The 144,179-nt window shown below is 44.9% G+C and overlaps 2 protein-coding genes across 3 annotated transcripts; one reads left to right on the top strand and one right to left on the bottom strand.

Moving 5' to 3' along the window:
- The first annotated feature begins 23,192 nt into the window (after window positions 1–23,192).
- LOC122928512 (SV2 related protein) lies at window positions 23,193–52,787 on the top strand. Its single transcript, XM_044281419.1, has 16 exons — window positions 23,193–23,254; window positions 23,296–23,456; window positions 25,630–25,715; window positions 26,224–26,322; window positions 37,124–37,195; window positions 37,284–37,408; window positions 37,600–37,663; window positions 41,124–41,249; window positions 42,901–43,029; window positions 45,450–45,523; window positions 46,468–46,544; window positions 47,214–47,321; window positions 48,028–48,139; window positions 48,675–48,756; window positions 49,741–49,830; window positions 51,332–52,787. Exons 1-16 carry the CDS (start codon window positions 23,193–23,195, stop codon window positions 51,536–51,538), a joined length of 1,674 nt encoding a protein of 557 aa, XP_044137354.1. The 3' UTR covers window positions 51,539–52,787.
- A 6,917-nt stretch (window positions 52,788–59,704) lies between these two features.
- DAO (D-amino acid oxidase) lies at window positions 59,705–141,441 on the bottom strand. Of its 2 annotated transcripts, none has more exons than XM_044275346.1 (11): window positions 95,046–95,169; window positions 81,519–81,731; window positions 78,066–78,180; window positions 74,230–74,306; window positions 71,358–71,423; window positions 69,840–69,894; window positions 69,125–69,229; window positions 64,529–64,611; window positions 64,271–64,388; window positions 63,074–63,172; window positions 59,705–62,213 (listed from the first exon to the last, which is right to left on the bottom strand). In XM_044275346.1, exons 1-11 carry the CDS (start codon window positions 95,087–95,089, stop codon window positions 62,085–62,087), a joined length of 1,104 nt encoding a protein of 367 aa, XP_044131281.1. In that variant the 5' UTR covers window positions 95,090–95,169; the 3' UTR covers window positions 59,705–62,084. The 2 variants fall into 2 exon arrangements, with proteins under 2 accessions (XP_044131281.1, XP_044131282.1); XM_044275347.1 differs by lacking the exon at window positions 95,046–95,169 and adding an exon at window positions 141,316–141,441 and having other exon boundaries at window positions 59,707–62,213.
- Window positions 141,442–144,179: the final 2,738 nt, after the last annotated feature.

Here is a 144,179-nt window from a genome sequence, read left to right as displayed (position 1 = left end):
AGCGCCACATACCTCTTACATCCAGTGACGTCTCTTTGATGTAGATGTTCTCTTTCCTCATCTTCTCCTTTCAGACCTTCAGACCAGACCACCATTTTTCAGCCATATATCGTCTCTGCAGTTTGACAAACAAAATCTTAGTTTACTACTTTTCCATCATCCTCCCATCTTCTGGACAAATCATCCTACCACCCCCAATACTGTGCCGCTGTGCTCCCCAATACTATACTGCAGAAACACATAAACCCCCTGATAATAGTAGTACCATTAAGATAGTGCCCTTCAATAATTGGCACACAGTGCCCTAAAATAACTGCGCCCAGCAAATAGTGCCCCTGACACTAATAGTGTAAACATAACTTCCCCCAAAAATAATTGTGGTAATCTGATACTGTGCCAAGGGTCCCCCACAGTAATAGTGCTCCCAAAAGTCCCACCAATAGGAATAATTCTCTGCTAGATCACACATGGTAGTAGTGTTCCTACAGTGCCCCCCAACATGTCCCCACTGTGCCCCAGAAGTAATAATGCTCCCATAGTTCCCATACTAGTAATCATGTTCCCCATAGACCCCCAGTAGTAATAAAGCCCCTCATAATGCCCCCCAGTAGTAATAATTCTCCTTAAAATGTGCCAGTGCAAAAAATACCACCTTTTAATGCCCCCAGTTGAGCTAATGTCCTCATAGGGCCCCCATAATGTACCACTATAAAATGCCCCATATATAGTGCCCAAGTAGATGCCCTTAGTGTCCCCCATAATTTGCAAGTATAAAATATCCCTTCTTAGTGCCCCCATAGATGAGCCCATAGTACTCCTCTCTGTCTCCTTCCCCATAGTAACCACCATAATGTGCCCCAGTATAATACCCCCATACAGAGCCCCCCATGAAAAATACCCCTTCTTTGTGGCCTCAGTAGAAGCCCCCATAGTGTTCCTCTCCCCCTTCCTCCATATAAAATACCCCTTCTTTGTGGCCTCAGTAGATGCCCCCATAGTGCCACCAATAATGTGCCAGTAACAAGTGCCCCCATAGATCCCCCTCAATCATGTGCCAGTAACAAGTGCCACCATAGATGTTACTGGCACATGATTGGGGGCATCTATAGGGCACTTGTTACTGGCACATGATTGGGGGGCATCTATGGGGCACTTGTTACTAGCACATGATTGGGGGCAAGGTGCCCCATAGATGCCCCCCAATCATGTGTCAGTAACAAGTACCCCATAAATGCACACCAATCATGTGCCAGTAACAAGTCACCCCCCCCTAGATGCCTCCCTAATCATGTGCCAATAACAAAGTGCCCACATAGATGCCCCCCAATCATGGTGCCAGTAACAAGTGCCCCATAGTGCCCCCCAATCATGTGCCCGTAACAAATGCCCCTATAGATGCCCCCCAATCATGTGGCCAGTAACAGGTAGCCCCCATAGATGCCCCCCAATCATTGGCCAGTAACAAAGTGCCCCATAGAGGCCCCCATTGCAGTACAAGTGCCCAATAGATGCCCACCATCATGCCAGTAACAAGTAGCCCCAATAGAGGCCCACCAATCATGTGCCAGTAACAATCCCCATAGATGCCCACCAATCATGTGCCAGTAACAAGTACCCCCATAGATGCCCCCCAATCATGTGCCAGTTACAAGTACCCCCATAGATGCCCCCCAATCATGTGCCAATAACAAGTGCCCGCATAGATGCCCCCCAATCATGTGCCAGTAACAAGTGCCCCATAGATGCCCCCCAATCATGTGTCAATAACAAATGCCCCTATAGATGCCCCCCAATCATGTGCCAGTAACAGGTGCCCCCATAGATGCCCCCAATCATGTGCCAGTAACAAGTGCCCCATAGATGCTCCCCAATCATGTGCCAGTAACAAGTGACCCCATAGATGCCCCCCAATCATGTGCCAGTAACATGTGCCCCCATAGATGCCCCCAATCATGTGCCAGTAACAGGTGCCCCCATAGATGCCCCCCAATCATGTGCCAGTAGTAGTACCATATATATAAAAAAAAAAACACTTATACTTTCCTCCATCAGGCTGGCAGCGATGCGATGCAGGCCTCTTCCGGCCTGTGTCCTATGCTGTACGGGTCAGGCTGCGTGATGACATCTCCATCCCCCACCGCAGCACTTCCATCTGTATCGTTGTCCTGAGGACGGCGATACAGGTGACTATGGAGATGAGCGCTTCCACAGTGAAAGCTCTCATCTCCCTGTGCCCTGCTGCTGCCCCCCACGTCACCAGTGGCCAGCGGGGCTCAAGAAGCAGCTGCCTTGGGCCCCCCAGGAGCAACTGGGCCCAGGGCAGCTGCCCCTTATTCCCCGCGTTAAAGACGGCCCTGGATATATTAATCAAGACAAATTACATTTCCATGCCACGCCAGAGGATAGCGTGCCTTCCATACAATCAATTCACAATATTCTAGATAGTACGGGTGCACCGAGGATAGTGCACCATATTCCAGAAGCCCAGGAAGGTTAAGCCACTGTGGTAAAATACTAGTACATGTCCTGTTCTTGTCTGCAATAGGCATTTCTATCACAGTGCATATGGGCCGTTATCTGTGTTTTGCGGATCCGCAATTTGTGGACCACAAAACACTATGGTCATGTGAATACGACTTGAGAAAAACAGTTAACCCTTTTTGACAGAATGGCTCAATAGTTTTAATAAAGAGCAATTGAAAATATGATTTTTAGCCAAAAATGTGTAAAAGGAAATCATAAACAAAAATTGCCTCTGAAGGAGCACATAATGATATTGTGACAAAAGTTTATAGTAGAACTCTGTGCATCCATTATTGCATGAGGGTTAGGGCTCATGCACATGAACGTATTTTATTTCCGTGTTTTTTTTGCGGACCGTATGCAGAACCATTCATTTCAATGGGTCCGCAAAAGAAACAGAAGTTATTCCATTCTGAAATGTCCGTTTTCCGTTCTGAAAAAATATAGAGCATGACCTATTATTGTCCATATTATGGACAAGGATAGTTCTGTTCTATTAAGTGCCAGCTATTCCGTTCCGCAAAATAGAGAATGCACACGGACGTCATCCATATTTTTTGCAGACAACAAAATACATACGGTGTGCATGAGCCCTTAAAGAGATACTTCTAGAAAAAGAAATCCCCCCGTAAATGTACCTGGAATACATAATCCGGAGAGTTCAGTGTCATGATGCACTGTATTTTCAGGTTCTGTTACTTTCTCCAGTGATCATAGGGGCCCAGACTGAGACTCTCTTACCCTATGTGTGGAGAGGAATTCTCTGTTCTCAGTTTCTGTATACGTTCCTAGGACAGTCTCAATGTCAGTCTCTTAGGAATGAAAATGGAAATTGACTCCCTGTCCACGTGGCAGACGCTGTTGGATCCGGTGAGTCTCATGGGAAAGAAGGGGTCACATGCTCGGACTGTTTAAAGTAATTGCGGATAAAAATACATCCATAAATCCATATGTAAGTTTGTAAAACAAACAGTCATTTTACACAAATGGGGAAGGAGGGCATTTTTTTTTCTGGGAGTTCCTCTTTAATGTGATGACTGAAAGGCTGGAAATACCAGTGGCTGCTCTTCTCTGCTACTTCCATAGAGAATACCATTTTGTCTACTGAATTCAGTAGGGAGTACACAACATACAGTCATGGCACGAACAAAGTACACCCTGAATTCTATAGTGTTATGTAGTAGGAGATAAAAAAAAAATCTGGTCCTTAGAAGATCCTAAAATTAGGTAAATAAAATCTGATGATGACAGGGTGCTGAGACACCACCGACCTCGCTGTACAAGACGAGCTCCATAGAGGTCATCTTGGTTCTGTCCTCTGCAGTGAGGAGAGAACAATATGCAAGCTTCTCTCCCTTCATTCTCGAGGTCGGAGGTGGTCTCAGCCAGGGCCGTCCTTTAACGCAGGGCAAAAGGGGCATCTGCCCCGTGCCCACTTGCTTCTCTGAGACCCAAGGCAACTGCCTCCTGAGCCCCACTGGCCACTTAAGGACCTTTCATAGGTCTATACTTTATTAACTGAGTAGCAGGACATGTAAGGCATACATGGGGGATGTCCCTGCACTTACTATTATTTCTGGGCGCCGCTCCTTTGCACCGCTGTGGCCCCCATTACATTCTCCCTGCGCTGTATGCTAAGTAACAGCATCGGAACACCAGGGAGGAGGAGACATCAGCTTTACTTTGTGGGCATTCCTTCTTCGCAGCGCAGAACGTCATAGCCAGGGAGAAAAAAAAACTCACCTTCTCCCTGGCTGTGACGCTCTGCGCTGCGGTTGGACAGCGCTACAGCCAGGGAGAAGGAGCGCCCAGGGAGAAAAGATGATGTCTCCTCCCTGGTGTTCCAATGCTGTGGAGAATGTAATGGGGGCCACAGCGGCGCAACAAAGCGGCACCCAGAAATAATTGTAAGTGCAGGGACATCCCCCATGTATGCCTTACATGTCCTGCTACTTAGTTAATAAAGTATGGACCCATGAATGCGGCAGCGGCACTTGTGTTCTCCCTCTTGCCCAGGGTCCAATCAATATTAAAGATGGCCCTGGTCTCAGCAGTCAGACCCCTACTAATCCAGGTGCTGCCAATCAAACACCTTGATTAATTGATCATCAGCAGGTGTGGCCACCTCTATAAAAGCAGAAGTTTTGGCTGCTGGTCTGGAGCATTCACACAATGCCAATACGACATCAGCAATGATCTTAGCAAGGCCAATCTTGTTGCTCAGCAATCTGGGCAGGGTCATTACCAAACAAGTTGAAGTTCAAAATTTTTCAGTGAGAAAGATTAGCCACAAGTGGAAAACATTCATGACAGTTGACAATCTTCCCAGGAGTGGACATCCCGGCAGATTCACCATAAGGTCAGACTGTGTAATGCTCAGAGAAATTGCCAAAAACCAAGACTCGACAGGCCTCAGCATGTTAAATGTTCACTTTTATGACAGTTCAATTAGAAAAAAACTGAACAAATATGGTTTGTCTGGAAGGGTTGCCAGGAGAAAGCCTCTACTTTACAGGCAGACTGGGAACCTAAAGTGGCCCCGGAAAAATAAAATAAAAGTGGCCCCATGTTGTAGGTGGGTCCAAATTGACAGAAGGCAACACAAATAAGCAGGGCCAGCAATACTATATTGCGATACAAAATACAACCTCCGGAAGACCCAAAAACCTCAGTGCAACACAATGAACTGCCCCAGTAGCATCAAAAATCATAGTGCAGCACAAAATAATGCCCCAGCAGCACAAAATATCTCAAAAGCTGCCCCTTTGTGTGTATTACTACTTGACTTCCCCAGCTCTAATTAATTCTAGGAACGACAGATCATTACTTACCTAGATGATAGTCGTGAGGAGGTCTCCGGTGGCCCGCTGTACATCGACCCCCCCCTCCCCCTCCAAGGAAATTTCCCTGAAAAGCTTATGGCCAATCCACCACTGCTCTACTTTCTAAAAAGAACATGGCAGCTTAAGTTTGCAAAGTTATAGCTGAACAAACTAAAAGAGTTCTGGAACAATCTTCATTGGACAGATGAGACCAAAGTGTAGATGTTGAAAGCCAAACACAAAATATCAGCACAAATGTCAAGCACTGTGGAGAGGTGATGATTTGGGCTTGTTTTGCAGCCACAGGACCTGGCCACCTTGCAGTCATTGAGTCAACCATGAACTCCTCTGTATTCTAGAGTCAAATATGAGGCCATCTATCCAACAGCTAAAGCTTGTCCGAAACGGGATAATTATCCCAAGCACACCAGTAAATGTACAACAGAATGGCTGAAAAAGAAAAGAATCAAGGTGCTGCAATGGCCCAGTCAAAGTCCAGACCTCGACCCAATTGAAATGATGTGGCGGGACCTTAAAGGGGTTGTCTAGCCTGTTGTCTAACCTCCTGAACATTAAAAAAAAAAACACTCACCTGTTTATGTTCCAACGCTGTTTCTTTGACTGCTGCTTCTAGTCCCCACAGGACCAGGAATCGGCTTGGTCCTGTGACTGCTGCTGCCACAGTGGCTTTAACGCTACGTCACAAACCATGACGTAACATTTAAGGTTTGAACGCTACTGCTACCATTCAAACCTCAGTGAACTGAAGCAAAGTGGTAAAGAAGAGTGGGCAAAAATACCTCCAGAATGATTATGTGGGAGACTGATCAATTCATACAGAAATGTATTACTTTAGGCTATTTCTGCTAAAGGTGGTTCTACAAGCTGTTGATTCATGGGGTCTACTTGTTTTTTCATTACATGGCTTTTCCATTTTGGCTTAATTTTGGTTAAAAGGGTTATCCAAGATCTATAATGCCCCCCCAAACACCCAGGCCCCTCACACAGCACAGCTGCCGCTGCATCTCCACGGCGACGAGAGGGGCAGCCAATAGCAGGATGCAACACGAATGAGCCTCCCTCGCATCACCTGCGATGCTAGGGAGGCTCGTTACCATCGCCTGCTATTGACTGCCCTTCCCCCTCCCTTTGCCGGATGTTTTTATCCACGCGACGGGGAGATTCAGAGGCAGCCGTGCTTGCAGCCCTTGGTTGGCACCAGAACCTAACAAGTAGAGTGCGGTTCTCCATCTTCTAAAAAAGGCATCAGAAGCTAGGCAGGTGCCGGGGAGCAAGGTAAGTGTAACCTGTGTTAGGAACCTGGGCATATGGGGGGCATTATAGGCCTTGGATGACCCCTTTAAGTAAAAAAATGGCAACTTGTAATATGTCATGTGTTGTTCATCTGTTGTATTTCCCTAATTTTAAGACCTTCTAAGAACCAGATGTTTTTGTCTTATGTCCTGATCAGGGGCAGACAGACATCTGGTTGGGTCCCATCACGAAAATTAGTATGGGTCACCCTGCACTACCAGCCTCCCAATACACGTGTCAAACATTTTTAGGTAATGTGCAAGGTAAACCACAACACCCAAGATTTCAGACAAATTTCCAATCCTTTTTATTAAGTAGAAGAAAATTTAATTTAAAAAATTGTGCTAAAAAAGGTGAAACTGGTGAGTAAAAATATGGTACTCCATTCTGAACACCATATTTCTCAATGTATCTACACCAAACAACTGCATAAATACACTGATAAATATCCCCCATACACAGGGGCGGACAGGGAACTTAAAGTGTCCCTGGAAAAAATAAAAGTGGCACCATTTTATAGGCGAGTCCAAATGACAGAAGGTGGGGCAATACAAGTAGGCAGGGACAACAGAAGTAGGTGGGGCAATACCGTAGTACTACACAAAATAATGCTGCAGCAAAACCAAATAGCACAGTGTAGCATAAAATACTGCTGCATCAACATTCTGGAAGTTCAGGAAGGCACCTGCGGCTGCGGCTCAGGTGCATACTGTAAGTTTCTGATGCTCCTAGAATTATTTAATACTGAGAGCATCGTTATGTACCTGGCCAGGGGCCATTAGGAAAGCTTGGGTGGCCCCATAGGCATCGGCCCACTGGGAAATTTCCATGTCAGGTCTATGGCCAGTCCACCCCTGGCCATACAGCTTTAAATCACTGCTTCCCTTTTGCTAATATATTACAAAGCTCTCTTCCTGCAGCTACCACTAGGGGGAGCTCAGTGCATAGGAGTTTATACAGTTACCATGGTCTGCAATGGAAGCCGTAATAAAACTTACCAGGAAAGATTAAAGGACCTTAACATGTATAGCTTGGAAGAAAGACGAGACAGAGGGGATATGATAGAAACTTTTAAATACATAAAGGGAATCAACAAGGTAAAAGAGGAGAGAATATTTAAAAGAAGAAAAACTGCTACAAGAGGACATAGTTTAAAATTAGAGGGGCAAAGGTTTAAAAGTATTATCAGGGAGTATTACTTTACTGAGAGAGTAGTGGATGCATGGAATAGCCTTCCTGCAGAAGTGGTAGCTGCAAATACAGTGAAGGAGTTTAAGCATGCATGGGATAGGCATAAGGCCATCCTTCATATAAGATAGGGCCAGGGGCTATCCATAGTATTCAGTATATTGGGCAGACTAGATGGGCCAAATGGTTCTTATCTGCCGACACATTCTATGTTTCTAAGGCCTCATGCACACGACAGTTTTTTTTCACGGTCCGCAAAAACGGGGTCCGTGGGTCCGTGATCCGTGACCGTTTTTTCGTCCGTGGGTCTTCCTTGATTTTTGGAGGATCCACGGACATGAAAAAAAAGTCGTTTTGGTGTCCGCCTGGCCGTGCGGAGCCAAACGGATCCGTCCTGAATTACAATGCAAGTCAATGGGGACGGATCCGTTTGATGTTGACACAATATGGTGCCATTTCAAACGGATCCGTCCCCATTGACTTTCAATGTAAAGTCTGGAGTTCTTTTATACCATCGGATTGGAGTTTTCTCCAATCCGATGGTATATTTTAACTTGAAGCGTCCCCATCACCATGGGAACGCCTCTATGTTAGAATATACTGTCGGATATGAGCTACTTCGTGAACCTCAGATCCGACAGTATATTCTAACACAGAGGCGTTCCCATGGTGATGGGGACGCTTCAGGTTAGAATACACTACAAACTTTGTACAAGACTGCCCCCTGCTGCCTGGCAGCACCCGATCTCTTACAGGGGGATATGATAGCACAATTAACCCCTTCAGGTGCGGCACCTAAAGGGGTTAATTGTACTATCATATTCCCCTGTAAGAGATCAGGGCTGCCAGGCAGCAGGGGGCAGACCCCCCCCCTCCCCAGTTTGAATATCGTTGGTGGCACAGTGTGCGCCCCCCATCGGGCCCCCCCTTCCTCCCTCTAATGTTAGAAATCGTTGGTGGCACAGTGTGCGCCCACCATCGCCCCCCCTCCCTCCCTCTATTGTAATAAATCGTTGGTGGCACAGTGTGCGCCCACCATCGCCCCCCCCTCCCTCCCTCTATTGTATTAAATCGTTGGTGGCACAGTGTGCCAACCACCATCGGCCCCCCCTCCCTCTATAGCAGTAACAACATTGGTGGCAGTGTGCGGCCTCCCATTCCCCCCCCCCCATCATTGGTGGCAGCGGAGTTCCGATCGGAGTCCCAGTTTAATCGCTGGGGCTCCGATCGGTAACCATGGCAACCAGGACGCTACTGCAGTCCTGGTTGCCATGGTTACTTAGCAATAGTACAACAGTAGAAGATTCATACTTACCTGCTTGCTGCTGCGATGTCTGTGAACGGCCGGGAGCTCCTCCTACTGGTAAGTGAAAGGTCTGTGCGGCGCATTGCTAAAGAACTGTCACTTACCAGTAGGAGGAGCTCCCGGCCGTTCACAGACATCGCAGCAGCAAGCAGGTAAGTATGAATCTTATACTGTTGTACTATTGCTAAGTAACCATGGCAACCAGGGCTGCAGTAGCTTCCTGGTTGCCATGGTTACCGATCGGAGCCCCAGCGATTAAACTGGGACTCCGATCGGAACTCCGCTGCCACCAATGATGGGGGGGGGGAATGGGAGGCCGCACACTGCCACCAATGTTGTTACTGCTATAGAGGGAGGGGGGGCCGATGGTGGTTGGCACACTGTGCCACCAACGATTTATTACAATAGAGGGAGGGAGGGGGGGCGATGGTGGGGGCACACTGTGCCACCAACGATTTATTACAATAGAGGGAGGGAGGGGGGGCGATGGTGGGCGCACACTGTGCCACCAACGATTTCTAACATTAGAGGGAGGAAGGGGGGGCCCGATGGGGGGCGCACACTGTGCCACCAACGATATTCAAACTGGGGAGGGGGGGGGGTCTGCCCCCTGCTGCCTGGCAGCCCTGATCTCTTACAGGGGAATATGATAGTACAATTAACCCCTTTAGGTGCCGCACCTGAAGGGGTTAATTGTGCTATCATATCCCCCTGTAAGAGATCGGGTGCTGCCAGGCAGCAGGGGGCAGTCTTGTACAAAGTTTGCAGTGTATTCTAACTAGAAGCGTCCCCATCACCATGGGAACGCTTCTGTGTTAGAATATACTGTCGGATATGAGTTTTCACGAAGTGAAAACTTAGATCAGAAAAAGCTTTTATGCAGACGGATCTTCGGATCCGTCTGTATGAAAGCAACCTACGGCCACGGATCACGGACACGGATGCCAATCTTGTGTGCATCCGTGTTCTTTCACGGACCCATTGACTTGAATGGGTCCGTGAACCGTTGTCCGTCAAAAAAATAGGACAGGTCATATTTTTTTGACGGACAGGATACACGGATCACGGCCTCGGCTGCAAAACGGTGCATTTTCCGATTTTTCCACGGACCCATTGAAAGTCAATGGGTCCGCGAAAAAAAACGGAAAACGGCACAACGGCCACGGATGCACACAACGGTCGTGTGCATGAGGCCTAAGACATAGAAACATTTCCTTGTAATTTCCTTGTAATCTCTTTGCACTGGCGGCTGTATGCTGCTGATCTCCTTCTTTGGGAGCAGAAGGAAGAGTTCAGCACCCTGTCCCTCCGCCCTCTGGGCTCCGTAGCAGTTGTGTGGTCTGCCTGCTTTGAACATACACCACTGGTCCTGATATGTATTGTTTTTCTCATGACCGATGCACAAACCAGATATGCTCTAGCCCAGAATAAAGGGAGAGCACACAGGACATGCACCCTGGAGCCTGCCCCAGCTGCAGCGCATCCTCAGTGGGTTAATGTGGCTGCTGCTGTGTGTATGTATGTGAGCACCGGGTGGGGGTATTCCTTATCTCCCCCTCTGTGCATTTGTCCCCAGTTCTGTCTTTCCTTATGTCCTCGTGTGTATGAATCTCCCCCATTCTATGTAAGCTGGGGGAGGCCTGTTCCGGAAAGACCATCCGTGCGCCATGTAATATCGACATCCAAAAGGTCCTGGCAAGAGTTGCCAGAGCAAAGTAGAAAGGATCTTCAAGGAGCATGATGAGGTCACCTCCTAAAATAATACAGTAATGTGTGTTGGGGGGGGAATTGGCAGCATTGGTTGGCTCCATATAGTCATCTGTACCCTGCAATGGAAGGGAAAACGGTCAGTGCATAATAGGCTATGTCATAGATCTTCTGACATGAGGGTCTCCTAGTCTGGCCCCCTACACAGCGATCTTGGGCGCAACAGCTGTCGCGTGACCAAGGATCGCAGTGTAGCAGTGCGGCCATAGAAATGAATGGGGTCGCAGCACGACTTTCCGGTTGCTGCAACTTCAGAATTGGAAAAATCCAACCCAAGATCGCTGTGTAGCCCTAGCCTAAAAATCTGAGTAGTCGATAAGTAGTACATACATATAGAAATCTGGACACCTAACATAATTGGTTTATACAGTGTAATATACCGTACCATATACTATGTAATAAGTCACAAGAAATGTATCCTACACAGCTCTGCTTCATTCTGTGTGGTACTTAGGTAGATATCAATTATATTTATACTAAAGTACCAAACAGAATGGCCATCAAAAGTGCACATACATGAAGCATATGTAGCAGAGCTGAGTTTGTCAGCACAGATGGTATATTATGAAGCACAATTAATTGTTCCAAATGACAAATTCCTTCCGCTGCATCTTACAAATTCACTTCTGCTGCATTCATTTCTAGCACAGACTCTTACATATGTCAAACAAGATTGTCTACATTCTAAAAGGCCATTGCATGTACTTCGTGCCATAGACTGGGTGCTCTAGAACCTGGACTGTATTCACAGATGGGCCTCATTCAAGCGGCTGTGTTAATAGTATATCATGTGCCTGTGAAGAAATGCATGTGTTGTATCCCTAACAAAAATTAGGGTCATGTAAATTGTTTTTTAATTTATCCTTTTTTTATTCAGCTACAAAGTATGGGGTCCCCCACCATTCTTTTTCGCCCTGCATACGCTATATACCAGTAACTTACTGTATGTTATAATACTGTAGGCTTTTTCTTAATGTTTAGTCCCTGGCTTAGATGGGAGTGTATATTTTGATGCTTTTCATACATTGTTGCCTTTAAGCAAAAATGGCGAATTGGCTTAACTAAAATAATACGTAGTTATACTAGAACAGGACTGGTGAAATAAATGGTTGTGATAGATGTACAGTATATGTTAAAAAATATTGCGGCTTGCTACAATGAAACAGATTTCACTAACTTCTACATAAATATCTAATGTACGCAGTGGACAGAATGTGTGCCCCCGCTCACTCCATATTGTACAATAGATGAAAACCAAGTACATACATTTGTTCATATTAACAATCTCCATCTTGCAGTCTTCCAGAAGCTCCTACATTAATATTGCTTTGGCAAGACACAAGCCTTTTCTATAAATTACTTTCCCCCTCCAATGTTTTCAGCTAATTGGCATAGCTAATTAGCTTTGTTGCCATAGTCTGTCTTGTTGGATACAAGGAATACATATAAAAACAAAGCAAATATAAACACATAAAACACCTACAGTACGGAATCCACCACCTTCCTAGCTTTATTAAGCATGAATAATCCAGCCAGACGTCAGCGCAATGTATAAACTTACTGATTATTATTATTATTTTTACATTCTCAGTTTTCATTATTTTACGTAAAGGCCGGGGACACCTTTCACAAGAAATAAAATTATTTTTAGATTTGTTAGTGGTCACCTTAAGTTAAAATTGTTGTACTAATTTTTAGTCCGAAATCTCCATTACTTCATTTATTTTTACACTTCTTGATATGCAATTCTCAACCTGCTGATATTTTCAAACTTTTCTCGATGGACCCATCCAGGATTCTGCTGCTTTCACTAGCTACCATGTACTAGTACAGCTTCATTCCTATGCTGCTTTTTCCTGAGCTGACACAATCTCCCCCTGCAAATTCTGTTGTGGGTTCTATCCTTTCTCTCTGTAGTATTGCTGTCTCAGTCTATGTATGATCTCTTCCCCCTACGACTCTGCTCTTGTGTATGTACCCCTCCACACACACAACACAGACACATTCTGCCCGGGGTTCTCACCTATCTATCTACACCAGGGATAGGCAAACTGCAGCTCTCCTAGCTGTTGTAAAACTACAACTCCCAGTATGCCCAGTCTGCCTACAGCTATCAGCCTACAGCAGGGCATGATGGGATTTGTTGCCCATCCCTGATCTACACTATTGCTGCTTCTGTGTGTGTGCCCCCCCAAAAAAAAAAATTTGCTTATGTGTTTAATCAGTGTTAGACTGGGGTACTTAGGGCTCACCAGTGTAACTGATTCTTGGGGGCCCTCCTTAGGGCTCCTGTACATCAACTTATTTTTTTTCCATGTCTGTACCGTTCACTTCCCTTCAATTGGGCTGCAAAAAAAAAAATACGACTCCGTGTGCATTCTGTGTCTGTATGTCCATGGCCGTTCTGCAAGATTATAGAACATGTCCTATTATTGCCGGCATTACAGACAAGGATAGGACTGTTCTATTAGAGGCCGGCTGTTCTGTTCCGCATAATGTGTAATGCACACATCTGGTATCCATGTTATGTGGATCCGTAATTTGCAGACTGCAAAACATCCAATGGTCGTGTTCATGAGCCTGTACAGTGATAACAGGAGTATTACAGATGAAGTATGATGGCCGACATTCACAGCAAAAAGCACAAACATACATGTGGCAGAATTTACACATATATGGATATCCTGCACTTAAGTCAGTCAGACACAAGACACATACAGCGCACACCAATCACTCATCGGACAGATGTGGCACACAAGACACTTATACATGGGTCACATGCCACTGATGCATATGTCACATGCTGCACATACACCACTGATACATAGAACATATATAGCACACACATAGGACACGCAATGCACACACCAAGATATTTATGCCTAACCCTATTAAGTCTAGCACTCTTAAAGGGGTTGTCTCACTTCAGCAAGTGGCATTTATCATGTAGAGAAAGTTAATACAAGATACTTACTATTGTATTGTGACTGTCCATATTGACATTACTGTCCATATTGATCCATTCCATTATACCACGGGTGTCAAACACAAGGCCCGCGGGCCTAATCCGGCCCGCCAGACCTTGTCATGTGGCCCACATAGCCGCCGCCGGCCGCCAGCCTTCACCTTTTATTCTCGCTTTTTTTTTTTTGACAGAAGAAAGCCGCCTCTTCAGCGCATGCGCAGCAGCCTACAAGCCAGAGAACGTCTGCCCTCTAGCGGCGCCGGCCGTTCTACACAGGAAACCTCCACTTTCAGGGGTGTGGAATTCCTATCGCCCGACGCCCGGGACATGCAGTTCCGGGCGCCGGGCAAGTAGTTTGAACAGTTGTTTAGCCCTGTGCGGGCAAGTAGCAGGGACATGTCTGTTGGGCAGTAATAGGAGCGGTCATATGCTAGCCGCGAGCTGACCGCTCCTACATCTATGTCAGCCTGCCCCTGCATCGTGCATATGAGTACCGTACATATCACTTCCTGCAGGCGGCCCCCGCTCCTCCCGGCTCCTGTATCGAAGTCTCCGCCCACCTGCCAGCACAGGAGCGCACAGTAAGTCAGCACACCGTCTCCAGAGACTGAGTAAGCCAAGATGGGAGAAGAGGAGTGAGAGACCCCACGGCCCCCTGCAGATGAGCGTTCCTCCCGGAGCCTGTCCACATCGCAGCTCCCGGCCTGACCTGCAAGCGCTGACTGGGGTCACATAGCATTATACTGATTTATGATGCTATGTAACCCTTACAGTTCTGGAATGTGTTGGATAACACTGACAGCATTATGTCAGTGTTATCCAACACATTCCAGAACTATAAGGGTTACATAGCATCATAAATCAGTATAATGCTATGTAACCCCAGTCAGCGCTTGCAGGTCAGGCCGGGAGCTGCGATGTGGACAGGCTCCGGGAGGAACGCTCATCTGCAGGGGTGTCAGAAATAAAGGTTGTGCTGTCTGTCTTCTGAGGCTCTGGCCCTGCCTGCAATCTGCACTGCACGTGGCACTTGATAAACTATAATGTCTCCCTGTTGCCCCCATACAGTATAACGTCTCCTTGTGGCTGCCCCCATACAGTATAACGTCTCCTTGTGGCCCCCATACAGTATAACGTCACCTTGGGGCTGCCCTAGTGCCCCATACAGTATAACGTCACCAAGCGGCTGCCCCCGCACAGTATAACGTCACCCTGTGGCCCCTGCCCCCATACAGTATACAACCGTATACATCCTACAGATACAACCGGCCCTTTGAGGGTGACCAAACTGCTGATGCGGCCCCCGATGAATTTGAGTTTGACACCCCTGCATTATACTGTACACTGCTCGTATCCATGGTTTTGACCACTCTGTAATCCAGCAGTGGTGGTCATGCTTGCACACTATAGGTAAAGGTGTTGGCCTATGAGCACTTCCAGCCTTTCCCTATAGTGTGTAAGTGCGGCCACCGCTGCTGGATTACACGGTGGTCGTAACCACGGATACGTGCTGTGTATAATGTGATAGAAAGGAGGCAATATGGAGAATCACAATACATTAGTAAGTGCCTTGTATTAACTGCATAATAAATGCCATTAACTGAAGTGAGACAAACCCTTTAACCCCTTTAAGCATGAATGTCTGGCATGAAATTTACCAAATCTTAACCTCCTCATATTGTACATAATCTACATTATAATTAAAAGGGTTTTCCTACCCTAATGACCTATTGCCTATCTACAGGATAGGTGATAATTATCAGATTGCTGGGGTCTGACTGCTGGAACATCCATTGATCATAAAAAAAGGGGTCCTGAGACATTCAATTACATTACCACCAATCTATGTACACAACGGTCTTAAGACCACGTTCCCTTCATAATGGGGGTCCCAGCAGTCAGACCCCATCAATCAGACACTTATCACCTGTTGTGTCATAGCTGTTGGACCTTTTCATATTCCCTATCCTTAAAAGTTTTCTTTGGGTGTAAAAAAATAAAAATAATATTAACATAAAAAATCTGGCCCAAAATATGTGTCAAACTAAAATATAAATACTCGCCTGTTTTAAAGGACCTGTGTCCACTTTTCTAGTTATCCTCTATCCACAGGATCGGGGAGAACGAAGTGATCCGTGCTGGTCTGAACGCTGGAGCCCCCACTGATTCTCCTTTTTGATTAAGTGGCAGGTCGAGCATATACACTGCCTCTCCATCCATTCTCTATGGGGTCGCTGGAGATGGTAGAGTACAGCGCTGGCTATTTCCAGTGGTCCCAAAGAGAATGAATGGAGCAGCAGGGCATATGTGTGGCCTGCCACACCATCAAAACGGGGGAACAGAACCCACTCTTGGGATCAGTGGGGGTCGCAGAATCGGACCCCACTAATCAAATAGTTATGCCCTATAATGTGGAGAGCATAACTTGAAAACCAGCACAACCCCTTTAAATCCACCACCACCAGTATCTCTTTACATGGCAGCAGTGATGCCTGTAAATACAGAATATCATCACTACCGCCATGTAAACCATACGTGTCAATACTGGAGAATGTGACACACTGTGCAGAATTTTTCGAGCATAAGTCCAACCCCCTTTGCAGGTCATAACAAAGCCCAAGCAAATGTGCTAGAGGAGCAACGGGAGCAAAGGGCACAAACGGAGGGTCATAACTGAAACAGAGGCATTAGGGTCACCTGAGGCAGGGCAATAGTGGGGATCCTGGAGCAGGGGTAACTGTAGAAGAGGCAATATTAGCGGTGCATTTAGAGTGGGGACATCTGAAGCTGGGGCATTTATGGGGGTGCACCTAAAGTAGAGACATTATGGTCGCCTGAGGCAGCGTAATAGTGGGGATCCTGGAGCAGAGGTATTAGGGGGCAACTGGAGAAGAGGCAATATTAGGGGTGCATTTAGAGTGGTGGCATTATGGGGCATCTAGAGCTGTGGCACTATTGGGATTGCACCTAAAGCAGAACTCTGCAGAGAGGAGTACACATACACAGATCTGAGTCTACTATAAGCAAATCCCCTATTTCCCCCTTACAGTCTCCTACGGCTCACTACTGTCACACACCTAAGAAATCAGCCCAGCACCGCAGAGGAGTCCTTCTCTCTAGCAACCACAGTTTTCTGACAGCAAGGGAGGGCAGGAGGATGGCCAGACATGTTCTCTCCTCCTTCACTGCCAGCAGCCCAGGAAGTTTAGAAGATACTGCGGGGCCTCCTGTACAATTTACACCAGTAGGAGGCTGCATTTCTGTGCGACACTGCCACCTAGTGGCTACAATAATGAAAAACAAGAGAAATAATTATTCCTCCGTCTTATCTCCTGGCGCAGGAGACTGGGGGCCTACCGAGAAATCCCCCGCCCCCCTGGTGGGCGAGTCCGAGCCTGTGTTTCATCACACCTCTCCACCTGCAGATTCTGCAGTGGATTCTCCCACCTCTCTGCCTCTACATGTGATACATTCAATGTGATCCCTTCAAATATGCTTCTCTAATGAGTTCACTCTTCCATGTACAACCTCCTCCCTCTCCCTGTCAGTATCTTTAACACAGGCCAAAGGGAGGGGAGAATAGAGAGTAGAGGAATTTAGACCTTACCTCACAGCAGCTAGGAGGACTGTGCTGCCAGATTTATGTCAGAAGCACACCAGCTATTTAAAGGAGTTGCAGTGACTCTACGACACCATATGGTAGGATATTTTTTAATGAAGGCTGTGTAGAAGATACCTTGATTTTGCATTCAGGATGCAAATGACCTGTAGTGCATAAAGGTCAATAAAATGAAAGAAGGACACACACAAAGTTACAGTGGAAGAAAAATATGTGTAGCAAATTTGTGAGTTGGAAGGCATTTTGAGCAATTTGGACAAAAGCATTCTTAGTATGTAATGCAGTTGTCTAAATCCATAAGTAAAGCAGACCATATACCTTTGCTTTCCCAAGATAGATTTGGTGCAGTGTTAAGGCTCACCAGCTGTGAAGATAGAGACCACCTTCAGTTTGCCACTGACTAGAATGGGGTGCAGAGTGTAAAGGATCCCCAGGTTTTCACCCTTTTTACCCTATACAGGCATCTGGACTTTGCTGCTGAAGATCCCCAAGTTGTGTCCCCAGAACAGTCATCAACTGGCAGGGGAATAGCAGGTGTTCAAGATCAATAGTCGTAACCTGTGTCAAGGCTCATGGCAGAAGTCAACTAGGAGAAAATGCCAGAGTAGAGGATTATCTGGAGGCATAGTCTGGAGAAAGCCAATGATCAAACCAGGAAAAGTATAAAAAATTTAAATCAGCAGGATAGTGGAAGGTCAGATGATCCACGGCCCATGGACAATAAATAAAGGGGAATCTAGAATAATTCTCAGGGAGAAGCCAGGTGAAAAAATAAATAAATATCCACAATACAAAAGTCACAAAAAAAGTAATAATCTAATAACTGTCACTGTGGTACTAGCCAGCTGCATTCAGATACAGCACCTAGCACTCTGATTGGCTGGACATGCAGGCGCTCTTCTGCACCTGCACCACCTAGCATGCCCACTGGTGCCGCTGAGAACTTTGGCAGATAGCAGTGAGTACCGTATATTACCAGTGTTTATCAGCCGCCTACCCCACCTTTTGTAACAACATGCCAGTTTGGCCAAGCAATCATTGTTTATATCTGGAGTTATTTTATACTGTCCTCACCAAACTAAATAGTTCATATGCAATGTACAATGTGTTCCCCCCAAAAATAAGACCTTATATAACTGCAGTGATGCAAGAGTTCAAGACTCTAGGAAGCCAAGATGAAAAAACAGGCTAATTGAAATCCATCAGCCTAAGTGCTCTTTACGCTACAACCTGAAGAGCGATGGCCTCTTTCATCTCACCCTCATGACTCACCATTATGACTTATTTCTGCTGGGTTTTCCCATCTCAGACATCTACGGCATATTCACAGGATGCTCGTCTGTTTCCATAGCTCCCTGGATGAACGCAACATCATTTGATTTGTATCTAGAGGTATTTTCTGTGGTTATGCTAAGAACGTCTAGATTCACTTTAAACTGAAAATACAGTCCTAGTGGGACACATTTATTAAAAGTGTCCTTTTACTGACAGTTGCTTGTTATAAAAAAAAAATGGTACATCTGCAAAGCCCGCTAGGTCTGATCACACTCCAACCTGAAAACTGTCTGGTAGGAAGAAAATGTGCAAAAAATAGCTGCTGTTTTCCAACTTCTAGGTCCCAGCGCAAATCTGTAACAGGGTCCTGATGTTACGTGCCATTTAACGGGCTGCTGGTCACCTCTGTAGCATCAGTGCTCCTAGGTCCCTTTTAGGCACCAGACCTCAGGTGCAACTGTATTCTGTACATCCCCTATAGTTATGCCATTGCCAACTAAAGAAATGTTCTTTATAAACGTGACCCCTTGTGTATCATGCTTTTGAAAGCAGCAGATTTTACCTTTCTATAGCTAAAAGAAAGCAGGTTCTGTATATGGTTCTCTTCGTGCTGAATTATATATATTTTGCCAACACAAGCGAAGCTACATTTTGGCGCCCCCCCCCTCGCAGCTCACCTGGCCCTGGTCCCATTTGCAGCAGCTGGCTTCTCCTCTGTGTGGTCCTGGTATCTTCTCTCTGCTTCAGACAATCGCTGGTTTGAGGACCAAAATTTTTCACCCTATAAGACCTAGGTTTTAGAGGAGGATAATAAGAAAAAAATATTTTCCATTACACCTCAGGTCAGACCAGCAATCAGACCCCCAATGTTAATCAGATCTCATCTCACAGCCCCAATCAGACCCCCAATGTTAATCAGACCCCCATTTCAGACATCAGCCCCCATCCATCAGCCCCCCATGTCAGCCATTAGCCCCCATCCATCATGCCCCCGTGTAAGCCATCATGCCCCCATGTCAGCCATCAGCCCCCCATGTCAGCCATCAGCCCCCCCATGTCACATTTCTCCCGCTCCATGTCAAATCACCCCCCTATGTCACATCAGCCCTCCATGTCACATTTCTCCCCCTCCATGTCACATTTTTCCGCCCTCCCCCAGGGTGGGCCCTAAGGCAGCCGATTGGTCTGCCTTATGGTAGCACCGGCCATGCTATTATACCAACAGTAGAAGATTTCTGGAACGCTTGTAAAGATTGGCTTCAATAGATTAGTTCATACCCTCTCTATGATCAGTTATTATATGTGAGTCTATAAAGGCTGGATTGCTATTTCCAGTTCTATAGCTATAAAAATGTATAAGCATAAAGTCTCATTTTGAATTAATCATGCCTTCATTTATACCCGTTTTAATACATTTTTCTTTAAATTAAGTTTTCTTATAAGTACAATAGAAATTACAAATGTAAAAAAATAAAAATAAAAACCATGGTGATGGTTTATTTGCAAGTGATGGAGTTGTCAATAGCAACTGAGCGGGTTCATTTACCAAAGGGTCCCCAAAAAGAGAAAAGTGACCTGTAACTGGCATCTTTTCCCTTGTACCAGGGATCTACCTTCAATGGAAGCAGAACATGCTACTGCTTCAGGCCTTGGGAGAAGGATGGGTCCAGTGCTGAACTCCTTCTTCTGTTCCTGATAGCAGTGAAAGCACTGCATTTTCATGCATCTGCCACTAGGGGGAACTCAGCACAAAGAGGTGATTACAGCTTCCATTGCAGACAATGGTAACTGTATAATCTTCTATGCAGTGAGATCCCCCTACTGGTAGCTGCAGGCAGGCAATCGTGTAATATGTGATGTGAAGCAAGAGATTTATGTTTTTATGATAGTTGTTTGGTGTGAATACATTAAGAAATATGGGGTTAGAATGAGTGCCATATTATAAAGCATCAGTTCCACTTTTTCCAACATAGAAGTCGGATAAAGTGGGTGAGGTTCGAAGTTGACTTTTTTTATAGTGCTATTATTTAAAATTAAAATGTATTTTGCTTCAGGAAAAACATAGTAATTTGCTTGAAATCTTAGGTGTTGCAGATGAATGACACAGACATACTGGAAAATTGGCAGTGCGGGGAGGCCCATACTAAGTTTTGCTATGGAGCTTTATAAGATTGGTGTAAATTCTAAATTGAGATGTATACTTGTGTGTGATATTAATTTGCATATATGTATAAAAGTATTTTTAATGATACCCCTCATTTGAATACAACCAGATGTGCAGAATTTGCTGATGTTTACGTCATTTCTCTGTATAATGTAAATTGTAGAATTAAAAGTTTTATAGTTTTCTGAAATCTATTTTACACCATTATCAAGATGAAGAGTTCTACAGGGATTAAAGGGTTTCTGTCACCAGATCTAACCCTATTAAGCTAGCTGACATGAGCGATGTGCTAATGTCAGCTAAACCTAACTAGCCTATTCCTACTTTTATCTATGCCCCCGTTACACCAGAAATCTAACTTTTATAATAAGCTAATTAGCCTCTAGGAGAAGTGGGGCGTTGTTCCTGTTCCTAGAGGCTCCGTTCTCCCACCTTTGTCGCCTCCCTCCAAGCCAGGCAGCGCTCGCTTCTGTCTGCCAGCCCTGTGCTCTGCTGAAATCTTGCGCAGCTCAGAATTCGGCGCAGGCGCGGTGAAGAAGCCGGCAGCCTGTGAGCGTCTTTCCCTCACCGCGCCTGCGCGGAATGCTGAACAGCGCGAGATTTCACCAGAGCACAGGGCTGGCAGACAGATGCGAGCGCTGCCTGGCTTGGAGAGAGGCGATAAAGGTGGGAGAACAGAGCCTCTAGGAGCAGGAACAACGCCCCCGCCCTTCCCCTAGAGGCTAATTAGCATATTATAAAAGTTATATTTCTGGTGTAACGGGAGCATAGATAAAAGTAGGAATAGGCTAGTTAGGTTTAGCTGACATTAGCACATGGCTAATGTCAGCTAGCTTAATAGGGTTAAATCTGGTGACAGAAACCTATTTAAATGGGTTGTCAGGCCTTTACAAAAAAAAAAAAAGAGGCAGAGGCCTCCTGGACCAGTGGCAAGTGGTGGGGACAGGGGAAAATTTACAAAGGCAAGTACATTGTCAAGGGGATTTTTTTAGCAAAAGGTTGTGAATTTTTTTTTTATGACTTTGGGAAAACTTTTATGTGCTAACAACATATCAAAAGTTTTAATTGGTGGGGGTCCCAGTGCTGACACTCCCACCGAACCCTGCATTTTGCGGAACGGAATTGCGGACCCATTCATTTCCCATGCATTTCCGTTCCCGAAAAAAATAGAACATGTCCTATTCTTGTCCGCAATTGCGGACAAGAATAGGCATATTCTATTAGTGCCGGCGATGTGTGGTCCGCGTGTGAATGGGGCCTTAGACGAGGAGCACGAAGTGCTCACATGCTGCAGGAGACTGTATCAAGACGGGTCCATTTTGAATCCACCTTGTCTCCATCTCCTGTAGTGAGGGGAGAGAACGTACTGTGTGAGCACTTCTCTCTCCTCATTCTAGCAATTGGCAAGGTCTCAGCGCTCAGACCCCAACTAATTAAAATGTTTGATATGTCTCTATGATATATTTAAAAGTTTTCCTAAAGTACAGTGCCGCATTAAGCTTTACTTATACGGTTTAACACACAGAATAAAGATTTGCCTGCTTTCGCTAAATCCCCTTTATTAGAAGTCTCAAAAAATCAGCTAGTCCCAGGTTATCATGTTGTAGGGATCCCCAGAGATCAGCTGTTATTTGCATGAGAAACTGGCAGCAAGTGTTTGATTTCCAGCAGTGCTGTCTTAGGCCTCATGCACACGGCCGTTGTTTGGGTCTGCATCCATTCACTTCAATGGGGCTGCAAAAGATGCGGACAGCACTCCGTGTGCTGTCTGCACCAGTTGCTACGTTCCGTGGCCCCACCAAAAAAAATAAAAATAGAACATTTCCTATTCTTGTCCGTTTTGCGGACAAAAATACGCATTTCTACAATGGGCCGCCCGTTCCGTCCTGCAAATTGCGGAAGGCACACGGGCAGCTTCCATTTTTTGCGGATCTGTGGTTTGTGGACCGCAAAAAACGGAACGGTCGTGTGCATGAGGCCTTAGCGGAACAAGCATTACATGGCACCCATTACACTGTCCTATGTGCTGTCTATATAATACATGGACAAAAGATGTTCCGCTGCATTTCCAGCTCCTTCAGAGTAAGGGGAGGATTTTTGTGCTGCACTAACGATCAAAATCGGGTAATCGGCGGTGCATTTACACCGCCAGATCATCCATAACGAGCGTTACTACTAATGCTTGTTAGCGAAGATCTTTCTCAGCCTGTGTAAAGGGCCCGTAAGACAGTTGATGATCTGAATAAGTGATGGATGCCTCACAGCAACAAGAAAACGTAAATCTTGATTCATTGGAAGCCTCTAACATAAAGTTATTATGTAAAATTACTGAAGTAAAACATTTCTTTACAGTGTTGTCAAATTCCGTCGAACTGGAGAAAGTGCCAGATCAGAAGAGGACAACATCTCTGGCGAGCATGAAATTCAAATTGGACCTGTCCACACAGATTTGGAAGCAGTGGAGCTGGAAGATGGAACCACAGTGCCAAAAGAGTTTGCCAACCCTACTGATGGTAAGAACATTGCTTTTAACACCTAAAGGGGTTCTCGGAGACTGTGATTCAATGAATCAGGGGCCAGGCATGGTCAAAAATGAAATAAAATAATAAACTCAGAATGTTCCAAGTCCAGGGCTGATCTCCCAACTCCACTACTTCTAGTCCATGCTTAACTGGAAGCATGACATACCTTCTACGTACATGTCACATGCTGCTGCCCAATCGGTGGCCTCAATGGTGACCTCAATAGTGTACTATTCCTGCACAGGTCAACACTAAAGACATTGATTGGTCAGCAGTTGTGACATGCATGTCAGACTTCTGATCCAGCAGGGACCAGATGAGGTGAAGATGGGCACTTGGCACTGGAGCTGGAACCCTCTGAACAAGTGAGTGTTTTTTTTTTACTTTTACACCATTTCTGGCTCCCTGGTCATTGACTCCCAGTTGCAGAGAAGCCCTTTACTGGTCTTTTCTAAACCAGTAATGATTAAATGGAAGCATAGTCCAAGATCGCCTTTATAGGCCTCTTTCACACGTCTCTGTCTGTGAAGACATCCACGACCAAATGATTAGTGGTTCATCCATGAAGATGTCTGTGAAGGGTCCATGTGTCCGTTTTGTTTCCCTCTGTGTGTCATCCATATTCCACAAACACTGCTAGGCTGAAAGTTAATTTCCAGAGCATCTACTACCAATGCTCCATAAAAACCATGGACCAAACATCAATGGCATCTGTGTTGTGTCCATGGTTTTCACAGACCCATAGATTATAATGTGTGTGAGAGATCTGTAATCACAGACAAAAACTGGGCATGCCTCTATGGTGTCACTATGGACCCACAGTCTGTGCAAAACCACTGATGTGTGAATACACATATTAAAAGCAATGGGTAAGTGTGTTGTCCATAGGGACCACAGACAGCAAATGTCCATGATTCACTGATTTGTGATACAGTCCTTAAAGATCAATAAGAAGATTGTATCTGTTTTCCCCCCTTAAAGTCTAAACCCATCTAGATAGGTTTAAGAAACGTATACCCGTGGCTCCCAATCTCCTCTCTACGCTTTGACAGGGAGCCACGTGTCTGCTTCTTGCCAGTATCTTGGTCAGTGCACCAGTGGCCACAGAGTCCACGTCACAGTTCCATTTTCTTTTCTTCTGATCCGTCAAGAAGAACAGAAAAACAAACAAACAGGGTCCTGTAAAAAAATGGATCTTGTGCATCAGTTATGCTCATTTGGCATCCGTTTAACATTTCCATCTGAGATACTTTTTTATCAAATGCAAAAAAAGGTCCTGCATACAGACGGAAATGGCTCAAACGGATGCTCAAATGTGCAACAGGATCCACTTTTTAAAAAAAAAAACGGATCCTGTGCTTAAGGTCTCATGCACATGACCGTTGTGTGTTTTGCAGTCCGCAAATTGCGGATCTTCAAAAATTGCGGATCTTTAAAACACGGATGGCATGCGTGTGTGTTCTGCAATTTGCGTAATGGCACGGACAGCCATTAATATAACTGCCTATTCTTGTCCGCAAAACGGACAAGAATAGGACAGATGAAGAAAAAATTCCACGGTACATCCAAGTAGAAACTTTATTCACCAGACAGCGACGTTTCGGTCCACTTGCTGGGACCTTTCTGAAGCACTGCTTGTGCAGGTCCCAGCAAGTGGACTGAAACGTCGCTGTCTGGTGAATAAAGTTTCTACTTGTATTCTACTCCTTGGATGTGCCGTGGAATTTTTTCTTCATTTGGATAATTTTTTGGGGGGTGGATTGTCCTCACAACTGCTGGCACCCTATACATACAAGCGTTACTGCGGTGCTGCCCAGTCTTTATTTTTTTGCTATACAAGAATAGGACAGGTTATTTTAAAAAAAATTGCGGACCACGGAACGGAGTGCTGTCCACATCTTTTGCAGCCCCATTGAAGTGAATGGGTCCGCATCCGAACCGCAAAAACTGTGGCTTGCATGCGGACCAAAACAACGTTCGTGTGCATGAGGCCTAACTGACGATTGATCAGACGAACGGAAAATGAAACGCAGATGTGAACTCTCCCTTATCAGAGCATGCAGTAGGAAGGCTTTAAATAGAAAATGTGCAGGAGCATGCATGGTTCAAAGTATCCTGCAGTTATAAGATTACAGAAAATATTCTTTTTAATTCTTCCTTACAGACACATTTATGGTGGAAGATGCCGTGGAAGCAATTGGATTTGGGAAATTTCAGTGGAAGCTGTCAGTCCTTACGGGACTGGCCTGGGCAAGTAACTCTGTTTTACAGTTTAACAGTATTTAAAGAGGACCTGTAACTTCTCCTGACTTTTGGTAACTACTTGCATCTCCCAGGAAATAACAATTCTGCAGCATCTATGCGTATGACTCTGTTTTGTGCCATTCCTCTATTATTCCTTCTACAAGTTATGAATGAATAGCCAGCAGTTTGCAATAAAGGTTCAGATGTGTGTTACCAGTTGGAGGTGTGTCCCTGCACAGTCTGACACTATCCAATCAGCGCTGCCAGTATCAGACTGTGCAGGGACACCCCACCCCCAACGGGTAGCGCCCAGCTGGTCCTTCATTGCAGACTGCAAGTAGTTGTTAAAAAAGACATGTCCGGAGAGGTTACAGGTCCTTCACAAGTATTTAGGGATATTATCTGTGTTGTCACTATGTGATTTCTTCTATCACTAAGCCTTGAACTGTTGCTAGTTTCCACATGATAACTTTTATTTTTCCTCTCTTTAATCCTTTGATCTCTATTTGTTTAGATGGCAGATGCAATGGAAATGATGATTCTTAGCATCCTGGCTCCACAGCTCCACTGTGAATGGAGACTGCCCAGTTGGCAGGTTGCTTTGCTAACATCGGTAAGCAGATGCACTGACCAGTTATTCAATTCCAGGTGTTGCATTGACATAATTATCAGCCCAAGGACTTGCACTTATCCGTGTAAGCACAAAGCATTGCTGGCACAGGTATTGAATATAAAATGAATGTATACCACAATGCCCTTGGTAATTGAACTGTTTAGTGTTACCACGAAAAATTTATGTTTAACTGTGTCTTCAGGAGTGGTTATAAAACATCAATTTCTTCCCTTGACCTTGTGCCAGCCTCAGATTTATAGTTACTAAACTTTAAAGGGGCTGTCCAAATATTTTCTATTTTTTTCAGAGCGCCTTTTTCAAAAATGAACGGTGATATCTGATTGTTTGCTATGAGCGGTGGCCAAGACTAGGGCCCTTTAGTGACCACTGCAAAAATTTATATTGGTTGGAACTGAATGTATTAAAAAGTAACTAAACTTTTGTATGATTTTTGTGAACATGTCCCTAATGTCCTATTAATAGTTTTTGTAATATGGTTTATTAATGTATTTTTATTCCACTTTTTCCTTCCTAAAGCGTACCATTCCCTGTGCGCTTAAAATTCACTGCTCAGCAGTGTACAGAATACGGAGTGTACATTTTATCAATGTTGCCGCAGCACAGTGTGTACAGGCAGGAGCGCATATTGCTGCTCCTCCCCGTGCTCCCCAGAGGATTACTAACTCTTGGCATAGCACATGGGTACCCTGTAACTATGTACTATGCCAGGATTGGCTGAGCTCCTGCTTCTGCCTGCTTCGTTAAACTAAGAGTCTTGCATGTCAGCTCTTAGCTTAGCAGAGCAGGCAGAGGCAGGAGCCCGCTCCGCTCAGCTAATCCTGGCATAGTACATAGGTGCAGAGTACCCATGTGCTATGCCAAGAGTTAGTAATCATCCAGGGAGCACGGGCAGGAGCAGCAATGTGCGCTCCTGCCAGTACTCACTGCGCTGCAGCCCCATTGATAAAATGTACAGTCCGTACTCTATACACCGCTGAGCTGTCAGCAGTGTACAGAGAAGTGAATTTTAAGTGCATGGACTGTGCACATAAGGGGGGGGAAAAGTGGAATCAAAATACACTAATAAACTATATTACAAAAACTATTATTAGGGCATTAGGGACATGTTCACAAAAAGTCATACAAAAGTTTAGTTACTCTATAAAAAAAAAAATATATATATACTGTAGGCATTCGCTCTGGTAGGCAGGACAAGCAGACGCAGTAAAGAGGCACAGACCAGTTTGTAACTCAAAAAAACTTCAGTGTTTTATTCACACTTATGGCAACAAAACAGTACGACAGTCCATTTGCAGTTTTGGTGTTCGTTCACACCTAGACAGTTCATACAGCAACACAGTCACCTGTTATCCTAGGTGTTAGTTCACACCCGATCGGCATTGCTCAGGACAGAGCAGACCTCCCAAACTCCGGCCTCCAGCCTAGCACACGGCTCAGATCCCAATCCAGCGATTGCCAGAGCTCCTCTGTCAGAGAGAGAGGTAATCACACCCACCTGACCAGGGGAGGGCTGGCAGCCTTAGTCCTGGGGGGCAAATCCAGTCAAGTTGCCAATTTTAGCCCCGCCCATTATTAAAGCCCCTCCTACATATAATAGACCACTCCCAACAAACACTGTACAGCTGACATTCTATTGCTGGGGCCTGTCTCTACACATCATCCGGAGAGGGGGGGTCTGTCTTGGCTGCACTGCCTGCTTCACATTATACAATAAACAGCAGGCTACAGCCAGGAAGCTCCTCCGCTCTCCTCCCTCCCCAGATTCTGCTCAAGGCTTGTGGTTCCCCCCACCATCTGTCACCCGCCCGTGGCCTGCTGCCCCCTTGGTCGTCCTCACCCAGCTCTGAATCCTCCTTCTGCAAATGGCAGGGGAAGGAGCCGGAGCATCTCCTCTCCTACATAGCGCCCCATACCTCTTACATCCAGTGATGTCACCTTTGTTGTAGATGTTCTCTTTCTTTATCTTCTCCATTCAGCCCAGACCGCCATGATGATTTTTCTGCCATCTCCCGTCTCTGCAGAGACTGACAAACAGACATTAGTTACCCACATTTCCATCATCTTCACATCTTCTGAACACCCTTTCCTGCCACCCCCAATACTATACTGCTGAAACAGTCCCCCTGGAAATACTGCTACCACACAGATAGTGCCCCCAATACTGTGCCCGTTGTGCCCCCAATACTATACTGCAGAAACAGTCCCCCTGGAAATACTACTACCACACAGATAGTGCCCCCAATACTGTGCCCGCTGTGCCCCCAATACTATACTGCAGAAACAGTACCCCTGGGAATACTACTACCACACAGATAGTGCCCCCTTAAACAATTATTGGCACACAGTGCACTAAAAAATAACTGCGCCCAGACACTAATAGTATAAAGATAATGTCCCCCAAAAATAATTGTGCTAAGCTGATACTATGCCAGGGTGCCCCCCAAAGTAACAGTGCTCCCCAAAATCCCACCAATAGAAATAATTCTCTGCCAGAGCACACTTAGTAGTAATAATGCCCCTTTAGTGCCCTAGTAATCATGTTCCTCATAGCCCCCCAGTAGTAGTAAAGCTCCCCATAATACCCCCTAGTAGTACTAATTCTCCCTATAATATGACAGTACATGAAATACCTCCGCTTAGTGCCCGCAGTTGAGCTAATGTCTCCATAATGTATGCCAGTATAAAATACCCCTATATAGTGCCCCAGTAAATGCCCTCATAGTGCTCCTCTCCCCCTTCCCCATAGTGTCCCCCATAATATGCCAGTAAAAAAAATGCCCCTTCTTAGTGCCCCAGCAGATGCCCCTATAGTGCTCCTCTCCCCCACAATGTGCCAGTAAAAAAATGCCCCTTCTTATTGCCACCATATGCCCCAATAGTGCTCCACTCCCCCATAGTGCCCCCAAATAATGCCCCATAGTGCTGCTCTCCCCTATAGTGCCTCCCATAATGTGCCAGTAAAAAATGCCCCTAGTGCCACCAAATGCCATAGTGCCCCCATAATGTTCCAATACAAAAGGCCCCTTTAGAACCCCCACTTCCCCATAGTGCCCCCAAATAATGCCCCTATAGTAACACCAGATGCCCCATAGTGCTGCTCTCCCCTATAGTTCCCATCAGAATGTGCCAATAATTAAAAAAAGCCACTTTAGAGCCCCAAGATACCCCCATAGTGCTCCTCTCGCCCATGGTGCTCTTCCAATAGTGCCAGCTCCCCTCATAGTGTAAGGCCCCCCATAGTGCCAGCTCCCCCCCCATAGTGCCAGCTCCGCCCCAATAGTGCCAGCTCCCCCAATAGTGCCAGATCCCCCCATAGTGCCAGCCCCCCCATAGTGCTAGCTCCCCCATAGTGCCGCCCCCCCATAGTGCCAGCTCCCCCCATAGTGCCAGCTCCCCCCCATAGTGCCAGCTCCTCTCCCTGAGTCCCTCCCCTGCCCCACAGCACACAGCCCGCCGCAAATATATCCAGGGCTGCGCCGCCTGTGGTGATCGGCGGTGCGGCCCTAAAGAATAAAAAATATAAATAATTTTTGTTAAAGGGGCGGCCCAGGGGCCTTTTTTTTAGGCGGCCTATGGGGGAAATTGCCTGCCTGCCCCCCGGCCCAGCCCGCCCCTGCACCTGACACTGCCGGCTGTTTTTTTTATAGGCCAGTCAAGACCCGGCCTGGAACATGGGGAGTAGTCACCCACCCAGCACTTTGACTACTCCCAGTAAGAGTCCTCCCGGATCAGCTATACAGCTATACTAAATAGCTAGGTGTCAAACAGGAACTGCTGCTGACACATCAAAACTGGCTCTTACTCCACCGAGGCCAGAAACCTTGGTGACACATACCTTTCATCAACGACGGATCCATGCGCCTTCTTACAATACATATATATATATATACTATATAAAGCTGAGTGTATTAAGGAAAATTAAGGAGTGTAGTAAGGAATCCGCGCCGTCGCATTTATAATCACAAAATTTGGCACACAGGTACATCAGGTTTTAGACCGGGTCTCAGCTCTCTAGGATGTACCATTCCTGAGATATTCCCCAAAAAAATGCAAATATGGCACATCACATGACCTACATTAGCCAATAGAACCCTGCAGGTCTTTCTCTTCATATCCCAACTGCCATATACATGGTCACATGTCCCTTATCAGCCAATAGAAGCTTGCAGGTCCTTAGTCTTCACATACACACACATACCTCCCAAGTGTCCCTCTTTTTAAGGGACTGTCCCTCTTTTTGACCCAAGTCCCTCTGTCCCATAATGCATAGATGTGCACTAATACATTTACTAAATTGCTCCTTACTAAACTATCTGTATGGTTTCTATCAGACCAGAATTAAATTATTTGGTGCAATTTGGACCTTAAAATATTAATAATCTTATGATGTATGTGCTAATATTTCTATGAACATTGAAGCACAAGAAAAAAATTGCTGCAGGGGCTCCAGTAATTATGCTTTGGGCGGAGTTAGAGGCGTTGCCTAGTATGAAAAAAACTGCCATGATGTGTGCTCTCTGCAATTTTCAAAAGTTGGGATAGTTTTACACCAGGTTTCCATAACAACCCAGCCATTTTTCTTCACTGCTGTAGGTCAGCTTTAAAGGGGCAGGGCGCTGTGAATGACACTGTTAAGGGAGTGGAGTGCTGTCGAGGTCACAGCACTCCAGACTTAACCACTTCAACCCCGCTAGCTGAAACCCCCTTAATGACCAGGCCACTTTTTACACTTCTGCACTACACTACTTTCACCGTTTATTGCTCGGTCATGCAACTTACCACCCAAATGAATTTTACCTCCTTTTCTTCTCACTAATAGAGCTTTCATTTAGTGGTATTTCATTGCTGCTGACATTTTTACTTTTTTTGTTATTAATTAAAATTTTATGATTTTTTTGCCAAGAAATGACATTTTTCACTTTCAGCTGTAAAATTTTGCAAAAAAAACGACATCCATATATAAATTTTTCACTAAATTTATTGTTCTACATGTCTTTGATAAAAAAAATAATATGTTTTGGGCAAAAAAAAATGGTTTGGGTAAAAGTTATAGCGTTTACAAACTATGGTACAAAAATGTGAATTTCCGCTTTTTGAAGCAGCTCTGACTTTCTGAGCACCTGTCATGTTTCCTGAGGTTCTACAATGCCCAGACAGTAGAAAACCCCCACAAATGACCCAATTTCGGAAAGTAGACACCCTAAGGTATTCGCTGATGGGCATAGTGAGTTCATAGAACTTATTATTTTTTGTCACAAGTTAGCGGAAAATGATGATTTTTTTTATTTTTTTTTTCTTACAAAGTCTCATATTCCACTAACTTGTGACAAAAAATAAAAACTTCCATGAACTCACTATGCCCATCACAAAATACCTTGGGGTGTCTTCTTTCCAAAATGGGGTCACTTGTGGCGTAGTTATACTGCCCTGGCAATTTAGGGGCCCATATGTGTGAGAAGTAGTTTTGCAATCAAAATCTGTAAAAAATGACCGGTGAAATCCGAAAGGTGCACTTTGGAATGTGGGTCCCTTTGCCCACCTAGGCTGCAAAAAAGTGTGACACATCTGGTATCGCCGTACTCAGGAGTAGTTGGGGAATGTGTTTTGGGGTGTCATTTTACATATACCCATGCTGGGTGAGAGAAATATCTTGGCAAAAGACAACTTTTCCAATTTTTTTATACAAAGTTGGCATTTGACCAAGATATTTATCTCACCCAGCATGGGTATATGTAAAATGACACCCCAAAACACATTCCCCAACTTCTCCTGAGTATGGCGATACCACATGTGTGACACTTTTTTGCAGCCAAGGTGGGCAAAGGGGCACATATTCCAAAGTGCACCTTTCGGATTTCGCAGGCCATTTTTTACACATTTTGATTGCAAACTACTTCGCACACATTAGGGCCCCTAAATTGCCAGGGCAGTATAACTACACCACAAGTGACCCCATTTTGGAAAGAAGACACCCTAAGGTATTCCGTGAGGGGCATGGCGAGTTCCTAGATTTTTTATTTTTTGTCACAAGTTAGTGGAATATGAGACTTTGTAAGAAAAAAAAAATCTAAAAAAAATCATCATTTTCCGCTAACTTATCGCCGTACTCGGGAGAAGTTGGGGAATGTGTTTTGGGATGTCATTTTACATATACCCATGCTGGGTGAGATAAATATCTTGGCAAAAGACAACTTTTCCCATTTTTTTATACAAAGTTGGCATTTGACCAAGATATTATCTCACCCAGCATGGGTATATGTAAAATGACACCCCAAAACACATTGCCCAACTTCTCCTGAGTACGGCGATACCAGATGTGTGACACTTTTTTGCAGCCTAGATGCGCAAAGCGGCCCAAATTCTTTTTAGGAGGGCATTTTTAGACATTTGGATCCTAGATTTCTTCTCACGCTTTCGGGCCCCTAAAAAGCCAGGGCAGTATAAATACCCCACATGTGACCCCATTTTGGAAAGAAGACACCCCAAGGTATTCAATGAGGGGCATGGCGAGTTCATAGAATTTTTTTTTTTTCGCACAAGTTAGCGGAAATTTTTTTTTTTGTATTTTCTCACAAAGTCTCCCTTTCCGCTAACTTGGGACAAAAATTTCAATCTTTCATGGACTCAATATGCCCCTCACGGAATACCTTGGGGTGTCTCCTTTCCGAAATGGGGTCACATGTGGGGTATTTATACTGCCCTGGCATTTTAGGGGCCCTAAAGCGTGAGAAGAAGTCTGGAATATAAATGTCTAAAAATTTTTACGCATTTGGATTCCGTGAGGGGTATGGTGAGTTCATGTGAGATTTTATTTTTTGACACAAGTTAGTGGAATATGAGACTTAGTAAGAAAAAAAAAAAAAAAAACTATTTCCGCTAACTTGGGCCAAAAAAAATGTCTGAATGGAGCCTTACAGGGGGGTGATCAATGACAGGGGGGGATCAGGGAGTGTATATGAGGTGATCACCCCCCTGTCATTGATCACCCCCCTGTAAGGCTCCATTCAGACGTCTGTATGATTTTTACGGATCCATGGATACATGGATCGGATCCGCAAAACGAATACGGACGTCTGAATGGAGCCTTACAGGGGGGTGATCAATGACAGGGGGTGATCAGGGAATCTATATGGGTGATCACCCGCCTGTCATTGATCACCCCCCTGTAAGGCTCCATTCAGACGTCCGTATGTGTTTTGCGGATCCGATCCATGTATCCGTGGATCCGTAAAAATCATACGGACATCTGAATGGAGCCTTACAGGGGGGTGATCAATGACAGGGGGTGATCATGGAATCTATATGGGTGATCACCCGCCTGTCATTGATCACCCCCCTGTAAGGCTCCATTCAGACGTCCGTATGATTTTTACGGATCCACCGGATACATGGATCGGATCCGCAAAACGAATACGGACGTCTGAATGGAGCCTTACAGGGGGGTGATCAATTACAGGGGGGTGATCAATGACAGGGGGTGATCAGGGAATCTATATGGGTGATCACCTCCCTGTCATTGATCACCCCCCTGTAAGGCTCCATTCAGACGTCCGTATGCGTTTTGCGGATCCGATCCATGTATCCGTGGATCCGTAAAAATCATACGGACGTCTGAATGGAGCCTTACAGGGGGGTGATCAATGACAGGGGGGTGATCAATGACAGGGGGTGATCAGGGAATCTATATGGGTGATCACCCCCCTGTCATTGATCACCCCCCTGTAAGGCTCCATTCAGACGTCCGTATGCGTTTTGGGGATCCGATCCATGTATCCGTGTATCCGTAAAAAATCATACGGACATCTGAATGGAGCCTTACAGGGGGGTGATCAATGACAGGGTGGTGATCAATGACAGGGGGTGATCAGGGAATCTATATGGGTGATCACCCGCCTGTCATTGATCACCCCCCTGTAAGGCTCCATTCAGACATCCGTATGTGTTTTGCGGATCCGATCCATGTATCCGTGGATCCGTAAAAATCATACGGACATCTGAATGGAGCCTTACAGGGGGGTGATCAATGACAGGGGGGTGATCAATGACAGGGGGTGATCAGGGAATCTATATGGGTGATCACCCGCCTGTCATTGATCACCCCCCTGTAAGGCTCCATTCAGACGTCCGTTCCGTATGTGTTTTGCGGATCCGATCCATGTATGCGTGGATCCGTAAAAATCATACGGACATCTGAATGGAGCCTTACAGGGGGGTGATCAATGACAGGGGGGTGATCAATGACAGGGGGTGATCAGGGAATCTATATGGGTGATCACCCGCCTGTCATTGATCACCCCCCTGTAAGGCTCCATTCAGACGTCCGTATGTGTTTTGCGGATCCGATCCATGTATCCGTGGATCCGTAAAAATCATACAGACGTCTGAACGGAGCCTGACAGGGGGGTGATCAATGACAGGGAAGTGATCAGGAAGTCTATATGGGGTGATCATGGGTGATCAGGGGTTCATAAGGGGTTAAAAAGTGGCGGGGGGGGGGGGTGTAGTGTAGTGTAGTGTTTTGTGGTACTTTACACAGCTACCTGTGTCCTCTGGTGGTCTATCCAAACAAAAGGGACCACCAGAGGACCAGGTAGCAGGTATATTAGACGCTGTTATCAAAACAGCGTCTAATATACCTGTTAGGGGTTAAAAAAATCACATCTCCAGCCTGCCAGCGAGCGATCACCGCTGGCAGGCTGGAGATCCACTCGCTTACCTTCAGTTCCTGTGAACGCGCGCGCCTGTGTGTGCGCGTTCACAGGAAATCTCGGCTCTCGCGAGATGATGCGTATATGCGTCACTCTGCGCAGAGCTGCCGCCTCCGGACCGCAGATCTGCGTTAGGCGGTCCGGAGGCGGTTAAAGAGGGACTTGAAAATCCCGCCCCCAGGTCCAGCTAAGTCACGCCCCCGGTTAGGCCACGCACCCTCCCACGCCGCAGCCGACAGGGATTAAAAAAATGAAAACGAAGGTAAAAATCAACTTCAGTCAGCTGCAGGCGTAGGTGGGAGGGTGACTTTCTCCCTGCAGCTTGTGGAAATCACTGTTAAGGAGACGGGGTACTGTGGAGGTCACAAATAAAGGGGCAGCCGCTGTGATGGTCACTGTTAAAGGGGAGGGCGCTGTGGATGTTACTGGTAAGGGGGCACGCCGCTGTGGAGGTCACTGTTAAGGTAGGAGGGGACTGTGGAGGCCACTATTCAAGGGGCAGTGAGGTACTGTGAGGTCACTGTTAAGGGAGCAGGGTACAGTGGATGTCACTGTTAAGGGAGCGGGGGGTACTGTGGCAGTCACTGTTAAAGGGGCAGTCGCTGTGGAGGTCTCTGTTAAGGGGGCAGGGAATGGTGGAGGTCAGTTAAGGCTACTTTCACACTAGCGTTCGTCGGTCCGCTCGTGAGCTCCGTTTGAAGGGGCTCACGAGCGGACCCGAACGCAGCCGTCCAGCCCTGATGCAGTCTGAATGGAGCGGATCCGCTCAGACTGCATCAGTCTGGCGGCGTTCAGCCTCCGCTCCGCTCGCCTCCGCACGGACAGGCGGACAGCTGAACGCTGCTTGCAGCGTTCGGGTGTCCGCCTGGCCGTGCGGAGGCGTGCGGATCCGTCCAGACTTACAATGTAAGTCAATGGGGACGGATCCGTTTGAAGATGCCACAATTTGGCTCAATCTTCAGGCGGATCCGTCCCCCATTGACTTTACATTGAAAGTCTGGACGGATCCGTACGAGGCTATTTTCACACTGTTATATGCTAAAATAATGCAGACGGATCCGTTCTGAACGGAGCCTCCGTCTGCATTATTATGATCGGATCCGTTCAGAACGGATCCGATCGAACGCTAGTGTGAAAGTAGCCTAAGGGGGATGTAACCTATGGTCAGTGTTAAGGGGTGGGTGCTGTAGAGGCCACTGTTAAGGGGATGGGCCCCTGTTGAGGTCACTGTCAAGCGGGTGGAGTGCTGTGGAACTCCCTGTTAAAGGGGCAGGCTGCTGTGAAGGTCAAAGTTAAGGGGTGGGCTGCTATAGAAGTCCTATTTTAAGGAGATGGGGAACTGTGGGGGGGGGGGGGGTCAGTGTTAATGGGTAGTTGGCTGTGGAGATCACTGTTAAGGGGTGGGGTACTGTAGATGTCACTGTTATAATGGATACTGTCAATATCTTTTAACGACACACACAAACATTAAATGAAATAGATTAAATAAACTTGTGCAAAGTCGGGTCCTTCAGCTAGTGTATATATATATGGTATACTGTAAGTAACCGCTGGAGCCAAACACCATCTTCAGCAGTATACAGCACAAGTCTGTAGCGGTCATGTGAGAAATACAGCCACATCATTGCTGAAGTCATGAAAACAAAGCATGGTGGGGAGGACAATGCAGTAGCATCGAGGAATCGAGGTGATTTGTGGCGGTCAGTACAAGGGTTGTTTTTTTTTGTAGTACTTCATTATCTTCACACCCTTTAAAAAAATTAACTAGAACAAACTCTTTAATAAATATTTCATTACAATGTGTTAGTTAGAGTGCTGTATGCACAAATTGATTTTGGCTTTTTTTATTTATATTTGAGGTCCTTCCAAAATAGGTATCTTTACTGGATGATTATATGCGTTGTCAAACTTTCTGTATTCTCTATTTTTCCATCCCTTTAGATTAGCAAATAAACATCTAAAAGCTGTCTTCTTCTCAGCTCCAGATCTTCAGGTGATAGATGCCACCGTCAGGGACTAAAGGACACTGCGACACAGAGATTGCTGATGTTTGCGTTCTGCTTTCTCAACAGGTTGTGTTTATTGGGATGATGTCCAGCTCATCTCTTTGGGGAAATGTCGCAGACCAGTATGGTAGGAAAACAGTAAGTCATATCTTTCAATGTATATTGGATGCCTTTGTGTTCAGTCACATTTTGTTGGGATTTTCATCCTGTTGCTACATCTTTCCAGGGTCTGAAGATCAGTGTATTTTGGACGTTATATTATGGAATCCTCAGTGCATTTGCCCCGGTCTACAGCTGGATTATTGTGCTTAGAGGACTAGTTGGTTTTGGGATTGGAGGTGTCCCTCAGTCGTAAGTGTCCTATTGATTTGTCTTTTATTGATTTTATATAATTCTTTATAATGAGCATATTTGTTTATAGTGTGCATATCATTGACCCGCTATAGCCTTGGAGGTATGTGACCTCACCATGTGAATGAACCCTAAATCTAGGCCTTATATTTAGTATTGCTCACAGTGCATGTTTGTTTTTTGTCGTCCAGAGTGACATTGTATGCAGAGTTTCTTCCTATGAAAGCAAGAGCAAAGTGCATACTTTTAATAGAGGTAAGAACATGAATTTTACTATAAATTTAGGACAACCTGCAAACTGCTTTCACCATATACTACAGTATACACAGTTCTTGAATGTTTTTTTTTATAGTTAGGTTTTCTGAGCTCCCAATATCGCTGACCTATGCTCGGGACTTATCTGGCGCCAGGTGTCAGACCCCCACCAATTGGAAACTCATGACCTAATGATAGATCATCAATATTATGAGCCAGGAAAACCCCTTTAATGTTTTAAACTATCTCAACATGTTAAATGTTTATTGAACAAAAAATATCATTAAATATGAAATTCTAATTACCGTAATTGCTGAGTACACTGAGAGGGTCATTTACTGTACTAAAATACACCTAAATTAGCCGTATTTCAGATGCAGATGGTGGCGCAACGGTTAGTTGTGCTGCTATCTGCGACTTCACCCTGCTGACGCCAGGTCTAAAATTGCGGATATGGTTTCGGGCGGGGAAGGGGATGGGCCTGCAGGCCAGTCTCATTCATCATTTTCTACGCCTGTTTTAGGCATAGAAAATGGTCTAAACGTAAGAAAGCTCGGAAGCTGTCGTACATTTAGAACTGGCACTAGATGCGCCGACGTAATAAAGAGGCCTACGCCTCTGCATAACTTCTGCGGATCCACCGTCAGCTATGGGCCTTTATTAAGATCGGCGTCTAGAACGCCGGTCTTAATACATGTGCCCCAGAGTTTTTTCTGTGCAAGAACAGCATTATGTCAGTGTAATCCAGTACATTCAAGAACTCTAAGGCTGGTTTCACACGGGCGTTGCTGGAAAAGTCGCGGGTGCGTTGCGGGAAAATGCATGATTTTTCAGCGCGAGTGCAAAGCATTTTAATGCGTTTTGCACACGTGTGAGAAAAATCTGCATGTTTGGTACCCAGACCCGAATCTGGACTTCTTCACAGAAGTTCGGGTTTGGGATCGGTGTTGTGTAGATTTTATTATTTTCCCTTATAACATGGTTATAAGGGAAAATAATAGCATTCTTAATACAGAATGCTTAGTAAAATGTCCATTGAGGGGTTAAAAATAATAAACAAATTTAACTCACCCCATCCACTTGATCGCGTAGTGGATTTCCTCTTCTTTCTACTTTCTTCAGGACCTGGCTAAAGGACCTTTGATGACTTCACTGCGCTCATCACATGGTCCATCACATGGTCCATTGCCATGGTGATGGACCATGTGGTGAGCGCAGTGATGTCATTAAAGGTCCTTTAGCCAGGTACTAAAGAAAGTAGAAAGAAGAGGAGATCTGCTACGCGATCAAGTGGATGGGGTTAAATTTGTTTATTATTTTTAACCCCTAAAGCCACATTTTAGTAAGCATTCTGTATTAAGAATGCTATTATTTTCCCTTATAGCCATGTTATAAGGGAAAATAATAAAATCTACAGAATACCTAACTCAAACCCGAACTTCTGTGAAGAAGTCCAGGTCTGGGTACCAAACATGCAGATTTTTCTCACGCGCGTGCAAAACGCATTAAAATGCTTTGTACTCACGTGGAAAAATCACGCATTTTCCCGCAACGCACCCGCATCTTGTCCGTCCCTCACACACGACGCCCGTGTGAAAGAGGCCTAGGGGTTACATAGCATCATGAATCAATATAATGCCATGCGATCCCGTCAGTGCTGGGAGTCAGAATGGGAGTTGCCGCATACTCACATTGCGAGTCCGATGCGTGGAACTCGCTTGTCTGAAAGGGGCCTAAGCGTGCTAGATGGGAGACAACATAAGAGGATGTTACAGTAGCCTAGGTGGGAGATGATGAGGGCATGTACAAGCATTTGTGCAGACTTTTGCAAGAGATATTTTTGAGTTGGAGGTGGTAGAAAGGGATTGGATGTGCAGTTTGAAGGACAGGACAGAATCAAAGGTTACTCCAAGGCAGTGGACTTGGTTGACCAGGTGCAAAGTGATGCAAACTGATGCTCGAAATAAAGAAGAATCTTTTTTTTTTTTTTAAATGTATCTTTCTTTTTCTGATGGACCAGAAGAACAGAAAGCTAAATGGTGATGTGAACTCAGCCTAAGGCCTCATGCACACGACCGTTGTTTGTCTCCGCGTCCGTTCCGCCGATTTTAGCGTTTCAGATGCGGATCCATTAAAATGCGGATAGAGCACCGTTTGCCATCCGCGTCCGTGATCCGTGGTTCCAGTCCGTCAAAAAAATATAACCTGTCCTATTCTTGTCTGCGGAAAGCGGTTCGCAGACCCATTCAAATCAATGGGACCGCTAAAAAACACGGAGGCACACAAGATTGTCATCCCCGTCCGCGCGTCCGAGTCTGTTTTATTCCTATCATTTGCATGGCATACCTGTCTTAGACTTTTTTTTACCTTCCTTTATGTCTGGTGGTCCTCCAAAAATAAAGGAAGACACACGGAAACGGATCATGGAACAACGGAACCCCATTTTGCGGAACGGAACACAACAACGGTCGTGTGCATGAGGCCTAAGCCTGCTGAAGTTGTCAGGTTCAACCGACATAGATCTAATGTTATGCATCATTCCAAGTGTAGCTTTATTACAACCTAAAATCCTGTATATTTTATAGATGAGGGGGAAAAAGACTCAACATTTCTAATTCTATTTGCATAAGGCACCTATAGTGAACCTCCCTTTCTGTCCAAGCAGTAATAGGAGAAGTAACCTGTAAATAGAGCTCTGTTAGCCGTTATTCACACTGGGTTCTGTGTCTGTGCCCAGCGTTCCTGCTAACAAAATCTCCCGACATATACACCTGATGTATAACAGACATATGCAAGTGATTGCCTTATAGCCGAATCTATGCAATGGCTATGTTTCCCAATACAGGTACAGGTACTGTAAAAACAGGTATAAAGCTTCATTCACACGTCCGTGAATAAAGCCTTACCTCATAGAATATGGAGATGTTTGGCGCATACACCACTGAATATACACACTGAACATGGCATCAACATACTTTCTTCATTGTCAATAAGCTATAAGGTACTGTAATATTAAGTTGAGAGTCATTGATAGGGGTAGGAAAAAGAACATATGTATATGTATGAAATGGCAATGTCAAAAAAAAACTGAAAAAGTGACCACTGAAAGGTTGCATGATTTATAGTGATTCCCATTAACAATTTGGGTATACTATAATAATATAAGTAGGGATGAGCGAATTGACTTAGGATGAAATATTCGCGAGTGCTCCATACAGTATTAAAATGTATTGGCTCCGATGAGCCGAAGTTATTAGTTTGCGAAGTCTCGCGAGGAGTACTCGCTCCGTACAGTATTGAAACTAAGTTTTATGTGAATTGACTTGCTCATCCCTAAATATAAGCCATTTGAGGGAGTTGTTCTAGAATGACATATGGTTGATCACTTTTAGCATCATCATCTTCATCATTTGCATGTACGCTGTCATATTAAATGATCAACATTTTTCCTTATTTGCAGATATTCTGGGCAGTGGGCACCGTGTTTGAAGTTCTGTTGGCTATCTTTGTGATGCCCACCTTAGGATGGCGTTGGCTCTTGATCCTATCAGCCCTGCCATTAATGGTGTTTTCAGTTTTGTGTTTTGTAAGTATTTAACAAATATGTCCTAATATAGACGATCAAAGGCATTTGTAACTGCTCATTCCAAAGAAACTGGATGTTACCATTTCCCTGGACAACAGGCTTTGTTCCTATACAGTCTGACTCTGTCAGCACTGATTGGAGATGTGTGGGGACAAAGCCCATTGACCAGGAGAATGGTAATAACTAGTTTACCCATCGAGGCCAGGTTCACATCACCGTTTAGTTTTCCGTTCTTCTGATCTGTCAGAAGAATAGAAAATTAAACAAAAAAACGGATCCTGTATTTTAAGCATCCATTATGCTCAGTTTTGCACATTTTGCATCCGTTTGAGCCATTTCCGTCTAAGGTCCGTTACTTTCTTTATTCTTCTGTTCTTCTGACGGATCAGAAGAACGAAAAACTAACCGGTGAACTCGAGGACTATCAGTTATTTAGTGGGGAGAACAAGTTACTAAAACAGCGCTCTTCAAAAACATTCTGTAAGGGTACTTTCTCACAGAGGTTTTTGCTGCTGCTTTTACTGCAATTTTGCATGTTTAGTCCTATTTTGGGCACCTTTTTTGGGGGGCTGAATTTTTTGGTGGTGAAAACGCCACCTCCAGATGTAGATCTATAGGGAATATGAAACACAGGACACAAATGTTTTTTTTTTGCTACTGACATTTTTGCTCATTAGATGACCTTTTTTGCTTCTCTGGCTTCTTTTCAAAAAGTGCAGCATGCTGTAGCACTTAACATTTTTTTTTTACCATTTTGACATCACCTTCTCTATTAGGGGGAAAACTCCATGAAGAAAACACTAGTGGCCAAACACAATGTTTGCAAAAAATGCTGCCCAAAAAAGTTTTTGGGGGGGTTTCCTATAGACTTCTCATCTCTGACAAAAAGTGCACGTAAAATGTGTGACTACAAAATGGCCATGGCAGAAAAAAGCTTGTAAAAACCACAGGATTTCATGACATTTTTTACAAGCAGGAGCCAACTACAGGATATCACTAGACACATCAACAAGATACACTGGGATCAATTCTATTTTCTACATTTTGTAAAAGATGGTCATCCTCATTGCTGAAAGTAATTTATGTATTAAAGGGGTTGTCCGGGTTAAGAGCTGAACGCAGACAAAAGCCCCCTTCACTCTTTTACCATGTATGAGTGGAGTATCTGAGCATTTCTAGCTCTGATGCTCCCTCTTGCCCTGCAATGCATATCATGGGACAAGGGCAGTTTGATTACTGTCGGTGAGTACCTGGCCGTTTCTCAGTATGCTAGGTGGGGGATTCGCCTAGCAGTGATATCACTGGTTCTAATGGGCAGTCTTTAGCACTGCCCGATCCTGTAAAACAACTTAGGGCAGCGCTAAAGACCAACCATTTGTGTTGGTGACGTCACTGGGCTTACTGCTAGGCGGAAGTGTCTGCCTAGCATACCCATGTGAAGCCACGTACATCACCGGTAGGGAAGAAAAGCCCTTGCCCTGGGTGATGCAGCACAGGGCAAGGAGGAGCATCAGAGATAGAAATGCCCGGATGCTCCACTCATACATGGAAAATGAGAGGAGGGAAGCTTACAGACGAGTTCAGCTCTGAACCTGCACATCCTCTTTAAAGAATAATGCTACTTGTCTTAATGCATATTATCATGTTGTAGTGGTTACCGGAGAGTGCTAGATATGATGTCCTGTCCGGAAATCAGGAGAAAGCTCTTGCTACCTTAAAGCGTATAGCAACAGAGAATGGTGCTCCAATGCCATTAGGAAAACTTATCTTATCCAGGCAGGTAAGTGTGCACGTTTCCTCACGTTATAATCATATTAGTAGTTGCTGTTGAATGGTGATGTGTAACAGATAGCATTGTATTGGCACAAAGAAAAATAATAGGGCACATTTACAAATCCTATAGATGGTGTAAACTTAGACTTGGGGGCAGCGTAGCCACTTTTTTAAAGTGGACCTTTCACTGGTTCTGACATAGCCATATTAGTACCTGGCAGTGTAGGGCATAATCAGTAGATGTCCCGGCGCAAAATTTTTGGGCTGTGAGCTGCCCAATCGCAGTAGAAAGCGTCACAGCCAGGGAGAAGGTGAGCTGTTTTTTCTCCCTGGCTGTGACGCCCATTGAGAAACATGTCCGTCTCCTCCTCCCTGTACCGATGCTACTAATTAGCATACACGGCAGGAAAAGAGAACGAGTGACACAGCACCCCAATGGAGCAGCCGATCTAAAAAAAAAATAATTTGCAGCAGGACATCTACTGATCATGCCCTACACTGCCAGGTACTAATATTGTTATGTCAGGGCCAGTGAAAGGCCCTCTTTAAATACCATTGTCGGGCGGAGCCGTACAGCACGGGACACAGGCCGGAAGAGGCCTGCATCCCATCGCTGACATGGATGTAAGTATAACAGTTTTTTCTTTATATGTACAATACTTTTACTGGCACATGATTGGGGGGGCTCTTGTTACTGGCACATGATGAGGGGACTCTTGTTACTGGCACATGATGGGGGGGGCTCTTGTTACTGGCACTTGATGGGGGGGCTCTTGTTACTGGCACATGATGGGGGGGCTCTTGTTACTGGCACATGATGAGGGGCTCTTGTTACTGGGACATGATGAGGGGCTCTTGTTACTGGGACATGATGGGGGGGCTCTCGCTACTGGCTACTGGCACATGAATGGGGGGGCTCTTGTTACTGGCACATGATTGGGGAGCTCTTGTTACTGGCACATGATGAGGGGCACTTATTACTGGCACATGATGGGGGGTGCTCTTGTTATTGGTACATGATGGGGGGTGCTCTTGTTACTGGCTCATGATTAGGGGGCATCTATAGAGGCACATTTTACTGGCACAATATTGGGGGGCATCTATGGGGGCACTTCTTACTGGCACATTATTGGGGGCACTTCTTACTGGCACATTAACCCCAATATAGCGGCCAATGTGAAAAAAAAATTGCGCCGGGACATCTACTGATTATGCCCTACACTGCCAGGTACTAATATTGTTATGTCAGAACCAGTGAAAGGTCCACTTTAAAAAAGTGGCTACGCTGCCCCCAAGTCTAAGTTTACACCATCTATAGGATTAGTAAATGTGCCCTATTATTTTTCTTTGTGCCAATACAATGCTATCTGTTACACATCACCATTCAACAGCAACTCCCTCCCCTGCCCCGCCGCAGCATCCATCTGTATCGGCAATACAGATGACTATGGAGATGAGGGCTTCTACAATCCCCCTCGCAACGCCACTGCATCCTGCAGCAGCGCAGTGGACTATCATAGATAGATAAATAGATAGATAAATCTCCCCCAGGCTGTCAAGACCAAATTTATCACAGGGACTCAGACTGGATGATACATCTGGTGTAGGGATAGACAATTTTATCTAAAGCTATGCCCACTACTGTCTGCCTTACTTTGAGGCAGAACCTTATGCGTGGTCCATCTTAGGCCACACCTTTTTTGTGAAGTGCCATGCCCCCTCCAGACAAGCCCCACCCCTCTTCCAGATGGAAATAAATGGTAAAAACCTTAGTTGCACTAAATGACACCACATTTTTTTGGTGTCAATAGACCCTTTTTTTTTTCATTGAAGTCATTGTGCGTACAGGAAAAATCTGCCATGCATCTACATCTTAACATCAGCCTCATTATTTTTATCTTATTCATTTATATAGCACTTACGTCTCTGCCTCCATTAGGGCTCGCAATCTAAACTCCAAATTAACCCATAAAGCTGTGTAAGCTGAGAACATATATAAACTCCATACTCATGTTGCCCTTGGTCAAATTTGTATCCAACAGTGCTAACCACTGAGCCATCCTATTAAAAGTAACCTAAAAAATATTCAGATAGAGCAAGGTACCGCTGTTCCCACTCTCAAACTATGACTGCTTACGATTGTGCGCATGAGGCCTAACTGAAGGTTTTCTATGGTCATTAAAAGGGGTTATCCAAATTAAGGGGGCTCGTCGCAGCCTGAAACTGCTTGCTCCCCCCTGTCGCTGGATGTTTTGATCCGCACGATGGGGAGATGCAGCGGTGGCCGTGCAGGGATCCAGAGTAACTTGGGTGCCAGGGAACCGGTAAGTATAATGTATACGAGGGGCCCAGGCAATGGAGCGGATCTTTTAGAATTCGGATAACCCCTTTAAGGGTCTTAAATTTAACTCCTTTTCATAATTGTAGGAGGATCGTGGTAAAATACAGGACCTTTTTTCACCTCAGTTCAGATGCACAACGCTGTTGCTTTGGTTTATATGGTAAGTAGTTATGTAACTTATCTGCATTAACTGCTCATTGATCTTTATATCAATGACTATGTATCTAACATATAGACATTATAAGAGCCTTGTTCTTATTATTCAGAACTCTAGATATTGTATGGATATGCACCAAACTATAATATTGTATTCACCTCTATGCTATAGTATTTATGGACAGCCGGTATGAGACATTAAAAAGTGTATGTTCAAAAAACATTGACCCAGAAGTCCTACCGCTCAACATGCAGTGATTGTCGGTGTTCCCTTGTATGCACGCTCATTCAGGGGAAGCTATCAATGTGTGGGGAGAAGGTGACCAGTTTTAAAGGGGTTGTAGTGGTTGCTTTCTTCTAAAAACAGTGCCGCATCTGTGAATATCATCTAGTTATGTGTGGTGTTACTGCACAGCTTAATTGAAGTGAATAGGATTGGGTTGCGATACCACACAAAACCCGTGGACAAGTGTGGCATGTTTTTTTTTTTAAAGAAAAGCAGCTTTTATTTTATTTTATTCTGAACAACCTCATTAGTGGCACTGACAGACAATTCAGGAGCAAACGAATTGTTATGAACAGATAGCACCAGAATAAAGTTAATTGAGCCCACCAAAGAACATTAATCTGAGGGCCTACCCTCTGTGTACACAGGACATATGAACATTCACGTTTAAGTCATTTTTGTGACCATTGCATATGCGTCTATAAGGTTTAATATGATACAGTATCTAGTAGTTATTGGTTCCAAGATCAGTTCCAAAATTATTTTGGAGCCCTTAGGGGTCCTGTATTATATGGGGTCCATTATTGTGTCAGAACTTGGGCCCACTGGAGGATCCTATGGTACGCTCGTGGTCCAGTCCAACCTGTGTACAGAGAATGAAACCTAATCATCTTCAGAGATTACAGCAGAGGTGATCAAATAGATCTAATTTCCTATTACAGGTTTTCCAATGCCTTTTCATATTATGGGCTGGTTCTCCTAACAACAGAACTTTTCCAAGCTGGAGATGCATGCAGCAGTAAGTAGTAAATTCTGTCATTTACCTGTGTCAGTGAACATCACTGCATTTTAATTATTGAATCCTCTAATGTGGAAGGCTGCCAGTTTGATGGACATACTATGGTTTCCACCAAATACAGATACATGGCTCCTCCTTACATTCTTTAAAGGCTCACACACTGTAAATCTATCACAGCACCAATGGCCATAGCTGACTCCCAAAAATCGTTACAACCAAAAGATGGGTGTGTATAACAAATCAGTTATTGTGTGTACCATACATTGAACTCTTACATATTTGAGCAGGTCAACTATTTATACCCTATATGGACAAAAGTATTGGGACACCTACACATTCCACCTACAAGAGCTTCTATGACATCCCATTCTAAATCCATAGACATTAATATGGAGTTGGTCCCCTATGCAGCTAAAACATCTTCCATTCTTCTGGGTATGACAATCTACAGGATTTTGGAATGTGTCTGTAGGAATTCTTATCAATTCATTGAGAAGAACATTTGTAAGGTCAGACACTGATGTTGGACGAGAGGGCCTGGCTCACAATCTTCATTCTAGTTCATCCCAGAGGTGCTCTTTGGGGTTGATGTCAGAGCTCTGAGGAAGCCAGTCAAGTTCTTCTATACCAAACTCACTCAAACATGCCTCTTTCTATGCTTCAACCCAGTTTCCAGCCGGAGAAAGGCAGTCAAGCCAAAATGTAGTCTCTCCTGTGAATATTTAACTGTGGAAGATTACAAAGATTTATTATGGACCACGTTATCTGAATTCCCAGGTCAGTGGACTTAGATTAGTCGCAGATGTTGACTTAGTATGCATAGGCAATATTCACCATTTACACATTTCACAATTTTTTGGATTTGCCTTCATTATCTCAAAGTGAATTTAAAATATTCACTTAATATCCATTATTACTATTATTTAAGTGCTATATCTTAGAAAAACATACAATTTAACATGTAACTTTTAATTAAGTTGCATTCAAAACTTAAATGCCCAAGAAAAATTATACATACCGTATAAGCAAATTGAGTTTCAATAGGGCAATTTTCAATTATTGACCTGAGTCATTGACCTGAAAAGGCCAGCCTCTTAGGCTCCCTTCACATATATCTGGCAGTCCTGCTCAGTTTTCCTGTGGTGTGGTGAAGAAAACACAGAGGGAAACCGAATCTAGAACGGACTCCTTAGTTTTCTATGTTATCGTTCAAATTCATCTGGTGCATCACTTATGATGCTGGATATCAAATAGCGTGAACAGAAAAATTCTAGATGCTACATTTTTTTTGTTTTAAGATATTAATCTATAGATGTGCACATACACATATCAGTTGTGTCTGACTCTGCAAAAAATAAAATAAAATTGACAGACACAACTGATGCCTGGGCCTAGGCTTATATGTACCACATCAACCACTTTAATTGTGTTATCATTAGAATTATTAGATTTTTAAAATCTTTTTTTTATTTTTATATACAAGGTGTGTTGGTGACATTGTGGATCATTGACCGATTAGGCCGGAAAAAGACAATGGCCATCTGTTTCTTTGTTTTCTCCTTATGCGCCCTTCTTCTTTTCCTTTGTGTTGGACGGTATGTAAAATATTTTTTACATTTTTCAAATAGTAAAACAGATGTACAAGGACATTTTAATTACTGCAAGTATTTTTAATGACGGAAAACATTATCAAAGTGACCATTTCTAAAAAGATACAAAAGGGGTTATCCAACCCCTATAATGAACCCCCCAATGCCCGAGCACCACATATAGGTTATACTTACCCCGCTCCTCCTCACCCGCCACTGCATCTACTAGCATCTCGGGTGACACTAGGGAAGCTCATCCTCATCATGGCCTGCTATTGGCTACCCTCCCCATCGCCGGATGTTTTGATCTGCATGTCAGAGAGATGCAGCAGTGGCCATGCAGGGATCAGGATCGGCGCGGGTGCTGGGAAGTGGGGTAGGTATAACCTATATATGAGGGGTCTGGGCATTGGGGGGCGGTCATTATAAGGTTTGGATAACCCCTTTAAAAGTAACACTGATTTCAGGGTATATCTGTAATCAATTTGTCTCTGTAATCAATTTGTCTTGGTGAACGCCTCTATCTTTTGTTTCGTTCTAGGAATGTCCTTACCGTTTTACTCTTCATTGCAAGAGCTTTCATTTCAGGTGGATTCCAAGCTGCCTATGTTTACACACCAGAGGTAGGTCCATTGCTACACCATGAAGACAGCTGCAGGGGCGTAACTATAATTCTTAGGGCCCTATAGCAAAATAAAATGGGGACCCACCACCTAGTGTAAGAAAATTAAGACAGCAGCATAAATAGCAATAATTAAAGATACGCATAATAGTACCATATAGCAGAAAACGCACAATTTAGCACAAAGCCACCATATCCATTGTTGGACTGGCCCAACAGAGTAGCAGAGGAGCCTCCAGTGGGCCCAGTCTCTGAAAACATAGTGGGCCTCAAAGGTCCAGGAGAAAAATTCCATTTGGCCTTTAGAACTAATCACATGCCAAAAGGGTCTTTGAATCAAATCCTATTAGACTTTATTGACGATCTAAAGGTTGGACCCTAAGAATAATTTCTTCTAGTGGGCCCAAGGAACTCGAGTCCGACACTGGCTATATCATTAGTCCTCACTAAAAAAAGTACAATAATCTTGCACCTAATTGGGCACCCAAACCTCTGGAACCCATAGCAAGTGCAATGGCTGCTATGGCTATAGTTACGCCCATGGACAGCTGTGTATAGCTATGTACTGTATATCTGAAAATTTTACCTAGACGAACAAATGCAGAGGCATTACTTGAAGCTCCTGGGTCTCCCATATACAATATAATACTGGTGTCCTCTTAGGTGGAAGAGGAGCCTTTGTGCTCCATCAGGCACCAGGGCCCTGAAGTCGATGCCAAGTCTGCATCCCATATAGTTATGCCTCTGAATTAATGGTTGGATAAACCAGCCCTTGGATAGTACCATATGTTCATGAGTGTTACACCCTAACATAAGTATATTGTATAGTCTGAACCATTCTAGAGAGCAGTGGCTGTAAATGAAAATATCTTCCTGGAACACCCATTTAATCATTGCTCTTGGAGAATATGTTAAAATAATTTGAGGGAATCTATTTCTTTGTATCTTGCTCTATTATTTACTTTTGCATCTTTTACCTTTGTAGGTTTATCCAACAGCTACACGAGCACTAGGTCTAGGAACATGCAGTGGGATGGCGCGTGTAGGGGCATTAATTACACCTTTTATTGCACAGGTAAAATTGCAAGTCAGAAACAAACCTACAATTTTATCATTTTTCAGAGTGATGGAGAATTATAACTTTTAGTATCTAGGAGAGAAGAGGATTAATTTAATTAATCAGCAGTGACTTGACTGGCTCGTTGCCCATGTGGTCAATAACCTCTATGTATATTCATATATTAAATAGTTCAAGTTAGTAGCCACATTGGAAATGTCCCCAAAATGTCTTTATCAACAACCAAAGAGAATTTTGATCATTCTTTCTAGTTTATTTTTTACCAACTTGGAGTGACAGTAAACTTTACATAATTATCAGTGGATCAAATGATGCTTACTGGATCAACTGACAATATAATGCATATAGGGGTGTCTACTGTTGGGGAAAACAAGGATCAGGAAGATGGGATTTTAACCCATCAAATCCTTTGTAACCCTTGGTAATAAGTGCCAATAGATGTGTCTCACAGCCAATTGTTCCCCTCTCCCTATGGCAATAACTGGGTCATGAGAGATATCTGTGAGCCAAATGAGGCACATAGTAAAGTGTAACTGTATGTTTGCTCTCCTGCCTGATCTTACATTGGGCATTGATAGATGGTGGTGTCATGCTAGTTGGGGCAATTGCTGAAACAACAGTACAGCATCCAAAAAGTATTTTGCACAAGTCCTGTGGTTAATAGGCCCGAGTGTAGTGTGGTTGCCACTGCAGCTGTACTACTCGGTGTTACAAGTGTCTCCCCTATGAAAAACTGGGTAGGAAACTGAAGTTGCAGTCCTATATTTGGTCTTAAATAGGCCAAATTCACTATGTGTCAATTTAGACACACACATTCAAACGTGCTACTCTGCCAGGCAGCTGATTTATCATAGTAAGGCTACATTCACACGACCATATATATTTAGCGGTCTATGACAGAAATGCCTATTCTAGTCTGCTGACAAGAATAGGACATGTTCTATCTTTTTTGCGGGGCTGCGGATCTACACACAGTGTGCTGTCTGTACCATTTACAGCCTCATTGAAATGAACGGGTCTGCACCCGTTCCTCAAAATTGCGGAACGGATGCGGACCTAAAAGTACGGTCATGGGAATGCACCCTAATATGGAGACTATATTGTCATTATAGGAAGTGGTTCTTGACTTAAAGGGGTTGCCCCAGTTATTTAAAATTTTGTCCCATGCCCGTAAATTGTATAAAATAAAAAATAATCCTATTTCTCCCACACCATTCAGATCTCTGCATTTCCAGTCCTCCTCGAATTCCTTGTATACAAGAACGTGGCGGTGATGTTGAGGTACCACGATGTCACCACTTCAGCCTTGTATACAAAGAACGGAGGAAGACTGGAGCTGTGGTGTTGAGAACAATGCGGGAGAAACAGGTGAGTATAGGATTCGTTTTTATCTTATACACTTTATTGGTATGGGTCAATAACTGAGACAACGGCTTTAAGTTGGGTTTAGAAAAGTAACTCACACTTACTAGTTATGCTTCTTTTTGTCTGTCTCCAGGTGATGCTCGAGTCTTCTATATATCTCACAGTGTTGGTATACAGTGGCTGTTGTCTACTGGCAGCATTGGCTGCTTGTTTCCTCCCCATTGAAACCAAAGGCCGAGGCCTTCAAGAGTCTAGCCACAGAGAATGGGGTCAGGAGATGGTGGGAAGAGGTGCACACAATTCTGGGGTCACTCCTTCAAACTCTGGCTCACAAGAATGACCCCTCACTTTACCTGTTGCTCACCCACCCACACACAGATAGCCTTTCAATCTCACAATTAAAGAATGAACAGCAAAGGTCAAGGTGCTACAAAAAAAAAAACAGCACTATTAAGGTAATGGGAAAAGGAATTGTTTATAGTCTTCTAAAAGGGTTAAAAATGTGCAGTACTGAAGTTTCAGGGATGAAATGGATTCCGTTAATTACTATTAATTTAAGAAAACAATCAAATAACAAGTTGTATTTTTAGCTCGAACAACAAAAGCGGTAGTCAGCACTGGATGTGATCCTACCCTGAAAATGACTCACTTGCTTTGGATGCGTCATGGCTTCTGGATGCTGAACAATGCCTTTTGCCGTTTCTTTTATTTCCATCTGGAGACAAATATGTCTTCACACTGAATCTAAACATAATTATTCTGACCTTTAATTTATAGACTATAAATCTTTACGGCCACTTACCTAATTAGACTCCCTTTATATGATCTCCATGAAATTAAGTTGTATGCTAATGAGTTTATTTGAACATACAGTTGTAAAATGTATTTCCTTCAGTCATATTTGATGGGAGGCATCAACAACGTACCATCAATCTTTCCAGAGGATATCATTTTATGCAGTTATTTTTCTACACAAACGTTACCCCTTTCAGTAGTTATTAGGCATGCTCCGGATGTGCTGATGGAGTCCCATGGCAGATCTCTCCATAGATTACTTCTGACAACCAATATAGCAGGTACCCCTACAGTGTTTGGTGCAATGACCATCTTAAAGTTTCAGCACTGTCTGCAGAACACAGATGCAAATTCAGTGGCCAGTTGGATGCTGAGATATTTTTCACAGGAAAAATCTGATGTTAAGGATACTGGTCTTTAAAGAACAATGAAAGTGGACCATACCATATCATACTAATGGTTTAGCCCAGGTTAGCTAGAAACCGGATTTGAATCCTTGCTTGTTTCTGCTTGGCACTGTGATGTCAGCAGATGCAACGGAACAGACAGAAAAGTGAATGTTAGTGTGTCTGAATGTACAGACTTTTTTGATGAATGCACTTAAATGTCTGAACGTCTCTGTGTACGATGCTTGTTGTATGACCTCTTCTGTCCACAATGCCTTGTTGACTTGGATTTTACTGTAAGTTGAATATTTTATGTTGAATAAAATTTTTACATTAACCAGTGTGGTTAATGAGTGCCTTTGTTTATATATCTGTCACAAGGGTGTCACGACCTATTGCTGACCCTGTGGTGTCTGGGGTCAGAAGGTCGCAGCGGGTGGCTACTCGTCCAATTTCAAGGGATCGCTCCATGACCTAGTTGTGGGAATGGATTCCGGTCCAGGTTTTCCTGTTTTGGTTTGCAATCCTTTTTGTCCTATCTATGTATCTGTAGTTTTCCTTTCAGCTGTTCTTTGTCTGCCACTCCTGCTGGAACCAGTGCTGATGGATCTCCGGTTCTCCCCAGTTTATTTCCTACTGTTTGTCGTCTCCCTTCGGGGATTATATGTGGTGTTTGTCACTGACAAGGGTAGGAAAGCATGCACCCCTGACTGCCACCCACACCTCTGCCCCTACCTACTCGCACGATCCGTCCTAGGTAACGGGGCACAGTCCCTAACTTAAGTGCAGGGGAAAACAAGAGACAGGACAAACAGAACACAAAGCAAGTCAAACTAGCCAAAATCAAATACCAGGAAGTCAAATCAGTACAAGGGAGCAACAAGAGCGAGTCCAAACACAAGCCGAAGTCAGTACCAGGAGATCACGACAAACAGGGGATGAGCAGAAGCGAGGTCAAACGAGCAGAGCCAAGGTCAGAATTCAGGAACACAATGCCAGGAATACAGGAGCGTATGAAGACCTTAATCACAGGCAATCTGTGACCAGCAGGCTGCCTGTTGAAATAGGCCTGGCTGGTGAGTCACATGACGTGGCCAGCATCATGTGACTCACAGCAGCCCAACTCAGCCGAGCACCGATCATCATTATCAGTGCTCGGTTTCCCTGCTGCCATGAAGATGAGGACGCAGGCTACGTCCTTGCCCCTCTCCTTGCGCAGGTTGCCGGCGGTGCTGCGAAGGAAGCACTCGCCGCCTGCCCTTCGTTACAGTGTTTGTATTGTTTGTCCACTCCCTGTTGTTACCCTAGGAGTCAGTGGTGAGGACTAGTGCTCCCACCGCCCTACTCACTACCTAGGGCTTATTTCAGGGTAAGCCAGGGACGAGGCATGTGATCGGTGTACGGGTGAGCAACCCGTCTAGGGACGTCAGGGTAGCCAGGTGCCAGTTTTAGGTGAGTTAGGGGTCACCACTCCTCCCTCTCCCTTGTGTTAGGGCACCCGGTCTCCCTTCCCTCTGCGCCTTACTAGACGTGATATTATATCTGGCCCTTATTTTGGGGGGAAATGTTTTTTTTTTCCCTTTCTAAGATCTACTATGGATCCTATTGCTGCTTTGGCAAAGCAGTTACAAGGTCTGTCTCTTGAAGTGACAGAATTGAAGGTGTCGGTCCTTCGGCAGCAGCAGCTGCAGCAGTCCTTGAGTCCAGTGGTTGCTAGGGGTAACCAGTTCAATCCAGAACCTAAGGTTGCTCTCCCTGACAGATTTTCTGGAGGAAGAGACAAATTTGTGGTGTTCTATGAAGCTTGTAAATTATATTTCAGACTGCGCCCAAGTTCCTTGGGTAAAGAAGAACAGTGGGTGGGGATTGTTATCTCCCTCCTTCAAGGGGATCCTTAATCCTGGGCTTTTTCGTTGCCAGCTGGTACCCAGGCCCTCCGGTCGGTAGATGGGTTTTTTGAGGTCCCATATACAATGACCCTGACCACGTCTCTCTTGCTGAGTCCAGATTACGGCGTCTTCAGCAGAGAGATTGGTCAGCAGAGGTTTATTGTTCAGAATTTCAAAGGTGGGCCACGGATACTAAGTAGAATGACCCGGCTCTCAGGAGTTAGTTTTGCCAAGGGTTATCAGAAAAGGTAAAAGATGCACTTGCGCTGTATGAGACTTCTATATCCCTTGAGGACGCTATGTCACTATCTATAAGAATTGATAGATGCCTTAGGGATAGGCTGAGGAGTTCTTGTCCCCCACCGACTGTTCTCAAGCAGGAGTCAGCTTGTTCTGACTCAGACGAACCTATGCAACTAGGGGGAGCCACTCGTCAGGTTGGTCCTCCTGGCACTCGTCGTAAATGCAGGGTTTGTTTTTTCTGTGGTCAGAGGGTCATTTCATTGGTGTTTGTCCATCTGTATCTAAGAAAAAGAAACAACCATCGGAAAACTACTGACCCCAGGTTGTGCGGAGGATGACAACCCGGGTGTCTACATTTCCTCCATACGAACGTCTCAGTTTGTTTTGCCTGCTACTGTAGTTTCAGAAAATAAAACTGAGAAGATTTCTGTTTTCTTAGACAGTGGGGTGGGGGTCAATTTGGTGGCTACTTAATTTGCTCCTCTTTCTCAGGGGAACCTGACACACATGGTGCATAATACACATCCTCGGGTGGAAGCCCTCCATTCCTACTCCTATGGTATTCCCTGGTTGGTGACGCACAATCCTGTTGTTGATTGGCAGGCCAGGGAGATATTAGAGTTGAGTGAGCACTATAGGGACAATTGCTTAAGTAGCAGTTGCTCAGCCACCTCCATTACAACCTTACCAACATTTGTGAATGATTTTGAAGATGTTTTCTCTGAGAAGGGTTGTCAAGAGTTACCACCCCATCGTCCGTATATTGCCCGGTTAACCTGCTCCCTGGAGCAAAGTTACCTAAGACCAGGTTTAATAATCTTTCTGGTCCCGAAAGACAAGCCATGAAGGAATATATTTCCGAGAGTCTGGCTAAAGGACATATCAGACCCTCTTCTTCACCTATCGATGCAGGGTTCTTCTTTGTGAAGAAGAAGGATGGGGGCCTGCGTCCTTGCCTAGATTTTTGTGAGCTAAATCGGATAACTATCCGAGATCCCTATCCCCTCCCTCTCGTTTCCGACCTGTTTAATCAGATTGCTGGTGCGAAATGGTTTTCCAAGATGGATTTGAGGGGAGCCTACAATCTGATTCGCATTAAAGAGGGGGATGAGTGGAAGACCGCATTTAACACTCCTGAGAGGCATTATGAAAACCTGGTCATGCCTTTTGGCCTGACTAATGCTCCTGCTGTCTTTCAACACTTTGTCAACCATATTTTTTGTCATCTTTTCGGCAGATTTTTGTAATATATCTTGACAATATTTTGATTTATTCACCCGACCTGGAGACACACAAGGTACATGTTAGGCTGGTGTTGCAGATTTTACGGACAAATAAGTTATATGCTAAATTGGAGAAATGTGTATTCGCCGTACAGGAGGTACAATTCCTGGGGTATCTGCTATTGGCTTTGGGGTTCCGTATAGATCCAGACAAGGTCCATGCGATTCTAGAATGGGATCTTCCGGAGAACCTGAAAGCGCTGCAGCGTTTTTTGGGTTTTGCCAACTTCTATAGAAAATGTATTCAGAACTATTTAGTGATTGGCAAACCCATTACTGACCAGACTAAAAAGTGGACTGATTTTTCTAAATGGTCTGACGCTGCTAAACAGACTTTTTCTTCTCTGAAGGAGAGGTTCACCACGGGACCCATACTGGTCCAGACAGATGTTTCTCAACCTTTTATTGTGGGGGTTGATGCATCAGAGGTGGGGGCTGTACTGTCTCAGGGTCCGTCTCCAAGTAAATGGCTTCCTTGTGCTTTCTTTTCTAAGAAATTGTCGGCAGCTGAGAAAAATTATGATATAGGCAACAGGGAACTTTTATTAAATTACCGTAGCTTTTGGAGAATGGCATCACTTTTTGGAGGGGGCAGCTCATCCCATCATGGTGATTACAGATCAGAAAAACCTGTTATACCTTGAGTCTGCTAAATGTCTTACCCCTAGACAAGCTAGGTGGTCTTTGTTTTTTACCAGGTTTAATTTTATTATCACCTATCGTCCGGGGGCAAAAAATACCAAAGCTGATGCGTTATTCCAAAGTTTTCCTAGAGGGGGTGATGTGTTTGATCTGGGGCCGATTTTACAAAAGGGGGTGGTGGGCTCTACATTACACTCAGACCTGGAGGGGAGGGTGTTGGAGGCTCAGGGGGATGCCCCGGTCTCCTGTCCCCCAGGGAAGTTGTTTGTGCCTTTGAACTTGCGCTCTGAAATATTAAGAGAACATCATAACTCTGCACTCACGGGGCACCCGGGTAGTTGGGCAACCTCATCATTTTTGGTGGCCGAGGTTGCATCAGGATGTAGCTGATTTTGTGTCCACCTTAGCACGTGCTAAAGTCTCTCATACTCGTCTGGCGGGGTCCCTGTTACCACTGGTCATTCCTAACAGGCCGTGGACACACCTGTCGATGGACTTTATCACTGACCTACCTGTATCTGCGGGTAAAACTGTTATCCTGGTAGTTGTAGACAGGTTCAGTAAAATGGTGCGTTTCTTTGCTTTACCCGCGTTGCTAAATGCTAAGACCCTGGCTCACGTTTTTTATTAGTGAAATTGTGAAGCTTCATGGGGTCCCTTCCAATGTTTCGGATCGAGGAACCCAGTTTATTTCTAAATTCTGGAAAGCTTTTTGTTCTCGCCTGGGGATACATTTGTCTTTTTCCTCAGCCTTCCATCCGCAGTGGAATGGCCAGACTGAACGCACCAACCAAAACTTAGAGACTTACCTTAGGTGTTTTGTGTCTGAAAATCAGGAGAAATGGTCATCTTACTTACCTTTAGAAGAGTTTGCTATAAACAATCACCATCAAGTGTGGTGGTTGTCGACTAGAAATATTAAAGGGGTATTCCCATCAAAATGATCACTGTTAAATCTGTTAATGATTTTACAGTGATAATTTTTGTAAAAATATTTGATTAACCAATTCCCATGGTTTAGGAGAAAATTCATCCCCACTTACCTCATTGTTGTCATTCGGTCTCCCCTGGTTACGGCCACTGCTCTTCTCCGGAAACCCGGTGGCCGCGCTTGCGCAGAAGACTCTTTTTCTCCCGGCCGAGCTGCTTGATGTCCTGAATGCACACGCCGCCGCGCATGCGCGATGGTGACTTCTTTCTGGCCAGAATAGTACAGAGCCGCGAACGCGCACGCTGGCTCTGTACTATTCTGGCCAGGAATAAGTCACCATCGCGCATGTGCGGCGGCATGCGCATTTAGTCAAGCGCGCGGCCTGGCCGGGAGAAGACTTCAATCAAGATGAAGCCCGCCCCCAGCCAGAATCCTTTCAGGTTATCTATTCTGACCTTAGGTGGTGTTGCTGTGGAGCTGCTGGAACCACTGCAGTTGGATCTCCGGTTTTCTCCAGTTTGTTTCCTACTGTTTGTCGTCTCCCTTCGGGGATTATATGTGGTGTTTGTATTGTTTGTCCACTCCCTGTTGTTGCCCTAGGTGTTAGCAGTGAGGACACCCTACGCCCTACTCACTACCTAGGGCTTCCTCCAGGGTAAGCCAGAGAAGAGGCACGTGATCGGCATACGGGTGAGCAACCCGTCTAGGGACGTCAGGGTAGCCAGGTGCCAGTGCTAGGTGAGTTAGGGCACCCAGTCTCCCTTTACCTCTGCGCCGCATGTCTGTTATTTGCCTTACCAGATGTGATAATATCAGTTTGATTTAGTCTTTTTTTGTTTTTCAGTTTTACAACTAAGGCCACTGTGTAAAAACAGTGGTTGGCCCCCCTCTTCCCATCATATAGCCACAAATACAAACACATTGCCTCATATTAAAAATAAAAAAGATATATATATATATATATATATATAGAAAAAAAACTGCAGCACTTCTGACTGGTGAAAAAATGTGTAGTCCTTTATTCACCCGTGCAACGTTTCAGTTCACTTACTGGGACCGTTCTGAAGCTTGAGAACAGTCCCAGTAAGTGGATTAAAATGTTACATGGGTGAATAAAGGACTACATATTTTTTCACTAGTCGGAAGTGTTGCGGCCTTTTTCTTTTTATTTATGCTTTGATGGTGGATTATGTCTAAACTGCTGGCACTCATTAGTTTGACTACGGATTTTGCTTTCCTGGACTTTGTTGCTCTGTGTATATATATATATATATATATATATATATATAAAAGAAAAAAAAAAAGAAAAAAAATCTTGGTGATTAAAGAACACTACCTTTGAATCACATCTGTGGGAGTGCTGTGGAATTTATTTTATTTTATTTGGATGTTGGATCTCTTCCACAGCTGCTGGCACACCATAACTCGTCTGATCGCTGTGCCGCTTTCATTACTATTTTATATTTATATACATTCAATCGTCAAAAATGTTACTGCTGTTTTGGACATTTAAATGTTCCATTGACATTGACAGGATCCCATTACCAGATGAAGTGGCCAGCTAATCTTTATTAACTCTGCAACAATCAAATCAATAAGCCACTTTATCACATTTATATTCCCTAATCTGAAAGTTTTCACGTGGTGTTCACATCTGTCTGCTGTTGTCACAGAAGTACCGAGACATACGGACGTTCCCGCGATAGGTGGCAAGAGATCTGTGAGACTGGCAACATGTCGTTTGATCTGACATGTTTTCCTTTTGGATCAAATGACGACTGTGTTGTTTCTGGTGCTTGCCACACCTTCTTTCCCCAGGTGTTTCTATTGTGGTCATTTAACCTTCCCTATGTATTGTTGTTTCTCCCACAATGCTATGCGGTTTATAGCTTCTGTTGGACTTGTGGTTAGCTTGTGTTTCAGCTGAGTTCCTGGTGCTACCAAAGCTTTATTGAAGATAAGTGTTTCCTTTCCCTTTTGTATTTTGTTTATATATATGTATGTATATATATATATACTGTATATATATATATATATATATACACATATATATGTGTGTGTGTGTGTGTTGTTGCCTTTCCCTGTTGTTTGTCATTAGGCCTGAGGGAGACTCCTGTTCGTCCTCCCCTTTGGATGAACAGCTAGACTCAGTCCTGACATTAGTTCCAGGGTCCTATAGGCTGAGATAGGATTCTAGGTATCCAGTGTATGAACTTGCCTACCATTGGGGCCTGTTCATACTGGTAGTCTGTCAGGACTGGAGTTAGGGTCCATCTTCCTTCCCTAGTTTCCAGGCCTTATTCCTGTATCCCCTTTCCCTTCTATGCTCAGTGTGGTGTTTTCCTCCCACACACGAGCGTGACAGCTGTCAAGCGGATAGCACATGGACTGAACACTAACCAATTAGACTAGGGCTACACAGTGACATTTGTGGCGCGACTTTTTAAAGTCACACAATATTTTTTATTATGATAGTCAATGGTGTCGCACCATGACAGTTGGATTTTTGTGCAACCGTCTCGTTGCAGTGTGACACAATTGACTATTATTACAAAAAATGTTACGTGACACATGTCGAAATGTAGTTGTACCTTTTTTGTCGCGCAACACATGTCGCCATGTAGATCTAGCCTTAAAGTCAATAGGCCAACTCACACGTCTGACTTTCTGCAGAGACCATTTTTTCGCTAGACTCACCTATTCAAGTGAAAAAAATATCAGTTTTTTGGGAGAGGAACACATATGAGCCTTACAACTACAGTTACTTTAGCAGAGGGTTAAAAAAACTTCAGTAATTCAAATTATTTCAGTTTCTCCGTAGAAAGAAGCTTCAAGGAATTGCTGTATTGAAACATGGAAAGCATATAGATTTTACGTTTTAAAGCAGTAACAGCTCACACTAAAGGTGGCCATACGCCTTAGATAGATGTCAGCCGACCGCTACTCTGATGAGCATGCATGTGTCCTCAATATGGAGAGGAGAATAAGCCTCCGAGAGACACCTCTGGCATTGACTTATGTCTCATGAGAACAAATGATCAGGCATGTTGAAATCTAGTATGCTGGATCCTGCTTTCCCCAACACCCCCATACACATCAGATGGTCAACGGGTTTGGCCAACATTCGTATAATGTGTACTGTATAACCTTTATACAGAACTAATTGCAACTAGCCAAAAGACAGAAATGAGTTGCCTCAGCCCCCAACTAATTCGTATTCAGGTTAAATGAAATCCTGGCGATATCCTATTGGGGTTAATATTTAATATACCTACGGGTCTAGAGTGTTATAAGGTAATGACAACTGATATGGTGGTCCAGGGTTTAATGTTTTATAAGTGTTAATACCCATGATTCCTTGTGTCCTAGTGTGATAAAGGGGTTTACGCTAATATTCTGGGTGGTGTTAATTAATGAAGGGCTTAATGTTTAAAATCTAGAGCCTTCAGTGGTGAAGAGGGTAATGCTACTATCACAAGTGGTTTTAGGTTGTGAAGGAGCTCATGGTAACATCTCTGGTGGTCTAGGCTAGGGAAAGGATAATGATCTAGGGTAGTGAAGTCTCTGGTTAGAAGACATGTCTCCATGTCTCTGGTTAGAAGACAGTTAAAGGGTTAACCACCACCAATATTTGTACTGAAGGATGCAGGACTCTATCTCCCTGTTTGGCTTGAGCCTTGCTTCTCCATCCCAGTACATGTCTATGCAGAGACCACATCATTAGCGGCGTGGAATCACAAAACAGCTCAGCCAGTACAGTAATAGAGACTCTGTGATACAGTGTCTGAAGGATGTGAAAGGGGTCGAGGAATACAGAAAACTTCATTCACTCATCTGCCCTTATGTAAAGTATAAGATGTGTATAAACTCTGATTGCCACGGCAGGCAGACAGGAATTTTTAGGACAAACTGGTGCAAGTCTCTTTGGAGTTTGCTCACTTCATTTCAAAAACATGCACAGAAGGAAAAGAGACGAATCGGATCTTGTCCTGGCGCTGCCTCAAGGAATGTCCCGCGATGAATATAGCTGGCTGATTAGTTGCTTTACTTGTGTTAAGACATAAAATGCATTATATGACTTAAAGGGGTTGTCTCATTTCAGCAAATAGCATTTATTATGTAGAGAAGGTTAATACAAGGCACTTACTAATGTATTGTGATTGTCCATATTGCTTCCATTGCTGGCTGGATTCAAAGTTATGGTCCGTGGTAGCGGAATCCATAGATAACCCGAACCTTGTACGCCGAACTTGAAAACAGAATTTTGCTCATCCCTACTTGTTAGTTAAGAGTTGTCACTGAAGTGTCCAACAACTTGAAGATTTCAGAGTTTTATGGTGTTACCAAGTCAACAGAATGGTTTTTTTTGCCAAAGGATCGTAATATGAAGAGGAGAGAAATCAGATCCTGCAGTATAATCGAATACAGGATGTTACAGTGAACACAATGACATGCTGGATGCAAATATTCTTTAGCTGGATATTTTCTAAATTATGTGAGATCACTAGTGGGTCTTTCAAATGTTTTTCATTTTCATCTATGATTGAGGAGAGACACATGCCATCAAATACTTTCCCCCCAGTCAGAAGTAGATGTTTCTGTATCTGGAGTGCTACCTGAATGACAAAGTGACAATTTTCGGCCAGCAATTAATACAGCTCATTGGTGTTATCACAGATCTCATGAGCATTGCTGTAACTGGTCACACTGATCATGATCACAGAGAGGATTTAGGTGTTCTTTTTTGCTTTTCTTTAACGATTTGGCCAAAAAGTTTGGCTGCTTCCATAGCACACCCCCAATGGATAGTGAGGCCGAAGCCACCGTGGCCGTAGTTGTGTATGATCTAATGAGAAGAATATACAGATAGTAAATGGACTGTTCTAGTGAACAAGCAAAAAAAAAATAAAAAGAGATAAGCTAATATACTAAAAAACCTTACTCTATAGTACCACACAAAAGAGGTCCTTATGGGAGTTCCCCAGGACAGCTCAGAGCTGCTGTAGATTTCTGTCTAGGTGCACAGACTGCTGGAGGATGCACCTAATTTATGACAAGGCCTGCTCCTCGTGTTAAATTAGGCGCATCCTCTGGCATCTCAAGGCCAGCGCAGAAATCGTTGGTCTTGATAAATCTTCCCCTTGGTGTTTGTATCCTTTCCACCCTAGACAATGAACCACGCCCTTGCTTGTCTTCCTGGATAGCAGGCACTACCACATATACAGTATACTAGCCTCAGGCCTCATGCACACAACCGTTTTTCGGGTCCACATCCGAGCCGCAGTTTTTGCGGCTCAGGTGCAGACCCATTCACTTCAATGGGGCCGCAAAAGATGCGGACAGCACTCTGTGTGTTGTCCGCATCCGTTGCTCCATTCCGTAGCCCCGCAAAAAAATATAACATGTCCTATTCTTGTCCGTTTTGCGGACAAGAATAGGCATTTCTACAATGGGCCGCCTGTTCCGTTCAGCAAATTGCGGACCGCAAAAAATGGAACGGTCGTGTGCATGAGGACTTAGAGGCATTCTTTGTGGCATCTAGCAAGTAATACTGTCACTCAACCTGTCTCTCCCAGTTACACTAGCCAAAACCAAGTCCACTTGAATAGCGCAAGGGGCCATGTTTTTTAGCAGAAGCTCTGGGTGAGGGGCATGAAGTGTTGGTGCTTCTGTGTCAGTGCATTATTGTCTGCCGGGTGCACTTACATCACTCTTCAGAGATCCACACACCAAAGGCTCTCTCTCCAACCTTACTTTGCTCCGTGATGGTCTCAGTCCTGCCCAGTCATGCACAATCTTCGCATTCTACAACAGCAAGTAGACCAATTATTAGTCATCAAATCACATACTTCAGTACCATCAACCCTATTAGATCAGGCATACTGCCTGGTAGGATTGATCCTGCTTATTAAAATGATACCACCTGTCTTGTGAAAAATCAGATTGCGACATTCATGAGAACAAAAATATATATTTTATTGTTTATGCAAATTAGGGCTTCAGTCCACTGAGGGGCAGAGCCTAACCCCTTATTGCACCCCAGCTCCTCAGCTTTCTAGTGCTGGTCAAAAGTTAAACAGCATCTGTCAGCAGGATCAATCCGATCAAACCAGGCAGACTGCATGGTAGGGCTGATCCTGCTCATTGAAAGGATACCTGTCTTGAGCAAATCGGTTGTGGGAATTCTGAGAAAAAAAAGACTTGCATTGTTTATGCAAATGAGCAATTCAGTGCACTGAAGCAGTAATTTGCATAAAGAATACAAGTCTTATTTTCTTGGGAATGCCACAACTGAAAGGAATATTTGTAATGGGCAGGCAGTGTGCTTGGTTTATTAGGGTTGATACTGCTGGAATGTGCTTTTTAGGCAATGCTACGAGTATCTGGCAGCTGCTTATCTTACCAAATAGCAGTACAAATGCATACTCATACAGAAATACATGCTTATGGCCATTGGCTCCACAAGTGTTTGGCCGACAGCTCTTTTCTGTACAGACAGAATTAGCCTTCCTATAAACATTTTAGTTTATATATTTCAAGTACAGACCTGAAATGTGTTCATCATCCCTATTACCATTGATAATTAACTCTGACTGCGTATGTTATGTCTGTGGAGGGAGAAGAGGTGAGGGCCTACTGGTACTACTCGGCACCTCATCCCCCAAAATGAACAAAAGAGAATAGGTCTACTCAAAAACATACCATGACTGGCCCTCTTTTGTGCTGACCGTGGCAGGCTAGAGCTGCCTACTCATGCCACATACATTTGATCTTATGGTCGTTGCCTCCTGCTACTATCTTACTACATGTATTATTGATACATTTACTCCGAAGAACTAGATAAAATGGAACAAAGGCCAGAGAAATACTGTAGTAATGAGTGGTTATGCTTATTTTTCTTACCTTTAGGCTAGGTACCAGTTTACAGCATTCTTCCCAAATCCAGTTATGGTCGCTGGACACTTCTTCTTCACTCCAGTTTCCCAACTGATAAATGCCTCCTAATGTCACCATCTGAGACCTGCACGCACAGATAACATGAAATGTGGAAGGGCTTTATCCACTGGGATTATACATTGATGCCTACACATAAGATTATGGGTTTCCGTTTCTGTATTCTATATGGAATATTATACATCACATATTTCCTATAGGACTCACCCTGGAATTATATAAGGTGTGGTATATACTCCAGTCCTCAAATCATGGGTCAGTATAAAATGTTTCATCCAGGGAGCAACCACCTATGACACACAGTAAAGTGAAAAAGCAACTAAAACGGGTAAATTTTGCAATAGTTTAGAAATGTCTTTTTTTTTTAACCCCATTCTTTATTTTATCATATTACCAGAAACTGGGCCGGCTGTTATAGTTAGTACATTAACAATGTTATATGAATTCCTAGAACATTTCAAAGAATCCACCATTGGAAGCAATCTCATCTTTACAGACACTTTGTATTCTGTCAGTTTAACCATCTCCACATGACTTTTGCAGCTCTTTTAACTGCCTCCTATGATATTCTGTCTACTGATCCGCAAAACACGAACACCGGCTGTGTGCGTTCCACATTTTGCAGACCGCACATGGCCAACCCTGTGACCGAAATGCCTATTCTGGTCTGCAACAAGAATAGGACATGCTCTATCTTTTTCGCGGGGCTGCGGAACGGAACTACAGATATGGACAGAACACGGTGAGCTGTCTGCATCTTTTGCGGCCCCATTGAAATTAATGGGTCCACACTCGTTCCGCAAAATTGTGGAACAGATGCAGACCGAGAAATACGGTCGTGTAAACGGACCCTTGGTTGTCTGGGTTCAGTGCTGAACCTGGACATATCCCCATTTTCACCCCTCCGGCCCCTCTGACATGATCATTAAAGCATTTCATGCCCCGGAGCTCTCCCTTTCCCTGTGCTGGATTGCCGAGGGCAAGGCCTTTTTTGTTTATATTTTTCCACTGCTAGGCGGAGGCTTCGCCTAGCAGTGTTGCCGGTGACGTCACCGGAACTGATGGGTGGGCTTTACTGGGAGGCATACCCCTCTGCCTAGCTTTACCCATGGAGAACCCGGTACGTCACCGGCTCTCCAAAAAAAGCCCTTGCCCTGCGAGATTCAGAGCAGGGCAAAGGAGAGCTTCAGAGAATGAAGTGCTCATATCAGGGGGGGGGGGGGTGTATTAGACTGCCAGGCTCTCTGGCAGATGATCGCTAACGAGCGTTTCTATGAATCCTCGTTAGCGATCATCTGGCAGTCTAATACTGCCTCCAAATGCCCAATGAACGAGCATGCTTAAAAAAAAATAATAATAAAATCACAATGGTGCCGGCGGCAGGTCGCTATTACACAGCACACTGCTACCCTGCATGGGGACGAGTGATGGCATAGAGATCGCTCCTCCCCATGTCACTGAGGACATCGCTGCATGTAATAGCAGCAGTGTCCTCCGCTAGCTATCTGACGATTGCTGGGAGGAAATGCTTCCCTCCTGACAATCGTCTGCGGCATTGCGGTGTCTAATATACCCTTTACAGAACATAGAGATGCCGAAGAGAATATAAAAATACTGAAACAAGCACCATGTAGAAAGAAAACAATGATTGTAGTGTGATAGCGATTCGGTTCCTGATGCCAGAACTATGCTATAGATGCTATACAGTCCAATAAGCTGCAGCACTTCAATCGGTACTCAGAAAGTAGTTACATTTCAGCTTCCATACCAGATCTTCAGAAAAGTATACGAGATGAAACGTCACATTTAGTTTACTCTTTTCTACTGTAACTGGTACATCCAAAGAGTGGGAACATTGTAAATAGGCAGAGCTGATCTGGGTCTGCTAATAGTGATGGACGAACATCGGCCGGGACGATTCAAATCAAATGTTCGCGAACCGTGCGTTCACGGCGGACCCTATTGACTTTAATGGCAGGCGAACCTGAAAAACCTTCAGGTCATATTTGCAGCCACCAAATACTTACTAGAAGTGCACAAATAGTCCCACAACATGGACAGTGACATACCAGAGGGGGATCAATGGCAAAAATTCCCGCAAAAAATATGTATTTTAGTTAGGGGCCATTTTTATGCATCTTAAAGGGAAACTATCAAAAATGTGCCCTGCTGGAGCCTAGAATTTTTTTATTTCAGGCCACGGGAGTACAGGCCCCAAAAATTAGGCATTCACCTGACAGACAAGAAAGTCGGACACCTGTCGGCCTCAGCATTACCTGAGGCTTGATCCGGGGGGTGGCTGTCGATAGATTGGCTGCAAGAATGATCTCATATCTGAATTGACCAACACATCTTCAAACCGCCCTCTTCTTGCAGGCGCGGTAGGATTGGTACCCACATTTGTTTCGCTGTGGGGGCCCTCTGTGATGCTGGTAACATGTCCGCCATTTTCTGTTTGTACCAGGGGTCTAAGTACATTTACACCCAGTACTGGTCCTTGCCCTTTATGCTGTTTATATGGGGGTCCCTCTTCAAACACTGGAGCATGAAGGCGACCATTTGCACTAAATTGGAAGTTGTGGAGTGCCCTGGCTCCTGCTCATTGCCCAGGAGAATGTTGTCCTCGGTCTCCTCCCCCCAGCCACGGACAACACTAGGGACCCCCGAAAAGTTTAAAGTCCCCCTCAAACCCTACTCTTCTTGCTCCTCCTCCCCCTCGCCACCATCCTCCTCTGACTCCTCTTCAGACTCCTGCTGACTTGTTACAGATGGAGTAGCCCCCACCTGGGAATTCATTCAGCATTGCGACTTACTCATCTTCCTGCTCCTCAACGGCTTGATCAATGACAACGCAATGCACACTCCAGAAAGAAGGCATAAGGTACGATGTCACTGATGGCGCCCTGGCTGCGACTGACCAGTTTGGTGTTCTCATCAAATGGTTGCAGAAGTCTGCATGTGTCACGCATGAGCAGCCACTGGTGCGGTCAAAAGAAACCAAGCTCCCCAGAACCTGTCCTGCTGCAGAGTTTTTACAGTTAGTCGTTAATGGCACGTTGCTGCTGGAGCAGCCTATCAAGCATATACAAGGTGGAGTTCCAGCGCATCGGGCTGTCACAAATCAGATGTCTGACGGGTGTCGCAGCTGAGGCTAAGGCGAGCCATGGCCGTGTAAGATCTTCTGCCGTAAGACGTCCTAGACCCCAGGGTATTTGGCAACGAATCGCTGCACGACTAAGTTCAGGACGTGTGCCATGCATGGCACGTGTGTCATTTTGCCCTGTTTCAGCGCACTCAGCAGATTGGCACCGTTGTCGCACACCACTTTACCAACTGTCAAATTCGGCACTAATGATGCGAATATTCTGGCGCAATACGTGCAACTTCACATTTTAACAGGTCTGACTACTTATTAGTGATCGGTGCACTAGTATTGTTGTGAACTTGTGACATCACAGCACTATTATGTATGTAGCATGTCAAGCATGGCTGCGCATCCGTAATGTCTGGGAATGGATGGGAAAATAATTCCTCTGACTTGAGTGGAGGGTTATGGTGGTGGTGGTGTATTTGGGGGTGCACACAGCAGAGAGAGGAGGGTGCAGATACAGAGGATGAGGAGGGTGCAGAAGCGGAAGGCTGAGTGAGCCACTCAACCAACTCTGGTGCGCCCTTTGAAGTAATCGCACGCGCCTTTTCCAACTTCCCACTTAGGCTCTGGCCTGGTGCAGCTGCCTGACCCTTACCACCCTTGCAGAATGGCCTGCCTCTTCCTCTGCCTGTCATTTTCAAAATGATCCTGTGCCCAAGTCACTAGAGAAGATGTATTTGTGGAAGCAGGTATATCAAAGGCCTCAATTAATAATTTGGTAGGTATATCGAACCAATTAATCAGTATTTTGTGGAAACAGGTATATCGAGCCCCTTAATCTGTATTTTGTGGAAGCAGGTATATCGCAGCCCTCAATCAGTATTTTGTGGAAGCAGGTATATGGCAGGCCTCAATCAATATTTGGTGGATGCAGGTATATTGAACCCCTTAATCATTATTTTGTGGAAGCAGGTATATATCGCAGGCCTCAATCAATATTTGGTGGAAGCAGGTATATCACACCCCTCAATTATTTTTTTTGCCACAACAGTTAAATCACACTAGCCTGTTTTTTGGGGGCAACAGGTATATTGCAGCCCTCAATCAGTATTTTGTGGAAGAAGGTATATCACACCCTTCAATCAGTTTATCTGCTAAGACCCGGCAGCTCTGGTGTGATGAGAAAACCTGGAAAGGAGAAGACAGAAGTGGTAATAAGCTTCTGTTTTCTCCTACAGTTCCCGGCTAACACTGAGACCCAGGGATCCAAACTGCTCCTTTTGGTTTACAGGAGCAGGAGCTTTAATCCTGCACCATACATGTACAGCACTCCAGATTGAACACCAAACTCTGTATATGTATAGCCCTTGGTCGCTATTAGGCTAATGGGAACCGTGGGCAATGTGAAATACCAACAGGCTTTTATCTGAAATGCTTCAGCATTTTAGAGAAAGCATACATTAAAGGGTGTGCTACCCACCATGCTTGGCTTCATTGACAGGTCTTTGACTATATGTAAATAGGAAGAGACCTAAGCCGCGCCGCGCAGGAAGAAGCCGGAGAAGACCTGCCCAGGTGACCGATAAGTGTATGTAGGGAAGGAGCCTGTCAGTATTATACCCTTGTGGGCAGTATGATTCCCCTGACAGGTTCACTTTAAGGAAAATGTGAAAAGTGACAATTGCCACTAGATTGCATTGGATCCAACTTACCTTCAGGATCTGTCCTCTTCCTGGTTTTAATTCTGGATCAGGTTGCAGCTGTCCTGAACGTACGCCGGTGCAGTTAATGATGACATCTGCCCCTAGAGCAGCCAGCTGGGGATTAAACACAAGAATCACTGACATCTTTATCTTGTGGTTTAGAGAACAGCCAGATGACACAGCGGGCTACATGCAGATTCTACCTCAAAATCATGTAGCCATTGGCTGCCATAGGTGGAGGTGACTTTGACTACGTGCAGCCAGACACACTTTCTAAATTTCTTGAAGAGGACCTGTCACCACAAAATGCAGTGCAATCTAAAGGCACCATGTTATAGAGCAAGAGGAGATGAGCAGATGGATATATATTGTTTTGGGAAAAGAGTCTGTAATTTATACAGTTATATCTTATGCCTTTTTAACCTCCTGCGAACAGCTATCGGTACAGGAGGAAGGTGTTATCAGTCATAGCATTGTGTGTATAACTGTGCATAAGACATGGCTGTCAGTCACTGGTAACACCTCCTTTCTGTACCGATAGCTCTTCACAGGAGGTAAAAAGGCAAAGACATACATATGTATAAATTACAAGTTTTACTGAATCTTTTCCCTCAAAACTACTTATCAATCTGCTCAGCTCCTCCTGCTCTATAACATGGTGCTTTCAGACTGCATTGCACTCTAAGTTCTCATACAGACAATGTATTAAAAAGTGACCCCTTACCTCACCAAAGCTTTTCACTGTCTTTTGGATAAACTTGACTCCTCGCTCTTCCAGTCTACAGAATAATCCAAGACAGAATGAGACATGGAGGACATTCCTACAGCGAATACTCTGGTAAGAGCCACCTTTACGTAAATGACTATGGTCTGAAGATACACAGACGTACCAGCTACGGTAAATAAGGTCTACCCATTCAGGTTCATGTCAGTGTATGCACAGTTTTTAGGAAATATTTTTTGGGAGTGCAATTTAAGGAAATCAATCAGAAAATAACAAAAGGACAAGAGACATAGCTCACTGAATACATGGATTATAAAGAGAGGGCAACACTTTAGGTATAAGAATACATCAAGGGAATTGCTGGACAAAACCACAGAAAACTGGGAATTGAGCAAAACATTGAAAAATAAGGCAGAAGAGGTCTCTGTACTGTGCGATGTTTAAGACACATCTATAGGGTATTACCACATGTATATCCTGCGGTTTATTTAATGGAAATGTTCCAATTTCACGCAGCTATAGGCAACAAAACTGATGTACAAAGCAATTATGCCGCACACACTACTGTGGAAAACAGTGACAATCACCATGACCTGAAATGTACATGGACATTGCAACAAACTGTGTGCAGCAATATTTCCAAAGGAGGATTCCAGGCTCTTAGCAGATGAGACCTGACGTGAAATTTTACCCAATATTTTGCCAAATTGTGGCACAAAATTCTGTCTCAAAGTAAGCCAACCAATAGCTGGCATAGAGTTAGAGAAAAGTGCCTATAACTGAACCACATTTATTATCCAGCCTGAGCCCCTGTAATAGATCTTTAGGCTGCCTGGTCTAAGTTTACACTGTGTACGGGATTAGGAAATCTGCCCCATTGAGGTAAAATAAACACAATGCACATGACAGAGCAGGCTAAGGTTCAAAGCAGTGCACTAGGATCTTAAAGGAAATGTCACCAAAAATCTTATCTGCCAGTTAAGGCTACATGCACACAACGGTGCTGTTTTTTTGTGGTCTGCAAACCGCGGATCCGCATAAAACGGAAGCCAAATGTATCAATTTATTTTACAGACAGTGGAATGCTGTTCCCTTTTCTTTTTACGAAACGGTCAATGAATTTACAGTCGGCCAGCAACACTGATCCATTGTGTAAATAGGAATTTATCATTTATACGTTGTCTTGAGCTGGGGCAACATAGCAACGTTGTCGCTCCACAGCAAGTCGCAGAAAAGGCGTGTGGGGGGAAAAAAAGTGCAATGTGCTGTTGCACGATTATTTTGGAGCTGTCTGGCCAAGTCACAGGCGAGTTGCATATCACACATGACTTACATTAAAGTCAATGGGTTTTCTGCAGCTGTCGCACCGTCGTCACAGCATGTCGCCTGTCGCACTGTTATACCGCTTACAATCACGAGATCCAATGTCGTGCGGCTTTCATGTCGTGCAGCACGTCATTGTGTAGCCCCAGCCTTATGTGGAAATGGGTTTACAACAGCATACATATGAAAACTTACTTCTTGGTGAGCCATGGTAAGTAGCTCTTCCCCTCAATCATCAGTGCAGTGTTGAACCACCCAAAGCTGTAGTAACATAGATAAAAATAATGAGCAGTCTGTACACGGGGGGGGGTTCATTTATGAAAACATGAATGCTGGTTTTCTGGTATAAAAAAAGACCCCTAACTTTGGCATACACCATTATTGTGCAAAAATGTGAATTTTTTGTGATTTTACCCTATTCTCAACACTTTTGTAAACTGAGTAGTTAGTGAAGTGTAAATGTTTTGAAAAGTAGCAAACAGTAGTGCAATCTCATTCCATAACTGTGAAATAGCATACAATAATATACTACCCCAAAGTGCAGCAATCAGTAAAGTGAAAGGCCTAATGTACCAGCAGTAACAAACAAAATGTCTGGAAGTAGCAAATATTCACATACGTGATATCAAATATTTTGGGAAAATTGCTTTTATATATTCCCTAGTTTGCATACCTAACCAGTTATATGCGCCCATACAGTCATATGCATAAAGTAACAAAGTGTATATGTCTGTTTAAACAATTTATATGTTTTTTTTTTTAAATACAAATGATGGATTATTTCCAGTAAAACTATAGGAAAAAACAGAAGCAGTCTTCATATTGATCACTAGATGGCGATCTTTCTCCAAACCAGACTAGAATTGCACTGCATTCCCCTGAGGTCTGACACCAGACAGTGTTGGATTCTACTGTAGTAATTGACCAGCAATAGGTAATAGGCAAATGCACCTTATCATCCCTTAAGGCAATAGAGCTCAGCATTGCTTTTTTAAATCAGATAATTTTTTTTCATTTTCCAAGAGGTAGAAATAAAATAGAAAATATCATTGCACATACATATTGCAGTATGAGGTATACATAATCTCTGTTAATTGACATATATTGTCTCAGCAGTAATTCATATTATGCATATTATCTAACAACAGTGCAAGATATCAATAGGATTTCTTATCAGTGAAGAATTGTAGCCATCATAACTTATTCACTCTTAAAACCCTCAACCCCCATCAACCACATGCCCCCCCTCCCCCAGGCGATGAGACGGGCACGACATCAACCGTTCAGTTGAACTCCTTAGGATAACCAACCTTCCTAAAGTACCATACTGGATCACCAATCATATCACCCCTTCCGTGTATGATTTCCATAGAGCTCAGCATTTCTGCCACATGAGAATACCTTGGTTTTCAATATTTTAATGCGTTGCTTTCCACACCTAGTACTTTATAAAATGCTCTATGAGTTCACATGGCGTTTAGTACTACAGCAAAACACTGTCATACCTATAAGAAGGGACTTCAATGAGACTACATATTGATTGTACACATAAGCTAGCTCAAGCTGTAATATTTTACATAGTTCAAAACAGCACCTGGATCTCAATATTTTTCTGACTGGATGCATTTAGTGCAGCTACTGAGTTATTCAATAAAATCTACTGGTATAGCGCCACCTGCTGTTTATTATTCTCCTTATTTCTCTGTCCACCTACCTAAGGTGAACACACATGTTCAGTTCCATCCTTCAACTTCCACCAGCCCTATTTCCTATTAGATGGCGGGATAGCTACAGACAAAGCACACACCTCCTGAAAAACGACACCCCCTGAGCTGCCAGCTTGATATTAATCTAACATAAAAATTGGAGCAAAGAATGGGCAGAGCTCTGGACCCATGTGAGGTTCAGGGCTGGTTCTGGCTTTGTTAGAATGAGATGATCATGTGCTATAGGATGTCAGATTTTCATTATAATTTTTTTTACATTAATTATGGGATAACCCATCAAAAGTAGTTAGGTTTTTATACAGTATATAATACAGGTGCATGTGTAATAGTGGTTGTCCCACCCCACTCCCTTTTCTTAGACAGGAACTGGAGCAGCATTCAGTGACCACAATGTCACATCCTTTTCCTGGTTTGATCTCTGTTATTCACTGTGAAATCTAATGACAAAATTATTTTCCAGTACAGGAAAGATCCTCAGATTGTCCAGTAACCTGTGATGGTACTGGTATGGCCCTACTTTACATATTCCCTATCACACTGTAATTGCCAAGATCTAAACTAGAGCTGAGATCTGTCATGGAAAGCTGTAAAAGTGAATATCCCCAAAAAGTCTTTACCGGGGTTAACAGCATTGTAATCATCCTCTCTACATGGCCCCTGGACAGAATCTGTCAGCCGAGCTGTGCGAGGGAACCCCTGTCTATCACGTTACCCATGGTTAAGGAGTAATGCAGAGCGCTCCCTGCTATACTATTATTTGCTGTTTTAAATATTTAAAGAGGAGCTGTCACCTCTCCTGACATGTCTGTTTTAGTAACTATTTGCATTCCCCATGTGATAATTCTGGAGCATCTTTTCTCTAGAGGATTATGAATTAATTGGCAGCAGTCTGCATTGAGGGTCCAAATGGGTGTTACCAGTTGGGGGGGGGGGGGTTCCTACACAGTCTGACACAGGCAGTACTGATTGGATTATGTTAGACTGTGTTGGGGCACACTCGACTGGTAACACCCTGATGGACCTTTATGGCAGACTGCTGGCTAGTAGGAACAGTAAAGAAATGACATGACAGAGTTACAGTATATGGAAAGATGTTCCAGAATTGTAATTGTTATTACACTGGGGAATGCAACTGGTTACTAAAACAGACACGTAAGGAGAGGTGTTCTTCTGTTCTCAGGGGACGGACATGCATGCTTGACCGAACCCAGCATGCATGTGTACGGAAGAGTCAGCAAGAATACGTGTGTTCCAGCTATTCAATGTGTTGGCCAGATGTTATAATGGGATGAAGCAGTTTTGCTTAGCAATTGCACGAATTTTATATAAGATTGACAAACCTATATCCAGGAAATAATTCCAACTCTCTTGGTGTAAGGCGTCGAAACCCAAGGACATCATCTTTCCATGAAGGTTCCTGGAAAAATCAGAAATCAGAAGTATTAAATTTTATACAGTATCTACATAAAATTTTAAAATATACAGTCTCAGGATACACTATTTTCAACATACAGTGGTCTTCCCTGGGCCACTGTAACTTGATTCAGCATACAACGTCACAGACGTTGCCGATATGCAGCACGTGTGATTGGTCGGAAGATCCAGCCAGTCATCATGGATATTTCACTAGTAAAAAAAAGCCATATTACTGAAGTGCATGCTCTGATTGGCTGTCTTCAAGTAAAATGTTTAATCTTCATTTCGTGTTATTTTGGGTTGACATTTTGGGGTTTCAGAGATTGTAGGTTGCCACAGCTGGCATCCAGCCTTGTTCCATAAATGCTCTATTGGCGATTAAATCTGGTGACCGGGCAGGCCAAGAAAGTGTTGCAATCTGGCACAGACATTCCTGGAAAATATGGTCTGTGTGTGTAAGAGCATTATATGCTGAAAAATGCCAGTTGGAGCTTGTTCACCATGTGTGCGTGCTCCTACCCACGTAGGGAGCACAACACCTTCTAACAGCTAAGTCAGACTGGCCTAAATGGTGGGTAATTCATCACAACGATCATCCTGCTTTTCTCAGTCCAATGATGTGCTCCCTTTTAAAGTCTGTCAACTGGGCAAAATGTCTTTGAGTGTATCGTGCAGGCATGTCTAGCAGTCAATCGCTCACCAAGAGGTACACTACTCAAAAGTAGCCTCTGAAAGCCTTTTTATAGGGCAGCCAAGGAAGCACTTTTACACCCTCTTGTGGAAAGAACTAGGGGGTCATTTACCAACAGATTTACGCAACTTTTTCCCCCTTTCTGCCACTCATGCCCGGTCTAAACAAGGGGCCGTGGTGTGGGTGGGGAAAAGGGGGGTCCGGCAGCCCCATCTCCTTTATCATTTTCTACGCAGATTTATGCCAGCAAGGGAACTGGTGTAAAGTCCACCCAAGTTATGTAGAGGTGGATGAACCGCCAGCATAGGAGGGACAAAGACCGGAGTCTAAATCACTGGTTTTTATACATGTCCCCCCTAGTGTCTAACTAGACCTCACCTGAGACATAACTGCATACCGAGGCATTTCTATCTGGGTGCGTTGTTTGTCCATGAGTGTACTGTAACTGGAAGGACCACTGTATTTATCTTCCAGTGACCCTGTATTATAACATGCATTATAGCCCACATCTACAGCATATTCAGACTTCTGGCTACTACTCCAAAATTTGGCGCCACCCTCCACACTTTTGCATTAAGTGGCCGCGTGCAGGACCTCCATGGCCCAACTGCTTTAATAATATGTGTGCCAGAAAACTGCTCTGCGAGAGTCGTACCAGGACCAGGTGGGGTGGAATTGTGGCCAGATGGAGATGTCGCACATGGGTGGACATATTGACGCAAGGGGCAGCACTGGGAACTCGTGTAGATGCTCCTACAACCGATAATTCCACCCTGATTGGCACTTTGCAGCCTAAATTTCATATCAAACTTCTTTTTATGACGTTTGGAACCTGCACATTTTCTAACAAAGGTACGGTTGTCATGATGGTACAGTGGACTAGAATGCATTGCCATTTGTTAGATACACTTGAATGGAGTGACAGATTCGCTTTACCCTGGGTTCACGCGCGTTTGTGTGATTGACTGCAGTGTTGTCCAATGAGTCTATGGCCAAAACGTGCGACAAACGCCCCCAAAAAAGCTCAAGAACTTGTTTATGCGTCGGGCGTTTTACAGCGCGTTCAAACGCGCTGTAAAACGCTCAAGTGTGAACCAGGGCCATAGGGAAGCATTGGTTTTCACGTGTTGAGCGTTTTACAGCGCGTTTGAACGCGCTGTAAAACGCTCAGGTGTGAACTTAGGGTTAAGGTTGGTGTTGGACTGGCTCCTTCCTTCCATGTTTTCTCATAATGCAGTCTCCTGCAGTGGGATCTTGTTCCTATCAATGGTGTGTAAAATAAGTGGCACCTAAATGGGACAGGATGTCTTTGAAGTCCTAATTTAGGTCCCTATTTACATTCTTACATGAGCAACATGAACTGAGTTTTGAAGTGCCTAGATTAGTGGGATGGATTTTGTGTGATGTAGGTATTTGACACCTTTAAAGCATAATTACAACCTAAAAGGCAGAAACAAGAAATAAGAGAATTATCATTATACCACCTTTAGGAGATATGTAGTGAACATGCCTCCTTTTAACAGTATTCAGCGAATAAGGTGGAAAGAGAATATATTAACTAAACGGGCACCCTACAAATAACAGAAGGCTCGGGGCTATCTATCTTATACCACCTGGTCATGGTCATGGAACACATACAGAGCTAGGAAATTGATAGTGTGGCGAGGTGCCAATAATATTCCGACTATAATATCCTCTGTCATGTTAGTAAAGAAATATGTGCAATTGGGTGGACATTTTATGGTGGTAGATAATTGTACACAAGGATTTACATCATATAAATGAATATTGGGTACTTAGCAAAATATTTTACTCGAAATAAATGTGCCCATCCACTGCAGCATGGCAACCTCTTATAGATGGGACCCTGAACTAAAATGACTCCGCTTTCTTTGGGTTTGTCCCGCCAAGTGAATTCAGGTAAAGCAGGATCCAGCTATATACTGCATATACTGCTCTTGGTCTGATGGGTAGCCAGTGCACAACCAAAATGGAGGTTGCCACACACCTAAGGCAAGTCATTTTAGTGTTGGCTCCCTTACACAAGAGCATGACTCACAATTTAAAAAAATGCAAAGCAGGAAAACACGTTGCAACAATTATTTTTTACATTAAGCCACAACTCTAAACCCACCCAATCCCTCAGTAAGGGTGCGCTTGTAGTAGTGCATCCCACAAAGTAAGAATGCCTCCTTAATGCCTCCCAACTCAATTGTGTTGAGTGCCCTCCACACACTAAAGGTGCACCCCAGACAGTAATGATGTCCCCTTATTGTCCCTCAGACACAGTATAATTCCCCCTCAGTGCCCCTACAGAGTATGCTGCCTCTTTAGTGCCTCTGACATAGTATGATAGTCCCATAAGTGCCCCCTCACAGTGTGATGTCACAATAAGTTACCCCCACATGGTATAATGGCTTTGTAAGTGCCCTCTAAGACATAATGACACACAGGGGCGGACTGGAAACAATATGAAAAGTGACCCTCTTTTGTAGTTGGGTTCTAAATTGATGGAAGGCATGGCCAGCAATACCATATTGTGGTACATTATGCCACCCCAACAGAGCCAAATACCACAAAATACTGCCAGCAGAAACAAAATGCATCCCCAAAAACCTCCACTGGGTATCGGAAATTTCCTTGTAAGGTATCTATGGCCAATCTGCCCCTGATGACACATTTCCATGATGAATGGAGCAGTGCAGGTCTGCTCTCTGGTTGGGGCTGTCTGTGGCTAGTCATGCCTGCCTGCGCCAAACCACCACCAGCAGGGAAATGGTGGAGCAGGCACATGGCACCTCTCTGCTTCACTACTGTATTCAACGGTATCTGTGTCCTGAGGATGCAGAGACATCTGAAATCAGGACACACAGTAGCCATCCTGGACAGAAGTCAAAGTTCAGGAATGTGGTCCTGGATCTGGGACAGTTGGGAGGCATGGAAGAGGTCATACTTGCTAAGTGTCTCATATTCTTATACTGTGTAGTGAATACAGTATTAGTATCCCTTATAATCTACATATTCAATGTCTGCAGAATGCTATGACAGAATATCGTCGTTTGTACATACAGGTGCAGGTTCTTTCAGCAAATTGTATCCAGACTGTAGAAATATGCCCATGTCCTGGGCTTCCGCAGACTGTACAGATTTTAGAAGATGGTCAAAAGTCTCCTTGCTCCATTGACTGAAAAACAAAATGGTAAATGCAGTGAAAAATGTCATATTCACACTACAGCTAAGCCGCTGCCAAAACGTTTGATGTAGCTTGTCTCCCATGGGAACGAATGAGCCTTCATTCTCCCAATATTTGCTGTAGAGGGAAAGTTTCATATACAAATTTTTCTTTTTTTATTGCATCCAATTTATGGAAAGCTGGATCATTTACATAATCAGATATATTGCTTTACAACTTCACAAATGCAGATTTGCAAATATATTGATGTTCATAGATTTTTAGATGCAGTAACTGAGCAGTAGGTGTTTTAATAGTTTTGCAGTGCAGGTAACTCTGCTATAGTATACAGTACAGTATAAAGCTGGCCTTTGTTGTGTATGGCTCTGGTGCTTTCGTTTTCTCCCCTGCAGCAGGTTGTCATGCTATAAAGGTACATCCTCTCTAACTAATTTAGTGCACATAATGTACAGTTAGGTCCATATATATTTGGACACTGCCACAAATTTTATTTTTTTATTTTTTACCTGCTTACTAAAACATATTCAAGTTATAGTTATATAATGGACATGGACATAAAGTCCATATTTTAGCTTTCATTTGAGGGTATCCACATTAAAATTGGATGAAGGGTTTAGGAGTTTCAGCTCCTTTGCATGTGGCACCCTGTTTTTAAAGGGACCAAAAGTAAACGGACAATTGACTCAAAGTTTCATGGGCAGGTGTGGGCAATTCTTTCATTCTCAATTAAGCACATAAAAGGCCTGGAGTTGATTTGAGGTGTGGCGTTTGCATTTTGAAGATTTTGCTGAGAAGTAAACATGCGGTCAAAGGAGCGCTCCATAAAGGTGAAACAAGCCATCCTTCATCTGTGAAAACAGAAAAAACCTATCCGAGAAATTGCTACACTATTTGGAGTGGCAAAATCTACCGTTTGGTACATCCTGAGAAAGAAAGAAAGCACTTATGACCTCAACAATGCAAAAAGACCTGGACGCCCATGGAAGACAACAGTGGTGGATGATCACAGAATAATTACCATGGTGAAGAGAAACCCCTTCACGTATCAATATCCAAATCTACCATATAGAGAAGACTGCATGAAAGTAAATACAGAGGGTTCACTGCACAGTGCAAGCCACTCAAAAGCCTCAAGAATAAGAAGGCTAGATTGGACTTTGCTTAAAAAAAAAAAAAAAAAAAAAAAAAAAAAAATCTTAAAAAACCAGCACACTTCTGGAAGAACATTCTTTGGACAGATGAAACCAAGATCAACCTCTACCAGAATGATAGAAAGAAAAAGGTATGGCGAAGGCATGGTACAGCTCATGATCCAAAGCATACCACATCATCTGTAAAACACGGCGGAGGCAGTGTGATGGCTTGGGCATGCATGGCTGCCAGTGGCACTGGGTCCCTCGTGTTATTGGTGATGTGACACAGGACAGAAGCTGCCGGATGAATTCTGGGGTTTTCAGAGACATACTGTGTGCTCAAATCCAGCCAAACTGATTGGTCAGCGTTTTATAATACAGATGGACAATGACCCAAAACATAAAGCCAAAGCAACCCAGGAGTTTATTAAAGCAAATAAGTAATATATTCTTGAATTACCAAGTCAGTCACCTGATCTTAACCCAATAGAGCATTTCACTTGTTCAAGACTAAACTTCAGCCAGAAAGGCCCACAAACAAACAGCAACTGAAAACTGCTGCAGTAAAGGCCTGGCAGAGCATTAAAAAGGAGGAAACTCAGCATCTGGTGATGTCCATGAGTTCAAGACTTCAGGCAGTCATTGCCAATAAAGGGTTTTCAACCAAGTATTAGAAATTAACATTTCATTTACAATTATTTAATTTGTCCAATTACTTTTGAGCCCCTGAAATGAAGGGATGGAGTTTAAAAAATGCTTTAGGTCCTCGCATTTTTATTCAATCATTTTGTTCAACCCACTAAATTAAAGCTGAAAGTCTGAACTTCAACTGCATCTGAATTGTTTTCTTCAAAATCCATTGTGGTAATGTACAGAACACCCTGCAATCCATCAGTGGTGGTCGTGCTTGCACAATATAGGTAAAAGCACTCGCCCAGGCTTGGCCAACCTGCGGCTCTCCAGCTGTTGTAAAACTACAACTCCCACCATGCCCTGCTGTAGACTAATAGCTGTAGGTAGTCTGGGCATGCTGGGAGTTGTAGTTTTACAACAGCTGGAGAGCCTCAGGTTGGCCATCCCTGCACTAGCCTATGTGCACTCCCATGGTCCCGGCCACCATAGAAGCTGATGCTTTTTCCTATAGTGTGCAAGTACGACCACCACTGATGGATTGCAGGGTGGTCTATAACCATGGAAATGAGCAGTGTATAATGTGATGGAAAAATGAATGCAGCAAGCAAAGGAAGCAATATGGACAATCATAATACATTAGTAAGTGGCTTGTATTAACTTCCTCTATAATAAATGCCACTTACTGAAGTGAGACAACCCATTTAATTATGAATGCATGATTCAACAGATCATTTCCAAACGTGATTCGGAGCCTGCATGCTCCTCCTTCAGTGGCGATGTATAATGTTCCTTAAGCCTATCTTTTTAAACCCTCCATTTTAGAGGCGGTGTATCTCTCATTGGACACCTTAGTAGTATCCAAAATCTGCAATGGATTGTAGTTGTTTCTATTTCAAACCATAAACATAAATGAAATTTGTGCCCAAACTATTAATAGTAAATTAATATTGTTAAAACTATTTGTAATAAATTGACATATTTTTATTTTCTATACGAGCAATTCTCCAGATGATAGTGTGCCTTTCAACTTGTTATATGTACTAATTTAGTGCATAGTAACAGGTGATGCATGCAAATGCTGTATATTAATGTGCCCACAACCTTTGGCACAGCTATAGAGGCATGCACAGGTGGGCATGTAAACCAGGACTCCATATTTGAGAGGCCTACATAATAACACACACTTTTTTTTTATTTTTTATATAGCTTTGGAAAGCCAAAGCCAGAACTGGATCCAAAGACTGAGGACTTCGATGTTTCCCTCCTGTAGGATCCACTCCTGCCTTTGACCCTAAAACTGCATATGTGATATCAGCCTCAGAGATGCCTCCTTAGTGCCTCCCTAGATATTTAGGGTATATCTAGCTGTAAATAATGTAGATTCTATACAGTGTCATTTCAACACACATGAATAAAATAAGGAGCCATTGCCTCTTGGTGGTAGGTCAAGTTAAAGCATTTGTTTCCAAGTTCTTCAGCCTATATCATTACTAAAATGACTCCCATCATTGATAATAGCAGAATAGAGGGATGAGAGCTCAAAGGTAGAGTTAAAGAACTTACGTTTCCTGCTTGTTTCCATTGTCATATAGATATGGCTGCCACAGGCCCGCTGCTCCATCACTTGTGGTGAGTGGGGTCAACTTGTCTGCATACACCTCAATCTTGAGAGGATGTACTGAATGTTGGTATTGGTCATGAATACATAGGGCTGTGGAGAGTCCTATCACTCCAGCTCCTATCACAGCTATATGCATATTCCTGGCTATTACGACCCTGCAGGACAAAGCACAGAATAAATAAAAGATGTATAATACAGGTCCAAGAGCTCAATTCATAATTAACCATCTGAACGGGTGGTTCTCCTGGTAGGACTTACATATTAAAGAAAACATGTCTCAATGTCTGCATGTAGCCTGATGATTTGTATACTGGGAAACGCCTTCTTTGCAGGCACTGTATGTCCCATGAGACAACTATCACTTCAGCAGATAATTCTTCCAAGTTTATTACCGTCAGTGATCAATGTTGGAGTGATTTGCCCTTATGTGGAATTCCAGACTATATTTCAACACTGGTGACTATTCCCATGTTTTGTAACCAAGACAGATCTGCTTGGAAAAATTGCCTCAAGGTAGAGGTTCAAAGCAAGATATCAGGAACTGAAATCAGCGCTTAACATTTCATAACAGAACATGTTTGTTGCAAAGTTTCTTGCAAAAATGTCTCATGTTGGCATCAGCATTACATTACTGTCAACTCATACACATATGCAAATATTTGTACACCGTTCATCATATTTGTCATACAGTGAACCGTGCAATGTACAGGGAGTGCAGAATTATTAGGCAAGTTGTATTTTTGAGGATTAATTTTATTATTGAACAACAACCATGTTCTCAATGAACTCAAAAAACTCATTAATATCAAAGCTGAATATTTTTGGAAGTAGTTTTTCGTTAGTTTTTAGTTTTAGCTATTTTAGGGGGATATCTGTGTGTGCAGGTGACTATTACTGTACATAATTATTAGGCAACTTAACAAAAAACAAATATATACCCATTTCAATTATTTATTTTTACCAGTGAAACCAATATAACATCTCAACTTTCACAAATATACATTTCTGACATTCAAAAACAAAACAAAAACAAATCAGTGACCAATATAGCCACCTTTCTTTGCAAGGACACTCAAAAGCCTGCCATCCATGGATTCTGTCAGTGTTTTGATCTGTTCACCATCAACATTGCGTGCAGCAGCAACCACAGCCTCCCAGACACTGTTCAGAGAGGTGTACTGTTTTCCCTCCTTGTAAATCTCACATTTGATGATGGACCACAGGTTCTCAATGGGGTTCAGATCAGGTGAACAAGGAGGCCATGTCATTAGATTTTCTTCTTTTATACCCTTTCTTGCCAGCCACGTTGTGGAGTACTTGGACGCGTGTGATGGAGCATTATCCTGCATGAAAATCATGTTTTTCTTACCTTGCAGACTTCTTCCTGTACCACTGCTTGAAGAAGGTGTCTTCCAGAAACTGACAGTAGGACTGGGAATTGAGCTTGACTCCATCCTCAACCCAAAAAGGCCCCACAAGCTCATCTTTGATTATACCAGCCCAAACCAGTACTCCACCTCCACCTTGCTGGCGTCTGGAGCTCTCTGCCCTTTACCAATCCAGCCATCTGGCCCATCAAGACTCACTCTCATTTCATCAGTCCATAAAACCTTAGAAAAATCAGTCTTGACGTTTCAGCTTGTGTGTCTTGTTCAGTGGTGGTCGTCTTTCCGCCTTTCTTACCTTGGCCATGTCTCTGAGTATTGCACACCTTGTGCTTTTGGGCACTCCAGGGATGTTGCAGCTCTGAAATATGGCCAAACTGGTGGCAAGTGGCATCTTGGCAGCTGCACGCTTGACCCTTTCTCAGTTCATGGGCAGTTATTTTGCGCCTTGGTTTTTCCACACGCTTCTTGCGACCCTGTTGACTATTTTGAATGAAACGCTTGATTGTTCGATGATCACGCTTCAGAAACTTTGCAATTTTAAGAGTGCTGCATCCCTCTGCAAGATATCTCACTATTTTTGACTTTTCTGAGCCTGTCAAGTCCTTCTTTTGACCCATTTTGCCAAAGGAAAGGAAGTTGCCTAATAATTATGCACACCTGATATAGGGTGTTGATGTCATTAGACCACACCCCTTCTCATTACAGAGATGCACATCACCTAATATGCTTAATTGGTAGTAGGCTTTCAAGCCTATACAGCTTGGAGTAAGACAACATGCATAAAGAGGATGATGTGGTCAAAATACTCATTTGCCTAATAATTCTGCACGTAGTGTATTCCCATTTTATACCATGTCACAGAATCATCACTAAGTTCATAAACACATTCCTTAGGTTTAAGGGGGTTATCCAAGACTATAATAGACCTTGCAGAATGGCCGACCCGTGGTGGTGATCTTACTTGCCTGGTCTCCGTCAATGAGTTGGGTCTACATCACTCCATGGCCGGCTCTTCATCTCCTTGCTGTGACGCAGGGGGAGCAGGTCACTGCTGCGGCCAGCGATTGGCTGCAGCGATCACTTGACCCGTCAGCAGAATGTTAATTTCAGTGCAGCAGAGAACTGGCTGTGGAGCGTTTGAGACCGAACCCAGTGACTAGGACCAGGTAAGTAGGATCACCACTGTGAGGTCTGTTATGGTCTTGGATAACCCTTTGAAATGTGAATGTATAATTATAATTAATTATAAAATAAAATCAGTAGTATTAAATAAAATACATTTTGTAATATATTGTATAAGAAGAATATAATTTGTCCTCTCCTTCCAGAACTGTACCCCCTTTCTCTGCCGACAGGTGCTCTATAAATATTCCCTAGAACGTCTACTGTAAATGAGTAACTAGAAGAAATCACCATTAAGGACAAAGATGCTAAATATTTGATGTTTTCTTTTAAATGATTGGCATGCTTTATGAAATACACGTCTGGACTCTGAATACCATCAAGGAATACATTCAGGTGAATTACTGGCCAAATGATGGTCCAGACTGAAGTATAATTGTTAGAACATAATTTGACAATACTGAGCTAACTCTAAAACAGCATCAACAATAACACACACCTGTAATGCCTCTTTCTCACAAGAGACTTAAAGCGCAGTCTGAAGGAAGACGTCTGTGAAGCATCTCAGTATATAAGCCACAGCAACTGAATTTATTGAAAGTGTTTCGCTTGTCACCTGACTGGCTTATTTTTCAATAAGAATAACTTGTACAAAGAATCTCTGGCATTAAATACTTGTGACGGATGCTTCAGCATAATCTGTTTATCATAATCAGCACAAGGTCAAGACTCCCAAGTTGATTGCATTTTTTTAATGACTGAAGTTATGAGGTGTGATAAAACTGCATCAGGAGAGGTGTTACAATAGTGTACCTAAATCTTAAGGACAAAGGACACTCATTTGTTGACAAGAGTTTCCATTTTAGACACAAAGGAGGAACGGTTCAAAGGAGATGTTAAAGAAGCTATTTATCTTAAAATAGAGAAACCAACCTTGAACAAAAGTGAAGGGTTTGACATCTCTCAAGGCAGTTTAAGCACATATCATAGCTTCAGTCATGCAAATACAGTCAACATCTTACCTTCATGAGGTCCTAGACCTTATGTTGATTATGATAAACAGATTATGCTGACTGAAGCATGAGTCACCAAGTAATGCCAGAGATTCTTTGTATAAGTTATTCTAATTGAGAAAGCCAGTTGGAGTACTAGTGAAACCTTTTCAAGAAAAAGATGCAACAAGTTGTTTTCATGTATTACTTCTGAAAAAAAACAACTGTGCTGAGAAAAGTTATAGGAAGAAAAAAAGACAACCAGTACAAAGATGGATAAATTCATCCCTGAAGACCAAAATATTTGACTTTTTATGAAGAAACTTCCAATGCAACATTGCCAAAGTGTGTTTTTGGAGCAAGAAGCTGATACAAAAAAGTAGTCTTGTGACACTTAGGCCACTTTTCACACATTCAGTATTATGGCCAGTACTTGCAGAGAAAAAGGATAATGGAAAGATTTGTATCTCTCCTGGTTTTGGCTCAACAATAGTAATGCTAAATACTGACAAAAATACTGCTGTGTGAAAGTGGCCTTATAGCTACCAACCGTGCAAAACACCTCGACAGCTTACTATAAAGGGGTTGTTCGAGATACCATATTTGTGGACTATAAGACGCATCTAGGATTCGGAAGAGAAAAATAAGATAAAAATATCTTTCATCAGACCCCCATTCTTCATCATACCTCAGATTAGACCCCCAACTTCCATCAGCCTCAGATCAGACCCCCATCAGCCCGAGATTAGACGTAAAAAGAAAAAAAAATGACTTGGCTTGCTCCAGACAGTGCTGACACTCACTGCTCCCTGGTCTTCTTTCGGCCCGCACTGCACTGTGACGGGACGTTGCATAGTGTCAGGTAATAAGGCTACTTTAACACTGGCGTTTTAGTTTCCGTTTGTGAGATCCATTTCAGGGCTCTCACAAGCAGTCCAAAACAGATCAGTTTTGCCCTAATGCATTCTGAATGGAAAAGGATCCATTCAGAATGCATCAGTTTGCCTCCGTTCAGCCTCCATTCCGCTCTGGAGGCAGACACCAAAACACAATAATAGCATATTTGAAACAAAAAAATGATGTTTTAGTGTCTCATGTTCTGAGAGCTATATATATATTTTTTTTTTTTATCAACTTTCTTATGTAGGGGCTCATTTAATTTTTGCGCGATCAGGTGACGGGTTTTATTGGTATCATTTTGTGGGACATACACCTTTTGGATCGCTTGGTGTTGCACTTTTTGTGATGTAAGGTGACAAAAAATAGCTTTTTTGACACAGTTTTTATCTTAGTTTTTTATGGTGTTTATTGGACGGGGTGGATCATGTGATACATTTATAGAGCCGGTTGTTACGGACGCGGCGATACCTAATATGTGTGTTTCTTTTTTTTTTATTATAAAATCCGGGGAAACATTTTCCTACTTGAAACTTAATTTATTTTATTTTTTCAAAAACACTTAATTTTTTTTTTTTTACTTTATTTCTGACTTTTGGGGGCCTGATCCCCTCTGCAATGCATTACAATACATCTGTATTGTAATGAATTGGCTGTTAGTGTATTACAATGAGTCATACACTAACAGGTTGCCTAGGAGACACAGCCTGAGGCTGGATCTCCTGGGCACCCGTAGAAGGCAGGTCCCGATGCCGTGCAAGGCATTGGGCAGCCTCCGCATGGCATTAGGCTGCCTTCAAACCCATCAAGTCCCCGCCACAGCAGCGCAGGGACCTGATGGGCTCCCTCACCCGCAACAAACCCCTTCGATGTCGCGGTCAGTGCTAACGGCGGCATAGAAGGGGTTAATGCGCTGGCATCGGGAACACCCGGTCCCCTGCAGCTGATCGGACGGGCATAGCTCCTGCACCCACCCAATCAGCGGGTCGTAATAGTACGGCGCTGGGCAGCAAGTCACGCCCCAGTTGTGCCGTACTATTACGCCGCTGGTCGGGAAGGGGTTAAAAAATTATTTTTACCACAAAATGAGTGCAATGCAATAATAATCATATTAATAATAAAAATGCCCACAAAAGGTGTACATAGCCTTTAAAGTTAAAAAAAACATGCTCTCATGGCATAGATTGGATAAAGGGTTCTCCCTTGTTCTCCAACATTAATCTGGGATCCCAACTGATAAAGCCATGGAGTCTTAATGCCCCATTACACACTAGATACTTGACCTTTACCACAGAACTAAAAAAAAGAGTATATTAATTAAGACACTGTAGCGGCTTGGAAAGCAGCCAGGAAAATATACCGTCTACCCTTTCTCATCTCTAAATACCTCTACCCATGGAAACACCCGGAATTTCAGGCGGGAACATCTAAAACAATTCCAGAAGTGGGAATTACAGGGTAATAAATCTGTAAAAGACTTATGGGATGGACAAAAATTACAATATTATTGCTTTACTGAATTGGGTGCCTTATATAACCTAGATTCAAAACACTACCTAGTTTACCATCAAATTATAGGATTCCTGAAAGGTATAATAACAAACAACACGTTGGAATTCTCCCAAAATGAGTTTGATGAAGTAGTTATGCCCAAACACACCAAAGTCTCTATAGCTTTCATCTAGAGTGAGCTTAAGTGCCTCTATCATTCGCGCAGGAATATTCTTTTTAAGGGATGGGGTGTTCACCTCAACTCTGGGATAAGCTCAAAAGAGGGTTGGAAAAATGTACTAAAAGCCGTCTCTAGTGAAGTTTGGAGAGAAACTCACTTCAAATTCTTACATAAAGCAATCTATGGCTTCAATATCAAGAGCAAAAAGGACCCCTCAATTGAGAAGAGACAAACAGATTGTCCTAAATGCTCACCACCGGGGGCCAATATGTTCCATTGCATCTGGGAATGCCCTAAGATATCAGGACTATGGGAGAGGGTGTCACAGGAACTAAATGATAAGCTTAAGACAAAATTAGCAAAAACTCCTGAATGAACTCAGTTTTCCACATCACTACTCCATTAGGGTCCATTCACAGGTCCGTAGAATGGGTCCGGATCCGTTCCGCAACATTGCGGAACGAATCCGGACCCATTCATTCTCCTATGGGGCCGGAAGAGATGCGAACAGCACACAGTGCGCTGTCCGCATCCTCATTTCCGGTCCGCGGCTCCCGAAAAAAATATAACATGTTCTATTCTTGTCCGCAATTGCGGACAAGAATAGGCATTTCTATGGGGGTGCCAGACGGGTGTATTGCGGATCCGCCATACACTACGGAGGTGTGAATGGACCCTTAGTGACACACGTTGCATTATTAGCCACTAAGAGAGGTATCCTAAAACATTGGTTGACACCGCCCATAAAAGAAATTATAGAGCATACTAAAAGATGCCTTTTGGTAGACAAGTTGGCAGCACATAGGGGTGCGGAAAGGGCCTGCAAAGTATCCCAAACAAAATGGTTAACTTACATACAAGCTTTTTATCCCACGGAAATGGTAAATGAGCCGATATAAAGGAATGTAGCGAGGTAATCAAAGCATAAGCTAACCTGTCACCAGGTCTTTGAAAGGGATAAAAATATTATACATATACAGTATAATGATTGGAGCCACCATATCTGTGGGACGGGTAGGGAGGGGGTGGGAGGGAGTTGGGGGGGGGGTAGTTTGATATTCTATGCTATGTCTTTGCAATATTTTTTTTTTTTTGTAAAAATAATGAGTCATACAACTTGATGAACATGTTGATTGTGCTGTTCAATTTATTTTAAAAACTCAATAAATAAAAAATAAAATATATATATATACATATACAGTACAGACCAAAAGTTTGGACACACCTTCTCATTCAAAGAGTTTTCTTTATTTTCATGACTATGAAAATTGTAGATTCACACTGAAGGCATCAAAACTATGAATTAACACATGTGGAATTATATACATAACAAAAAAGTGTGAAACAACTGAAAATATGTCATATTCTAGGTTCTTCAAAGTAGCCACCTTTTGCTTTGATTACTGCTTTGCACACTCTTGGCATTCTCTTGATGAGCTTCAAGAGGTAGTCATCTGAAATGGTTTTCACTTCACAGGTGTGCCCTGTCAGGTTTAATAAGTGGGATTTCTTGCCTTATAAAGTGGGTTGGGACCATCAGTTGCGTTGTGGAGAAGTCAGGTGGATACACAGCTGATAGTCCTACTGAATAGACTGTTAGAATTTGTATTATGGCAAGAAAAAAGTAAAGAAAAACAAGTGGCCATCATTACTTTAAGAAATGAAGGTCAGTCAGTCCGAAAAATTGGGAAAACTTTAAAAGTGTCCCCAAGTGCAGTCACAAAAACCATCAAGCACTACAAAGAAACTGGCTCACATGCGGACCGCCCCAGGAAAGGAAGACCAAGAGTCACCTCTGCTGCGGAGGAAAGGTTCATCGACCTTGCTTGGTCCTCCTGTGTTCACATGCTTCTAAGACTGCTGCTGCTTCTGGTTCCTGATCCTGGCTTCGTCTGACTACCCTGCTGGTTCCTGATCCAGGCTTCGTCTGACTACCCTGCTGGTTCCTGATCCAGGCTTCGTCTGACTACCCTTCTGGTTCCTGACCTCTGGCTTCGCAAGACCCTGCTTCGGTTTAGCCATCCGTTTGGACTTTTGCCTTACAGCTTGATTTTCAATAAAGCCTTCTTATTTCCCTTATCTCTTGTTGTACGTCTGGTTCATGGTTCCATGACACCGAGTCCCCAGCCTCAGAAATCGCTGGTTAACAGCAGCTCAGATTAGAGACCAGGTCAATGCCACACAGAGTTCTAGCAGCAGACACATCTCTAGAACAACTGTTAAGAGGAGACTGTTTAAATCAGGCCTTCGTGGTAGAATATCTGCTAGGAAACCACTGCTAAGGACAGGCAACAAGCAGAAGAGACTTGTTTGGGCTAAAGAACACAAGGAATGGACATTAGACCAGTGGAAATCTGTGCTTTGGTCTGATGAGTCCAAATTTGAGATCTTTGGTTCCAACCACCGTGTCTTTGTGCGACGCAGAAAAGGTGAACGGATGGACTCTACATGCCTGGTTCCCACCGTGAAGCATGGAGGAGGAGGTGTGATGGTGTGGGGGGGCTTTGCTGGTGACACTGTTGGGGATTTATTCAAAATTGAAGGCATACTGAACCAGCATGGCTACCACAGCATCTTGCAGCGGCATGCTATTCCATCCGGTTTGCGTTTAGTTGGACCATCATTTATTTTTCAACAGGACAATGACCCCAAACACACCTCCAGGCTGTGTAAGGGCTATTTGACCATGAAGGAGCGTGATTGGGTGCTGTGCCAGATGACCTGGCCTCCACAGTCACCGGACCTGAACCCAATCGAGATGGTTTGGGGTGAGCTGGTGAGCTTGTGAAGGCAAAAGGGTCAACAAGTGCTAAGCATCTCTGGGAACTCCTTTAAGACTGTTGGAAGACTATTTCAGGGGACTACCTCTTGAAGCTCATCAAGAGAATGCCAAGAGTATGCAAAGCAGTAATCAAAGCAAAAGGTGGCTACTTTGAAGAACCTAGAATATGACATATTTTCAGTTGTTTCACACTATTTTGTTATGTATATACATACGTGCAGAATTATTAGGCAAATGAGTATTTTGACCACATCATCCTCTTTATGCATGTTGTCTTACTCCAAGCTGTATAGGCTCGAAAGCCTACTACCAATCAAGCATATTAGGTGATGTGCATCTCTGTAATGAGAAGGGGTGTGGTCTAATGACATCAACACCCTATATCAGGTGTGCATAATTATTAGGCAACTTCCTTTCCTTAGGCAAAATGGGTCAAAAGAAGGACTTGACAGGCTCAGAAAAGTCAAAAATAGTGAGATATCTTGCAGAGGGATGCAGCACTCTTAAAATTGCAAAGCTTCTGAAGCGTGATCATCGAACAATCAAGCGTTTCATTCAAAATAGTCAACAGGGTCGCAAGAAGCGTGTGGAAAAACCAAGGCGCAAAATAACTGCCCATGAACTGAGAAAAGTCAAGCGTGCAGCTGCCAAGATGCCACTTGCCACCAGTTTGGCCATATTTCAGAGCTGCAACATCACTGGAGTGCCCAAAAGCACAAGGTGTGCAATACTCAGAGACATGGCCAAGGTAAGAAAGGCTGAAAGACGACCACCACTGAACAAGACACACAAGCTGAAACGTCAAGACTGGGCCAAGAAATATCTCAAGACTGATTTTTCTAAGGTTTTATGGACTGATGAAATGAGAGTGAGTCTTGATGGGCCAGATGGCTGGATTGGTAAAGGGCAGAGAGCTCCAGTCCGACTCAGACGCCAGCAAGGTGGAGGTGGAGTACTGGTTTGGGCTGGTATCATCAAAGATGAGCTTGTGGGGCCTTTTCGGGTTGAGGATGGAGTCAAGCTCAACTCCCAGTCCTACTGCCAGTTTCTGGAAGACACCTTCTTCAAGCAGTGGTACAGGAAGAAGTCTGCATCCTTCAGGAAAAACATGATTTTCATGCAGGACAATGCTCCATCACACGCGTCCAAGTACTCCACAGCGTGGCTGGCAAGAAAGGGTATAAAAGAAGAAAATCTAATGACATGGCCTCCTTGTTCACCTGATCTGAACCCCATTGAGAACCTGTGGTCCATCATCAAATGTGAGATTTACAAGGAGGGAAAACAGTACACCTCTCTGAACAGTGTCTGGGAGGCTGTGGTTGCTGCTGCACGCAATGTTGATGGTGAACAGATCAAAACACTGACAGAATCCATGGATGGCAGGCTTTTGAGTGTCCTTGCAAAAAAAGGTGGCTATATTGGTCACTGATTTGTTTTTGTTTTGTTTTTGAATGTCAGAAATGTATATTTGTGAAAGTTGCGATGTTATATTGGTTTCACTGGTAAAAATAAATAATTGAAATGGGTATATATTTGTTTTTTGTTAAGTTGCCTAATAATTATGCACAGTAATAGTCACCTGCACACACAGATATCCCCCTAAAATAGCTAAAACTAAAAACAAACTAAAAACTACTTCCAAAAATGTTCAGCTTTGATATTAATGAGTTTTTTGGGTTCATTGAGAACATGGTTGTTGTTCAATAATAAAATTAATCCTCAAAAATACAACTTGCCTAATAATTCTGCACTCCCTGTAATTCCACATGTGTTAATTCATAGTTTTCATGCCTTCAGTGTGAATCTACAATTTTCATAGTCATAAAAATAAAGAAAACTCTTTGAATGAGAAAGTGTGTCCAAACATTTGGTCTGTACTGTATATATTAAAAAACAAACAAACAAAAAAAAAAAAAACATGTTCTACTCACCCCTTTTCTCCAGCACTGGTATGGTTCTCTGGTCTACTGCTGAGGACAGTAATTGGCTACAGTGGTCATGTGTCGTATCCCAGCACACCACGCACACTGTAAGATGCAGATTCATTTGCAGGTATACAAAACATCACTGTTGTAGCCAGTCACTGTCCTCAGAGGTTGACCTGGTAGTACTGTCCCTCCTGGACACACACTCCACGGCGTCAACCAGTAAGGTGTGATTACCCACACCGTTTTCTGGGGATATTGACAACCGAGCAGTCTGGTTATCAAACATTGTTTTACACCTTGGTGATAACTGGTCTAGTGGAGCTCAGGTGTTACTTCCCCATTTTGGACACACATGACCTATATGTTTAAGTCCTCTATGTGTTCTGGGTTATATGTTTTCACCATAGGTTTTCTTTCTTGAGGGTACAGATATCACCCCAAATTTTGTTTTATTTCTCTTGCGTTTAATAAGCGCCTCACTCTGCTGTGACAGTAATTAGAGACGCATCACCTATCTATACCGATCAATCCGTGAAGAGTTGACGACCTGGTAGTAGGCTAACAGAATAGCGATTCAATATACTGACCGCGCAAAAGTGGCCTTAGGCTGACTACACATTAAATGTAGGCCAAATGCTTGTTCAGCCAAGGGCTATTTCTCCTGATACCCCATACACAGTGGGTGTGCATGTACAAACATAGTGTAAATGATCTTGAGTCAGATTATGTATTTTTTTATCTTCATACTCACTTGTGTTCTGATGCTGTGCTCCAACAAACCGGCAGTAAAACTGCATTGACAGGAGTCCTCTCTATTATGTGCTGGAGCTCAGGAGTCCTCTCGATGCATTTTACTGCTAGTTTGTCACACACAGCGTCAAAACGCAAGTATGAAGGAAAAAAAAATGACATAACCAGACTCTGCGTCACTTACACTATACACAGCTTACTCTAGTTTTGGGGGTGTTTCGGAGCTGACAAATGAATAGCAACAGAAAAAGACCACATGGTCCATCTCATCTGCCCATGGAATTTTCCTTGTTATTTTTCTCTTAGGATAGATATATCCCCAGGCATCTTTCTTCACTTATTGTTGATTTTCCAACCACATGTGATGGAAGTTTGTTCAAAGCATATACTACTCTTTCAACAATATAATCTTCTCCTACTAAATTCAGATTGTGGCCCGTTTTCTCATGTTCAGAACCCAAAATAAAGGTTGTGTGCCTCATTGACCAAGCACCACTAGCAGTTCATACTTTGTCAATCTCAGCTTAATCACATTACATTTTCCATGTGTTCTTTTTTTCCATTTTCTACTAGTAATAATATCTATTTAGAATTTTAAATATGTACTGTACCATGATGCTGAAAAGTGCAAAACGGTTGCCACCTTGAGGAAAATGTACTGCTATTGTAACGGTCAGCGTACACACACACACACAGGGGGGAGGGAAGTGACCACTGCGCTCCACCCTTACCCCTGGCCCTGCCTACTTGCCTCGCAAGTCCTAATGACAGGGGACAACTGGACGGCAATCCCTAGCTTAGAATAAGTGCAGGGATGACAGACAGACAAACAACAGAATGTGAACGGACCGAGTCAATACCAGGAAAGCTACAAAGTACAAATGGAGCAAGCAGAGAATAGTCAGGAGAAGCCGGGGTCGTAAATACCAGGAGAGACGTGAAGTACCAAAGGTGTCAGCAGAGGATCGTCAGGAGGAAGCCGGGGTCAGAATACCAGGAGAGCAGCAAAGTACACAAGGAGCAGGCAGAGGATGGTCAGGAATTCAGCAGGAGGTAAGTATGCCAGGAAGACAAAATCACAGGTGGAACCTAAATTAACAGGCAACCTGTGGCCAGCAGGCTGCCTGTATTTATAGTGGGGAGTGAGGGTCATGTGACGTGGCCAGCGTCACATGACCGACAGACCAACCTAGTCGAGCACCGAGTGATCAGGGCAGGCGCTCAAGGCAGACTTAGGAGCAGGGAGCCACCCAGCTAGTAAAACCGCCCTGGGAACGAGGTCAAACACAGATCCTCGCTCCCGAAGCTAAGCAGCAGGTCTGCGACTAATGGGGGACCGAGTGCACCTTCAGAACCCCGTTACAGCAATCTTTGTTATATGGGAATTCACAACATTATTTGTGAAGCACATCCATCAGCCTGCTCCACTGCACACCTGCTGTTGTGCCTGCGCAGGCACAGATTGTGCTGCAATGGAGGAGGCTGATGCACTAGTCTTGTCAAGTGCCCACTCCCCCATCTCTAGATATTTTCAGGATTTCAGCAGCACACAGTTGATACTGTAGAAGACTATGCTAACAAGGAGGCATAGCTTCATAAAGTGTCAAAATGATATATATGTAAGATGCTTACAGTCAGGTCTGAAAAACTATACGTAAAGCACAACCCCTTTAAGAGGAAACAAGGCAGTTGTGTGTTGATTAAGAGCTGATTTCCCCAGGTGGATGCCTATTCAGGAAACAGCGAAAGGAATGGAAGAACAGGCTGTGAGGAAGAATAGTGCGGTTGTTCTGATATATCTCCTGTAATTATGCAGTTAGCTGCCTTATGTGTGCACTTGCATATTAGTAGTACTGTTCCTTTAAATTGTAACGAACAAGCTCATTTGTAATGTAAGCATACAGTGTGGCATCCAATAATGCAAGAGAGCGGTACCTGGCAGAGTGAACCAGACACGAAGAAGCACCTTTCCAGAGCATAGCTCAAAATGAACAAGTTCAGCTCCCACATTCATGCAGCTGCCACACAAGGAAATGTCCCTGCAGAGTTTCATTTTCAGTTACTCTATGGTCTGAAGCCAGTACACACTGACGTCGGCGTCTGCAGCACTACACTGGCCGAACCAAGAACTACAACGTGTGTTCAGCTACTCTATGGTATGAAGCCAGTACACACTGATGTCGGTGTCTGCAGCACTACACTGGACGAACCAAGAACTACAACGTGTGTTCAGCTACTCTATGGTCTGAAGCCAGTACACACTGACGTCGGCGTCTGCAGCACTACACTGGCCAAACCAAGAACTACAACGTGTGTTCAGCTACTCTATGGTATGAAGCCAGTACACACTGATGTCGGTGTCTGCAGCACTACACTGGCCGAACCAAGAACTACAACGTGTGTTCAGCTACTCTATGGTATGAAGCCAGTACACACTGATGTCGGTGTCTGCAGCACTACACTGGCCGAACCAAGAACTACAACGTGTGTTCAGCTACTCTATGGTATGAAGCAAGTACACACTGATGTCGGTGTCTGCAGCACTACACTGGCCGAACCAAGAACTACAACGTGTGTTCAGCTACTCTATGGTATGAAGCCAGTACACACTGATGTCGGTGTCTGCAGCACTACACTGGCCGAACCAAGAACTACAACGTGTGTTCAGCTACTCTATGGTCTGAAGCCAGTACACACTGACGTCGGCGTCTGCAGCACTACACTGGCCGAACCAAGAACTACAACGTGTGTTCAGCTACTCTATGGTATGAAGCCAGTACACACTGATGTCGGTGTCTGCAGCACTACACTGGACGAACCAAGAACTACAACGTGTGTTCAGCTACTCTATGGTCTGAAGCCAGTACACACTGACGTCGGCGTTTGCAGCACTACACTGGCCAAACCAAGAACTACAACGTGTGTTCAGCTACTCTATGGTATGAAGCCAGTACACACTGATGTCGGTGTCTGCAGCACTACACTGGCCGAACCAAGAACTACAACGTGTGTTCAGCTACTCTATGGTATGAAGCAAGTACACACTGATGTCGGTGTCTGCAGCACTACACTGGCCGAACCAAGAACTACAACGTGTGTTCAGCTACTCTATGGTATGAAGCCAGTACACACTGATGTCGGTGTCTGCAGCACTACACTGGCCGAACCAAGAACTACAACGTGTGTTCAGCTACTCTATGGTATGAAGCCAGTACACACTGACGTCGGCGTCTGCAGCACTACACTGGCCGAACCAAGAACTACAACGTGTGTTCAGCTACTCTATGGTATGAAGCCAGTACACACTGATGTCGGTGTCTGCAGCACTACACTGGACGAACCAAGAACTACAACTTGTGTTCAGCTACTCTATGGTCTGAAGCCAGTACACACTGACGTCGGCGTCTGCAGCACTACACCGGCCAAACCAAGAACTACAACGTGTGTTCAGCTACTCTATGGTATGAAGCCAGTACACACTGATGTCGGTGTCTGCAGCACTACACTGGCCGAACCAAGAACTACAACGTGTGTTCAGCTACTCTATGGTATGAAGCAAGTACACACTGATGTCGGTGTCTGCAGCACTACACTGGCCGAACCAAGAACTACAACGTGTGTTCAGTTACTCTATGGTCTGAAGCCAGTACACACTGATGTCGGTGTCTGCAGCACTACACTGGCCGAACCAAGAACTACAACGTGTGTTCAGCTACTCTATGGTATGAAGCCAGTACACACTGATGTCGGTGTCTGCAGCACTACACTGGCCGAACCAAGAACTACAACGTGTGTTCAGCTACTCTATGGTATGAAGCCAGTACACACTGATGTCGGTGTCTGCAGCACTACACTGGCCGAACCAAGAACTACAACGTGTGTTCATCTACTCTATTGTATGAAGCCAGTACACACTGATGTCGGCGTCTGCAGCACTACACTGGCCGAACCAAGAACTACAACGTGTGTTCAGCTACTCTATGGTATGAAGCCAGTACACACTGACGTCGGCGTCTGCAGCACTACACTGGCCGAACCAAGAACTACAACGTGTGTTCAGCTACTCTATGGTATGAAGCCAGTACACACTGATGTCGGTGTCTGCAGCACTACACTGGCCGAACCAAGAACTACAACGTGTGTTCAGTTACTCTATGGTCTGAAGCCAGTACACACTGATGTCGGTGTCTGCAGCACTACACTGGCCGAACCAAGAACTACAACGTGTGTTCAGCTACTCTATGGTATGAAGCCAGTACACACTGATGTCGGTGTCTGCAGCACTACACTGGCCGAACCAAGAACTACAACGTGTGTTCAGCTACTCTATGGTATGAAGCCAGTACACACTGATGTCGGTGTCTGCAGCACTACACTGGCCGAACCAAGAACTACAACGTGTGTTCATCTACTCTATTGTATGAAGCCAGTACACACTGATGTCGGCGTCTGCAGCACTACACTGGCCGAACCAAGAACTACAACGTGTGTTCAGCTACTCTATGGTATGAAGCCAGTACACACTGACGTCGGCGTCTGCAGCACTACACTGGCCGAACCAAGAACTACAACGTGTGTTCAGCTACTCTATGGTATGAAGCCAGTACACACTGATGTCGGTGTCTGCAGCACTACACTGGACGAACCAAGAACTACAACGTGTGTTCAGCTACTCTATGGTCTGAAGCCAGTACACACTGACGTCGGGGTCTGCAGCACTACACCGGCCAAACCAAGAACTACAACGTGTGTTCAGCTACTCTATGGTATGAAGCCAGTACACACTGATGTCGGTGTCTGCAGCACTACACTGGCCGAACCAAGAACTACAACGTGTGTTCAGCTACTCTATGGTATGAAGCAAGTACACACTGATGTCGGTGTCTGCAGCACTACACTGGCCGAACCAAGAACTACAACGTGTGTTCAGCTACTCTATGGTATGAAGCCAGTACACACTGATGTCGGTGTCTGCAGCACTACACTGGCCGAACCAAGAACTACAACGTGTGTTCAGTTACTCTATGGTCTGAAGCCAGTACACACTGATGTCGGTGTCTGCAGCACTACACTGGCCGAACCAAGAACTACAACGTGTGTTCAGCTACTCTATGGTATGAAGCCAGTACACACTGATGTCGGTGTCTGCAGCACTACACTGGCCGAACCAAGAACTACAACGTGTGTTCAGCTACTCTATGGTATGAAGCCAGTACACACTGATGTCGGTGTCTGCAGCACTACACTGGCCGAACCAAGAACTACAACGTGTGTTCATCTACTCTATTGTATGAAGCCAGTACACACTGATGTCGGCGTCTGCAGCACTACACTGGCCGAACCAAGAACTACAACGTGTGTTCAGCTACTCTATGGTATGAAGCCAGTACACACTGATGTCAGTGTCTGCAGCGCTACACTGGCCGAACCAAGAACTACAACGTGTGTTCAGTTACTCTATGGTCTGAAGCCAGTACACACTGATGTCGGTGTCTGCAGCGCTACACTGGCCGAACCAAGAACTACAACGTGTGTTCAGTTACTCTATGGTATGAAGCCAGTACACACTGATGTCGGTGTCTGCAGCGCTACACTGGCCGAACTAAGAACTACAACGTGTGTTCAGTTACTCTATGGTCTGAAGCCAGTACACACTGATGTCGGTGTCTGCAGCACTACACTGGCCGAACCAAGAACTACAACGTGTGTTCAGCTACTCTATGGTCTGAAGCCAGTACACACTGATGTAGGTGTCTGCAGCACTACACTGGCCGAACCAAGAACTACAACGCGTGTTCAGCTGCGGCACACCATGACTTACTGTAGGGGAATGTCTGGCTGTAATCAGGTCAAGTGGGGGCAATCAAAAGATAAATTATTACTTAGGCTACTTTCACACTGGCGTTTTGGTTTCCATTTGTGAGATCCGTTCAGGGCTCTCACAAGCGTCCAAAACGGATCAGTTTTGCCCTAATGCATTCTGAATGGAAGAGGATCCGCTCAGAATGCATCAGTTTGCCTCCGATCAATCTCTATTCCGCTTGCAGCGTTTTGGTGTCCGTCTGAAGAAACTGAGCCAAACTGATCTGTTCTGACACACAGTGTAAGTCAGGCATGGCCAACCTGCAGCTCTCCAGCTGTTGTAAAACTACAACTCCCACTATGCTATGCTGTAGGCTAATAGCTGTAGGCAGTCTGGGCATGCTGGGAGTTGTAGTTTTACAACAGCTGGAGAGCCTCAGGTTGGCCAGCCCTGGTGTAAGTCAATGGGTACGGATCCGTTTTCACTGACACAATCTGGCTCAATAGAAAACGGATCCGTCCTCCATTGACTTTAAATGGTGTTCAAGACGGATCCGTCTTGACTATGTTAAAGATAATACAAACGGATCCGTTCTGAACGGATGCAGACTGTTGTATTATCTGAAAGGATCCGTCTGTGCAGATCCATGACGGATCCGGACCAAAAGCGAGTGTGAAAGTAGCCTTAGATTTGCACTGATTCTGAGTAGAGCTGACTGAATCAATTCTGACTAATCAAATCTGTTAAAAAAAATAAATGCTGCTCAAAACACTACCCCTTGATTGATAAGGCAAGACATATTGTCTGGTCCTGTCAATCTCATGCCTGCGCTTTGTAGTGGCGCATGCACAGTCTTGTCCTGTCAATCAAGTCAATTTCAATAGCTTCTTTGAGTTCTTGTAATCAATGACAGTTACTTTCTTTCAATTTTAGATTATTGTATTTATTTTTTTACGCACTAAGGCTCCATTCATATGTCCGTATAATGGTTCCGCAAATTGCTCCCATACTCCAAAGACATTCTGATAGGGACCTTAGATTGTAAGCCCCATTGGGGACAGTTTGATGCTAATGTCTGTAAAGCTCTGTGGAATATACTAGTTCTGTATAAGGGTCCATTCACTCGTCCGTAGTCTATGGGGCAGGAATGGATGCGGACAGTACACAGTGTGCTGTCCACATCCGCATTTACGAAGCGCGCCCCCGATCTTCCAGTCCGTGGCTCCAGAAAAAAAATAGAACATGTCCTATTGTCCGCAATTGCGGACAAGAATAGGCAGTTCTATGGGGGTGCCAGCCGGGTGTGTTGCGGATCCGCAATACACCACGGACATGTGAATGGACCCTTATACAGCACTATTATATTCCACAGCGCTTTACAGACATTAGCATCAAGCTGCACCCAATGGGGCTCACAATCTAAGGTCCCTATCAGTATGTCTTTGGAGTGTGGAAGCAAACCAAACCCAGGACCCCAGTGCTGCAAGGCGCTAGTGCTAACCACTGAGCCACCGTGCTGTGGTATGACTGGACTGTGTATGGCATAGAAATTACATTTTTCAAAATGGAAATCACCAGGCAAAGCTGTGTGAAGGTGTGCAGAATGTGAGTACCGTTTGGAATAACCTGGATTTCTGCACTGATCACTAGTAAAATGTGGTCCGATTGTTATCACTGCGCCTGGGCTGAAGGAAGGAAGCCGGCAGCAGGAGCGCGTCCTTCACTCACTGCGCCTGCGCTGAATACAAAACAGGACGGCGCAGGATTTACAGGACACTGAGGAGAACTCGAAAGTCAATCAACTGGACCTGGGCGTGCCAAAGGGTGCGTAATCCGAGCCTCTAGGTGCTGAAGCAACACCCTAATAGCACCTAGAGGCTCATTAGCATATTTTAAAAGTCTTTATTTTAAGAGAACGTCGGCCGGCAGGGAGTTATAAAGCATACTGTTATGTACTGCTGATATTAGATATGACAGAAACCCTTTAAATTTAATAATCTGTAGATCTTAGAAGTAATCACCTCCCCCAACATTTCCTAGAGCTGAAAATGAGATTTGCCATTATACCCTGCAAATGTGTTTCAGTTCATCCAAATTTAAGAGGTGTTTTGCAAGCAGAGTCCTCTTCAGGTCATACCACAGCTTTTCAATATGGTTCAGGACTCAGACTTGGCTATTCCAAAAGTGTTCAGTTGCTTTACCTGTGTACTCCAACAGAGACCGGAAATGTGGGGGATGGGAGCCGCAGTGCTAGAACAGTGAGACTTTCAAAAGATAAGATTTTGTTTCTTCAAACCCTTTCCAGTCATCCAGCCATTTTTTGTGGGTTTCGGACAAGACCATTAAAGAGGACCTTTCACCAGAATTAAACTTCTAAAGTAACTATAGAGGCATGTAGAGCGGCGCCCAGGGACCCCCCTGCACTTACTGTTATACCTGGGCGCCGCTCCGTTCTCCCGTAATTGCCTCCGGTATCTTTACAGTTAGCTCCACCCAGGGGACCCTGACGTCGGCTCATTCTCCCATGCTGTAGCGCTGGCCAATCACAGCGCTCAGCTCATAGCCTGAGAGAGAAAAAAGACTCTCAGGCTTTGAGCTGAGCGCTGTGATTGGCCAGCGCTGCAGCATGGGAGAAGGAGGCGCCGGTGTGTTCCCTCCTACACCGAGTGTAGGAGGGAAGGGGGGGGGGGACGACGACAGGGAATCAGGCCTGAGAACTAGGGAAGGAAGAAGGACACCTCCTAGTGAAAGCCCTAACCAAAATCCTGACTGATTACCAGTATGAACAGACTCCAAAAAGGTAGGTGAGTTCATACGCAGGAATACCTAGAGTCCTATCAAGCCCTATAGGACCGTGGTACTAATGGCAGGGACGAGACTACCTATTCCTCCAAAAGGAAGGACAAACAGGAGTCTCCTTCAGGCCTAATACAAACAATAGGGAAATGCAACACACAGAACCCACCCAAACAAAATACAAAAGGGAAAGAAAAGACTTAAGTTCAAAGAGGCTATGGAAGCACCAGGAACTCAGCCGAGATCCAACAACAATCTATCCAAAAGGTTCAAACAGAAGCAATAAACCGCACAGCATTGTGGGAGAAGCAACTATAAATAGAGAAGGTGAAATGACCATAATAGCCACACCTGGGGAAAGAAGGTGTGCAAGCACCAGAAACAACACAGACGTCATTTGATCTAAACATGTCAGATCAAACCACGTGTTGCAAGTCTCACCAGTCTTATCAAACTGGACAACCCCTATAAAGGGACTTTTATTTTATTTTTTCAAGATTTCCCTGGCAGAACAACCCCTTTAAATTGGTTGTCCGAACCCCCTCTGCAATTTTAGTTATGAGCCCAAATCTGCCCTGCGCAAAAAAAGAAAGGCATTGGTGATCAATTCCTGTGCAGAGGGTGCCATCCTCTGTGAGCCGGAAGTGTGATGTCCCATCTGTTGTCACATTGAACGATGTAGCCATTAACTGGTTTCAACAGCGACGTATCCACAAGCGGCATGTGACCATTGAGTTCAGTGAATGGCTGCAGCAGTCCACATGCTGACGGGTGAGACATCACACCCACAGGACCCTAAGTGCTGCAACTGAGTACTAGTGACGAGTTAACTATCTTTCTTTCTTTACGCAGAGCAGATTTGGGCACATACAGTAATTAAAATTGTGGTGGGCGCTTGGACAACCCTTTTAAGCATATGCCAAATATCGTACTATACAGAAACCTGTATTTCATCTGACAGCTGTTCTTTCTGGTTACTGTTGAATTTATTTTCTTGTCTTTAATTTTTATGTTGCTCATTTCTATTGCCATGTTCTCCACTGTCACAATGGTTACTTCAGGGGCGTAGCTAGAACTGACTGGGCCCCACAGCAAATTTTTGTAGTTGGCCCCTCCCAAACTTAATGGACGCACTCATACACACACTCGCCACATACATGGACGCACTCATACACGCATTCACCACATACATGGATGCACTCATACACGTACTCACCATATACATGGACGCACTCATACAGGCACTCACCATATACATGGACGCACTCATACAGGCACTCACCATATACATGGACGCACTCATACAGGCACTCACCATATACATGGACGCACTCATACACGCATTCACCACATACATGGACGCACTCATACAGGCACTCACAACATACATGGACTCACTCATACAGGCACTCACCACATACATGGACGCACTCATACACGCATTCACCACATACATGGACGCACTCATACACGCATTCACCACATACATGGACGCACTCATACACGTACTCACCATATACATGGACGCACTCATACAGGCACTCACCACATACATGGACGCACTCATACACGCATTCACCACATACATGGACGCACTCATACAGGCACTCACCACATACCTGGACGCACTCATAAAGGCACTCACCACATACATGGACGCACTCATACAGGCACTCACAACATACATGGACTCACTCATACAGGCACTCACCACATACATGGATGCACTCATACACTCACCACATACATGGACGCACTCATACACGCACTCACCACATAAATGGACGCACTCATACAGGAACTCACTACATACATGGACGCACGTATACAGGCACTCACCACATACATGGAGGCACTCATACACTCACCACATACATGGACGAGGGGGGGCGGAGCCAGCTAGCCATGGTGTAGGACGTGTCTGCCGGAGCTCCTCACCGCTATCCCAGCTTCATCAGCTTGTAAATCGAGTGGACACAGTTCCAACATGGGAAAAACATCCAGAGACAAAGATGGTGCAACAGGGATCACCCTGAAGACCAAAAAGACGCAGGGCGACCTGACAAAGTACCTCAATAGAAGATCATCCTCGCACCCGGACGGAGGCAAGATGGCGCGGGAAGCGCGAATCAACTCTAAGAGAGAAGGAGCCGACTCGGAGGCCGACAGCTCGGACGCTGAAACCTACGTTGGAGGTGAGGTTGATTCTCTCCCTCTCACCCGCGGCTTCTTGCAGCAATCCCTGGCCCAGGCCCTCTCACCGGTAATGAAGGAACTCTCAGACATCAAGACAGAGTTCTTGCAGTTAGGGCACCGGGTTGAACGCCTGGAAGACAGCCAGGATCTTATCCTCCAGCATGAGAGGGGGGTTCACTGCCACTTATCAGCCATGTCAAAAATGATAAACACGGCCTTCTTTAACCTGGAAGACCAGGAGAATAGGGGCCGGAGGAAAAATGTTCGGCTGCGGGGCATACCCGAATCAATACAGGCTGAAGACCTGATGGACACAGTCCGCCGCTTATTTGCTACTCTAGTAGGGGAGGAACAGGCCGCCGCCATTACTATTGAAAGGGCTCACAGGGCTCTTAGGCCCAAGCCTGCCGCAGGAGAACCCCCTAGAGATGTGGTATGCGCCCTAATGAACTTTTTGGACACAGCAGCCGTCTTGAGAGCAGCTAGAGAAAAAGGTGATGCCACCTTGGATGGTAATAAGGTTCTTCTATTTCAAGATCTGGCGGCTAGTACATTAGCCAAGCGAAGAAACCTGCGCCCGCTAACATCCCTGTTAAGGGAGAAGAAGCTGCCGGTCAGATGGCTATTTCCGTTCGGCCTATTCACTACAATCGGCGGGAAACAATTCACGGTCAGGTCGCCGGAGGACTTACCGTCTGTGTGGGAGGCTTTAGGTATCGAGGCCCTAGACATTCCGTCTTGGCTCCCCTGCAACCCATCCCTGGACCTGCCGGGCCTTCCACAGCCAGAGGAATGGCGTCTGGCACAGAAGAAGAAATCGCCGAAAAAGAGGGCCTTTTGATCTACCTCTATCTGCAGATGAGAAAGCAGTCTTGGATGTGAATAGGAACTCTGAGATCCAGCGTCATTGAGATCGTGCGACTTTCATCGCCCCCTGGCAGGACTCAGGTTCTATACACCCCATTCAACCAGGCGCCTTATCCCGGGGGTTATCTTCTTTAGCCTTCTGTTATACACTCTAGCAACCTGTTTGGGGTTCCCTCTTTTCTTTACTGCTTTAACCCTCACCTACCTCCCCTGTATGGCTTCTTTACCTCTCGGTTTATATCTCTCCTTCCATCCAGATGGGGTTGAAAAAAAAAAAAAAAGGGGAGAGGGATAAAGGTGGTGGGATTGGTAGTATGCACTTCTACAAGGGGATCTCATGTTTCAGTTTATGACTGTATTATGCATTTTCACTCTATGCATTTTTTCTTTACATGCTGGAGTTAGTGTGTGAGACCGGGGTGCCTTGATGCGTCCACACTACTTCCCCCCCCCTACGGGGGTTTTCACTTAACCTCATGGATAGACACCGCAAGCTGTCTCTCTACATTGTACAATGTTTATACTCTTTTTTATGTATTTTTGTTTTTTATGGTTTTACGTGTCACCTCCTTGCTAGTCCTACAGATCAGTTACACAAAATATCACCATGTCTGATATAAAAATTGTGTCATTTAACGTGAACGGCATGAACACACCGCAAAAAAGGAGTCAAGTTTATCACTTGCTCCGCAAAGAAGGGGCTGACTTGGTTCTTCTGCAAGAAACCCATTTCAGACACCTGCACGTCCCTAATGTTATTAGCAAAAACTTTCCTGTATGGTACCACGCTGCGTATTCCTCGGCAGCTAGAGGAGTCTCAATAGGCTTGGGGCGAAACTTCCCATTCGTTTTGGTATCCAAGCTGGTAGACCCTGAAGGTCGTTATCTGTTCTTAAAAGGCAAAGTAGCGAACTCTATGTTTACTTTAGTTAACCTCTACGCCCCAAACAATGGCCAACTCACTTGGCTACTTCACACTCTTAAAGTTCTGAAGACCTTTGGGGAAGGGCACCTTATCATAGGTGGAGACCTCAATCTTACCCTAGATCCTTCTAAGGATTCGACCTCAGTGGGCCGCCCTCCTTCTAAAAAGCAAATGAGAAGGCTTCTTCTTGCATTCACAGACCTCGGGATCTCGGATGTTTGGCGCATTCTCCATCCAGAAGACAAGGATTACACCTTCCACTCGCGGACGCATGATACCTATCAACGCCTCGATTATCTTTTTATAACTAACCAACTATTGCCCTCAGTTTCTGAGGCCAGTATTGGAAATATAGTTGTTTCTGACCACGCGTTGGTGAGTGTGAAGGTGAGATTGCATGACATTCCTCCGAGGTCCTGGGTCTGGAGATTAAATGAGACGCTTCTGGAAGATGAGTCACATAAGAAAGAGATAGAACAACGCCTCAAAAATTACTTTTTGGAGAATGCTGGAGGTTTAACTAAGGGGACGACCTTATGGGAGGCCCACAAGGTAGTAATTAGAGGGGAGCTCATTAGCCTGGGTTCTAGAGTTAAAAGGAATAGGCAGAGACAATTAGATTCACTCCTCCAACAGATCTCCACTCTGGAAATCTTGCACAAGAAGGCGAGATCGGTTGAGGTATTAGACTCTCTTAAACGGCTGAGATACGAGGTCACTGACCTGCTGAATGTGCGAGCGGCTAGAGCACTGAAAACATTGCGCTTTAAGCAATATTTGCATGGAAACAGGGGCTCCAAATTAGTCTCTAATCTTTTAAAAGGCCAAAGGAACAGATCCTTTATCTCAGCGATTAAGTCAGCCACAGGCTCCCGACTCATCAACACCCCCGCGATAGCGCGAGAGTTTTGCTCCTTCTATTCATCTCTATTTAACCTCCCGGCACCCCTCAGAAGCCAGCAGTTAGCTGGTCATATTGCAGAATTCCTAGGCTCTATTGATATCCCCAAAATTTCCGCAAGTGATATAAGTTGCCTACTCCAGCCTTTTACATTGGAAGAAGTGGACCAAGTCCTATCCTCTATACCCTCGGGCAAAAGTCCCGGACCCGATGGGTTCCCCATCTACTACTATAAAAGGTTTAGAGACACACTCACACCCCACTTTGTAGACGTTTGCAACTCCCTTCTGAAGGGTGGATCTCTGACCCCACAAGCCCAGGAGGCACATATAACAATTATCCATAAAGAAGGAAAGGATAGAGAAGCGTGTGGTAACTATAGGCCAATTTCATTGCTTAACACCGATTTGAAATGGTGGGCCAAACTACTTAACAACAGAATTTCGAAGTTGCTTCCTGGGCTTGTGGGTGAAGAACAGGTGGGCTTTGTGGCTGGTAGGGAGGGCAGACACAATGTAAGCAGAGTGATACATGTGATTACGCATGCTATCAAAACTAAGTCCCCTTTGGTGCTTTTGGGCACGGATGCCGAGAAGGCGTTCGATAGGGTCAGCTGGAGCTATATGGATAGAGCCTTAGATGCATTCGGCTTTCCAGAAGACTTTATTAAGGCCATATTTACTCTATACTCGGCACCTTCTGCAAGAGTAATGGTAAATGGGACCCTATCGGACGCCTTCCAAATTAAAAATGGCACCCGACAAGGCTGCCCACTATCCCCCACCCTGTTTATTCTTGTCCTAGAGACCCTGTTATTAAAGTTCCGCCAATCCCCGGTGATCAAAGGTGTGAGTTTGGGGAAGTTCAGTCACAAGATGGAAGCTTTTGCGGATGATCTCCTGCTCTTTATGTCCAACCCTGAGGAGGCCCTGCCGGAGGTTATGAAGGTATTTGAATCTTTCAGTCAACTCTCGAATTTTAAGATAAACTTTGATAAATCGGAAGCCTTAGGCATTTCTTTATCGTCTGCCCTACGTAGTAGAGTTAAAACTCTTACCCCGTTTAAGTGGCCTCCCCAGGCAATCAAATACCTAGGTGTCATGATCCCAACAGACCCCAAGCTCCTATTTAAGCTTAATTATCCTCCTTTACTCTCAAAAGTGGCGTCCATTCTCTCTAAAAGCTCATCGCCGTTTCTCACCTGGCTAGGTAGAAAGAATGTTCTGACCACCTACATTCTTCCATTGATTATGTATACCCTCAGAGCCCTTCCCATATCTATTCCTAATAGCTATATCAACAAAGTCCAATCCATCATGAGTAAATACCTCTGGAATGGAGGCCACCCTAGAATGTCCTTCCGCTTGCTATCAAGGAGGAAAAAGCAGGGAGGCATTTCCCTTCCAGATCTTCCATCCTATGTACAAGCTATTAATTTAGAAAGATGGCTTTCTCTGGCTAGATGTGAATCCCATTATTGGCACATAGATCTGGAATTAGCCCTTCTAGGCAAAGGCTCGTTCCATGGAATATGGCTACCCAAGAGACCTGGGAGAGAGACCAAAATTGACAGTGTGCTCACTAGGAGTATGCTATACACCTGCCATAGGTCAAGGGAACTTAACTCGGGGCAAAACAGGACCTCTCCTTTGGCCCCCATCTCTGTCCTGCCCACCCTTTTGTGCCCCCAAATTGAACATCCACCTGACATATGGTTGTCACTGTCAAATCATAGATTGGGAGAACTAGGGAAACTTGAGGGCTCAATCGATTATTTCAGCGCCCTTTCAGGCGATATAGACCTAGGGAAAAACTTTGTGCAGAGAAATGACTTTGAATCTATGTGTAGACAGTTCAAGTCTTCCGAGCTAATACCCTTAGCAGACCCAACGTGGCTGGAAAACTTTGTCTTACTCCCGAGTTTGCCCCATAAATGCACCACTCTCATTTACAGACAAATCCTTAACTCCAGAGATTCCAAGGCCCCGCCATGGTTAGCTGACTGGGAGAAGGAACTGCAACTTACCTTAAATGAAACAGACAGGAAATGGATCCAAAAATGTTCACATGGCTTCTCTAAATATATCAAAATACAAGAAAACTCAGTTAAAGTAGCGTTCAGATGGTATAGGACACCTGAATTTTTGTATAAAATCCAGTTGCTTCCCACAGATTTATGTTGGCGCTGTAATGCCGCCACTGGCTCCATTTCCCATATCTGGTGGACATGTGCGGGCATCCGTAAGTTCTGGGAGGAGGTCGAGAGTACTATCAATTTGATTTGTAGCACGTCTTTGAAGCTTACAGCCCAATTGATACTGCTTTGGCTGCCTACCCCAACATTTCGCCCTGGAAGACACAGCCTGATCACACTTGCTGATGGCTGCTAAACTCCTGATTCCTTTGAAATGGAGATCAGTGGATTCCCCTACCCTGGATATGTGGAGAGATAGGGTCCAGCAGATATGTCAAATGGAGGAACTGATTGGGTGGACGTACCATAACAGAGATCGCTTTCTGCGGATTTGGCAGCCTTGGCTGCAATATAGAGCAGAATACCTACGTGCGTTGCAAAATGGCCCTACTTAACTTAAATTACCTTAACTTACCATATGAGTGGCAAGATATACATGCTGTTCCCTTTATGATATTACGTTAAGCAAATTCTTTTAACCCCAAAACATTATATGGACTACGGCTTGATATGCGAGGTGACACAGTGTTGGAGCCGTTGCTCTGTTCACTTGTTTTGTACGAACTATGTTATTGTACCTGTAAGACCACTTGTCTAATGGAACTGGTGGTCCCAGATGAGTGGTTACCTCATGCTCACATGTATTGTCTGGCTTTGCCCTTGATGATGTTCGTCGGCCTTCATAATGAGGTGGCTTCCTCAACTTTGACTTGAATTGATGTACTATGATTCTTGTTTTATTAATAAAAAGAGATTTCAAACACATACATGGACGCTCTAATACAGGCACTCACTACATACATGGACGCACTCATACAGGCACTCACTACATACATGGACACACTCATACAGGCACTCACCACATACATGGACAGACTCACATACGCACTCACCACATATATGGACATATATACTGTGTATATATATATATATATATATATACACACACACACACACACACACACACATTACATACACATGAACTTACAAGTAGTTATACACCTATTTCTACAGACAGACACTATTTCTACAGACAGACACTTACCTTTCCTGTAGACAGCTGATGTCTGGTCCTCACAGGCAGCCTGGAGAAGTAGGTGCCATCACCCCTCTGTGCCATCCAGTGACAGCAGTAGTAGGTTTTAGGCGGGACCAGTCTCCCTCCATAGTCCCACTCCCAGTCCCTCCTCCCCACAGCAGGACAGGTAACCCCCCCCTCCATTTAATAAAACATGAAAAACATGAAAAAAATTGTTTAAACAAAATACTAAATATGAGCGGAGGGGGTTGTAGATTAGATATATGATAGATAGATAGATGGAGTCATGCATGCTGATCACTGCAGTCTGCACAGTCCTGCTTGTACATACACACCTCATATCTCAGCAGGAGTGTGAACCATAGGAATCTAATAGAGCAGTTTCACGTTACGTCATTCCTGTCATGTGACGTCTGCCGGAAGTCGAGCTGCTTTGTGATAGGAGCTTTACAATTCAAGTTAGTAGGCGGGAAATGGTGTGTGCACGGTGATGACAATGCCGGGGACGGGCGGAGGACAGCTGTAGGGCTCACACTGTGTCATTACTAGGTGAGATCATGGCATTGCTGAGGAGTGGGGGCCACTAAGCGCCCAGTGTAGTGGGCGGGCGCGGGCGGTCCAACATGAGGTAGGCCGGTAGATGCGGCGGAGGGGGCCGGAACGGGGGCGTAGCGGAGGCGGAGCCAGGCTGGCACCAGCGCCGCCCGCAGACCGCAGTGCAGGAAAGGAATGAATTTCCCCGCCCCCTCCACCGCCTGAGTCCGCCTCCTACTAACTAGAGGGACTGGGTGGGAGGACTCAGGAGGCGAACTTAGGCGGTGGAGGGGGCGGGGAAATTCATTGATAGCCTTACCTTGGGACAGGTCATCAGTATCTGATTGGTGCGGGTCCGATCCCAATCAGCTGTTTGAGAAGGCATTGGCACTCCTGTGCCATCACTTCTATAGGGCTGAGCTGCGCCTAGGCCATGTGACCAATGTCGTCGCTCAGCCTAGGAAAAGCTGGAGAAGGCAGCGGCGCTACTGTGAGCACTGGTGCTTTGTCAAACAGCTGATTGGCGGTGGTCCTGGGTATCGGACTCCCACTGATCAGATACTGATGATCTATCCAGAGGACTGAAACTGAAACCTGTAAAAGAAAAACTGTTTACATTTACAAGACCAGCTGACATGATTTGTTGCCCAAAATGAGCAATAATAAAAAAAAAAGGCCCCAAAAGGTGTCCATTAGCCTTTCTAGAAAAGCTGATAATTGGCCTATAAAGATGCCAGTGATCACCCGACCTTGTCCGTATGTCCGTTCCGCAAAAAAAATACTGGATAGGTGTTCAGTATCTGATTGGTGGGGGGTCCAACACCCGGGACCCCTGCCAATCAGCTATTCGAGAAGGCAGCAGAGCTCACAGTAGCGCTGAGGTCTACTCACTGCTTTTCCTAGGCCGAGTGACGTTACGTTCATCGGTCTTGTGGTTTTGGCACAGCTCAACACCATAGAATTTAATGGGGCTGAGTTGCAATACCAAGTACAGCCGCTATACAATGTACGGCGCTGTTCTTGGTAAGCACAGAGAAGGCTGGGTTGATTGAAGGGGGTAAGTATGAACACCACCGCGTGTCAGACCCACACGATCAAATATTGATGACCTATCCAGACTGAGGATAAGTCATAAGTATTAAAAGTATTAAAAGCTTGGAAAACTCTTTTCATTTTATACTTGTTATGTTACTTGAGTAACATGTAAAGTGTTAAAAAAAAAAAAAAAACACATAGAGGGAAAATCCATTAAAATCCTATTAATGGAGACCTGCCATTCAGTACTGCTTGTAAGACACAGCGTCTAGATTAAGCTATTACATAGAACCAGGCAAGCATTTGATAAAAAATACGATACACACAAAATAACTAGCAAACCTAAACTTATTATGTCCCTTCTAATCGACAAGGTAGTAACAGTACTCACTTCACTCTCCACTAGGGAAGGATGCCTTTCTGTGAAACTGTGTCACCGAATGTTAGGTAAGACTACTTATTCATAAACTATGGTAATCCACATAACTCCACCCTTATGTAACAACAATTCAGATCCTAACTACTGGTATGCATACAAAGCCTAAACTAACCATAAGGTTATTTCTATCACAGGCGATGATGGCATATCACTTCCTAATTATTGAGGGTCCAACTGCTGGAACTCCCCCTGATTCTGAGAATAATAGGAGTGCAGTGATGTTTTAAGATTGTCTCCCTTTCACAGTTTTTTGCTGGGAGAAAATATGAAAAGAGAATGCAGCACTGCAGCCCCGTTAATCTGAGGATTTGTGTGGAACTCCATTGTAGCATAATTAAAGGTTATGACCACCTTCAAAACCAATGGGGGGCATTTATGATGCAAAGTACGCCAAAGTGGCACAGGGGATTTGCTGCTGCATCTGCAACTTTTCCCCGTTCACGTCACTAAGGTGGCGGAAAAAAGGGGGTGTGACGTGGGCTGGGAAGGGGGCAGACTCAGGACCCCTTGTCCCATTCAGCCAAATAGAGAACTATTAGGGTGAATGGAATTCTGCTGCTCTAGCTCTATTACATAACAGGAGGTATAAGAGGAGAGGACTACAACTCCCAGCGTTTCCCTTGCACCTACATTGAATCCATACTTCTTCACATGATAATTTCCCAGTCCACGCCTGTGGGCATGGTCATCCTGTCAAGCCGATTTAAGACAGATCTCTCAACTGAGACTCTTTAAAAAGTCTTTAGAATAGTCTCAGTGTTCCTCCAATATATACAGTATGTGGCACAGAAAGGGGAGTAAATACTCAAGACAGACTTATAGATGCACTGAGTTTATTAAACATTGCAGGATTTGACAAATGTGTCACAAATTTTGACAACATATAGACAGACTCCTGCAAAATGTATTTTTTGTGGGGGTGAGCTATAGCTTTCATTAGTACCAGTTTTGGTACATATGACATTTTTGGTCAATTTTTTTTAATGCAATTTACTATTTGGTATAAATTACATGTCAATCTTATTCTGAAGGTCAGTTTTACTGTGGTGATACCAAATGTATGTAATTTTGTTAAGTCTTACTAATTTTGCACAACAAAAATACTTTGTCTTTATAATTTTGTGTGTTTATTTTTAATTTTTTGTTGCTGCTTTCAAAGATCCACAATTTTTGTATTTTTCCATCAACTGATGTGTGTGTGTTTTCTTGCAAGACAAACTGTTATTTTGATTGGTACCGATTTGGGGTACATATAATTTTGATCAATTTTTAGTCTAATTTTTTTTTGTTTTGTTTTACAGTTGGGATAAGCAAACACATCTATTCTGGCTTTATTATGGTGATCACATGATAACTTTATAGTTCAGATTAGTAGGCACATCACAATACCAATTATGTGATTTTTTTTTGTCCCGTTAGCATTTTTTACACAAGGGAATACTTTTTTCCATTTGTTTACATTTCTTTAACATTTTATTTAACTAATATTTTTACTCAACAAGCGATTGTGTGTATAATAGACTGCAATACTTCTGTGCTGCAGTGTATTAGGCCACTCATCATGAGGCCTTGTGGTGAGGGTCCCATGGGGTGACAGAAGGAGCCCCCTCCTTCTATAAAACACTTGGATGCTGTGATCATCAGCATTGGCAGGAAGGGGCTAATAAAAGATATAGCCCATTCTTTGGCATTTTCAAGTGTTGAAGAAGATGATGGCTAGGATCCAGAAGGGAAGCCAGGTGACTGCTTTAGGCCACATTCACATAATTATGCTGCCACTGTGCCTGTATTGCAAACCACGGGTCTGCAAAACACAGGCACCGGCTGTGTGAACCCTTCATTGCATTGCGATGCGGACCCATTGTTTTCAATTGGTCCGCGATCCGCAAGATGCTACTACATGTCCCATCTTTTGTGGAGCGGAGGCATGGACCTGGAAGTCCACAGAAACACACAGAAGCCGTTCTGTGGGCTTTCAGGTCCGTGCCTTCGTGCTGCAAAAGATATAATGAAAATGTATTGACTGCAACTAGTAGTTTACTACACAATAACTAGATATTATTCTAGGCTATATTATTATATTATTCATTGTGGTCCGTGCTTTGCCTCATACTGTGACTCCCTCTGCCAACTTGTCAATGTCAGTTTCATCACTTCTGAAGCAGTATACAGAATTCGATATTTTTCACAGGGGTAAGGGTACTTTCACACTAGCGTTTTTCTTTTCCGGCGCTGAGTTCCGTCCTAGGGGCTCAAATCCGGAAAAGAACTGATCAGTTTTAGGCTACTTTCACACTAGCGTTCGATCGGATCCGTTCTGAACGGATCCGATCATAATAATGCAGACGGAGGCTCCGTTCAGAACGGATCCGTCTGCATTATTTTAGCATATAACAGCTAAGTGTGAAAATAGCCTCGTACGGATCCGTCCAGACTTTCAATGTAAAGTCAATGGGGGACGGATCCGCCTGAAGATTGAGCCATATTGTGGCATCTTCAAACGGATCCGTCCCCATTGACTTACATTGTAAGTCTGGACGGATCCGCACGCCTCCGCACGGCCAGGCGGACACCCGAACGCTGCAAGCAGCGTTCAGCTGTCCGCCTGTCCGTGCGGAGGCGAGCGGAGCGGAGGCTGAACGCCGCCAGACTGATGCAGTCTGAGCGGATCCGCTCCATTCAGACTGCATCAGGGCTGGACGGCTGCGTTCGGGTCCGCTCGTGAGCCCCTCACGAGCGGACCGACGAACGCTAGTGTGAAAGTAGCCTTATCCTAATGCATTCTGAATGGAGAGTCAGTCCTTCAGGATGCATCAGGATGTCTTCAGTTCAGTCTTTTTGACTGATCAGGCTTTTCAGAAAAACGTAGCATGCAGTATTTTTACCTCCGGCCAAAAAGCCTGAACACTTTGACTGAACGCCTGATCAGGCTTTTTTCCCATTGACTTGCATTAACGCCGGATCCGGCCCCGTGTGTTCAGTCAAAACGGATCCGGCTTTTGCATGTTAAACCCGAAAAATGTGAAAAAAAAGTTAAAGTCCATAAATGGCGGATCCGTTTTTTCCAATGCATTTTTTCTTTGTGATCAAAATCCTGATCAGGATTCAAATGTAATCTGTTTTCACACGTTTTTCCGGATCCGGCGGGCAGTTCCGGTGTCGGAATTGAACGCCGGATTAAAACAACGCTAGTGTGAAAGTAGCCTAAGTATACTGTAGTTTCCAAATGAAAAACTATGCAGTCCATTTGCAGGCATGTCTAGCACAACAATAATTAAAAAGGTGTGGCACAGGTATTTGTCATGTTAAATAGTGCGAGCCTGCCAAATGTACACACCGCTCTGTATTCTGTATGAACAAGTCTGGCTGCGTAAGAACGCCACAGTGACAGGTCTAACCCATTTTCTTTTAGTTCATCTGAGTCCACTAAATCACAAAAGTCTAGCTTCAAACCATCAAAAGTGCCTATATGGAGAGATTTTTCAAATAGCAAGGATATGACATACTGTAGACTTTGGGACAATTTTTTCGTCTTTTTTTTTTCTTTCTTATCCAGATTTTCAAACTTTTTTTTATGTTTCCATCAACATAGCTGTATGAGGGCTTGCCTTTTTAAGAGGTACACCTTGACTTGGTGTACATCTAATGTACTTAATAACTTTATTATTATTATTTTCTGGGGGGATGGCATAAAAAAAAAAAAAAAATCTGCAATTTTTTCTTGGGTTTTGATTTCACAGCATGATAACTTTATTCCGCAGGTCAGTATAATTACAGGAACATCACATTTATACAGTATTCTTTCTTTGTATTTCTACTTTTGCAAAATAAAACACTATTACCAGATTCACTCAAAAGTGGTGCAAATTGGCACAATTTTGGTGTCTACACTTTTTTCCACCTTGCTCAAAAAAAGGTGGGTCTTAGTCAGAAGTGGTGGAGTTTCACAGGAAGGAGGCATGGCCTAAGAGGCAACATTTTGCACCAAAGTTGCACAATTCTGATGTAAAATTCTGTTTAAAAGTAAACCAAACAATAGTTTAGAGTCAGAGAAAAGTGTCTATCCCTGCACCACATTTATAATCCACCTTGAGCTCTGGTGACCCGATAGTCAGCCTATCCAGCTTATGCCATCAGGATTAGTAAATCTGGGCCCTTATTTTTGAAAAATCATTAGTTTTTGTGCTGCTGCAATTAAAGACTTGTAACTAATAATTTTTATTTTTCATATACAGAGCTGTGCAGGGGCTAGTTTGGAAAAGCTGGCATTTTAAGGTACATATGACTCTTGACACTTTTTATGTGTTGCATTGGGAAGTTGTTTGAACAAAACTCAGCAATTTTGGCATTTTTAAATTAGTTTTTCAGTGTTTATTGCACAGGATAAATAATGTGTTCCTTTTATTGTACTAGTAGTTATGGACACAGCAATACCAATTATGCATTTTTTTCTTTTTTGTTTGGGGGGGGGGGGGATTTAGAAATAAAGGCATTTAACAACCTACACTTTAATCTGCAATCCCCTCATCACCTAAGCAATACACAGCAATACTTCTGTATTGAAGTGTATTATGTCAGTTACAGTAAAACTGACAGAATGACTAATAGGCATCCGTACATGGCAGGCCTGGATGCCATTGTTAGGCCCCTGACTGCCATGCCAACCCCTTGGCACACCACAACCATGTTGGGGGAGGAACAATGGTGTGAGAGAGGGTGCCTGCTTAGATGCCACTATACACTCAGCATCTAAGAAGTTAAACTGCTGGGTTAAGAATTAACAGTAAGAAAATGAGATCTCTTTTTCAAAATTAGTCCGCAAGGAAAGCAAAGTTGATGGCAAACAGATTCTACCAGATTTCAGAAGCTGTTTGGAAAATGAAAGCAGCAGCCCATTTTCATTGCACCACAGCTGCTGTTATAGAGAGGACCAGTCACACTGCATGGTAGTTAGGTAGGACGTGCAGATGAGTGACGTCATTTGGGGCACTGCCTTAGGTGCCTAGGTAGCGGTTGGAGAAGAGACATCTGTAGCAGAAGGGAGCTTTGAGCAAGAGGCACCTGACCATAGCACTTCCTGTCCCTCAACCTGTAAGCATTCAGAGGACCAGGTCAGGAGGCACAGACCAGCCACATAAGTGAAACACCTGTGTAGAGAATGGCATCAATTGTCTATGAGACAGTCAAAGTATGGGAGCTGTTGCTTAGACTGTGTCAAGCCTAATGACTGTAAGCCTTTATGTGCATCACTTGGAAATGATCCAAGGCCTGTGGTCATACCTGTGTAAAAAGTGTGCACCACATGGAGAGTGTCAACATCAAACCAGAGGGAGACTCCAGTGCAGAGTTGTTGATGCCCATTGAGTTGAGTGCAAGACAGTTGATGACCTCTGAGTTGGGTGTATGCTGCCATTAGGACTATGATAGTGCCAAGCCTTTTATCTATAAAGAGAGTTTGTAACCACCAAGCCAGTTGACTTTTGTGAGATCATTGTAACCAAAAAGCTTGTTGCCCCACATAACTTCAGTAAAACCACTTTTTCCAAGATACTAATTTGTCTGCCAGATCCCTTCTACTATCCTTGAATGGAGAGCTACATAGACCACTCACTGGTATAAAACATCCTACGTACGTTCCGACTGCCATATATGTGGCTATCCCTTCATTTAATATCCATTTGGATGGAGCACTAGCCACACCTGGCAGGCTATGTGACATTTATGTCATGTCTAAAGTTGGAAAGCACATTAAAAAGGGATCTCTGAAATGTCACCCATTTTTACTTAGAGATTATCATGACAAAGAGATTTTTCCTATGGATGTCCTTCACTAGCTGAAAATCAGTTTTCTACAAAGGAACATATAGACAATTTCATGCGTGGACTGGAGCGATTACAGGTATCTAATTCCCAAACATATGCACTGACTATTGTAATATCAGCTGGTATTTCTTTACCCATCATACGAATAGATTTGTATGGGCTACACATTCAGAAAAGAATAAAAACTAGAGAAGTAGAATAGAGCAAAGTAACACGTTTTCTCTGTCATTCTTCCTAATAAATTTATGGCAAACAAAAGAAAATCATGCAATAAAGAAATATGTAAAAAAAAAAAAAAAAAAATGCAAGGAAAAAAAAGAATAATTACTGGCAACATTGCACAACAGTGTAAGGGCTCATTCAAACGGCTGTTTGGCCGTTCCGTGCATTGGGGGGCCGCAGTTTGTGGTCCCCAATGCACAGTCACAATCCGTACAGGCTGCTGTGACGGGACAGGGAATCAGGCCTGAGAACTAGGGAAGGAAGATGGACACCTCCTAGTAAAACCCTAACCGATACCCTGACTGACTACCAGTATGAACAGACCCCATAAGTAGTAGGTGTGTTCATACGCAGGAATACCTAGAGTACTATCAAGCCCTATAGGACCCTGGTACCAATGGCAGGGACGACACTACCTGTTCCTCCAAAAGGAAGGACGAACAGGAGTCTCCTTCAGGCCTAATACAAACAAGTTCAGTCGTTTAGCCGACTCCAGGTAAGCCAGGTTTTTGTGATCTGTGAAGACTGTGATCGGATGAATCACCCCTTCCAACCAATGACGCCATTCCTCAAAAGCCAACTTAATGGCCAGTAACTCTGTTACCCACATCATAATGGGGAGGGGGGGCAGTGTGTGTGTGCAGGCAGCAGGGGGAGCAGTGTGTGTGCAGGCAGCAGGGGGAGCAGTGTGTGTGCAGGCAGCGGAGGGGGGGGGGGAGCAGTGTGTGTGCAGGCAGGCAGCAGGGGGAGCAGTGTGTGTGCAGGCAGCAGGGGGAGCAGTGTGTATGTGCAGGCAGCAGGGGGAGCAGTGTGTATGTGCAGGCAGCAGGGGGAGCAGTGTGTATGTGCAGGCAGCAGGGGGAGCAGTGTGTATGTGCAGGCAGGCAGCAGGGGGAGCAGTGTGTATGTGCAGGCAGCAGGGGGAGCAGTGTGTATGTGCAGGCAGCAGGGGGAGCAGTGTGTATGTGCAGGCAGCAGGGGGAGCAGTGTGTGTGCAGGCAGTGGGGGGAGCAATATGTGTGTGTGCAGGCAGCAGGGGGAGCAGTGTGTGTGCAGGCAGCAGGGGGAGCAGTGTGTGTGCAGGCAGCAGGGGGAGCAGTGTGTGTGCAGGCAGCAGGGGGAGCAGTGTGTGTGCAGGCAGCAGGGGGAGCAGTGTGTGTGCAGGCAGCGGGGGGAGCAGTGTGTGTGCAGGCAGCGGGGGGAGCAGTGTGTGTGCAGGCAGCGGGGGGAGCAGTGTGTGTGTGTGTGCAGGCAGCGGGGGAGCAGTGTGTGTGTGTGTGCAGGCAGCGGGGGAGCAGTGTGTGTGTGTGCAGGCAGCGGGGGAGCAGTGTGTCTGTGTGCAGGCAGCGGGGGGAGCAGTGTGTGTGTGTGCAGGCAGCGGGGGGAGCAGTGTGTGTGTGCAGGCAGCGGGTGGAGCAGTGTGTGTGTGCGCAGTCAGCGGGGGGAGCAGTGTGTGTGTGTGTGTGCGTGTGTGTGCGCGCGCAGGCAGCGGGGGGAGCAGTGTGTGTGTGCGCAGGCAGCGGGGGAGCAGTGTGTATGTGCGCGCAGGCAGCGGGGGGAGCAGTGTGTGTGCGCAGGCAGCGGGGGAGCAGTGTGTGTGTGTGTGTGCGCGCGCAGGCAGCGGGGGAGCAGTGTGTGTGTGTGTGTGCGCAGGCAGCGGGGGGGGGCAGTGTGTGTGTGTGCGCAGGCAGCGGGGGGAGCAGTGTGTGTGTGTGTGCGCAGGCAGCGGGGGGAGCAGTGTGTGTGCGCAGTCAGCGGGGGGAGCAGTGTGTGTGTGCGCAGGCAGCGGGGGAGCAGTGTGTGTGCGCAGGCAGCGGGGGGAGCAGTGTGTGTGTGTGCGCAGGCAGCGGGGGGAGCAGTGTGTGTGTGTGCGCAGGCAGCGGGGGGAGCAGTGTGTGTGTGTGCGCAGGCAGCGGGGGGAGCAGTGTGTGTGTGTGCGCAGGCAGCGGGGGGAGCAGTGTGTGTGTGTGTGTGTGTGTGTGTGTGTGTGCGTAGGCAGCGGGGGGAGCAGTGTGTGTGTGTGTGTGTGCGCAGGCAGCGGGGGGAGCAGTGTGTGTGTGTGTGTGCGCAGGCAGCGGGGGGAGCAGACAGCTTTCTCCCTGGACTCGGGGCGGCTGATGCTCCCGCACTGTGCGGGAGCATCAGCCGCCCCCCGAGTCCAGGGAGAGAGCTGTGACGTCACAGCCAGAGTCCAGATCCCGAGCACAGAGTGAGAGGCGGCGCTGGGAGACGAGCTGCGGCAGGACACACGTTACTACAAGAACCGGGCGTGGGCACGGCGCCACTCACGTGACTACTGTGTGCATGGGACCAGTCATGCTCCCCACCGCCAGGACTATCAGCACCTGGGAGCCTCCAAACTTCTCTGTGGCGCAGTCAGCGGCGTGACTTTTCCTGTCACGGCTCTTCGCCGGTTGTGACTGAGGAGACTTATCCGTCGCGCTGGGCAGTGGAGCCCTGGAGCCGCCATGGGGAAAGTGTTTACAAGTTGCCTGCTGACTTTGGCTGGACTTTTGCCCGCTGTGGCGATGGGACCGTACTCCAGAAAGTGCAGGCTGTCAGGGGTGGGTGTCATTGCCGGCCATAGGGATGCTGCATCGGGCACAGCCTGAGAAGGTGGGCACGGTGCCAATGTGCGGAGTTAGGGGAAGTTTCTATGTAGTCTACTGGCTGGGGTCAGCCTCCTGGTGGATAGTTAACCATTTGTATGCCTCTTCTTCACTCCATAGACACTAGTGCACATCAGCCGGATGTGTAAGTAACAGAGCGGTGCTGCTGTGCCATAGCCCGGGTGTAGTAAACAGGCACACATGTCACCTGGTCTGATCGGATGGAGAGCACATACCGTACATAGCACATGGGAGGCTGATGCCTGGGCTGAGGAGGACCAGGACCTGTGGACAGAGTAGTGGGTGAGGGCTCTGCAGGTAGTCGCCCCGCACACTGCACGCAGCTTCCCCAGCAAGTGACAAGAGGAAATCCTCATTCAATTCCGTAATGTTAGAACACTGCCCAGCTACGTAGCGATCTTTGGCCCCGTGCAGCTTCAGTCTAAGGGCCCCTTTCTGCAGATTTTGCCACTTTTCCGCAACAGAAATTTCAGGGAGGCTATGTAACCAGACTGCTGTAGAATATCTAAAATGATCTGGTCAAGTAAATTGTTGCATGCAACAATTATTAAATAGGTGGCCGACAAAAAAAAAGGGGCGGGTCAAAGGGTGTGGTCAATGGGCGAAGTCAAGGGGGCGGCAAAACTAGCTTTTGCCTAGGGTGGCAAAAATCCTTGCACCAGCCCTGCCGGGCAATGGCCGTGTGCCTGTGCCACAACGCAAATAAATGTTGTTGGTTTTTTTAAAACCCTATGAACATAATGCAGAATCATTACAGAATTCCCCTTTGCCATTACATAATGTGTAACATGTGGTCAAAATCAAAGCCTATATAGTGCAGAATTAGCTTGATGCTAATTTGGCGAGACTGCAATATTTTGTTTCCGTTTTTGTTTTAACATGCAGAACCTATACTTCTGCCAAATCACCAATTACATAATAACCAGGCTGTACGATATGACTCATTTGTTAAGATTAAAGGGGTTTCCTAAAGATAAAACAAGAAAGAAATCTCATTCTACCCAAAATGGTAAAATAAAGGAAACTGCTCAATATACTTAGCTTTAAAATTCACCATCCGCTCCCTTACTGCCACAGGTTAGATACCCTACTGCACCTTTTTACCCACCTGCCAGATGACACATGGGCAGACCGCTGTAGTCATCTATAGCAATGTTACTAAAGCAGGCCATGATTGCATTGCATTACATGTTGTCCCCATGGGTGATACATTATGCAGACAAGTTAACAGATATCAGAATGGAGATCCAAATATTGACAACAAAGAACTCTAAGGTAAATATATTAAAGGGGTTTTAATATAACCTTTTTAGAATGTGACCATCGAAAAATCACCTGGTCAAGCTTTGTCCCACTCCTGGCACCCTTGGCAAACAGCTCATTTTGTGGGTAGAAGCTTTGGCCACATGGCACACACATGCCCTAATAGGAGACAACCCCTTTAAAAAGAATATTATTTTAAGTCACTGAACTGACAAGGCAGGAGTCATTATGCGATTAGTATGCGGGTCATTCATCACAGAATTTCCAGCTTAAAACTTACTTTATTATATTTCAATACAAATAAAATAAAGTCTCCTATTGTTCAAGATCCATAAAAACAACAGAACAAACAGGATTGGGGATGAGGTAGATTCATGTCACCCTATATATTTAGGCCTGCCTACCAAAGACTGAATGGCCACCTCTGATAAGGGTAATCCTGTATCAGGAACCTCCTATAATTCTCTAGGAGGTGCACACAATATTACATACACCAGGCACAAGTATCAACCATAGCATTGACAATTACCACAGGTACACACTATAATTACTGTGCTGTGAAATAGTGTCACCCATAAGTTCTGCGACAACTGTTTGTCACAAAATACATAAAGCGACTGTAACTCATAATACTTCCTATAGTGGTAGGTATACCCCAAAATCAGATATCCAATTATATGGTTTTCTATATGTCAGATGGGCTAGACACAACGTTTTGTCCAGCCCCCAAATCGCGTGTCCCAACATGTTTCCCTGTGGTGTCCTCCACAGTTCATCAGGGGGCAAAAGAACCATTCAAACAGATGGTTACTAAGGGATTTGGGGTACAGGATGCATAGTATTTTACCCAGATACAGTCTATACAACCCAATAATATCTATAGTCACACCCTTAAGACATAAAGCAAGGTAAATATGACCACTGCACACAGTCAATTGCAGGAGCTTCCCCTAAATGTGGGGAGAGCTCTGATACTCGCATGACCCAGTCGAGTGATATACTTGATGTCCTCAGTAAAAAGTGATGGGCCCTGTGAGATGCAGGGCTCATGCACACAACCGTATATTTTTTCTGCATCTGATCTGCATTTTTTGCTTCAATGGGGCCACAAAAGAAGCTGACAGCCCGCCGTGTGTTGTCCGCATCTGTAGGACTGTTCTATATAGGGCAGGACATTCCGTTCTGCAAAATGTGGAATCCACAAAGCCTGTATCCGTGTTTTGCAGATCCGCAATTTGTGGACTGCAAAAACAGCTACGTCCATGTGCATGAGCCTGCAGTCTGATGCTGCACCTGTTGGAATAAACCTTGTGTAACTCAAATTACAAACCGGATTCCAAAAAAGTTGGGACACTAAACAAATTGTGAATAAAAACTGAATGCAATCATGTGGAGATGGCAAATGTCAATATTTTATTTGTAATAGAACGTAGATGACAGATCAAACATTTAATCCAAGTAAATGTATCATTTTAAAGGAAAAATACGTTAATTCAAATTTTCACGGTGTTAACAAATCCCCAAAAAGTTGGGACAAGTAGCAAAAAGAGGCTGGAAAAAGTAAATTTGAGCATAACGAAGAGCTGGAAGACCAATTAACACTAATTAGGTCAATTGGCAACATGATTGGGTATAAAAAGAGCTTCTCAGAGTGGCAGTGTCTCTCAGAAGCCAAGATGGGTAGAGGATCACCAATTCCCACAATGTTGCGCAGAAAGATAGTGGAGCAATATCAGAAAGGTGTTACCCAGCGAAAAATTGCAAAGACTTTGCATCTATCATCATCAACTGTGCATAACATCATCCGAAGATTCAGAGAATCTGGAACAATCTCTGTGCGTAAGGGTCAAGGCCGTAAAACCATACTGGATGCCCGTGATCTCCGGGCCCTTAAACGACACTGCACCACAAACAGGAATGCTACTGTAAAGGAAATCACAGAATGGGCTCAGGAATACTTCCAGAAACCATTGTCAGTGAACACAATCCACCGTGCCATCCGCCGTTGCCAGCTGAAACTCTACAGTGCAAAGAAGAAGCCATTTCTAAGCAAGATCCACAAGCTCAGGCGTTTTCACTGGGCCAGGGATCATTTAAAATGGAGTGTGGCAAAATGGAAGACTGTTCTGTGGTCAGACGAGTCACGATTCGAAGTTCTTTTTGGAAATCTGGGACGCCATGTCATCCGGACCAAAGAGGACAAGGACAACCCAAGTTGTTATCAACGCTCAGTTCAGAAGCCTGCATCTCTGATGGTATGGGGTTGCATGAGTGCGTGTGGCATGGGCAGCTTGCATGTCGGAAAAGGCACCATCAATGCAGAAAAATATATTCAGGTTCTAGAACAACATATGCTCCCATCCAGACGTCATCTCTTTCAGGGAAGACCCTGCATTTTTCAACAAGATAATGCCAGACCACATTCTGCATCAATCACAACATCATGGCTGCGTAGGAGAAGGATCCGGGTACTGAAATGGCCAGTCTGCAGTCCAGATCTTTCACCTATAGAGAACATTTGGCGCATCATAAAGAGGAAGGTGCAACAAAGAAGGCCCAAGACGATTGAACAGTTAGAGGCCTGTATTAGACAAGAATGGGAGAGCATTCCTATTTCTAAACTTGAGAAACTGGTCTCCTCGGTCCCCAGACGTCTGATGAGTGTTGTAAGAAGAAGGGGAGATGCCACACAGTGGTGAAAATGGCCATGTCCCAACTTTTCTGGGATTTGTTGACACCATGAAATTCTGATTCAACATATTTTTCCCTTAAAATGGTACATTTTCTCAGTTTAAACTTTTGTTCCGTGATTTATGTTCTATTCTGAATAAAATATTAGAAGTTGGCACCTCCACATCATTGCATTCAGTTTTTATTCACGATTTGTATAGTGTCCCAACTTTTTTGGAATCTGGTTTGTAGATTTAAAGAGTGGGGCAGGCTGTTTGGAAAGAAATGGCAGATATGTCAACACTTTATGATTGTGGTGGTGATGGGGTGACCACTCGGAGACTCACCGATCCTGATAATTATTTAACACTGTGTCCCCTTCCTGATTCCTGGGATGCTACTGTGCAAGGAAAACCTAGAAGATTTTCATGATTAGTGGGGCCCCAGAGACCAGCCCCTAACTGATCACTTGATATGGAGGGTGTCACATACCAGGGGACCAGACCAGACCACCGCGTCACGTGACAAGGGTTGCCCAAGCCCTTCAGGCCGATTCACCTCACGCCCTCACACGCTGTTGCGCCCTACGCCGGGCTGTAACTTCAGCATAAATCGCCACCTGAAGCCTGCAAGCACACCCACGCAATAACACAAAACTTTAACTGTCACCACCCGTCAGTTATAAGGTCGACAGGACAACCCTGAGTGTTCCACTCGCAAGCAGACGATAGCAAGCCTCACGGAAAAACCACATACTGCCTCAGACTACACACACTCTTCATGGAGCTAACAGGTTCTTAAGGTTACAAGACAAACCATCAAACTTTTAGGTTTAATGTATAAAAAAATAGTACTTGGTTACAAAAAATAATTAACAAGAGACAGTTGTAAAATCAAAAGGAGTAAACAAAGAACGTTCTAATACTTAACATTTGTGTGGTAAAAGGAGATTTGGGCAGAATAATTGTGCACAAACCAATTCGATTTGCTCCCCCACTTTGTGACACCCAAATATCCAGGGATTGCATTTTTATGCCTTTTCTCCAGGGGCAGGCCTGAGGGGGAGTCTCACTCCCACCTCTGGCTCAGCCCCTCTGGGCCAAGCTTCATTACACATGCAGCCGGCTCCCTGGCCATTTAGGGAACAGGTATGAAAATATCAAAAAGACAGTTTCCCAGCTGCCCTGGTGAAGATACAGACCCCAGCCCTTCTTCATAATTCATATCTCACCTGTTCCGAGTCCCAGCATATCAAACGCGACATGTCCAGGACGATTCGGAAGGTGAGATCCTTCTTTTAAGAAGAGGAAGTCAAATTGATATGCCATGTCTGGTGTCCATGCGATGCCCCCATCAAACCAGAGGTGATGAGCTGGATTTTGGGGACATCTCCGCCCTCCTGGACAGGCTATGAAGGATTACAAATTATTGTTCATTCTCTGGTTAGACCAAAGCTGCTGACAAGAGGTGCCGGAGAGTCTGCAGCCCCCTGTCCTGAGGTGTGACCAGCAAACGGCCCATCCTCATTAGCATCTCTGTGCTAACTATCACCCGGGGGTTTCCCAGGTCCAAGGCAGACCGCTTGGCTCTCTATGCAGCCTTCAACTAATTCATAAATCTATTAACCCCAACACGGCTGCTGGCCTTGTAACACAAATACATAAATACATACTGAATATATATATATATATATATATATATATATATATATATATCACACCAGAACATGTTACACCACAACACATAACCATAAAACATATATTATCACAGCAAACATTATAATAACTAGGAAAGGGTGGTCCTTATTCCTTACACCTCCCCTTTTTAAGAGATGGCAAGGGAGATCGATTCACAGATCATCTCCTGAGCCCATCTCAATTCCTTCTCCAGGACAGGATTGTGAGTGGAGATCAGCCGACCTCTCACACAAAGGTCAATCATATCAAGATCACTGGGAGCCATCATAGCTAAGCTCACATAACAATGGTACAGTAGATGTCCCATGATCTTAAGCAAGTCCCCTTCCCTCACCTTAGGAAATGTCTCAGGAAGAGGGCTCACCCCGGTTACCCCGGAACTGCGGATATCTGGTGGGTCAGTTTTGATGTTGAAGGGCCTATCATCTCTGACCCCCTCACAACTGGTGACAAGATCCGCCTCAGCGCATCTCGACATTGATTCTCTGCTGCTACATCCAGTGAGGTATCAGCCACTAGGTCACTATTATCAGTCCCATTTGTCAGTCCTTAGTATGGGTGCTGTGGACCTGCAGTCAGTACTGTCTCCATGACAACGGCTGGACAAAGTAAAGGGGCTTTACTGGTTAGCTCTTCCATGCTCTACTCAATGTTTGACTTTTTGACAGGGAGATTGTCCTGCTTCCCAACATTAACACAATTTACAGCCTCTGCCTCTGAAGATCCTTTCATGGCTTCACTGTATTCCATGTTGTCCTCAGCTATATTAACAAAGCGCATGCCTTTATCAACAATGTCCATACCTCCATGTCCAGGGTCTTGGACACTAGAGTTCTCCACAGGATATGCATCCAGGTCTGCAACATCGGCAGAATCTTTGGCCCCTGCATCAGAGGACCCTTTAGCTAGGTCACTGTCCCCCACTGCATCGCCTCCGTCAATGGGATCCTCACCGACAGTGTCCATGCAGCCATTTCCCAGCCCACGGACAATGGAATCTTAAATAATGTTTCCCACTTGCAATTTGCCTGTCTCTTTTGAAACACTGCAATTTTCCTCTGAAGATGCAGGTTCACAATTGAGACCCTCCTGAGACAGTCCATTTAGCTCTGGTGTTGTCTCCAGGAAGGAATTATGCAGAAAGATAGGGGTTTCTGAGACTTCTGTGGTTTTGAAGCCGTACCACAAGTCCCCACAAGGACTCACAGGCCCACATGCCTTTAAATCAGTCCTGATAATAATCCCCACACAGTACCTTGCTGGTTCTGCAAGTCTCCTCCTCAGGTGCTGCTGATGTCCACATGCTGGGGTGTCCTCTGCTCCACATTGATTCCAAGCCACACAGTGGTAGTCGCCTCTTTCACCGGCAAAGTCCGCTTAAGAACAGTGTCCTTGGGTTCGAGCATTTTGGCGCGATGCAGCTCACCCTGTCGGATGAGAGTGCTTTTTATGGTGTTATAATCCAAGTAGGTCCCCGGAGGCAAATGTGCCAAAGTTTCCAGGAGGTCTCCTTTCAGACTAAGGATGAAGAAGTGCTCTGAGGCCAAGTGAAATCGTCGGCAAATTTCCTCAAACTTAGGCCCCAGGGAGTGTAGTTCCTCATCTGTCTCTATAAGGGGGAAATCTTCCCGATTGGGTTCGTACTGTGCTATACGCTTAATGCTCCCACACATTCGTGCCATCTTCCTGCAGAATTCTCTCCTCCTTTTTATAGAAGACTCGAGAATCTCCAGGCGCTGTTGAGGCTCCCATCCACTCAAACTCTGTAGGACCACGCTTATGTAAAACTTTATGCTCTTCCATGGTTGCCAAATAAAAAGATAGAAAAAAGAAAAACAAGAAGGGGGGCGGGGGGGTTGTTTGCACATATGTCTATTGAACAAAAATCAAGTACTATGTTTGTCTCGTATGCTGGTTCACCTCGCAAGGTTTCTACCAGCCTTTAAAGTCAGGAATAATTCTGTAAAGCAGACACTAAAGCATTAATCACATAAAAATAGCGATATCCCACCGCTACGAACCAATTTGTCACGTACCGGGGACTAGACCAGCCCACCGCGTCAGGTGACAAGGGTTGCCCAAGCCCTTCAGGCTGATTCCCCTCACACGCTGTTACGCCCTACACCGGGGGCGTAACTTCAGCATAAATCGCCACCTGAAGCCTGCAAGCAAACCCACGCAATAACACAAAACTTTCACTGCCACCACCCGTCAGTTATAAGGTCGACAGGACATCCCTCACTCGCAAGCAGACACCCACACGATAGCAAGCCTCACGGAAAAACATACAGCCTCAGACTGCACACACACTCTTCATGGAGCTAACAGGTTCTTAGAGTTTCTACCACCTCATTTGGACCTAATTAGCTGTCAGACACTAGCGATCTGCTAGTGTCTGTTCTCAGGGCCGGCCTTTGGGGTGTGCGGGCTGTGCGGCCGCACAGGGCGCCATAGCAACAGGGGCGCCGGGCGGCCGACAGCCCGCAATGTAATATGGGCAGGCGAGGCGGCACTTATGTTTTCTCCCCCCCCCCCCTCCTCCTATATTCAGCAGGGGGCGCCCGGCGCCCGTTGCGGTTTAAAAAAAAAAAAGTTACTTATATAAGTTGGGGGCGGCTGGCGGCGCCCCTCATTCTGCGCCGCCTGAGTGGCTGAGGCTGAGCGCTTGCCGCTCTAAAGAATCCTGCGCCTGTTAATGTAGCGTGGCCGAGCTCTGTTAGGTCCGCGGTACAGGAGCTTTTGTTTCCTGTACCCGGCCGGACTGACAGGAAGTGCTCACTTAGTGTGCACTTCCTTTCAGTCCGGCCGGGTACAGGAAACAAATGCTCCTGTACCGCGGACCTAACAGAGCTCGGCCACGCTACACTAGAGGTGGAGGTGGGAGTAGAAAGAGAGTGACAAGGGGGGAGGGGGGAGGAAAGAAAGAGAGTGACAAGGGGGGAGGAAAGAAAGAGAGTGACAAGGGGGGAGGGGGAGGAAAGAAAGAGAGTGACATGGGGGGGGAAAGAAAGAGAGTGACATGGGGGGGGAAATAATGAGAGTGATGGGGGGGGAAATAATGAGAGTGATGGGGGGGGGGAAATAATAATGAGTGATGGGGGGGGGGAATAATGAGTGATGGGGGGGGGGGAATAATGAGTGATGGGGGGGGGGGGAATAATGAGTGATGGGGGGGGGGGGAATAATGAGTGATGGGGGGGGGGATAATGAGTGATGGGGGGGGGGAATAATGAGTGATGGGGGGGGGGAATAATGAGTGATGGGGGGGGGAATAATGAGTGATGGGGGGGGGGGCTAATGAGTGATGGGGGGGGGGATAATGAGTGATGGGGGGGGAATAGAGTGATGGGGGGGGGGAATAATGAGTGATGGGGGGGGGGAATAATGAGTGATGGGGGGGGAATAATGAGGATGGGGGGGGAATCATGAGTGATGGGGGGGCGGGCATAATGAGTGATGGGGGGGGGAATAATGAGTGATGGGGGGGGGAATAATGAGTGATGGGGGGGGGGGAATAATGAGTGATGGGGGGGGGAAGAATAATGAGTGATGGGTGGGATAATGAGTGATGGGGGGGGGAATAATGAGTGATGGGGGGGGGAATAATGAGTGATGGGGGGGGAGGGATAATGAGTGATGGGGGGGGGATAATGAGTGATGGGGGGGGGATAATGAGTGATGGGGGGGGGGAATAATGAGTGATGGGGGGGGAATAATGAGTGATGGGGGGGGAATATGAGTGATGGGGGGGGAATAATGAGTGATGGGGGGGGGAATAATGAGTGATGGGGGGGGAATAATGAGTGATGGGGGGGGGGAATAATGAGTGATGGGGGGGGGAATAATGAGTGATGGGGGGGGGGAATAATGAGTGATGGGGGGGGGGGAAAATGAGTGATGGGGGGGAATAAGAGTGATGGGGGGGGGGGAAATAATGAGTGATGGGGGGGAAATAATGAGTGATGGGGGGGGAAATAATGAGTGATGGGGGGGGGAATAATGAGTGATGGGGGGGGGAATAATGAGTGATGGGGGGGGGAATAATGAGTGATGGGGGGGGGAATAATGAGTGATGGGGGGGGGGAAATAATGAGTGATGGGGGGGGAATAATGAGTGATGGGGGGGGGGAAATAATGAGTGATGGGGGGGGAAATAATGAGTGATGGGGGGGGGAAATAATGAGAGTGATGGGGGGGGAATAATGAGAGTGATGGGGGGGGAAATAATGAGAGTGATGGGGGGGGGAATAATGAGCGTGACAAGGGAGGGCGGGGTGGAATAATGAGAGTGACAAGGGAGAGGGGGATAATGAGGAGTGACAAGGGAAGGGGGGGGGGGGAAAGAGTGACAAGAGAGGGAGGGGGGGGGGGGGAAGAGAGTGACAATGGAGTCCCCAGAGCCAGATGCAGCCAGAGTCCAGATCATCTAATTGTCCTGGCGGTAAGTAGACAATGCAATATGTTTATTATTTAATTGTTTAGTTATTAATACTACATTGGAAACGAATTTTCTCAGCTGGACACCGGCCGACACTGCGCATGCGCTGGGAGCCTCACCAGCGGTTAGGGTAGGGAAAAAGCACTGGCCCGTACGTAATTTTTCCCTTCCCTAACCGCTGGTGAGGCTCCCGATGCATGCGCAGTGTCGGCCGGTGTTCAGCTGAGAACATCCATCCGATCACCTGCGCCTGCGCATTGGCCCATAGTTTTTCCCTACCCTAACCGCCGGCGAGGCTCCTGGCGCATGCGCACTCTGCTGTGAAATTTCCCTAACCTGTCGTTGTGCGCCTGCGCGGCACACCTCCTCACGTCATGTCCGGTGCGACCGGAAGTGACGAGGGTAGGGAAATCTCACGAACTAGGGAAGTAGAACATTACACCGGCCGTGGGGGTGTGAGGGCTGGTAACTACTTGGTTGGATAGTCAGCCAGCCTATGCCATGATGCCAGCAACAAGCAGTGTTTTTTTTTTTTTGGGGGGGGGGGGGGGGGCGCCACAAGGTTATCTCGCACAGGGCGCCTGAACACCTAAGGCCGGCCCTGTCTGTTCTACCTAACCATGCTATTCTAAGACCTTTGTGTGCAGCCGTTACACAAAAAAAATAAATTTTTATTGCTATGCAAATGAGCCTCTAGGTGCTATGGGGGCGTCTTTTCAGCACCTAGAGGCTCCGTCTACTCACCCTGTATTCCGCCCTGCTCATCAGTCAAGCCCGCCCAACTCCTCTAGATTGGATGAGATGGAGGCTGGCAATCTAGAGGATATGGGCGGGCTTGACGGACCAGCGGGGCGGAATACAGGGTGAGTAGATGGAGCCTCTAGGGCATTTGGGCAGAATAATGGTGCACAAACCAATTCGATTGGATCTCCCACTATGTGACACCCAAATATCCAGGGATTGCATTTTTATGCCTTTCCCCCAGGGGCAGCCTGAGGGGGAGTCTCACTCCCACCTCTGGCTCAGCCCCTCTGGGCCAAGCCACATTACCCATGCAGCCGGCCCCCTGGCCAACTAGGGAATAGGTATGAAAATATCAAAAAGACAGTTTCCCAGTTGCCCTGGTGAAGATACAGACCCCAGCCCTTCTTCATAATTCATATCTCACCAAGAGGTGTCGGGGAGTCTGCAGCCCCCTGTCCTGAGGTGTGACCAGCAAACGGCCCATCCTCATTAGCATCTCTGTGCTAACTATCATATCACCCGGGGGGGGGGGGGGTTTGCCGTTTCCCGGGTCAGAGGCAGACCGCTCGGCTCTCTATGCAGCCTTCAACTAATTCATAAATCCATTACCCCCAACACGGCTGCTGGCCTTGTAACACAAATACATAAATACATACTGAATATATATATATATATATATATATATATAAATCACACCAGAACATGTTACACCACAACACACAACCATAAAACATATATGATCACAGTAAACATTATAATAACTAGGAATAGGGTGGTCCTTATTCCTGACAGAGGGAATACCCCTTTAAGGTTTATTTCTTTATGCTATCCATGTAGCACACAGAATGAGGTCACATTGTTATATAACTTCCTTTTATAGACAAATACACATTTAAAGGGGTTTTCCCACCGTAGATACTTAGAGCTGATTTATGCACAGAATAGGGCATGATCCTATCCCATTCCCAGAAGTGGGAACAGCGTCTGGGAACAATCTGAACACATTTCTGGAGTGTGGGAGGAAAATGGAGAACCCACATGAATGTAGGAAAAACACCCAACATATGTGGTCACTATAGCGACAATGAAAACTTGCAGAAAAGCTATTTACAGTCCTGGCAGTTGTAATATAGTCCTCTCAGCAAGTAGTCACAGCAGTGTACTAAGTGTGGACAACCCAAGCTCATTGACACGTCAGATTGCACTGGTTAACTAGATTGTTAGGAACAGTGGTCACAATTCTATAGAAAACCACACAGTGAACAACATACAAGCCAACACAGATTTACGGTACTCACTCATTATGCATGTTCCTTTAACAGTCCACAGAGGACGCGCTGGTATAAGGTTACCAGCTATACCCGCTGTCTCCAGAGGAGCCTACTGGTTGTAGAAATGTCTGACAGGCCAGCAAACCAATCAGGACAGCTCTGCTAAGAAAAGTTCTCGGTTAACCACTTCAGTCCCAAACATGCATCACAATCCAGTACAGCGCACAGCACACTTTTTCAGCAGTAAAAAGCTATTTTGATCTTCTTTCTATCTATCTTCAAAGAGCAGAAAACACCATTGTTGTGCAGTGCCCCCTTAGGCCCTGCACTAGGCAGAACACATCATTTTTGTGCAGTGCCCCCTTAGGATCTGCACTAGGCAGAACACATCATTTTTGTGTTTTTCATTAATATTAGGCCTCATGCACACGACCGTTACGTTTTTTGCGGTCCGCAAACAGCGTATACGCAAAAAAAAAAACGGAAGCCGCCCGCGTGCCTTCCGCAATTTGCAGGAACTGAACGGGTGGCCCCCTTGTAGAAATGACTATTCTTGTCCGCAAAATGGACAAGAATAGGACATGTTCTATTTTTTTTGCAGGGCCACGGAACGGAGCAACGAACGTGGACAGCACACAGAGTTCTGTCCACATCTTTTGTGGCCCCACTGAAGTGAATGGGTCCGCATCCGAGCCGCAAAAACTGTGGCTCGGATGCGGAACAAAACAACGGTCGTGTGCATGAGGCCTTAATTTGATAATTCATTATACCACTCCTGTATTAAACAGTCACTACATCTACACTGCATGTGACTGCTACATGTTCTTCCATGTAAGCAGCCATTTCATGCAGGCGATAGGATATTATTACTAAGGGCTCATGCACACGAACGTATTTTCTTTCCGTGTCCGTTCGGTTTTTTTGGGCGGACCGTATCCGGAACCATTCACTTCAATGGGTCCGCAAAAAAAAAACACGGAAGTTACTCCGTGTGCATTCCGTATGTCCGTATTTCTGTTCCGCCAAAAAATAGAACATGTCTTATTATTGTCCGCATTAGGCTCCATTCATACATCCGTAAGTGTTTTGCGGACCCCAGCAATGTGCGTTCCACATTTCGCGGACCACACATCGCCGGCACTATAATAGCAGACAAGAATAGGTCATGTTCTATTTTTTGGGGGAACAGAATTGCGGATCCAGAAAGGCGGATGCGGACAGCACGTTCCGGTCCTATTGAAAATGAATGGGTCCGCACCCGTTACGCAATTTGCAGAACGGATGCGGACCCATTCTGCGGACGTGTGAATGGACCCTAATGGATAAGGATAGTATTGTTCTATTAGGGGCCAGCTGTTCCGTTCCGCAAAATACGGAATGCACACGGATGTCATCCATATTTTTTTAGGATCAGTTTTTTGCGGACCGCAAAATACATACGGTCGTGTGCATGAGCCCTAATAAAAAATCCACAAAAAACGACTGCCATCATAATCACTACTTCATCTAACATAGTTTTATTTCTGAGACACCTGAGAAACCCTCACATGTAGATTTATTAATGATATGGCTTCCTTCACAAAGAGTCGTTTCTTATGGCACGCGTTTACTGTTTTGTTTTCTCGCACAGCGCTGTTTGAGTCTTAGGCCGGGTTCACACAGTATTTTTTTCCATCTAAAATAACAGATCAGACGGAAATGGCTAAAATGGATGCAGAATGAGCATAATGGATGCTTAAAATACAGGATCTGTTTTGTTGTTTTCTGTTCTTCTGATGGATCAGAAGGACAGAAATGAGAGGGTGATGTGAACCCGGCCTTAGCTGAGCACAGCAAGTGCCAAGACCTACATGTGCAAGCTGCTGCAGAAAAGGGCCCAGAGAGAAGCCTCCTCCAGGAGACTCCACTCCTGAGACTGAAAAAGCTGCCAGGGAGTTACAACTGAGGGAAAGAGAAGAGACAACCACAGGAGGTCTACAACCACCAATACTGTGCAGGATAAAATCTGTAAAGTACCACTCCTTTATGGCATAAAGACTTTACTGCTTGTGGAAAGGGTTAACTGCCTAAGGCACCCAACACGTCTTGAGACAGACTGGCCATCTGGATCTAGGATCTGTATACCTCAGCCTGTCTGTGGTTATCTTGGAAAGTTGCAAAGTGCATTTAGAGTGAGACCCAGGGACTACTACTACCATCATTGTCGGTGCCCATATACTGCCATTGGGAAAAAGATACCTCAGGACTATACCAATAGCTGCTATTTGTACTGCGACTCTCTTCATCCACCCAGTAAAGAGAGACTCTATTTACTGCAACCAACGGGCCTGGTTATTGACTCCACCATCCATCAGCCTCTGCATCTACCCTCTTGCCCTGCACCCTGCCAATTACCCACCATCAAGGGCACCCCAACTTCCACCAGGCATGAGCCCCAGATAGTCAGGGAATGCCCAGAGGAAAGAAAGAGTGTGCCCTCCATTCACTGTGCATGGCCTGATGAGCACTAAAGGGAAGACTGACACTGTGAGTATTACAACCATCATAGCCACTACCACTCCTCTCATCCTCGCCTCTTCTCTGGGTTGCTGCACACATACAGTATGAGATAAAAGTTTGGAGGAGAGCAATGTGAGTTTCATTTTTATCTATGCCTGTATAAACGATCAGATAATCAGCTAATAGCTGCCACATCTACATGAGCCAATTATAGGAAACAAGGGCTCATACAAACATTTGGTCATTGGCCCAATAGTCTGCATGTGTAAAAGGGCCCTAAAATGGGAAAACTCACTTCAAAATGTTTGTGTGTAGACTCAACCTTAGAACCGGCTCCAAATCAGTGGTTAGCTCCATTACAGCTTCAGATGGCATAGTCTACTGAGCCCACGATAATTTCACTGGTACTCTGCTGAGCCAATCTAACTATGGAGTCAAGGTAAAGCCCCTTTACACTGCTCGATGGTTGGCCAGACTATCGCTAACGAATGTTTGTACAAACACCCGTTAGCAATAATCTGCCGGTGTAAAGGTGCTGCCGATTATGCAATAAATAAGCTAAATGCTCGTTCATCGGGTAACAGATCACGCGGTTACAAAAATCATTGTTTGCTGGCAGCAGATTGTGCCATTCTAAACAGCCTCTGCTGCCGGCAAACAATGATTATGTATGGGGACAAGCAATGGCATTACTGATTAATCCTCCCCATACTGTGGAGGAGATCACTGCATGTAATAGCAGCGGTCTCCCTCACTGACGAGCAGGCTCCAATCTGTTACCATGGCAGCCTGGAAGCTTCTGAAACTTACCAGGCCTGCCATGGTAAGCTCCCTGCTAAGCTGTGCACGAAGCACAGCTCAGCAAGGAGTGTGTGATAACCAAGTCACTTACACAGCTGTCATTGCCAATGGTTTCAAAACTTTGAGCACTGACAAAGTATCTTGATTTCCGGATTCAAATACAACCACACTCTCTGTCCTAAACGAATTCCTTTGTCTCGGCACATTAGACGCCTACACTGTATAAACATCACGCCTACTGGTCCCTGGCATCACTAGACCCTTTATTGGCCCCATATATACAATGCTTTCTCTTTGTTCTCTGAACAGATTTCGAGCAGAATGGAAGTTTATGTATCAGAGATGTAATATCAGAAGGTGCACAAAAAAACGAATGACTAGTCTACCAGTTACTGGTCCCTTGATCAAACAGTGAGGACAAGTAAGAGTTTAGTTGTTTGCAGGCATACGTAACTACATCAAAGTGTGCTATGCATGTATTTAATGAACTCCTATGGTTACTCTCAAGGATAGGGTCTTGAATGTAAGCAGTGATAGTCACAGACAACCCTGACCGTGTCTGAAGTATAAACATATGGGTGGTTTCATTAGAGAATCTTGCATATGGCCAATAGATTTGACCGCATGCCACCAAGGACAGAGTGCACATGCCTGGAGCAACTGCTGCAGACAAAACCCACTAGTGCACTCATAGACCATCTGTCATGAAAATGGTAGTTGTGCATGTATTAGTATACATCATTATAGGGTGATGTAATGAATCTGTTTTGCACTATGAGAAGATTGGATTTTACTGCTTAGTTGCTGGCTAATGCAAGGCTGAGAGTTCCCACAATGTAGCAGTCTAGACAATACAATCAGAACACAAAGGCAGTCTGTTGCAGCGACTTCTCTATCAAACTAAGGGCATAGATAGACTGCTTTAGTAAAAAAAAAAATGTTCTGCTTCCTGATCTGTGGTTCTGTTCCTGAGTTATGAGACTTTCATAGTATGCAAATAAGCAGCTTGGCGCAACAAGTGTATCACCATTGCACCGAAGCTCTGCCCTTTTGCGTTTTACAGCCGCACTGCGTGGACCTGTCAATCAAAGCAAAGAAGGAGGGCGCAAAAAAAGGAGCAGAGTTTCGGCGCAACAATGAGGCCTTTGGTGCACCAAACAGCTAATTTGCATGTTATGAATAAAGGCTCATTGTTACAGCAGCAGCTGCAAGCCACTGCCATTCTGATGTACTCACCCGGCTCTGGCCCCGTCTCTCGCCGTCTTCTTCTAGGTGGGCCTTGCCTCGTGGCCCGCTCTGTCCATCCATGTAGGCTGAGGCCTGTTTGACAGCAAGGCCTCTCCTCCTCTGACCATAGGGCACACGCATGCTCTCTACAGCTGGTCAATGGCTAGCAACCATGGGGTAAAAAACCTGTTGCTTAGGCCCCCTCCCACTGAGGAAGGTGCCTGAGCAACAGGTTTCTTAACTTGCTAAGTTCCCTGCAAAGGTGTGCTGACCTTTCGTCTGCATGTGTACCGAACTCTGTCATTATTCCCTAACCCTCCGCTGCCTGACCTGCCCTGTGCCTGTTACCTGTATTGACTGTACACTTCTACTCCACTAGCCATGAGCTCGGGCTATCCCTATGATTTTGCCTGACCCCTCGGTGCCCAGCACCATTGTCTGTGGACCCTGTGGGCACAGAGTACTCTAGGAGGTAGTGGCCTGGTGGCTCCCCTGGAGCAAAGTCCAGATGCCTATATAGGTGATAAAAGTGTTCCAAACTCACTTCCACTCATAAGTCTGGAATGGAGCCTTGGATCAGGAAGCAGAGACAAGCGTTTTACTTGGGTGACCTAAAGTAATCTATACCCTTAGTTTGATAGGGAGATCACTGAAGAGAGACTCCTTTTAACCCCTTCCTGGCCTTTGTCGTACATGTATGATGGAAGTTGAGTCTTTAAAGATGGCACCCACTCAGAAGTTGAGTGAGCACCATAGCTGCCGGATTTATGCTGTCTTACACAGATGCCCAAAGGCAATGTCCGTGATCAACGGTAATGCCAATATAGGCATTTAACCCCTTAGCTGCTGTGGTCAATTGTGACCATGGCATCTGGCATTCTGGTCGTAACAAAAACTATTAGACTACTGGGGGTCTGACCGCAGGGACAATCACGAGAATGGGGACCCTGTACCGGGCTGGCCCCCCCCCACGGAAATTAATGGAGTGGTAGTTCGAGCATGCACACTGCCACTCCACTCATCCCTGTGGGACTACGTCCAGTTATTTCCAGCAGTCCCAATGAGATGAATGGAACTGCAGTGCGCATGCTTGACCTGCTGCTCTGTCCTTTTTTTTTTAGGGGGGGGTTTATAGGGTACAGGGATCCCATTCTTGTGATTCTGGGAGTCCCATCTGTCAGACCTTTAACCAATTTAATAGTTGTCCCCTATCTTGTGGATAGAGGATAACCTGTTACATTTCCAATGGGAAAACAAAGGTCATTTCCGGATTCCTAATAAAGTGTGTTTGATATGAAAGCACTGAATATTGCATGCACTGCAAGCAATTACAAGCAATAATCATATAAATGACTACATAATAATCATTGACTCAATAATATGCTTATGCAGCTGTTACAAGTCTCACAGTACGTTTAATATTAAATCCGAAGGAGTAAAGTTTCAGCAAAGATGAGAGCAGGGTAATGATTAGAAATGTTCAGTGTTTTAGACAGCTGGAATTTCTTAGTACAGTATTATCTATATACTGGTATACCGGTAGCTCCAAGCCACATGAAACCTCAAAAATCAGATCAAGTCTTGTAGGATGATTGTGTGATGCCTCCTGTTCATCAGTGGTGTGCCAGTTATTGCTACTTGCCGCAAAGGCGCAAACTGAGAGGAACAGAATCCATGAACTTAGAGACTTTGGTTTTTCACTCGGGTAGAATGCTACGTACGTAGGCCGAGCCATCAGCCCTGTTCAATGTTGTGTGTCCTGGTGGTTGGAAGAACAACGATGAACTGGAATGACAGGAGGTGAACCTTTGCACGGACGGATCCTTAGAAGAATTGCGTGTAGTAACCCATTTTGTACTGCAAATTAAATTGGACATCACATCCCAAGCCTAGGGCGGCAAACGGTGTCTACAAATACCATAAGAAGGAGTTTGCGCTACATTGAGCTACGTGCCAGACATCCAGTTACAGGTGTTCCACTGACCTCACGCCACTGCTCTCAAAGGCTATGATAGTGCACTCCAAGACAGCAATGCAGGATGGAATGGAGGTCTGTCCTCTTCAGAGATGTCTCGCTTTTGTCTTGGATACAATGATAGCTGGAGATTGATCTGAAGACTATGTGGGCAATGCCATAAATGTGGCCTTCACTAGGGAAAGTCACACCAGTCCTACTCTGGGGATTATGATGTGGGATGGCATTATGTAAAGCAGCCGGAACCCTCTAGTCTTCATTTTAGGTGCACTAACAGCTCTGTGTTACATTGATATGGATGTGGAACTAGCGGTATGGCAAAAATGTCCCAGGAGCCGTTTTGTGATAGGACAATGGCAGGTTGCATGTTGTCAAAGCTACTGTGAGCAGCCTGCATGGCCAAAATGTGCTACCATGGCCTGTGGCATCTCTGGACTTGCCTCGCATTGAGCACATCTGGGATGTCATTGGTCAACAATTGCAAAGTAGCGGAACTTGATGAATTAGTACCCAAGTGCATTTCACATTGCATAACATTCCTCATACAACCATTAATAACCTCTTTGATAGTATGCCAAGGCATGTAAGTGTGTGTAGGATACTCGATACTGTATATATCGAGATGTCTTCTTTCCATTTTTTTTTATCATTTCCATATCATTATCATGTCTATCGATCCTGTGATTTCCATAATTCCGCGAGTTTTCCTTCTTGGAAAACATTAGTTGTGGATGCACCACAGCGGACTATGCTAAATTACTGAACTGGAATTGCTACAGACTATAATCCGCGCATCAATTCCAGATGTAGTAGCGAGAACAAACTGCAACTAGCCTGTATAGGCTATTTTACCGAATTAGAGTCTGAAACCTCTGCATAGAACATCGGTGCGGGGTATCCTGGGCAGAGCTTTCAGCAGAGGGTACAAGTAGGGGCAGCGAGGTGTGCTCCTGCCAGAACAGTGCACTTCAGGAGGCCCAAACTTCAAGGGACGCTTTTGGTGTTAAAATTAGAAAAGAAAAAGTATATAATGAAAATGATTTTTAGAGTATTTCTAACACTTTTAAAAGTCTAGGTACACTTTAAACAAATGTGTTCTTAAAGGGGGTTCTCCGGGATTTACATATTGATGACCTATCACCAGGATATGAGATTGGCGAGGGTCCGCCTACCTCTAACCCCACTGATCAGCTGTTTGAGGAGGCCGCGCAGCTCCTGCTTACCAGGCACAGCATCGTACATTGTATAGCTGTGCTTGGTATTGCACCTTGAATGGGGTTGAGCTGCGCCTAGGCCACGTGACCAAGGAACGTGACGTGGCGGACCCTCGCCAATCTCACATTGATCACCTATCCTGAGGACAGGTCATGCATTTGTGATTCCCAGATAATTCCTCTAAATAATACACAGTTTTATGACCAAGCTCTTCTACATTATGCAGCTTTATATTTCCATGATACAGTCAAATATGCTTTAAAGGGAACCTGTCACCGGGATTTTGGGTATAGAGCTGAGGACGTGGGTTGCTAGATCGCCACAAGCACATCCGCAATACCCAGTCCCCATAGCTCTGTGTGCTTTTATTGTGTAAAAAAAAGCTATTTGATACACATGCTAATTAACATAAAAGAGTCATATCTTACTTGTGTGACCAGAGAAGAGTCATATTTTCAAGCTCTGGCTCATCTCAGGTTAATTTGCATAAGTATCAAATCGGTTTTTATACACAATAAAAGCACACAGAGCTATGGGGACTGGGTATTGCGGATGTGCTAGCGGCCATCTAGCAACCCATGTCCTCAGCTCTATACCTAAAATCCTGGTGACAGGTTCCCTTTAAGAAGAGGGTAGATAAAAAAAATACTACTGATATTACAGAGCCCTGTTCTATATACAATATTTGCTTCTATTCAGCCTGTAATATCAATAGAAATCCTTCCGTTCAAAAATATTATACTGAAAAAAGATACGAGTGATGATGAGACATGTTATACAAAGTGACAAGAATTGCAGGATGAAGCGGTTATAGGATACGTGGAGAGTATCTGCAAATGCATCCACTATGTGTCATTTATTCCTGCGATTATCATCTAGATGTGACTGCGTTCCGAGGCCATCATGCTGATGGATAGATATTTTCCAGCACACGACACAAAGGACATCTTTTAGTATAGTATAGATAATGCTATCATCTGTACAGAGTGCTAAAGACTCACCTGTGATCAGTACAGAAAACGGGAGCAGACGGTCTGTACACGCCGCCAGCAGCCGTCAGTTTATAAGTAAGCAATGTAAAATAAAATAACCAAAGGTTAGGTTATAAAAAGGGTAAAGGTTGTTCTAGGTCACATGGCACAATTTAATATTTACACAGTGCGGCATAGAGGAGTGTATTAACAATGCTGCCAAGAATGAACAGACAGCAGATAAGACTCTGGTCACATTGAGTCTTTCCCGACGTATACCTCTGATGGAAGGCTCTAACACGTCATTGTATAAACGTACAATGGCATACATCACATTTAGGCTCCCATATTCAAAAAATATCTCTTTGGTGGGATGTTCCAACATAGAAAACAGCACTTCTGAATACAGTAAAAAACCAAAGGTATACCACAGTAAGTCCATGTACCACTGCATCAATACAGTGTCCCCCTATAGTATGCTGCCCATATAGAAACTGAAAGATTGTTCTGGTGGGACCGCGGACAGATGAGTGGGGGGTTTTATGTTCAAAAGGACAGGGGAGTAACCCAGGAGTTGTCGGCTCCAAGGCTGGAAGACCTTTAAAGGGATTATTCAGGACTAAAAAATGCCCCCCATATCCCCGGACCCCTCACACTGAATCTACTTACCTGGCTCCCCGCGCTGCTGCTGCTTCTCCCCGTGCACTGATGAAAACATCCGGTGTGGGGGGGGGCAGCAGATTGCAGGCGGAGACGAGCCTCCCTAGTGTCACCCGCGATGCTAGGGAGGCTCGTTCCCATTGGCTGCTCCCTCGGCACCAGATGTTTTCATCTGCGCACGGGAAAAAGTAGCCTCAACGGTAAGGGGACCACACGCGGCACCTGGAGCAAGGAGCCAGGTAAATGGATTCAGTGTGAGGGGCCCGGGCATATGGGGGGCATTTTTTTGTCCCAGATAACCCCTTTAAAGGTCTTCCAGCCTTGGATCTGACAACTCCTGGGTTACTCCCCTGTCCTTTTGAACATAAAACCCCCCACTTATCTGTTCGTGGTCCCACCGCTGCTTTGCTTCCACCCACTTTCAGTCTCCACAGGACCAGAGAGCGGCTTGGATCTGTGACCACTGCAGCCAATCACAGGCAGCAGCGGTCACAGCTGCTTGAACTGTACATGATGCAACGTTCACTATGACTACTGAGTAGTAGTGGCCTGGGAATTTAAAAGTGGTCCTGGTAAAAAAACAAAAAAGTAAAAGTGGCTGTGACCGATACAACGCCTCGTGCCCACTTGACGTCAACTACGTCAAGCTCATGAGAAGCGGTATGGTCACCTGTTACCAAAGCGTGACGTTACGCCCTCCTGGAGGAGCATGTAAGGTCAGCTTGGTACAGTTTACACAGACACCTCATGTCCACGCAAGGCACAGAGAGGCAACAAGCTGAGAGAGCCTTTTCACTGCCGCAGCGAAACAGCGCCTTCTCAGCCTGGGTATCTGCCACCAGCTTCTCGTTTGATATAAGCCCGGTCTGCTTACGGGATTATATAGGGTGAGAAACCAACCCGCTGTAGCTTATAACTAGGCCGAAACACGGACGTGGGGATTCGTGATCGAGATACAAGATAGCACAAGATTAAATTGTGGCCGGGGCTTTGAAGCAGGGCCCTCCTGTGGAGTTCACTACCTCTGCTATCTTTCAGCAAATGGTGGGTGTGAGGACATGGCTGACAGTAAATATTAATCCATATTCCTGACAGTGGCCCCATGTTGTAGGCGAGTCCAATTTGACAGAAGGCAGGACAACAGAAGTAGGTGGAGCCAGCAATACCGCAGTGCAACACAAAATACTGCCCCAGCAAAACCAAACACCACAGTGCAATGTAAAATACTGCCCTGCCACCGTCCTGAGGATGGTGATACAGTTGAACTCAAGAGGGCACCTGCGGCCGCTGGCTAGGTGTATAAGTGCCTTATGCTCCTAGCATTAATGTGAGCGCACCAGATAGTTATACCTGGTCAGTGGTCGTGAAGAGTGCTCGGGCATCTCCCTGGGCATCGGCCCATCTGAAAATTTCCCTGTAAGGTCTATGGCCAGCCGCTTCTGCTACTTTGGCCTGTGTTTGGCCACAGCAGGCACGGGACCATGACACTTTCTGGTACTATAGAAATGGAAGCAGCTAGGAATGGAGCTGCGGTGGGACAGGGGAGGACCCCAGGTAGCTGACTCCAAGACCGGACAACCCTTTTTAAAGGAAATCACAGCTTATGAATCATATTTTACCATTTCCAACAGTTTCCACATTATGTGGTCATGCTGAATAGATCCCATCGTCTGCTATAGACGTATACAATACCTCTATGTTCCCTCAAATTTTTTTAATATTATTAATAAGGAATAATTTAGATGTAAGGCAGCTCTCACCTCCTCCACTGACAACCTCTGGGCACGGACACCGCACCTGGATGCGGGAATATACAGGCAGTTCAAAGGAAAAGAGAAGTCCAGCTCAGATCAGGTGTGAATACGTAGCTTCTTTATTTCAGCGGTTATAAAATTCCACATAGCAAGGTGCAACAAGTGACGCGTTTCAGACCTCTACAACATCAGGGTCCTTCTTGTCATGAAGAAGGACCCTGATGTTATAGAGGTCTGAAACGCGTCACTTGTTGCACCTTGCTATGTGGAATTTCATAACCGCTGAAATAAAGAAGCCACGTATTCACACCTGATCTGAGCTGGACTTCTCTTTTCCTTTGAACTATTTATAAGGAATCTATGAGAAAAAAAAAATTCACAGCATGCTCTATTGCAATGGTTCTCAACCTTTTCACGCCTAGTACCTCCCAGTGACAAATTTGAACCGATTACCCCCATGGAAGCGAGCACTGATAAACA

Source organism: Bufo gargarizans, chromosome 1, assembly GCF_014858855.1.
Source record: "Bufo gargarizans isolate SCDJY-AF-19 chromosome 1, ASM1485885v1, whole genome shotgun sequence".
In the NCBI taxonomy this organism is placed as follows: Eukaryota; Metazoa; Chordata; class Amphibia; order Anura; family Bufonidae; genus Bufo; species Bufo gargarizans.
Note: the sequence above shows the minus strand (reverse complement) of the source record. Positions and strands in the feature narration are given on the sequence as shown.

Excerpts from the sequence above, each read along its gene's own strand:
- LOC122928512 (XM_044281419.1), top strand. The coding sequence starts at position 23,193 with ATGGATGCCTCACAGCAACAAGAAAACGTAAATCTTGATTCATTGGAA. Across the intron at positions 23,255-23,295 it reads TTGGAAGCCTCTAACATAAA|TGTTGTCAAATTCCGTCGAA; the intron begins GTTATTATGTAA and ends ATTTCTTTACAG. Across the intron at positions 43,030-45,449 it reads AACTTATCTTATCCAGGCAG|GAGGATCGTGGTAAAATACA; the intron begins GTAAGTGTGCAC and ends TCATAATTGTAG.
- DAO (XM_044275346.1), bottom strand. The coding sequence starts at position 95,089 with ATGCTCTGGAAAGGTGCTTCTTCGTGTCTGGTTCACTCTGCCAG. Across the intron at positions 71,424-74,229 it reads GAATTATTTCCTGGATATAG|CTTTGGGTGGTTCAACACTG; the intron begins GTTTGTCAATCT and ends ATGTTACTACAG. Across the intron at positions 69,230-69,839 it reads CAGTGAAAAGCTTTGGTGAG|CTGGCTGCTCTAGGGGCAGA; the intron begins GTAAGGGGTCAC and ends TTTAATCCCCAG.